The 120179-nt window shown below is 42.9% G+C and overlaps 1 protein-coding gene across 1 annotated transcript; it reads left to right on the top strand.

Moving 5' to 3' along the window:
• Positions 1-38935: 38935 nt before the first annotated feature.
• LOC124788170 (troponin C, isoallergen Bla g 6.0101-like) lies at positions 38936-109881 on the top strand. Its single transcript, XM_047255324.1, has 6 exons — positions 38936-39072; positions 53272-53299; positions 54195-54338; positions 67118-67237; positions 71104-71235; positions 109686-109881. The coding sequence occupies exons 1-6, from the start codon at positions 39070-39072 to the stop codon at positions 109712-109714; spliced, it is 456 nt and encodes a 151-aa protein (XP_047111280.1). The 5' UTR covers positions 38936-39069; the 3' UTR covers positions 109715-109881.
• The last annotated feature ends 10298 nt before the right edge of the window (positions 109882-120179 follow it).

Below are 120179 nucleotides of genomic sequence, written 5' to 3' on the forward strand. Positions count from 1 at the left end.
ATCACGACTTCCGACACAAGAGCAAAGAAATTGCGTACTGAAATTAGAAGCATTGTATGAGAAACGGGGCCAACTACATAAATATGCTCGGAGATCGTCGAAACTCCTCAAGCGAAAAGCAACAACGCTCTTTTTTTCCGAAAACCATCGGGACATAGCATAGATCATGACTTTGAAGATCTCTGCAGTCGAAAAAGGTAATAACTTTTTCATCAGTAACAAGCTGAAAGGGGCGCCACGATATGCCATCAGCCATCATTTCTTAGAGAAAAAGAACTTCTGAGCGGTCGCAGGCAGCCATTAACAGACGAGAGTGAAACGAATACGAAATTCAACAATTTACTAAATACCTATTAATGTACTTAAAATAGAAATGTTACACACAAATGCATTTCAAAATAAGAGGCAATTAAACTTCACCACTAGTTCATGCTCATAATTTTACTCATATTTCGATCGTTTAACTTACTACGGAAAAGAGCAGGAACTATCCATGAAACTCGCGCTGAATGGCTTTTTAGTTTCATCATTACTTTCTTTCACAACACCATAAAATATGACCACTTTTAGAGATGTGTGTGTTTAATTAGAAACATTTTGGAAAAATATCTCTCATACTTACTTTGCAGGTATAACACGCATGAAATGATTATATTGATAGATTGCGATAATTTTTTAAAAACTGCGAACTATCTCGAACAAGAACCATCTCATGGACTATCTTTTCGTACGCCAAGGGAATCCATCATGAAAGGTGGATGGTCAAAACGTATATGTATCGAAAACGTTTATGTTGCCTTATCAAATCGTATTACGACCATAAGAACAAGCTGCATTTTGTTCTGTTCGTATTTTCCTTGCCGGTACGTGCATCGAAACATAATAATGTGCCGCTACAGAAGCCAGAGATCCATATTTGGATTTCAGGATTGTTTCAAATATACAGGGTGGTCCATTGATCTTGACCGGGCCAAATACCTCACGAAATAAGCGTCAAACGAAAACCTACAAAGTACGAAACTAGTCTAGCTTGAAGGGAGAAACCAGATGGCGCTACGGTTGGCCCGCTAGATGGCGCTGCCATAGCTCAAACGGATATCAACTGCGTTTTTTAAAAATAGGAACCCCCATTTTTATTACATATTCGTGTAGTACGTAAGGAAATATGAATGTTTTAGTTGTACCACTTCTTTCGCTTTGTGATAGATGGCGCTGTAATAGCACAAACATACGGCTCACAATTTTAGACCAACAGTTGGTAACAGGTAGGTTTCTTAAATTAAAATACAGGACGTAGGTACGTTTGAACATTTTATTTCGGTTGTTCCAATGTGATACATGTACCTTTGTCAACTTATCATTTCTGAGAACGCATGCTGTCATAACATGATTACCTCTAAGTACCACATTAATGCAATTAATGCTCAAAATGATGTCCGTCGACCACAATGCATTTGGCAGTACGTGTAACGACATTCCTCTCAACAGCGAGTAGTTCGCCTTCCGTAATGTTCGCACATGCATTGACAGTGCGCTGACGCATGTTGTCAGGCATTGTCGGTGGATCACGAAGGCAAATATCCTTCAACTTTCCCCACAGAAAGAAATCCGGGGACGTCAGATCCGGTGAACGTGCGGGCCATGGTATGCTGCTTCGACGACCAATCCAGCTGTCATGAAATATGCTATTCAATACCGCTTCAACCGCACGCTATGTGCCGGACATCCGTCATGTTGGAAGTACATCGCCATTCCGTCATGCAGTGAAACATCTTGTAGTAACATCGGTAGAACATTACGTAGGAAATCAGCATACATTGCACCATTTAGATTGCCATCGATAAAATGGGGACCAATTATCCTTCCTCCCATAATACCGCACCATACATTAACCTGCCAAGGTCGCTTATGTTCCACTTGTAGCAGCCATCGTGGATTTTCCGTTGCCCAATAGTGCCTATTATGCCGGTTTACGTTACCGCTGTTGGTGAATGACGCTTCGTCGCTAAATAGAACGCGTGCAAAAAAATTTGTCATCGTCCATTAACTTCTCTTGTGCCCAGTGGCAGAACTGCACACGACGTTCAAAGTCGTCGCCATGCAATTCCTGGTGCGTAGAAATATGGTACGGGTGCAATCGATGTTGATGTAGCGTTCTCAACACCGACGTTTTTGAGATTCCCGATTGTCTGCTACTGTTGTCGGATTAGCCGCGACAGCAACTAAAATACCTACTTGGGCATCATCGTTTGCTGCAGGTCGTGGTTGACTTTTCACATGTGGCTGAACACTTCCTGTTTCCTTAAATAAAGTAACTATCCGGCGAACGGTCCGAACACTTGGATGATGTCGCCCAGGATACCGAGCAACATACATAGCACACGCCCGTTGGGCATTTTGATCACAATAGCCATACATCAACACGATATCGACCTTTTCCGCAATTGGTAAACGGTCTATTTTAACACGGGTAATGTATCACGAAGCAAATACCGTCCGCACTGGCGGAATGTTACGTGATAGCACGTACTTATACGTTTGTGACTATTACAGCGCCATCTATCACAAATCTAAAAAAGTGGTCCAACTAAAACATTCATATTTCTTTACGTACTAAACGAATGTGTAATAAAAAATGGGGGTTCCTATTTTAAAAAACGCAGTTGATATCCGTTTGACCTATGGCAAGGGCTATCTAGCGGGCCAACCATAGCGCCATCTGGTTTTCCCCCTTCAAGCTAGACAATTTCGTTCTTTGCAGTTTTTTCGTTTGACGCTTATTTCGTGAGATATTTGGCCCGGTCACGATCAATTGACCACCCTGTATAAGGTCGTAAAAAGTGTTACTCGGCTTGTGGCTTTAGAGAAATTGAAAAATCGTTTATGGTTCCTGTCTCCTGTTCTCTCGCCTTAATCTTCTAAATTAAAAATGAAAACTGTCACTACACTGAATCATTAAGCAGAACCAACAGAAGTAAATACTTAAGGATTCAAGTAGGTATCGATTAAACCCCAAACATTATGACTTATGTGACATAACAGGGCATGTTTAAACAGATTCAAGTTGAGTGATAAGTTCCTTAAGACAGATTCTTCACGGTGACATGAAAATTAAGATGTCACTAACGGCCTGCACCTAGTTGTTGAACTAAACGTTGCAAATCATCCGGTTCAGACAGGCGCCAAGCTCATGGAAAACAGTAACAAATGGTTAACAACAAACAACGAGGAACAGAAGCTACAGTATATATATATATTAGGTTTTATCTGAGTATTCCCTCAAGGTTCCAGAGCAAAGAAACTTTATCGAAGAATAAGTATGCTTAAAATAAAATGTGATTTTCACATCGTATTTGCCTGACACGGTTAGTAAATTGTAGCTTTATAGGTTGTATTACTGAAGTTAATGCACAAATACAGTAATATTTAAGTTGAAATCACAAAAAGTATTTTGTTATAATGCTACTTCTGAACAATATTTTCGAGATAAAAAATAAATACGATTTTACGCCATTCCACGATTTTTGAAATGGAGAGGCACCACTTCCACTTTTCGCACTGATCCGAAATTTTGCACAATTAATTTTTTGTGCAAAGAAACCAAACTAGGGTATACCACAAGAAGCCAAACTTGAAAACTAAGAGGAACCTTAAGTCTCAGAAGGCGCCTCGGTCTCCTCGTTCAGTTCAGTGAAAAGCCCCCTTGGACTCTTTCGTTCGCGAACGACCCACCTCTCGTCCTTACAGGGCATGGGTGACGGCTCTGACGAACACCGCTAGCAACGTCAAAAGGTGGAGAGATTCCAGGTGGGCTCCAAACTACACTGGTGGTATGATTAACAACTGTCAACGTATTACATTTTAGTACACGCTTCTTTCAATAAATTTGCAACGGATATTCAAACAGTCTGCCTGGAGCGTCATTACATACCTGATACCTTCACAGCAATGACAGTTTCACTCTGCCAAGCATGGCAAGTTTTCGGTTCCACGTCGTGAAACGGATAGTTGATCCGGAATATTAAGTCTGCTGTTGTGGCAATCGGAATGATGTACGCCACACTCCTGACATGACCCCAAACCGAAAGGGCAAAGGGCGTAAATCAGGAATATGCGTAAGCCACCCAAAAGAGCCTGCTCGCCCTAACCAGCGTCCCACAAAGTCGTGTATTTTAATGTTTGACTAAAATGCCTCCTAAAATAACTAGCATCCGTCACGTAAGCTTCATCATCGCACCTGTGACTAATGTAGAATAGTTACTATTCTGAGCAAGTACGTATTTCACCAATTCTACGCAATGTTCGAGATGTGTTGGTCCTAGTACCTGAAATTATGAAAATGGTTAAGCTGGTATGTCTCATGCACACGATTGCCTCCAAATGATTAATTTCACTGTGCGTGAATTCACTGCTAGAGGCAATCTCAATTCATTCTGCTGCAATTCAACGTGCCATTCTGCGACATCACTGCAGGATGTAGCATTTGTGAGTGGGTGTGAGCCAAATGTCCTACTGTGAAAGGTATGACGACACTTGCTGTGGGAACTCGGCTTTGCAACAGTGTTCCGGCGCCTGGTTGCATGATGGACGACGTAAAGGTGAATCGACTTTAACTTCTCGGTTGATGTCAGAGAGAAACGGAAAGAGAGGAGAGAAGGAGAAAGAGAGAGAATCATGAGCAATATCGTGAATGCTGAACGTATCAAAAATTAACCTACGTTGTGGTACTAGTACACATACGCAGATTGTTGTGTTGTAAAGCCACCTGAACAAATTTGGAGGAGGACGTAATACGGTAGTGACTTGTGAATCAAAACTTTTTTCCGTTGTGACGCAAATATATGCTATTTACAAATCAGGTTGCTATGACAAGTGAATTGTAAAAACGTCATTTAGGAGCATATTTGGTGCACACCACCTGTGGTACCATAATCAAAGCTAAAATCAAGTAATAATCTGCAGGACATTTAGTATTCAACAGAGGACAATATTACTTTTCCACAAGATCAATCTTTAAGATTATTCAGGAGAAAATGTTCAAAGTGTATAGCAAGTTTCAACAAAATGACGGAAGCTCGAAATTTAGTGTGTACATCAATGCGAGATGCTTTTAATAGTTTCCGCAATGAAATGTGGTCTCAAAATATCGTCGAAAACCTAAAGACATTCTGGTCTTATGTAAAGTACACCAGTGTCAAAAAACAGTCAATACCGTCACTGCGAGATAGCGATGGAAATGTTGCCGATGATGGTGCCACTAAAGCGGAGTTACTAAACACAGTTTTCCGTAATTCCTTCACGAAAGAAGACAAAGTAAATATTCCAGAATTCGAAACCAGAACAGCTGTTAGCATGCATGACATAAAAATAGATATATTAGATGTTGCGAAACAACTCAAATCACTTAAGAAAGGCAACTCTTCCGGTCCAAATGGTATACCAATCAGATTCCTTTCAGAGTATGCAGACACAACAGCGCCTTTCTTAGCAATCGTATACAACGCTCACTTGACGAAAGGTCTGTTCCTAAAGACTGGAAAGTAGCACAGGTCACACCAATATTCAAGAAGGGAAATAGGAGTAACTCATTGAATTTCAGTCTCATATCGCTGACCTCAATTTGCAGTAAGATTTTGGAGCAAATACTATACTCGAACATTATGAATCACATTGAAGAAAAAGACTTATTGATACATAACCAACACGGATTCAGAAAATATCGTTCTTGTGCAGCACACCGAGCTCTTTATTCCCATGAAGTAATGAGTGCTGTCGACAAGGGATCTCAGATCGATTCCATATTCGTAGATTTCCAGAATGCTTTTGATACCGTTCCTCACAAGCGACTATTAATCAAATTGCGTGCATATGGAGTATCGTCTCAGTTGTGTGACTGGATTCGTGATTTCCTCTCAGTGAGATCACAGTTCGTAGTGATAGGCGGTAAATCATCGAGTAACCAGAAGTGATACCCGGCGTTCCGCAAGGTAGTGTCACAGGCCCTCTGCTGTTCCTCATTTATAGAAATGATCTAGGTGATAATCTGAGCAGCCCCCTTAGAATGTTTGCAAATGACGCTGTAATTTACCGTCTAGTAAAATCATCAGCCGATCAATTCCAATTACAAAATGATCTAGAAAGAATTTCTGTATGGTGCGAAAAGTGGCAATTGGCACTAAAAGCACTAAACAAAGTGCGAGGTCATCCACATGGGTACTAATAGAATCCGATAAATTTTGGGTATATGATAAATCGCACAAGTCTAAGGGCTGCCAATTCGACTAAATACCTGTTGTTGTTGTGGTCTTCAGTCCTGAGACTGGTTTGATGCAACTCTCCATGCCACTCTATCCTGTGCAAGCTTCATCATCTCCCAGTACCTACTGCAGCCTACATCCTTCTGAATCTGCTTGGTGTATTCATCTCTTGGTCTCCCTCTACGATTTTCACCCTCCACACTGCCATCCAACACTAAATTGCTGATCCCTTGATGCCTCAGAATATGTCCTACCAACCGATCCCTTCTTCTAGTCAACTTGTGCCACAAATTTCTCTTCTCTCCAATCCTATTCAATACCTCCTCTTTAGTTATGTGATCTACCCATCTAATCTTCAGCATTCTTCTGTAACACCACATTGCGAAAGCTTCTATCCTCTACTTGTCCAAACTATTTATCGTCCATGTTTCACTTCCATACATGGCTACACTCCATACAAATACTTTCAGAAACGAGTTCCTGACACTTAAATCTATACTCGATGTTAACAAATATCTCTTCTTCAGAAACTTTTTCCTTGCCATTGCCAGTCTACCTTTTATATCCTCTCTATTTCGACCATCATCAGTTATTTTGCTCCCCAAATAGCAAAACTCCTTTACTACTTTAAGTGTCTCATTTCCTAATCTAATTCCCTCAGCATACCCGACTTAATTCGACCACATTCCATTATCCTTCTTTTGCTTTTGTTGATGTTCATCTTATATCCTCCTTTCAAGACACAGTTCATTCCGTTCAACCGCTCTTCCAAGTCCTTTGCTGTCTCTGACAGAATTACAATGTCATCGGCGAACCTCGAAGTTTTTATTTCTTCTTCATGGATGTTAATACTTACTCCGCATTTTTCTTTTGTTTCCTTTACTGCTTGCTCAATATACAGACTGAATAACATCGGGGAGAGGCTACAACCCTGTCTCACTCCCTTCCCAACCACTGCTTCCCTTTCATGTCTCTCGACTCATACCTAGGAATTAAAATTACCAGCAACTTAAGCTGGAAAGACGACGTAGATAATATTCTGGGGATGGTAAAAAAAATACTGCGCTTTGTTGGCAGAACACTTAGAAGATGCGACAAACCCACTAAAGAGACAGCCTACATTATACTTGTCCGTCCTCTGCTGGAATATTGCTGCGCGGTGTGGGATCCTTACCAGGTAGGATTGACGGAGGACATCGAAAAAGTGCAAAGAAGGGCAGCTCGTTTCACGTTATCGCGCAATAGGGGTAAAGGAGTCACTGATACGATAGGCGAGTTGTGGTGGCAGTCACTGGAAAAAGGCTGTTTTCTTAGCGGCGAGATCTATTTACGAAATTTCAATCACCAACTTTCTCTTCCGAATGCGTAAATATTTTGTTGACACCCACCTACGTTGGGAGAAAAGATCATCATAATAAAATAAGAGAAATCAAAGCTCGAACGGAAAGATTTAGGTGTTCCTTTCTCCCACTCGCCATTCAAGAGTGGAATGATAGAGAGATAGTATGAAAATGTTCCGATGTACCCTCTGCCAGGCACTTCAGTGTGAACTGCAGAGTAACCATGTAGATGTAGATGTAGAAATACTGCGCTTGAGCCCTGTAAAACGTAGTACCACTCTCGTTGTTTTGTGGGTGTGTAATTCGTTCCTCCTTCCAGCAGGTGGTCGTAGATTTGTTCTGCAGTTACACACTCTTCCGTCCCAGTAACGACCTCACACTTCGTTTATATGAATGACGTATTGGTATCTGACACTCCAGTTATCCATCAGTTAAGTCAGCTGTCGTGTTTCGGTTTTAATATACCACGATAGTCATCTTGCCGAAGAAGATTTCAAGTCGCAATTAATGTCATTCTAATCTGAGATTTATGTAAATCGTTTATTGCAACTCGTTTGTCATTATCTACAACTGTTATCCGAGATGCTTAACTGCGGGTAATTAATTGCGCTTCAAATTTGACCAATTAGTCTATCTCAGAAACTTAAATATCTGAAATGAAACCGCCGATACTTATCGAGAAACATATTTAATTCGTAATGAAAATCGCAGCCAAAAAATCTACAACAGTTTAATATCTGTAAACGTATAGTATTCTGCATTGTTTTCGTGAAGCAGTGAGTTTTGTGCAAACATTTACGAAAGGTGCATAATTTTTGTATGATCAGCTCTAGAAACAAAACAAACATTCACATTGTAGTCAGTTTCATTAGTATAATTAGAAAGCACTGAAATATTCTAGTAGCTACTAGAAGTACATAGAATCCAATGGTCTTTGATACGAAGCACATTTAAACCCTTGTGAAGTCTGGTGGAGAAATATGTCATTCCGCCTTAACCCGGCGGATCATTCAACAGTGGCAGCAACAGCACAAAAATCCCTATATTCAATGTATTTTTACTCCGTGATTCCTTGTTGGATGTACAAAAGAGTTTCATGCACAAAACGTTTGATGCACAAAATACGTATATGTAGCAAATTTGGGCTTTGTAAATGAGCTGTATCTTGTAAACACCTTCCTCCCTGCACAGTGCACTCAAATAGTCGTAAATGTAAGAGGAACTGTGCCACCACAAATAAATGGTATGTTTAATATACGTTATCATAGGTAAGTTTTAATGCTATTAATAACCTGTTATCTACATAACATGTGTTTTACGGCTTTATGTGCCATTTATAACTTGTAATTTTATTTATTATGTCCCTTTAAAATTAGTTTTGTAACTGCGTATGTTTTTTAGACTTTTATGTGTGAACGCCCGAAAAAGTGGCGGATATATGCCATCGTTTAGTGATATTTGTGTTTTCTGTATCACATAGCTTTACATAAGATTTCATGAAGTAGTTTCAACACAAGAGCGTAACGCCAGGGCTCTGACTCTACCAACAGGAAATGCTATATCTTGCTGTTTGATCTTAGAATGCATGTAGCGTTCTCGCTTCCCACGCCCGGGTTCCCGGGTTCGATTCCCGGCGGGGTCAGGGATTTTCTCTCTGCCTCGTGATGACTGGGTGTTGTGTGATGTCCTTAGGTTAGTTAGGTTTAAGTAGTTCTAAGTTCTAGGGGACTGATGACCATAGATGTTAAGTCCCATAGTGCTCAGAGCCATGTGTTGGAATGCATCTGACGAGACTGTTTACGTTAACTTCACACAACCAACTTACTCCATTTTACATATAACGGCGATGCCACACACGGGCCCGACAATAGTTAACAAGTGGCCCTCGCCCACGCAATGTAAGTTATCATGTTGTAAGTTGAGCCGGTCGGAGTGGCCGAGCGGTTCTAGGCGCTACAGTCTGGAACCGAGCGACCGCTACGGTCGCAGGTTCGAAACCTGCCTCGGGCATGGATGTGTTTGAAGTCCTTCGGTTAGTTAGGTTTAACTAGTTCTAAGTTCTAGGGGACTGATGACCTCAGCAGTTAAGTCCCATAGTGCTCAGAGCCATTTGAACCATTTTTTTGAAGATACGCTCGACTATACAACTGGAGATGTGAGTTCCCTAGCAGACGAAAACAGTGAATAGTCTTTGAGACGTGCTAGCGAATTGCAAACAATGTAGAAATAAATAATACAAAAGACGATTGTTACAGTTGAAACCTCTTACAGCACAATGACCGCTTCTCATCACGCACACGCGATTATTAATCACAAACACGTGAGTCACTTAAATGTGAACGCTGTTTCTCAATGACTTCTTATGATACCTCTGCACTAAATTCTTAAATAATCTTCTACCTGTTATTCTTCTCACTTCCCGTGGATATTTATTTCACTTTCAATATTCACAGTATTCAATATGACTTTCTTTTACTCGGTATTATGCCTATCTCTCTTCACAACGTGACCTACTGGCTCACTCTTCCACACTCGATTTCCCGTTCTCAGCTGACTAGAGAAACTTCCGCGCGCTTTTGAGTTGTAAGAGTCGCATTGCCAACACGATAACGCTCAGCGAATGTCTGTCTCCGGTACAACTGGTAGGTATTCTTATACATTGAAATAGACTTGGCCACTGTTTCTATGTTTCGATACAGTGTATCGATACGCGGACCTGTTTCAGTGTTTCGGAACGGCTGTGGTTCACTGTTTCGAAACAGTAGTGTTTCATTCCGCCTCTGTCTCGGATAACCGCACCAGATTCGATCTCGAGCCAGACACATGAACTGTATCGTTGTTTCAAAATAAGGCTGTTTCAGTCCATCTGCGCTTGGAACGGACTAATTGTATCGAAACAGTGATGTTTCATTCCGCTCTGTGTCGTACGAGATTCGGGCTCGGCACAGATACTGAAACACAACGTAACACTTAATGAAACACTTTCAAGAGTGGCGAAATATTTTAGACAAGCAACAGAATAAAGCTTAAGATATCCGAAAATAAAGCTTCGTTTCTAGCTGACTGCCCTATTACGAAATGGCGTAACATCTGCTTTATAAACACTACCCAAACAATAAAACAACGCATACTATTCATATTCAAAATAATAAATATGTGAAAATCATTCGATTAAATTACACTTTTTTAATAACATACGCTTCTCTTTTCATGTACAGTAACCGTATTAAGAAACGCAAGTAAGCCTACAACATTATGAATAAAAAAAGGCGTAGAGTGACAGTTATTAGACATATACATAAATTTGATGTAGGTATAATTGCAAGCAATCTGTTTGACATATCGCTGATAGTGTATTGGTGAACGGGAAGGGCTGGGTTCGAAACACCATGAAAGACAAATTTTTTTTCTGTTATATTTTGTGATTTATTCGATACCCTTTGTGTGCATGGAAATTAGCAGGATGGGTATATTACCCATACTAACGGAATGTGGGAATCCCAGTAGCATATCCGTTGTTTCTGCAGTTTGCTCCCACCTCCAGTTCCGTTCTTGGTGGTTCTTCTGTCTTCAGCTGTGGCTGTCCTCAGCCAGTTGAAAAGTATGAAAGTCACACCACACGAAAGCAGCGCATTTGCTGCAGGAAATACGAAACTGCCAAGACGCCCAAGTGATAGATTCATACTTTCTGCGAAATGATTAGCGCTCTCGCACCTCATTTGTGTTTATATGGACATACTTATACAGTAGAGATGATAAAATGTGTAGGTTTATTAGATTACATCTCCGATTGCACTGGAAGTCGTCATTTACTGAAACACACCGAGCGAGGTGGCGCAGTGGTTAGCACACTGGACTCGCATTCGGGAGGACGACGGTTCAATCCCGCGTCCGGCCGTCCTGATTTAGGTTTTCCGTGATTTCCCTAAATCGGTCCAGGCAAATGCCGGGATGGTTTCTTTGAAAGGGCACGTCCGACTTCCTTCCCCGTCCTCCCCTAATCTGATGACCTCGCTGTTTGTACTCTTCCCCCAAACAACCCAACCAACCCATTTACTGAAACAACATACTGCTCGTTGCGTGGCAGTCTGTTGATGGGTACCTTGACGGAGCAAGTGCTGCCGGCTAAGTGGTCCGTGACCAGCAACGGCCGACTCTAAATAGAGGGGCGCGTCTCATGGCTGTACTCCAGGTATTGACCAAACTCATTGCATAGCTTCCGGCTGACGCTTTCTCAATGGGGCGATGCGGACATTAATCTGTCTAAACTTAGAGCTGCAGGCCGTTCTCCTACACAAATAGGAGACAATAAACTGTACGACGCCTCCACGCACACAACATCGAACATTCGTCGCACGTATGGCGGAGTTTTTGTCACGAATTTTCGCAGTAACTGGAAAGAAGGAGTGGCTGGGGACTCGGAGTGATAAAAAGATGTTAAACGCAGATGTGACAGCGGTCTGCCAAACGTCGTTGACTAGAGCGACCATCTCTCCTGTACATTCCGCGACTCTCATAGCATTTTTTAAAAATCCCCCCAACTTCCTTTTTACTGCCTGTTTGTCCCACATATCTCGTCATTGGTCACTGTTGACAACTGAAATTCCATGGCCGTCATATCTCGAAAAGTCTTCGTATAGTAATCGATACTATTACCGACATACAGTCTTTTTTCTATTCGTGCCTCTACGGAAAGAAGACAGGTTGCTTCAAGGGAATGTGAAGCGCGGAGAGAGAACGACATGGCCTACAAGTCTAGAGGGGCCGACAGTGGACGAACGTTTACTTGTTTCTCGAGTCAGTACAATCAACTGGATGGCTGGTCTCTCCTCGTACCGATCAGCAGCTATGATATCCATAAGACACGGAAATAACGAGGACTCGCCAAAGCCGGTTATAGAGACTTTCATGTTTAAATACATTTATTGCATTTTATTTAAATTTCTCAATGTGAGTCAATTGTCTACATTAGATTAGGTGTATTTTGCATTTCATGGACCCAAAGATGAAGGGATCCTCGTAGTTGTGGAACATGTCAGAAAACATAATCAAACACTTTTAGAAATTTTATCTAATACTCGTTTCGCTGATCTTTAGTAGGAAGCTGTTAAGTTGGAATGTCTAATATTTACATAATTCTACATCTACATCTACATATATACACCGCTAGCCACTAAGCTGTATGTGGCGGAGGGCACAATTCGCGCCGAAGTCATATTTCCCCCCTTCCCTCTGTTCCACTCGCGGATCGCGCGAGGGAAAAACGACTGTCTGAACGCCTCGGTACGAGCTCTAATTTCCCTTATCTTTGCATGGTGATCATTAATATAATATCAGAACGAAACATAAACATACATTTATAATGTATTGATCACATGCAAAAGTGCCTAATTGCCTGACTACTGCAACTAAATTTTATAAAAAAAGTAATCTATTAGGTATTGTTGCCTAAATTCGTCTAACAGTTTAAGTCATTCATCTACGGAGCAGCACATGGCCAGCAAAACGTCTTTCGAGCACTGTTAAAACTGTGCTTCGTCTGACACTAAGCTCATCACAACTGCTTGCTGCTCATTGAAAATATATGTTGCTGAATATTAGGCCCCTTCTTGCACCAAAGTAGGCGAATTCAAGTCTTTATGTAGATTCCAAAATGAGATTTTCACCTCGTCTCCTACCTTCCAAACTTTGCAGAAGCTCTCCTGCGAACCTTGCAGAACTAGCACTCCTGAAAGAAAGGATATTGCGGAGACATGGCTTAGCCACAGCCTGGGGGATGTTTCCAGAATGAGATTTTCACTCTTCAGCGGAGTGTGCGCTGATATGAAACTTCCTGCGAAAGGCAAAGGTCCCGAGTTCGAGTCTCGGTCGGGCACACAGTTTTAATCTGCCAGGAAGCTTTATGTAGATTGTTTTTATTCCTAGCATCGAAATTGTGAACTAAGCTATTGGTTGCAAAAAGAGACAAGTTACTGAAACAATCATTATTAAGAAGTAAATATACAGAGGAACGGTAGTTAGTATATACAATTCTTTGAATAGGTTTCTCCTGAATTTACATCACAAATGAGTCTTGTTACATGCATCTGCTCTCTAACAACTTCCTGTCAGTTTGTGGAGTTACCGCAAAATTTGATACCGCATGTCAGCAAAGAGTAATGGTAAGCAAAAGTTACCAGTTTTTTTATATCTCCATTGTCACCTAGTCTAAGAAAATGCGATTACATTTCCTTTAAACATCGCTTAAAATTATGGTCATGTACCTGAAAACCATATCAAATGTTTGTAGCCCTATCGTTGGCTTAGACAAGAAATTGAAGACTGTGTGAATTGATGCAGTTTACGCTAGCAATGAGTAAACCTGTGAAAATCCAAATACGTACAAATGCCACATGAGATATCTATTATGAGTAGCCAAGAGCAGTACGTCGGCTGGTCCCGGCGGAGGTTCGAGTCCTCCCTCGGGCATGGGTGTGTGTGTTTGTCCTTAGGATAATTTAGGTTAAGTAGTGGGTATGCTTAGGGACTGATGACCTTAGCAGTTAAGTCCCATAAGATTTCACACATCTACGGCAGTACGTCGACCAGTCAAACACTTTTTCGCACACCATTGTTTTCTGTTAATTTTTATACGACTAAGTGTGTATTGTGGTTTGTGTTTTGTAGTGTTGTCAACATAACATTGCCACTCGTTTATCTACGACCTATACTTTTTTATTTTAGTTAGTTGTATATATGTAATTCTATTTAACATTGTGTAAGAGAAGTGAAGTAGTGATGGAGAGGTACTTTTTTGGTGGGAGAGGAGGAAGACATAGCGAGTGTCGTAAGTGTACAGTAGTGTGATGGAGTGTGAGTCGGAGGAGAAGGTAAGGAGCAAGAAGTGAAGTGAAATGGGGGGGGGGGGGGAAATTGGGAGAGGGTGAAGGATTGAAAAGGCCCATTTCTTTGTCCTGTAATTTCTTCAGTTATTTTATTTGGTGTCTGGTTTCCAATATTTATTTCCCCATTGAGCAACTGTTTATTTTGTGTTAATGACTTGTATATTTAGAAATTTTCTTGGAAAGAGAGGACGTGTCTGTCTTTACAGATTCTTACGATGGGACGTGTCTGTCTTTACAGATTCTTACGATGTTCACTTCTCTTTCGATATTGCTTGGTGTATGATATTCTTGTATTAGATGATCTCCAAATGTTGAATGGTTTGTACCATATTTAAATCTTCCGACATGTTCTTTATATCTTGTCTCTAACGTCCTGCCAGTCATTCCAACGCATATTTTTCACAATCTGTGCAGCTGTGTAAAACATAAGAAATGCATAGTTCTGCTGAGCAACTAAAAATTAGACTACAAGTATCGGTGTCTCATGAAGAAAAACATCAAAGACTTGCTAGCAGACGGCATTTCCCGATGTAGCGGAGAAACCAACAGGAAATACCGTAAGTAAAAACTGTATTTCGATTTTAAAGAGAAATCACATTGTAAATATCTTTAATTTCAGACCACAGATGATGCTTTACCTCAATAAAGCGAAACGCGTCTGGGGAAAAAAACACGCATTTTCTTCAAGTTGCAACGACAGAACGAAAATACCCTCGGATATTGTAAAGCAACTACGGACAATATGGACACACAAATGAACAATTTACCTTACATTCAAATCTTGAAATAAATACTGAAGAGTGGAATCGCACATTTCAATATACAGGGTGTTTCCGTAAGAGCGTGCAAAAATGTAACAGGACACAAAGAATGCTTCACTGAAAAATTTGAGGAAGGGAAGCTGGGGTGGTAGAAGCCACCTTAAAGAGATATGGAAGTATACTCGCCTACCGCTTTGTCTAGCATTACTATTTTCCGGCTTATTTACAACTAACATGCGTGCAAGTTTACACACAGTGTGCTGTTTATTTACATGTGCGTTGTTTATTTCCTGCAAAGAAACAAGGCTGTCGAGCGTGATTACTAGGAAGTCATGCTGCAGGTTTTGTTTACTTTATTTGGCCCCAAGGTGGCTCTGTTCCACCTGAGTTGTTGGAGAACGTAACGTTGGCTGCTCGTGAGAGGATTTGCGTTCAACGCCATGGAGCACCGCCTCACTTCAGTGTGGATGTCCTCAACCATCTCAATGCCGTATTTCCTGGTCGCTGGATTTGAAGGGGAGACCCTATTAGAAGGCCTGCGAGGTCACCTGACCAGAATCCCCTTGATCATTTTCTATGGGGATATCTACAGTCACTTTTGTATGAGTCTCCAGTGGATACGGAGATGGAATTATTTGACAGAATTGTAGCTGCTTGTGATGTGGTTTCAAGAACGACAGGGATGTTTGACAGGGTGTATCAGAAACTTTTTCGCCGATGACGTGCTTGCATTGGGGTTGATAGCCGTCAGTTTCAGAACATTTTGTACGATACAGTACAAATGGTATGTTCATTGTGTCAATGATGGTATTTGCTGTTAACTGTAACTAATGTCAATGAAAAAGTACGCAGTAATGTAAATTTATTCCTATTATTTCCTTAAGCTGGCTTTTCCGACCACAGGTTCCCTGCCTCAAATTGTTCAGTGGAGTATCCTCTAAGTCCTGATAAATTTTTGCACGGTCTTGCGGAAACGACCTCTATATCATTATTTCATTACTTTGGTGTAGATCTGCAGACATTCTACTTAATTATTTTTTCATACAGAGAAACTGCGAAGTTTATGCACACACGTAAGTTTTGAAAAAATTTCCATAGCTGCTTGGGTACTGACGACTTGGTTTGATCCTGCAAGAAAAGATCCTTGTAGTCAGAGCGTCCGTGCTTCGAATGCAGTTACAGCTGTTCTGGCATAGTAATTCGCATTTCTTCTAGATGAAGCTAGGCAAGTGAGGGGATGATTTTTCTGATCAGTTTTCTTTCCACCCTTATTAAATAGTACCGTATCATTCCCATTTAAATACAATAAGAAACTGACCAGTTTAGTTACCTCGTATCTGGTAAAGTAACCTCTCCAAACAAACTACACAAGAGCACTCAGGGATTGGATACAATTCACGTTGTAGCATTCTTATTGCATGGTGACGTTGCTAACTAAACTGTTGCAATTTCAAACTTAGTGCAACGAAGGGCAGAGTTGAACGTCCGGTTTACGTTGATGTTATCAAAGGTGTAACAACACTTTGGGTGCACGAGCGTGGGGACGAAAAAAGGCCGTGAACGCAATAAATACATCCTTCCGACAACAGTTCGCTGGCAGTGACTTAAAGAAACGTCAGGAAACCTAAATCAGCACTGCCGCTTAGGGATCTGCTTCATGTCTTAACTACTCCACCACCTGACTTCGTTTTTAGAGTTAAACATAGTGAAAGTGGGTTAAGTCTAACGAAGAAATTTTTGAAGCAGTCACCTGGACATGCAGATACGAAGAGCATGACTACCAGCAGCATGTATACAATAGCGTAGCGGACATTTAAATTCTTAAAAGGAAGGTCAATATCTAATATACAGCAAGCAACATACACTCGCATGCGACAACATCGGCAAGCCACTGCAGGCAGCAAGAAAACCGCTGTTGCTCTTACAACCAGACGCGACTGAAATAAGGAAAACGCGAACAATAACCAGTACTCAGCATCAATAGCACAAAGCGGGCGGCCATTACGCTACTCAGACACTGCTGTAATACTGGTTATTCTTCCTGCTTTACTCTCCTATTAATACCTATGCGTAAGACGAATATCGCACTAGACTAATCTGGAACCGCTCTATCGAATGAGAACGTTAAATTCCTCTTTAAAGATAATTTTGTTCGTAGCGGGAAACAAACCGACGTTTTGCTCTAATAATACGACACATTTGGCCTCGTTAATGTAACTTGCTTTTTGTTGACATTTCGAATAACCAAGACGAGAAGGAAGTGATGTGAAAAGGCTGCTTTCGTAATGCATTTAATTCCGCTTTTACTGTATTTGTATCGATAGCAAGTAAAGTTGGAACTCCGGAACCAACAAATGCTTGTTTGCTTACTGGTATTGCTTCTTGTTCGTCACAATTTCAGCTCGTATGCACAACATTTTTAATGTTAACGTTTGCCAAAAACTTACCTACGTGTTCTTTGCTAGCACATAACTGTGTGCAATGAAGGAAGACGTAAGGCATGCTATCGTATCTTGTACACATCAACAAAGTGAAATATTGTTGAAATGTCAGAGAGACAGAACTACAAAGAATGCAGACGTGTGCCTCCATGCAGAATAGCTTCCTTGTTTTTTTTATTAAACTGTCAGTAAATTAGTTTCACTGGGTTTACACATCATTTTGAAATCCTACCTGTGATGTGTTGTTCAGTGTGTGGCCAATAATAGCAATTTACAACGTAAAAAAATTTAAAATTTTTTAATCTTCCAGCATTGTATAATGCTATAAATGTGATTAATGATCTCAAACGCTTAAGACCCGATAAAATGGATATTTTGCTTCAAGAAGTATGCACATATTTTTTTTTTTTTTTTTTTTAGTAATGATAGCCTAACCTGTGCAAGATGTAGGCCTACCTTTCCAACAGCAGCCTATTTGCTTCTTTCCCCAGAACACGCTTGTAGCTCTGTCAATTTTTCAGGAATAATCAACCATAGCACAATTAGAATGTACGTCTACTTTGATCATCTGCTTGATTATGCTGTTCCATTTCATTTTGAGGTTTTCAAATTATATAATGCCCATACCATGCTTTGTGAGATAACAATACATAGTTACTTAGTTCGTTAGTTTCATATTCCATTTATCATTTGCATGACCAATCGTAGGGATGTGAAACGAGTCATTATATACTAACATCAATTTTTTGGGTAAATATGCCACAACGCTGATCGTTTAGTAGATTTTTCGTTCTTAAATTAAAGACAGGCAGATGTTAGTTTGTAATTCCTACCCATAATTATTTACGCATTACAGTAATACGAGGTGGATTCAAGTTCTAAGGCCTCAGATTTTTTTTCTCCGGACTGGAAAGAGATAGAAACATGCGCATTGTTTTAAAATGAGGCCGCGTTCATTGTCAATACGTCCCAGAGATGGCAGCACCGTACAGCAGATGGAATTTTACCGCCAGCGGCGAGAATGAGAACTGTTTTAAATACTTAAAATGGCGACGTTTTCCTTACTTGAACAGCGTGCAATCATTCGTTTTCTGAATTTGCGTGGTGTGAAACCAATTGACATTCATCGACAGTTGAAGGAGACATGTGGTGACGGAGTTATGGATGTGTCGAAAGTGCGTTCGTGGGTGCGACAGTTTAATGAAGGCAGAACATCATGTGACAACAAACCGAAACAACCTCGGGCTCGCACAAGGCGGTCTGACGACACGATTGAGAAAGTGGAGAGAATTGTTTTGGGGGATCGCCGAATGACTGTTGAACAGATCACCTCCAGAGTTGGCATTTCTGTGGGTTCTGTGCACACAATCCTGCATGACGACCTGAAAATGCGAAAAGTGTCATCCAGGTGGGTGCCACGAATGCTGACGGACGACCACACGGCTGCCCGTGTGGCATGTTGCCGAGCAATGTTGACGCGCAACGACAGCACGAATGGGACTTTCTTTTCGTCGGTTGTGACAATGGATGAGACGTGGATGCCATTTTTCAATCCAGAAACAAAGCGCCAATCAGCTCAATGGAAGCACACAGATTCACCGCCACCAAAAAAAAATTCGGGTAACCGCCAGTGCTGAAAAAATGATGGTGTCCATGTTCTGGGACAGCGATGGCGTAATCCTTACCCATTGCGTTCCAAAGGGCACTACGGTAACAGGTGCATCCTACGAAAATGTTCTGAACAACAAATTCCTTCCTGCACTGGAACAAAAACGTCCGGGAACGGCTGTGCGTGTGCTGTTTCACCAAGACAACGCACTCGCACATCGAGCTAACGTTACACAACAGTTTCTTCGTGATGACAACTTTGAAGTGATTCCTCATGCTCCCTACTCACCTGACCTGGCTCCTAGTGACTTTTGGCTTTTTCCAACAATGAAAGACACTCTTCGTGGCCGCACACTCACCAGCCGTGCTGCTATAACCTCAGCGATTTTCCAGTGGTCAAAACAGACTCCTAAAGAAGCCTTCGCCACTGCCATAGAATCATGGCGTCAGCGTTGTGAAAAATGTGTACGTCTGCAGGGCGATTACGTCGAGAAGTAACGCCAGTTTCATCGATTTCGGGTGAGTAGTTAATTAGAAAAAAAAATCGGAGGCCTTAGAACTTGAATGCACCTCGTAATACGACACATATGGCCTCGTTAATGTAACTTGCTTTTTGTTGACATTTAGAATAACCAAGACTCCAGTGGGATGAAATCATCATCACAAATCTCCAAATAGGGAATTCTTTATTAATAAATGGCTGCATGCTCTGATGTCAAGAGACCCTAATGTGTGGTGGTGCTGAAGCCGGATCGAAGCTCGACTACTGGAATTGCTGCAGTCTCATCTGAAATGTCGTGCTGCAGTTCTCCAAGACTACGAGGATTGTTGCGTTACACCTTAGACTAGAGGACTCCGCACACAAAGCAGTCACACACTTACAGATCAGGTGAACTGGGTGGCCAGCTAGTGCGGCAACCAGACTGACCTTTCATAACAACTGTCAAACGTGAAGATTACGTAAATGCTCTCCAAGGTTAGGCTGGATGTATGGGCAGTTTATGCATCCTGTTGGGGGACACTGTAGGTCTTTCCTCCTCTGTTGACACTGCTAAAGGTGGTTTCAGAATGTGGCAATGTAGCGCGCTGAACTCAGCGTCCGAGACAAGAAGATGGGACGCATTATTAAGCAGCGTGCAGACACTGCAGACCAATACCTAGCCTTGCGATCGTGCAGTGGTGCTTCGTGTAAGTTATGTGGATTCTCTGCGATTCTGTGAGCAGACATGACCACTCAGGTTCAACCAGGCTTCATCAGACATAAAGAACAGACCCGTGTCCAAGCCATTCATTGTTATCTCATTGAACAGCCACTCACAGATCTGGAGGTGCTGATGAACATTTGCTGGATTTAATGCACGGCACAGACATTCGGTAAGGATACATGTGCAGGTCCAGAGTTTAGTCCATATGATCGACGTGATGTGCCGGTCTCTTGCAACAGGCGTCACTTTATGGTGAACTGCAATCATATTTTCTGGTGTGTGGGGATGTTACGTAATTTTTTATTTTTTTTGTTTTTTTTGTTTTTACTTGTACAAAACAGATCCTGTCTGACGCCATTTTCAAGCAAAGCATTGCCTGACACTCGTTGCTGGCACTTTGACACCATTAACCTTGTCAGCAAACAACAGACCACAGTGTTTCCAGGACTTTGTTGTCACGTAACTTTTCACAGTGAACATCCGCTGCTGCACTGTGAGTACCACCGTCCTCTTTGGACTACTCCACTCACACTGACATTGTCCACACTACGCTCTGAACCGGCGTGGATCACGTGGTGGGCGTATACATAGTGTGTGCGTCATGGACTGACATTTGTATACATTCACCTCCAATCGTAGCCACTCGACCAGGGCACTTTAATTTGCACCACTCTGTGTTATTTAAACAATTATTTATGCCTTCTTGACAGAACCGTCTTTTTTTCTCTTTCCATCTGTGGTGTCTGCTAACACATGCGACTGGCCACTTTTAAATTACCACAGTTTGATAACAGCGCTTGTAATAAACATTTAAATAAAGTTAGTAACAAAATACACTCAAGCTCACAAATTAAGGATAATGCTGATACATGGTGAAATAACGCTCTGGTGGGCGGCTTGCGGGTTTAAATCACCTCGGGGTATGGCAATAGGGTGCTTTGGACCTGCGGTCGTCGCACGGTGATGCTGGCAGCAGTCCACATACGCAAAGGTGTGTTGGTGGTTGTCAGAGTACGGTGCAGCGAATAAGTGTGCAGACGTTTTCAGACGTGCTAATGGTGACTGTATGTTGAAACTGGCTCAAAGAACACTTATTGATGACGTTATGAGGGGTAGAATACTAGGGGGACTGGAGGCTGGTCAAACACAGCAGGTCGTAGCACGGGCCCTCCGTGTGACAGAAAGTGTGATCTCAAGATTATGGCAACTTTTCCAGCAGACATGAAACGTGTCCAGGCGCTACAGCACGGGACGTCCTCAGTGTACAACGCCACAAGAAGACCGATATCTCACCATCAGTGCCCGCAGACGGCCACGGAGTACTGCAGGTAGCCTCGCTCGGGACCTTACCGCAGCCACTGGAACAGTTATCTCCAGACACACAGTCTACAGACTACTGAACATACATGGTTTATTAGTTTAGAGACCTGCAAGGTGCATTCCACTGACCCTTGGTCACAGGAGAGCCCGTAAAGCCTGGTGTCAAGAACACAGTACATGGTCATTGGAACAGTGGTTCCAGGTTATGTTCACGAACGAGTCCAGGTATAGTTTTAACAGTGATTCTCGCTGGGTTTTCATCTGTCGTGAACCGGGAACCCTTAATGTCCTTGAAACGGATCTGTGTGGAGGTCGTGGTTTGATGGTGTGGGGTGGGATTATGATTGGTGCAAGTACACCCCTGCATGTGTACTGTAACAGGTCAGGTGTATCAGGACGTCATTTTGCACCAGTATGTCCGCCTTTTCAGAGGTGCAGCGGGTCACACCTTCCTCCTGATGGATGATAACGCACGGCCCCACCGAGCTGCCATCGTGGAGGAGTACCTTGAAACAGAAGATATCAGGCGAATGAAGCGGCCTGCCTGTTCTCCAGACCTAAACCCTATCGAGCACGTCTGGGATGCTCTCGGTCGACGTATCGCGGCACGTCTTCAAACCCATACGACACTTCCGGAGCTCCGACAGGCACTGGTGCAAGAATGGGAGGCTATACCCCAGGAGCTGCTCGACCACCTGATCCGGAGTATGCCAACCCGTTGTGCGGCCTGTGTACGTGTGCATGGTGATCATATCCCATATTGATGTCGGGGTACATGCGCAGGAAACAGTGGCCTTCTGTAGCACATGTGTTTCGGGACGGCTTTCTCAACTTATCACCAATACCGTGGACTTACAGATGTGTGTCGTGTGTGTTCCCTATGTGCCTATGCTATTAGCGCCAGTTTTGTTTAGTGCCACGTTGTGTGGCACCACATTCTGCAGTTATCCTTAATTTATGAGCATGAGTGTAGTAAATTGTTCATTAAATAAGTACGCAAGTATGGCAATATGTGAGGTATTCGTGCTGTACTGACTGGCTGTGAAAATGTTCTGACAAACATTTACGTAACAAAAAAGTCATAAAAGACGTCATACATCAATACATAAGACAGGTACAGAGGAATGGCTTTCAGGAAAGATAGCTATCGTGCAATGCTATCATTTGAGGTATCAAATGCTGAAATCGCATGAAGAGTTTAAAAGTTCTGAATTCAGAGATTAATTTTGAAAATATTGATTCTCTGTGAAATGTTATTTCCTTAGTTTCAAAAATATTGAAATGTTACTGTGTGTTATTGTGTCACTGGATGCGCCTCATTTATCAGAGATAGCAATTCAGATTCACATTAATATTTGGCTGTAAATGATTATAGATTCTCAGAGAGATGGAAGAAGCCGTCTTTCAGCTTGTCTGACACTCCGCCATTTTTTGGAGCATTGTCTCCTGCACAAAGGCCATGCGACTCACAGCCATCCAGATTTCCAGCGCTAGGATACGGCCATATCCGGGAAGAGATGGGCAACATATTACTACCGCCCACATATATCTCGCGTAATGATCACAACGAAAAGATCCGAGAAATTAGAGCAAATACGGAGACTTACAAGCAGTCGTTCTTCCCACGCACAATTCGTGAATGGAACAGGGAAGGGGGTATCAGATAGTGGTACAATAAGTACCCTCCGCCACACACCGTAAGGTGGCTCGCGGAGTATAGATGTAGATGTAGATGTAGACACTGCTCTTCTCTGTACCAAGCTGGCCGGAACCGGTGAACAGCAGGGACGGCCGCGGTGCAGCCTGTGCCGTGGAACCACTGGAATTCGCTTGTACAAAAAAGTTCACCTTACCTCGTACCAGCACTGGGCGGCCTGTTAGCTAGCGTAAATGGGTGTAACGTGACAATGGGTACATCTTTTACCACAGGGCAGTATTTTTTCGAGGAGATGAGTCGTGCAGATCCTTTTACGTGTACCGTCACTGGTATACGCTATGAGAGTGTTTTTCATACCAATATCATGCCAACTCCTCAACAGTGTGGTTGTGTGGGTAGGATTATTTTTACGCAAAATGGCGCATCTGTGCCCTTTGCACAACCAGTGAAGCATCTGCTGCAGAGGCGTTCCAGAAAAGCAACGCTTAACAGCCATCATTTACCTACAGCGTGGCCGTCCAGATTACCTGATTTTAATGCGATTTCTGGCCGTGGTCGTATCTGAAAGATGTTGCAATAAGTGCTCCAATTACGAACGTAGCTGAATTGGACGCACGCGTTGCGCAATCGATTCTGAAAGTGACCCCTGAGACCCCTCGATCTGTTGCTAAACACGCTGTTTCTCGATTTCAAATTGTGGAAGAAAACGGTGAATAGCATTGAACAAGTCTTGCGCCAGTCTCACAACAATTAGAAACCGATGTCTTTTTGCTTTTTTATTCAGTTTTTGGGCGCAGGACATTTAAAAGCCGGTGTAATTTCGTCTTTCGGCCACAGTACAACTAGGAACCGACGTCATTTCGTTCTTTATCCTGTTTTTGGCCTCACGTCAATAAAAAACAGATTTATATCCAATGGATGTTGTCTGACTTTGCTGTGGTGGATGGGCTTACCTAACAGTGCAGTAACTGTCGACTGCCAAACTTATGCAGTCATGCACATTCAACAGTATGCATGGTGTAAGGTGCAACTCAGGCCATAGCCATAAATATTGCGATTTATTAGTCTTTTACAGCTGACCCCACTTACATTAAGCCACCTACAGTGGTATCTTTTAGTGACATTTTGTTTAAGTTATTTTTTCCCACGACGTTTCGTCCCACGTCAGCAATACCCTTTACAAATTTGACGACCTCCTGAGCAGTTGTTCTCTTTCTAGAGTGTTTTGAAACTGGAACTTTGTGGACATCCTATACTTATGTCGTGTGACGTGGAATTGTGGCACTAGTTCATAGTTCAGACAGTCGATCCATTTGGATACTCATTTTAACTCCACCCAGTTCCAGTTTGTACTTACAGTGTATTTGTTTGAATAATCCAGTACGATAACTCTTAAGAAGCTAACAGGCAGTTGCTGACTGCTGATGTTGCCACTCTGATGAGTCAGCAGCGGCAGCAAGGCCCACCGCACAGTGGTCAGGTTTCAAGGTTCACTCGGACTGCAGGTGGCTATGTCCGTGGAACTGACTTTAGAATCCAAAACACCAATTTATCTTTGATATCCCTTATATCTGAACTATCATGTAAAGTAATGTGGGTATAGTAAAGAGCATCAAATCCATCATTTTCATGCAAGTATGCCATCAAAAGCAGTCATTTTCATGTCAAAACCAGTCAATTGTATTTATGTCAAAACCAGTTAGGATGGATCGAAATAATCGAACTTTGTGTTGAAATTATTTGTATGCCGAAACTATAAATTTTGTCTTGGAGTCGGTTAGTTTTATATGAAAGCAGTGAATTTTCTATCACTAATACTGCCAAAGATACCAGCAGAAAAGATAACTGCAATTCTAATATCTGACTTACAATTAGGCACATGTTGAGTAATAATATTAGTTGCTAATCTTGAATGTATACAAAATTTGTGCAGTCATTACAACGCTGCTGGTTGGGGGAACAGTAATCTATTTTCTGTACGAATTCATTTTGATTTATTACCATCAATTGCGGTATGATAACGGAGATACATTATATTTGCTGTACAATCTAGTATCTTACCAGTAGAGCTATAAATTCCACACATATTTACAGTCCTTGTGTAAATGTTGTATCTTTTCACAGGTGGACAGTGACAGATATTACAATGTGATTATTAGCATCAAATTTCTTTGGTCGCTCGTCAGCAATATTTTCATATTTAAATATTTTTTTCCAAATTTTTACTCATTATATCGTTTACCCCACTAGGTTTCTTTAGTATCCATCAGTTATTCAGATTCCTCTAACGAGCCAGAGAGAATTTAGAATTTATTTGCAAGATCGCTTGTTCTTCTACTTCATCCAGACGTCAACGCAGAAAAAAAAAGCTTTGTCAACACACGATTATAACTCCTTATACACAGTGAAACACGTATGGGTTGCAGATGAGGTCAAGTATTGACTTCAGATATCTTAAATACAGTTTTATGCCTACTGATTCCTGCAAAAGATCGCCCACTGACCACCTAACAACGATGATATCCAGTTACATACAGTAAAGTTACAAGATGCATCTAACCGGTGCAAGTAACATTCAGAACGCTGATCAGCTGCAGCTGTCAAAGCTTCTCACATACGCTAAAGATCCAGGTTGTATGTCACTTATGAGAATAATGTTCAAAAACTGGCTTTATCCTGTAGTAAACATTTAATCGCCCTCCCCCCCTCCCTATCGAGGATAGGCTGAGGGGTAGGGTTAAGAGATGGATCCACCTGTGAAACTTTCAGAGGTCGATACACCTGTGCTATACCCTGGATAGTGTTCAGAGGTGGACACAGTAGCGGTAGGTTGGGGTACTGATCAAAGGTGGATCCACCAGCAAAAGGCCCGAACGCTGCATGTCGACTAGGTGCTTATGAAGGAGAAAGTCGGTTTAAGCGATACACCACACATCGAAATACAATATTGAGATGGATAATATCTAAAGACATCAGTGTGTCGAGCAGACTACAACAATTCTAAGGATTTTGTTTTGCAATATGTCTGACTGATGTAAAAGCACACTTTCCAGACAATCAACACTGAGGAAAGGTTATAAACTATTTTCTGTCTGCCTAGTTTTAATTATTTAACCAGGAAATCTATTGCACAAACTCATACAGTTGGTTTACCTGTATGAAAAACGCATTCTGGACATTTACTACAGAGGAAACATGAACACATGTTAGGTAAGGCTGGGTGTCTAAATCAGCTGTGTCCTTCTCTGTCTAATCTAACAGATAAGGATCCCATACCGCACAGCAGTAGACTAGACGATATCAGTGATTTGTACATCTTCTGTTCTGCAGTCTTTGGTTTGCTCTTCCACATGAGTTGGACACTGTTGCGCAGAAGGTGGTATCTCGTCTTGGAGCATATGGCTTATCTTAGGCACACACACACACACACACACACACACACACACACACACACACACAAGTGCTCCATGCATTTTGTAAGGATACAATGTAACAAGGCAAATCACGATCACCAAAGAAAAACATTGGAGATACATGGGGCATTGTTGTAGGTATCGCATTACTGCACAAGGATGTAATATGTGTCACTTTAACGACGACATATTTCTCGCGAGATGCTACTCTGACAAAATGTATACAATGAGGACTGCAACACCATGATATATATATGGAGCAGCGATCGTAGGACAGATACGGGCATGTACGAAGACATACAGATAATCATTTTCCCTCAGTCAGTATGTCGCAGTGTAATAGGAAAGAAAACTGATACTGCTGCTACATTGTACCCTCTGCCATGCACTCAAAGCACCTTGTAGAATATCCCATTGGATGTACAGGGGGGGTTGCAACGCCATCAAGATACAGAGAAAGGTACGAATAAAAACTACACATAGGATCGATGATTGATGAAAGTACTGACTGTAAATAAATGACACGTAATATGTATATAAAGAGGTGAAACAACGATTTGTCTTCTGTTACGCTATTCGTAGAACGCTATAGGGATCGGTAACAAGCATATCATATCTCACGTAGAATGCTTACATGCTTTAGGAGAACCAGAGGCATTCAGAGCTTCGATGTTAGAATCTTAAGAAAATTCAGTTCTTCATCTAAAGAATATACAACTTGAGAAATACCTCTTCAACTGATGGCATTCTGCCACACACACGTCTCGAGAAATTACAGCTAATATGATTGCTCACCCAAAGGATCTGAATAACGGTCCTGTATGCATGTGAATTACGAATGCAGTAATCTCATTGTTCTGAGTAATACCGTGTAGAGATGCAAACTTTGGTCTATTGAATCCACTTTTCCACACAACCACATCTACATATACAGGGTGGTCCACTGATCGTCACCGGGCCAAATATCTCATGAAAAAAGCGTCAAACGAAAAAACTGCAAAGAACGAAACTTGTCTAGCTTGAAGGGGAAAACCAGATGGCGCTATGGTTGACCCGCTAGATGGCGCTGCCATAGCTCAAACTGATATCAGCTGCGTTTTTTTAAAATAGGAACCCCCATTTTTATTACATATTCGTGTAGTACGTAAAGAAATATGAATGTTTTAGTTGTACCACTTTTTTCGCTTTGTGATAGATGGCGCTCTAATAATCATAAACATATGGCTCACAATTTTAGACGAACAGTTGGCAACAGGTAGGTTTTTTAAATTAAAATACAGAACGTAGGTACGTTTGAACAGTTTATTTCGGTTGTTCCAATGTGATACATGTACCTTTGTGAACTTATCATTTCTGAGAACCAATGCTGTTACAGCGTCATTACCTGTAAATACCACATTAATGGAATAAATGCTCAAAATGATTTCCGTCAACTTCAATGCATTTGGCAATACATGTAACGACATTCCTCTCAACAGCGACTAGTTCGCGTTCCGTAATGTTCGCACATGCATTGACAATGCGCTGACGCATGTTGTCAGGCGTTGTTGGTGGATCACGATAGCAAATATCCTTCAACTTCCGCCACAGAAAGAAATCCGGGGACGTCAGATCCGGTGAACGTGCGGGCCACGGTATGGTGCTTCGACGACCGATCATCTGTCATGAAATATGCTATTCAATACCGCTTCAACCGGACGCGAGCTATGTGCCAGACATCCATCATGTTGGAAGTACATCGCCATTCTGTCATGCAGTGAAACATCTTGTAGTAACATCAGTAGAACATTACGTAGGAAATCAGCATACATTGCACCATTTAGATTGCCATCGATAAAATGGGGGCCAATTATGCTTCCTCCCATAATACCGCACCATACATTAATCCGCCAAGGTCACTGATGTTCCACTTGTCGCAGCCATCGTGGATTTTCCGTTGCCCAATAGTGCCTATTATGCCGGTTTACGTTACCGCTGTTGGTGAATGACGCTTCGTCGCTAAATAGAACTCGTGCAAAAAATGTGTCATCGTGCCGTAATTTCTCTTGTGCCTAGTGGCAGAACTGTACACGACGTTCAAAGTCGTCGCCATGCAATTCCTGGTGCATAGAAATATGGTACGGGTGCAATCAATGTTGATGTAGCATTCTCAACACCGATGTTTTTGAGATTCCCGATTCTCGCGCAATTTGTCTGCTGGTGACGTGCGGTTTAGCCGTGACAGCAGCGAAAACAACTTCTTAGGCATCATCATTTGTTGCAGATCGTGGTTGACGTTTCACATGTGGCTGAACACTTCCTGTTTCCTTAAATAACGTAACTTTCCGGCGAACGGTCCGGACACTTGGATGAGGTCGTCCAGGATACCGAGCAGCGTACATAGCACACGCCCGTTGGGCATTTTGATCACAATAGCCATACATCAACACGATGTCTACCTTTTCCGCAGTTGGTAAACGGTCCATTTTAACACGGGTAATGTATCACGAAGCAAATACCGTCCGCACTGGCGGAATGTTACGTGATACCACGTACCTATACGTTTGTGACTATTACAGCGCCATCTATCACAAAGCGAAAAAAGTGGTCCAACTAAAACATTCATATTTATTTACGTACTACACGAATATGTAATAAAAATGAGGGTTCCTATTTTAAAAAACGCAGTTGATATCCGTTTGACCTATGGCAGCGCCATCTAGCGGGCCAACCATAGCGCCATCTGGTTTCCCCCTTCAAGCTAGACGAATTTCGTTCTTTGTAGTTTTTTCGTTTGATGCTTATTTCGTGAGAAATATGGCCCGGTCACTATCACTGGACCACCCTGTATATTGTGTCAGCATATAGTGAAATGGCGTTCCCCCGGTAGGTGCTTACATATGCCTCTGAAACCTGGACATTAGCAGCTAAAGATATTGAAACACTGGATGCATTTGAAAGAAAGGTACTTGGACGAATTATCGACCCAATCTGTGAAAGAGGAAGATGGACGAGGAGATACAACCATGAGTTGTATGCCATATACAAAGACCAACCCATCAGAAGGATAGCGAAGTCATCCAGACGGAGGTGGGCGGGACATGTGGCTCGCATGAATGGTACAGAAGTACCAAAAACAATATTACAAGGGAATCCAGGAGGGCAGAGAGGGCGTGGTCGACCAAGAGCCAGATGGGAAGATGGAGTAATCGAAGATCTTAGAAAGATGGGCTGTAGAAACTGAAGAGTATTGCCAAAGTACTGATATAGACGGAAGGAAGTTGTAGAAGAGGCCAAGGCACATCATGAGCTGTAAAACCAAGAAAGAAGAAAAAGATAGAAATGGTCATTGTTGCTATCCCATGGGCCTTGAGGAAAAAAGTGCCTTAGCTGCTGGTGCTCCCACAAATATCATTATGCTGCAGGTCTTAAGAAAATGATGCCGTATATCGAGTAGGCTTAGGTAGGTTCCCATTAAAGAATTTACTTACAGGTTCCTGCAACAGATGGACGAGATATCTGCTATATTACCTGATCTGTGCTTTGTCTTCAAAGTCGATGTCGGAGACAGGATGTTGACCTACAATACTCCTTACATTTTTTTACCCCTCCCTCAAAACAGTGTCCAATGTCAGTCGCCACACAATGAGTGAGTGGTTCTCCTCCCTCGCACGAGTGAAACAATCGCTATGAATTGGCGTAATGCTGAATTTTACAAAATAGCATTCACTGCTGACGGTCTTCAGACATCTAAGACTGAGTTCAGGCACTATCGTATAATATGACGGTGTCCATTCGTTTGTCACACGAGACAGTATGCAAATACATATTGACATAGAATAAGAAATCCTTCTAGTCCTCAACTAAGTTTCGGTATCATTTCAGTTTCTTATCGAACATAGGATCTGCTGTGCATGTCCAAATATGCCAGTGTGATTCATAGACCAAGACCATCGGTTCCTGACTTCGTTTCTCACAGAGTACTTTCAGTGACAGAAAGACAAAATTAGTCAGTGTCATCCGAGTGGGACAAAAAGTATCCAAAAAACAAAACTACCATGCCAGTTTGCGCCACTTAGGCAACACACTTCAAATACCGCTCAGTGTGAAACTGTTAGGTCTACAACTTTGCTTCCGTCGTTTTGCAATAGACGGCAGTAGCGGTAAGTGGGGTTCGGGTGGTTGGTCATAGCTACAATACAACAAACTTAGGCGGTTCAAATGGCTCTGAGCACTATGGGACTCAACTGCTGTGGTCATCAGTCCCCTAGAACTTAGAACTACTTAAACCTAACTAACCTAAGGACAGCACACAACATCCAGCCATCACGAGGCAGAGAAAATCCCTGACCCCGCCGGGAATCGAACCCGGGAACCCGGGCGTGCGAAGCGAGAACGCTACCGCACGACCACGAGATGCGGGCACAACAAACTTAGGCATCTGTAAACATAATGCCATAAAAATATTAGTCAACTTGTGATTGCATCATAAGGTTATTCTCGATTAAGTACGTCAACTTACGTACCCATTTCTCGCCATTTACGGGAAGTTTTAATTTTCTGCTTTAACATGAAGAAATCTGCGGCTGTGGCTCTTAAAATGCTGGGTAAGACCAATGGGGAGGGAACTATTAGTGGAAGAACGTGCAGAGAATGTTTTCAACACTTTAAGAACGGCGATTTTGATGTCGAAGACTGACAAAGCACTGTAAGACAGAACGTTTACGTAGCTACTGAAACAGACGAAGACAGTCACAGGACATCATTATCGAAAGCAATTGAGGCGTTCGGGCCCAGCACTGAAACACAAACGGCCACAATACAGAGATAGACGCGTAAAGTTAGTTTTGCAGCAGGTCAGTGCTCGACCCCGTGTCGCAAAACCCGTCAAAATACACATGGAAACGTTGAAATGAGAAGTCCTATCCTTCCCGCCGTATTCTCCATACGTTGCTCTCTATGACTACCAGATCAGTGGCATACAGTCTGGCTGGCCAGCACTTCCGATCATAATGAACAATGGCAAGATTGAATCGATTCGTGGATCCCCACAAAAGACGCCCAGTTCTTTCGCCACGGAAATCGTATGCCATCCGAAAGATTGGAGAATGTAGTGGCCAGCGATGGGCAGTACTATGAATCATAATTATTTGTAAGTTTTTCACAATAAAGCTCCGAACTTCGATAAAATCGGCGGAATCAAAGTTGTAGACCTCGTACTTTCTCTGTTTGTGCAAAAATACAACAGGTTACGAGACATTATGAGAAAAGAAGCACGCTCAAAATGATTGATAAAAAATGCCAAGTAACTAGAGCTGTAAGCTTGCCACTACTTAACAAGGTACGTGTGCATCACTTTTCCTTTACTCCCAATTGCGAGCCACCTTTTCCCAACTAGCTGGTAATTGACTGTCCACTCCGTATGTTAGGAAATGAGAGGTGGGAAAAAGTTACACAAGGAACCAATGCGAGGACGTGTACTGCAAGTGACGTAATTATGTCACGTGATACAAGTCACTATCATGAGACAGTTCATTAGACACACCTAGCCACGCGGGGTAGCCGTGCGGTCTAGGGGGCCTTGCCACGGATGGCGCGGCTACCCCACGTTGGAGGTTCGAGACCTCCCTGAGGCATGGGTGTGTGTGTTGTCCTTAGAGTAGGTTAGTTTAAATTAGATTAAGTAGTGCGTAAGCCTAGGGACCGATCACCTTCGCAGTTTGGTCCCATAGTATATTACCCCCACCAGACACACCTATCTTGATTAACCACTATATACATAAAAAAGCGTACATTTAATGATACCATCACAGTTGTTAATCATGGTCGGGCTGTCACTATGATCTAACTCATTGTATAATTGTCATTACTAATGCCCCAGAATATGTTTACTGCAGTCAGCAAAAAAAAAAAAAAAAAGAAAAGATTGCTGTACTAGTGATCTTTATTAGTATGTGGAATGCTAATAACAACTCATTACTGGAAATATTTCCAGGGAATTAGAAAGACACTTAATAAAATAAAATATTAGACTGTTTTAACACAGGGGGCATGTTGTATCCTCAAGCTGCAGTTCTTGTCGCTGCTGGATCCGTATTATAATAGGGCTATCCGGAAAATAAGTTACGATTGATCGCGAAATGGAAACCACTTTGAAGATCAGAAATATTTTATCTGCAACAGTTAGCTACAGCTTCCAGCCACTGCTCTACATAGGAACCACTCCGACTTAGACATTTGTCCTAGCGTTATACCAACTTTCCAATACACTCGTCATAGAAGGCAGCCGCCTGTGCTTCCCGCCAATTATCTACACTCATCTATAGCCCGTTATCTGTGTGAAAATGTTGTCTTCATAGCCAGTAGCTAATGTGAGCAGAGATGAAACACAGAGGGAGCCAATTATGGGCTGTGATCAAACACTTCCCATCGAAAACGCTGTAGGAGCATTTTCATTGCCCCTGCAGATTGCGACCGAGAAAAGTAGGAACAGTATGACAGTTCTGTTTGTGGGCTGCATAACATCAGGCGAAATCTCTCACCAGGACCTCATGCTTGGCGGGAGACGCTATTTTCTACGCATCTTTATGTGCCCACCATGCGCTCAGAACTGGAAAGAGCGAAGTGATGTAACCGAAAGGCATATTTGAGACACTGTCGAACACATATGCGCAAATCTTTATTAGATTTTCAAAGTGGTTTCCATTTCTTGACCGATCGGAATTTACTTTCCGAATATCCCTCGCACAATATGGGTGGTGGCGTGTGGTCTCTTTAACTCTGCTATGACAACCTGCTGTCTGTCATCTGTCGAGTGCGAGTTTTTTTTGATGATTGGTGGCTGGTGAGCCGAGAGCCCCGAAGAGGTCATCTCACCTGCTTTCTCCTAAAGCGTTGTCTGTCAGCTGTGCGGGACACACAACTACACTCCTGGAAATTGAAATAAGAACACCGTGAATTCATTGTCCCAGGAAGGGGAAACTTTATTGACACATTCCTGGGGTCAGATACACCACATGATCACACTCACAGAACCACAGGCACATAGACACAGGCAACAGAGCATGCACAATGTCGGCACTAGTACAGTGTATATCCACCTTTCGCAGCAATGCAGGCTGCTATTCTCCCATGGAGACGATCGTAGAGATGCTGGATGTAGTCCTGTGGAACGGCTTGCCATGCCATTTCCACCTGGCGCCTCAGTTGGACCAGCGTTCGTGCTGGACGTGCAGACCGCGTGAGACGACGCTTCATCCAGTCCCAAACATGCTCAATGGGGGACAGATCCGGAGATCTTGCTGGCCAGGGTAGTTGACTTACACCTTCTAGAGCACGTTGGGTGGCACGGGATACATGCGGACGTGCATTGTCCTGTTGGAACAGCAAGTTCCCTTGCCGGTCTAGGAATGGTAGAACGATGGGTTCGATGACGGTTTGGATGTACCGTGCACTATTCAGTGTCCCCTCGACGATCACCAGTGGTGTACGGCCAGTGTAGGAGATCGCTCCCCACACCATGATGCCGGGTGTTGGCCCTGTGTGCCTCGGTCGTATGCAGTCCTGATTGTGGCGCTCACCTGCACGGCGCCAAACACGCATACGACCATCATTGGCACCAAGGCAGAAGCGACTCTCATCGCTGAAGACGACACGTCTCCATTCGTCCCTCCATTCACGCCTGTCGCGACACCACTGGAGGCGGGCTGCACGATGTTGGGGCGTGAGCCGAAGACGGCCTAACGGTGTGTGGGACCGTAGCCCAGCTTCATGGAGACGGTTGCGAATGGTCCTCGCCGATACCCCAGGAGCAACAGTGTCCCTAATTTGCTGGGAAGTGGCGGTGCGGTCCCCTACTGCACTGCGTAGGATCCTACGGTCTTGGCGTGCATCCGTGCGTCGCTGCGGTCCGGTCCCAGGTCGACGGGCACGTGCACCTTCCGCCGACCACTGGCGACAACATCGATGTACTGTGGAGACCTCACGCCCCACGTGTTGAGCAATTCGGCGGTACGTCCACCCGGCCTCCCGCATGCCCACTATACGCCCTCGCTCAAAGTCCGTCAACTGCACATTCGGTTCACGTCCACGCTGTCGCGGCATGCTACCAGTGTTAAAGACTGCGATGGAGCTCCGTATGCCACGGCAAACTGGCTGACACTGACAGCGGCGGTGCACAAATGCTGCGCAGCTAGCGCCATTCGACGGCCAACACCGCGGTTCCTGGTGTGTCCGCTGTGCCGTGCGTGTGATCATTGCTTGTACAGCCCTCTCGCAGTGTCCGGAGCAAGTATGGTGGGTCTGACACACCAGTGTCAATGTGTTCTTTTTTCCATTTCCAGGAGTGTATTTTCCATCCTGGATGCACCAGCTGGTGTGACAGAGAGATCATTCTCCACCTCTGCCACACTCACTCACGTAGCATTGCCTCTGGTGTTGAGAGGCGACACAGACAGTGGCCAGTACCACAACTGAGAGATTCCTGTCAGTGGTGTCATTGTTTTTAACCTACTATGAAGTAATTTATATGTTGTTGGTGGTGGTTGGCAGCACAAGTAGGTTCAGGTGATCGTTTACGTCGTAAATTTAACGATGTCGTGGGTGAGGGTTTCTACGTATTTGGATTTTCCGCCGTTATTTACAAGTCCACCGTACACCTGTAGGATCAGTCTCCTCTATGGGGGTCTTGCAACGATGTCTTTGATGTTTTAAGACACTAATAATTGTGGGATAATTTTCTTGCGTGAAATGTTGTCTTGGCACATAGCAAGAGCATATTTGTAGCAATTTGCTAATTATTTAACTTGGATAGCAGCTTATTTGTTAAAATATCACTCTGTGCTAATTGTATGTCATGGGATATCGGTGAATTTGTTTAAAATATTACACTGTAGATATTGTTTAATATTTAAAGTCTGGTATTCATGTGTGTCTTAGGATGATGATTACGGAAAGCTGGAGAAAATGGATGACGTCTCAACAAATTACCCCATAACTGTAATTAGCAGTGAATTATACATTCGAGTACGCAGGCTTCAGATATTAATAATGCAGTGACAACTTCCTTATAGTGTAATGTAGACTTGGTATATGGTAATTACTCAGTATCGTAATTGTGCAACATTACAAGTGTCGCATTTACGTGAGTATTTGGATTATGATACTGGAAAGTTTGGTGTTTGGGAGAAATCGACTAGAAATACAACAGATTGCTATAAAATTGTAAACAGCGATGGAAGGCGGTCACACTTAGGTGTGTTTACAGAATATGCGATGAGGTAATTGAATTAGAGTAATGCAGCCAATAGGGCAATGCAACTCTTCGAATATTTGCCGTTTGGTAGTCACTGTAATGTCAAAGTATCTTACGTAATTTTGGATAATAAGTTAGGATAATATTTACCGACACATTTAAGTGATCCTTTCAATATGGAGCACAGAGCTCGAATGACGACACTCAGTTCGCCTTGAAAGAAGAAGAGGAGATGGGGGACTTGTTTTTCCACCATTTTTATGCACTGCTATTGGCCTCGATCAATGCAGGGTGGGTGACCTTCATTGTGGTTCATGTTCCGGCACAGTGGATGTGTCATCTTCATTTTTCCTCAATTTTTTTAGTCACACAAATGCCCTAGAGGCGTGAAAGATGGAAGGAGGGCTTACCCCGACGCGTGACTGGTATCAGGTTGCATCCTAATCTCAATACATCACTCGCAATTGCCCGAGTGGTGTATCAGGCTACAAAACGACGCGGAAAATACCCTACTACACAACTATTAGGATGGGCCTCCTACATTTGTTTTGAAGTAAGTGAAAATGAAATAGCAGCAGAGCTAAAATCACTCATGTGAGCTCCTGGTCAATAATAAGGAACAGTTACTCAAAACAAAAGAAAACAAAGAGAAGAAACGTTATTTAACACCACAGTGATAACAATTAAATGTCGCTGCCAGGGGTGGTGTGATGTATTACACCTGACACCGCCGACTATAGCCTCCAGCCTGATTTCCGCTGTTATTACACGTCTGTTCGTCAGAGTCAGTGCAGCAATCCCACGAATTCCTTACATTGTTGTCCTTCTGGGACCTGGGCCTACTCTTTTTGCCACACTCTTTTCCTGAGTACGTCTCGTCAACACTCGTTCTGAAATCTGAGCGATCGGTCGGTATGATGCTGCCCCGTCCCTCATACCAATGATTCTACCTTTCTCAAAGTCCAAAAGACTAGGACAAGCAGCATGTCCGCTTTGTCTCTTCTAGGCACGCTGCGTTATAGGCTCCTTCTGAAAAAACTCATCTAACATTCATATCAGCGCACACTCCGCTGCAGAGTGAAAATCTCATTCTGGAAACATCCCCCAGGCTGTAGCTAAGCCATGTCTCCGCAGTATCCTTTCTTTCAGCAGTGCTAGTTCTGCAAGGTTCGCAGGAGATCTTCTGCGAAGTTTGGAAGATAGGAGGCGAGGTACTGGCAGAAGTAAAGCGGTGAGGACGGGGCGTGAGACGTGCTTGGGTAGCTCAGATAGCCGGCCCGGTAGCTCAGCGTGTTCGGTCAGAGAGCTGGTTGGCCTCTGTAATAAAATACTGAGTGGAAGGATCTACAAACGAACTTGACCGGATGTCATGTGACGTCCGCAACGACCAAACACACACACAAAAAAGAGATGGTAGAGCACTTGCCCGCGAAAGACAAAGGTCCCGAGTTCGAGTCTCGTTCCGGCACACAGTTTTAATCTGCCAGGAAGTTTCATAACAGCGCACACTCCGCTGCAGAGTGAAAATCTCATTCTCGAATCATCTAACATTACATGCAGAGCAACCGTCACGCACCTAAACCATTAATCATTTGTAAGAATGTTTTCGTTTCTGTACTGGAAGTACTGAAAATAAGCTCGCATAAGGATTAACGGTTTATCAACGTATCCCACATGTTTGGAAAAACACTGGAGCGTCAGTCTTGTAGCCCTCAATGAAGATATCAAAGGAGTCACGTTTTCAGTTGCCGTTACTGCGTATTTATGCATTTACATCTAGGGACCATTGATTACTGAGCACTCTTTCCGGAGATGTTACGGAAAATAATTTCCTCATGATATCAATATTCATCGGTAAAAGTTTTGAAAACGGACGAATGGCGTGCTAATCTCATATCCACATGAATTCCAAAAGAAATTCGTTGTAATTCGATAACTCGATAAATAGTACAATTCTCAAGGCTGTCAATTCAACTAAGTACCTGGGTGTTAAAATTACGAACAACTTCAGTTGGAAAGACCACATAGATAATATTGAGGGGAAGGCGAGCCAAAGGTTGCGTTTCATTGGCAGGACACTTAGAAGATGCAAGTCCACTAAAGAGACAGCTTACACTACACTCGTTCGTCCTCTGTTAGAATATTGCTGCGTGGTGTGGGATCCTTACCAGGTGGGATTGACGGAGGACATCTAAAGGGTGCAAAAAAGGGCAGCTATTTTTGAATTATCACGTGATAGGGGAGAGAGTGTGGCAGATATGATACGCGAGTTGGGATGGAAGTCATTAAAGCAAAGACGCTTTTCGTCACGGCGAGATCTATTTACGAAATTTCAGTCACCAACTTTCTCTTCCGAATGCGAAAATATTTTGTTGAGCCCAACCTGCATAGGTAGGAATGATCATCAAAATAAAATAAGAGAAATCAGAGCTCGAACAGAAAGGTTTAGGTGTTCGTTTTTCCCGCGCGCTATTCGGGAGTGGAATGGTAGAGAGATAGTATGATTGTGGTTCGATGAACCCTCTGCCAAGCACTTAAATGTGAATTGCAGAGTAATCATGTAGATGTAGATGTAGATTAGTGAAGACAGCAATTTCTTTTATATTTTTTTGCGGATGGAAGAAAACCGTCCACGAGCGGGTTAACACGATGCAGTTGGCGAACTAGGCTGGTAAGGCCGGCCGGTGCTCCGCGCTCGGCATGCAGTGGGCGAGGAATGTGCCCTGTGGACGCTTACGACTGCGTCAAATGTCAGTCATGCGAGCGCTATATCGGGCGCAACACGTTGTGCCACGGGCACAATACAGTGCATTGCAGAGCGCGTGCTGAGTTACTGCCGCTTATTTCGACGGCGGTCATAAAATTAGAGTGTTTAAGTAACCACGTGCGCGCAACCGAACGGCCCCAGTAGTTGAGTGCGACAGAACGCTGCACCATCGCCACCGGACATCATGGTACGTCTGACAATGAGTACTGTACAACGGATTCTCGTGCATGCTGACGCGATTTCAGGGAACTATGCGCTCCACAGTGTGTGTGTATATCCGTGGCGTTTCTACTCAGTCTGATTAAAATTATTGTATGTGTGCGACCACATCAAATTTTATTGTACTCAAGCTTGCTCGGCAATAACGCAGCATTATGACGGATACGGTGTGGTTCGGAGGCTAATTGGATAAGTATCATACGACGATTCTTGAAGTAAATACTCTGTTAATAGTAGGATTGGTTTGAGTACTGTGCTGCTTTTCTTCATATCGTAATGTTGAACTGAAACTGCCAGTCAGTAACAAGGAAATCAATGACGCATTTAAATTCCTGTACCGCTGTACTAATAGGCAAATACAAGGTGAGACTGGAAAGACTTACAGACGTTGTTCAGGGATAGCTTCTGAACATTTTGAGGTAAGAGACTGTAACACCTCCGTTTTTATCCCGACCTGATCTGATCGAATAGCAGCCCAGTATTTATTATTAACATGACCGTGAACCTAATGGGGCTGGCAATCGGAATTGACTGATACGGAAGTTTCCAGTTCGTCCTGTTCAATACTATAACACTGAATGTATGGTAATAAGGAACACCAACACAGTTTTACTAATTACGAACTTATATTCTTCTCAAAACACAAAAAGGAGACAGCCACTGCCTTCATCACACATATCTAATTACGGCTAATCTCAGCACAGGCTTTCTTCATTTGCCATTATTGTCACACGCTAGTCCATCACTGCATCCAACACTGCAATCCAAGGTTAGGCCGGCGCGGTAGACGCGAAACTAAATATCGGCACTAGTAACGTCACTGATCACTTTTATAAAGATACTTCATCACCTTCCAGGTATTTATTTATTATTTAGGGGTCTAACCACGGCGATGGTGACACCCTTCTCGGTTAAAAACCCTGTATTCCAATAATGGCCTCCACACACACACACACACACACACACACACACCATTCCCGCCAACCACTCTGGCGCATCTCGACACTCGCTCTCGCAACACGTCACAATCGATTGTTCGCCCTATCGACCTGTGCCGAGTGCAAAGTTATAGCAAGGGCCTACGGACCCCTTACAAGACCCACCGTCTCCAGCGGCTCGGTAAACAGTTAAAACAGTGCGTTATAGCGAAAATGTCGACAGTATGCGGTGTGTCTTGTTTCCATTCGCTCGCGCTTCCAGCTGTTGACAACAGTAGTAGACATTTTACTCTTCGCTTTCAAACCTGCATTCGGTACTGCTCGGTTCTGTCTTGGCTTTGTTTTCACAACAATGTTAGTTGTACGTTAATATATACAGCTGTGTGGACTTTGTCGATATGCGCCTCGCGTGTAGGTTCGATGAAAACAATGGAATATCGCCGCGATGACGCTGTGTTCAACTGTCCGCGCGTCGAGGCAGCCATATTGCAGTTCAGTGTTTCCGCACTCGGAGCGACTCACAGGCAACTCTTTGCCGATGTGTCTGCGTTGCTAGCGGGTCGCACCGAATCACTTCCTGTGTAGCTAAACAATGCTCCCCAGACAGCGCGCCTGCTGAGTAATTACCCAGTCGTTCGCTTAAACGCGTTGGCAAACGGTTGCCAGAGATTCGGCGCCCGCGTTGCTAAGCGATCCGAGATGCGTCGTGTCCTCGAAAACAGTTGAGTTTGGTTTAGAGAATGTGATTGTCACTCTGCAGCGGAGTGTGCGCTGATATGAAACTTCCTGGCAGATTAAAACTGTGTGTCGGACCGAGACTCGAACTCGGGGCCTTTGCCTTTCGCAGGCAAGTGCTCTACCAACTGAGCTACCCAAGCACGACTCACGACCCGCCCACACAGTTTTAATTCAGCCAGTATCTCGTCTGCCACCTTCCAAACTTCGCAGAAGCTCTTCTACATACCAGTTGAGTAATAGTTTACTTTAAAGGTCAACAAGAAGATTGCGAACATTACGTTTGTATGAAAAATAGAAAAACATTTTGTGATATACAACTATAAGCTCCCAGGCTACTAAGGAAGAGATCTGACAGAGAAAGCGGGATGTGACGTGGGAAAAGAATTTCATATGACGTGTGCAGTATCCTGTACATAAATTGCTTCAAATAAATTTATCGGTATGTCAGTGGTAGCAAATGTACAAAAAAAAAAAAAAACTGCAAATTGTACCATTAGTACAAGATGAGTCAAAAAGGACTATCAGTTTGTAGTGATGAAGAAATTCATTCAGATAACATACACAATTGGTAATGTGTCATTTTGTAGCACATAACCTCAACTTTCACGTAAAAGTGGCCGGCCGCTGTGGCCGAGCGGTTCTAGGCGCTTCAGTCCGGAACCGTGCTGCTGCTACTGTTGCAGGTTCGTATCCTGCTTCGGGCATGGATGTGTGTGATGGCCTCAGGTTAGTAAGGTTTAAGTAGTTCTAAGTCTAGGGAACTGATGACATCAGATGTTAAGTCCCATAGTGCTTAGAGCCATTTGAATTTGAGCGCAAAAGTGTGAGGTCTCATTTTGGTTCGATGTGGTAGTATCATTTATGATATGGCAAACATTCCACCGATAATCAATTTCTTCCCACAATTGTCGCAGCAAATCCGGCGCAACTTGTGCAGCGGTAGCGTAGATTCGATTTTTCAGGTCGGCTAAATTGTTTGGTAGGGGAGGAACATTCACAAGGTCTTTAATGAAACACCAGAGAAAGAAATCGACTGTGTCAAGTCTGGGGAGCGAGATGGCCGTGCGACTGGCCCTTCACAGTCAATACACCGACCTGGGAAGGGATTACCGAAAAATGGTTCAAATGGCTCTGAGCACTATGGGGCTTAACTTCTGAGGTCATCAGTCCCCTAGAACATAGACCTACTTGAACCTAACTAACATAAGGACGTCACACACATCCATGCCCGACGCAGGATTCGAACCTGCGACCGTAGCGGTCACGCGGTTCCAGACTGAAGCGCCTAGAACCGCTCGGCCACACCGGCCGGCTGAAGGGATTACCGAGGAAATTTTGAACCTCCTTGAGGAAGTGAGGTGTAGCGCCGTCTTGCTGGTGGTAGTAAACTATCACATCTCGGTCATCTTCATCGATCTGAGGAATTAAAAAATTTTGAAGCCTATAGAAATAGAGAAATGAAAAAACGATCGGATGGCATTGTTGGCCGAGAGGCCCCTTTCAGGGGAGTTCGGCCTCCGTATTGCAAGTCCTTTTTAGTTGACGCCACTTCGGCTACTTGCGTGTCAATGATGATGAAGGACACACAACACCCAGTCACCTGCCGGGAATCGAACCCGGCTCCTGCGTGGTAGGCGGTAACGCTACCGCTACGCTACGGAGGCGGACAGAGATAATCAATAGCAGGGACAGTTTTTTCCACGAAGAAGAAAGAGCCAGTGTTAACTGTGCACTACACTGGCGCTCCTGGTGGCGGAATGCGGTACTGATGCACTACATGATTTAAACTTAAATTTTTTTTGCTGCGAAATGACACATCTACCAGTTCTGTAAGTTGTCTCAATAAATTTCTATATCATGTCAAAGTTGTACAGTCCGTTCTGACTCACCCTGTATTCTCTTGTGTGACTTGCGTGACAGCCTTTTTCGTACTGTAAAATTAAATTCTCAAGCGGAAGAGATCTCCGATACTTGTAAATACAATTGTGCTCATATACAAATGATATAGCGAGCACAAACCACCATCGACAAATTTCCGTGTATGTAAAACTCAAGATACATTATCTGGGTTTTCAAAATAAAAGTAACCATGTGCTATGGCGGAAGAAATTAACTGCGCCCAATGACCGTAGCACTGTTTAGTCGTTCTATAAACAGCTACGAATTTCGATTCTGCCTGTCTACTTGACTGCTAGATACAGCCTATAGTTTGTTTGTTTCGATGTACGTATCAATCCAGAACTCCCTTCGTTTTCTTAATCGTGTGTAGTAATAACACAGAAGCGTATCTCCCTCTGAGCCTGAATCTGTGATCGACATGCAGAGTGTAGCCAAAAGAATCTCGGGTGCGACAAACAATACTCCCTGTCTTCCACACTCGCACATGGCAACTGAAAGTTCTCATTTCAGAGCTAGTCCGTGCGCGGAACAGCGTTACCAGCTAGTCAGCAACCAGTTGCCGATACTGGTAAATCGCCTGCCCGTTGCGTTCCTTTTCAGTTGCTCCGCGTGCGGCGTTAGAGTTGTCGCATTACTCTGTGTTGTGTGGTGCACGTTTTGGTTGCTGCATATTGCTGGTCTCTTCACTTTTACGAAGGTTCTCTCGCAGAAACAAGGGTGACTGTAATACCAAACCGAAAAAAATTATAACTACGTTGTCACTCCGTAACGAGTCGCCCGAGATCACAAGGAAAGATCACCAACGTGACCTCGTATTTTAAGGAGGAAAAAGCACACTTGCGAGATATCAGCCCCAGAAACCGATACCACGCGAACATTTGGGCCGTAATTCTGACAGAACGCAGTTACGACCTTCTGAAAGTACAGCTTTTAAACATGTGCATGCGCAACTTGTCACTCGTTCAGTCCAGCTGCAGCCACTTAATGCCGGTCGCCAAGTACTGTGCAGTGGAGTAAGAGGTTTGCGAAATACTGTTTTGACATTCGTAACATACCTTTTTCAGTGTGTCAACAGCAACGGGCGCAGTTTCTAACCTGCAGCTGGTGCCAGAGATCTTTTGGCTTTGAACGTTTAGATGCTGCGATTCACAACTGCAGTATGACTGAATGAAACGAATGAGTGCTTCATTAAAGACGCAGTGCAGCGCCATTTAATTATTAACATCACTGCTGTGCGTTATTTTCTTTGGATTTTAAAGCTGGCACGTTAAAGTGGATTGCATTTGCAGGAGATGTGCTATTATTCAATACGTTGACGTGATTAAATTGTAAGTCGAAAATCGTTAACTTTACTTCATAATAATTCTTCAGTTTCTTGGGTTTCTTCATTTTGATTTTGAGGCATACACGTAGCTGCAGAATATCAATATGAGAATCATCATCATCATTTCCTTAGGGCTTTTGTCCCACTGAGAAGGACTTTGCCGGCCGCGGTGGTCTAGCGGTTCTGGCGCTGCAGTCCGGAACCGGGGGACTGCTACGGTCGCAGGTTCGAATCCTGCCTCGGGCATGGGTGTGTGTGATGTCCTTAGGTTAGTTAGGTTTAAGTAGTTCTAAGTTCTAGGGGACTTATGACCTAAGATGTTGAGTCCCATAGTGCTCAGAGCCATTTGAACCATTTGAACCATTAGAAGGACTTTGAGGTTTCATAGGATGGCCTTCGGCTGTGTGTCTGAGAAGGACTTTGAGGTTTTTATTCTATTGAGGTTATAACATCTTAACCTAAAAATCAACAAGATGTTGATTTATTTTAATTCATTCAAAAAAAAAAAAAAAAAAAAAATTCACGAGCGGTCTGGCGCGACCAATAACCACCACAATCAAACTTTAAAGATAAATAATTTAATTTAAAGATAAGAAATTAATGAAGAACAACTATAATACAGCGAGAACAAGTAGACAACCCGCCCACCTCCCCAGGGGGCGTAACCCCTGCAACCCTCACGACAAAAAACGACCGAAAATCAATTAATCTGCAACACGGGTATCGTAACACTAGGGCCCGTGTTGTGTTGCAGTCCCGCGCACAGTGACTCCAAGCCGAGAGCAGCGCGGCGGAAGTCCTTATCACCACTGATAAGAACCGGATGTAGTTCTCAGCTCTGCAGCAATCTCCCAGCGCCAAAACTCCATAAGAATAACATTGACGGAAGTGAATTATTCTGCAACACGGATCAAGTAAACATACTGCACGCTGAAAATTTCCAAGTCCGAACGAAGGTCACGCGCAGAGAGACGCGTACAGCGCCAGAAACTAAGTCCCAATGAAGGTCACGCGCTTTAACACGCGTACACCAACCAACAACGTATTCTACAAATGCAGTAGCGTCAAGTAACAACGTATTCTACAAATGCAGTAGCGTCAAGCCGTGTTGCGAGATTTGGCGATGTTAGAGGGTGGCCAGATGCCCTTTCTGGCGCCACCCTGTACCCCTTGGGGCGGAATTAGCGTACCCCAGCTGCCTGCGTCTAGCATAAGCCATGAAATAGTGCGAGTCGTGTAACTGAGGCGGGACGTGGGGACCAGCCCAGTATTCAGCTAGTGGGATGTGGAAAACCGCCTAAAAACCACGTCCAAGTCGTTAGTCCGCCAGGCGGATTCGATCCGGGGCCGCCGCGCCTACTCGAGTCCATGAAGCAGCGCGTTAGCGCTCTTGGCTAACCTGGCGGGTAGAATACCAACATGAGAATGTTGAACATGTATGTGATGAGGTTGACATACTACATACATTAATTATTACTTTTGGCATAGAATAGAATGTCGTGGAACAATATTTCAAACAATGTTGGGCAAATATGTCCATCTCCCTTCTCCTACTTCTTCGCCTTGAAGATCCCATGAATAGGAGGACTCTGGTCGTGGCTCCGCCGTACAGTACTTCGCACACTCTGACATTAGGCGGCTGCAGTGGGGAAAAGCGAGTGATAAACCGTATGCGCGAAAATTTAAAAGCTGTACTTCCAGAAGGTCTTAACTACGTAATACCAGAATTATGACCCAGATTTCCGCACGAGACCGATTGCTGGGGCTGAAATCTTTCAAATTTCCTTTTTTCTCCTTAAAACATGAGGTCAATTTGGTGACGGTTCTTGTCAGGAAATATCCCCGAGCAACCTCTAACGGTTTGTCAGTACAGTTCTGGTTCATTCTGTATTCATGTACTGCTGTGGTGTGTCGCGGCTTTTTGTCCTTTTGGCTGTGGCGAACTATCCGCTACGCTCTTCGTGTTAGGACGCCTATTCGATTTCGTGTTGGTAACTCGGGAGTCACCTGGCCAGAACCCACGTAGTTCCTGCTTCCGCACTTCACTGAGTCTCACCAGCCCATATCTTATCTCTTCATTTCTCTTTTCAGATTGCCTACCTGCCTACTCGGTTAAGAGATCTAACGTTCCTTTCATCCAAAGCTAGATTTTTTATTTTTTATAAAAAAAAAATGATACGTAGTCCCCGTCCGGATATCAAAATAGAGGACTATTTTCTCTCCGGAGAACACTGGAGGACGACATTATCATAAAACCAAAGTTGTATATCCTCGAGAAGTATACTGGGTGTTGTCTTGCTTTTAGCAGTCCGCAGTACCAACATAGCAAGACAACGTTAGCTAATAATACATGGCCAGATCAGTCAGTCGGCCAGACTGTTGCGCTGTAACTACAGAAACTGTCGGTACCCCTGTTCAGGAATCATTTCTTAGGGTCTTGTCTGACACTGCTTTGATGAGGTTGCATCTACGGTACGGCAGGCCATCTGTGAATCGTTGAGTCACTCAGGCCAACCCATCGCAGCACACTCCACGGTTCACGAGCAGTTTTACGGCACAATTTGACTGAGAGAAGAGATACGTCTTGAAGCATCAAGGAATAGTTAGGTCAGTAATGGAGAGAATTGTGTGACGTTGAAAAAATGTAGACATAGAGTACGAACTGATAACAAAAATCATACAAGTACTGAAGCAGATGTAGGTTGCAGTATTAATCCAGAGGAGAAGAGACTTGCAAACGCCGGAGTAGCGTGAACAGCTGCATAGAAACGGACTTGAGACCACGTACAAACAACAATGGTAACAACAACAAGAACAACAACAGTAGCAACTACATCGCTTTTTCCACCTTTGACAGTGATATACGTTTGAGATGAATGCCAATTTGAAAAAGTGGATCACAATCCAAGGCAAACAGTAGATTCCTTTGTTACTGGCTGGTTAAGTCAGTCCAAAGTTCGGAGGGAAGTAAGTGGCTACCGCGTTTAGTAGGATTAACCATTGGGAAACACTACAGTGTTCAAAACGACCTTAGACCTGAGCACAGCGTTGCAAGACTCTGAGCACACGCTGTTCGGCGATTGCTGTTATTTTCTTCTAGTCTTTGTAGACGGACCTCCGAAGATAACGTTTTACACAAGAACACTGTGTACTTATACGGTCCCGTTTCTACGTTACTATGAAATCAAAGCGACTCAAATTTTGGACGAGGGCACTAATAGTGACTTCCTACATATTTTTGCAGGACAGTAAGTTTTCAAAATTCAGTACTTACAGGGGATAGGGAAAATAATGTGAACACCTATACTTACTTGGGAATGGTTAATTAATAAAGGATTGGGCCCCCATAATGCAGCTGCGATTCTTCTTGGAATACTGGCATACATTGATTGTATAGTCACCAGTGGCATGTTATGCCACTCTTCGATCAGAACTTCTTCTAACTCCCGTAGTGACGAGGGAGGCGGATATCTGCTCTGGAGTCTGCGCTCCAATACCACCCACATGGGTTCCATAATGTTCAAGTCCGGGGACTGTGCCGGCCAGGGAAGACTCTGCAGTTCAGTTGCATGCTCCTCACACCACGATTTTTGTCCTGGCTGTGTGAAGGGGTGCATTATCTTGCTGAAATATGGCACCATTGTTGGGGAAGAACATTGGAATCATGATGAATCATGAGGTGCAACTGATTGCCTAAATTGTTCACATAATCGCTGGCTTAACACGGCCTTTGAGATTAATGATGGGAACAGCAGAATACCATGATATGGCTACCCACACCATCACACTTCCACCTCCATGCTCAACCACAGGAATCAAGCAGACAGGATTGTAGGCTTCTTCCGGTGTTCTCCAGACATAAACCCGGCCCGATGTTGCAAATAAGTAAGACGTAGACTCGTCGGACCGTATGACGTGTTTCTACTGATCAACTGTCCAGGATTTATGCTCCTAACACTGTGTTTTACGCTTCTTTGCATTGGTTGTCCTCAGTAAAGATTTTGCTATAGCAGCTCGCCTATGAACATTCGTTTCATGGAGCTCTCGGCGCACAGTGTTGATAGATACAGGGTCTCAGAGATGGACATTGAGCTCTGCAGTCATTTTAGCCGCTGCAGTTTTGTGTTGCTTTGACACAAAAAAATGGTTCAAATGGCTCTGAGCACTATGGGACTCAACTGCTGTGGTCATAAGTCCCCTAGAACTACTTAAACCTAACTAACCTAAGGACATCACACACATCCATGCCCGAGGCAGGATTCGAACCTGCGGCCATAGTGGTCGTGCGGTTCCAGACTGTAGCGCCTTTAACCGCTCGGCCACTCCGGCCGGCGTTTTGACACAATTCGTGTTTACAACAGTCTCTGTCATTTAGTTATGATCTACGCCCACTATTACATTTACACGATGATGTCTTTCCATGTTTTGTGTAAGCTGTGATGACTGTGGATACAGTTGCTCTTGAAACGTTCAATAAGTTGTCTTCCTTGGTTACTGATACTCCAGCTAATCGGGCCCCCACAATCTGCCATCTTTGGAGCTCTGTTAGGTCTTTCATTGAGTGTCGACCTCGGCCTCTGAGTGCAAATACGAAGTGTGTGCACCACTCTAAACAACGTCAACTCATGCCTAGTCCGTAGTGAACACGCACAGTCCAGCACGACACGTACTTTACATGCGTTGTTGACTATCAAACACAACCATCCCATTACTACCACTGTCCACATTATTTTGCCTATACCCTGTTCATGAAACGATCAAATGACATCACACAATGACGCCTCTGTAGATTACGTTGCACATCTGACGTCTTCCCGCACGGGTTGGAGCCCGATTTTCTTGTTGGATATATATATATATATATATATATATATATATATATATATATATATATATATATATATATATATCGTAAACCACATCAAATACTGACTAACCGATTCCACAGACCGAACGTGAGGAGAGGGGCTAGTGTAATTGTTTAATACAAACTATACAAAAATCCACGGAAGTATGTTTTTTAACACAAACCTACGTTTTTTTAAAATGGAACCACGTTAGTTTTGTTAGCACATTTGAATATATAAACAAATACGTAATCAGTGCCGTTTGTTGCATTGTAAAATGTTAATTACATCCGGAGATATTGTAACCTAAATTTGACGCTTGAAACATTTTCCTCACTTCATTGCAGGGGCCCAAACAGCTGCAACATACTTCGCGTTTCTACAGAATGATCTGCCAACGTTGCCCGAAAATGTCCCACTGGAAACGCGTCGACGTATGTGGTATCAGCATGATGGTGCACCTGCACATTCCGCAATTAACACTAGGCTGACCCTTGACAGGCTGTTCGACGGGCGTTTCATAGGACGTGGAGGACGCATAAATTGGCCAACCCGTTCTCCTGATCTTACACCTCTGGACTTCTTTCTGTGGGGCACGTTAAAGGAGAATGTGTACCGTGATGTGCCTACAACCCCAGAGGATATGAAACAACGTATTGTGGCAGCCTGAGGCGACATTACACCAGATGTACTGCGGCGTGTACGACATTCATTACGCCAGAGATTGCAATTGTGTGCAACAAATGATGGCCACCACATTGAACATCTATTGGCCTGACATGTCAGGACACACTCTATTCCACTCCGTAATTGAAAATGGAAACCACATGTGTACGTGTACCTCACCCCTCATGGTAATGTACATGTGCGTCAGTGAAAAAGACCAATAAAAAGGTGTTAGCATGTGGACGTAATGTGCTCTTCCAGTCTCTTCTGTACCTAAGGACCATCACCGTTCCCTTTGGATCCCTACGTAATTCGGTGCTCTCCGATACACACGATCGAACAGCGGAGGAGTGGTACTCAAGCGTCAACTTTAGGTTACAATATCTCCGGATGTAATTAACATTTTAAAATGCAACAAACGGCACTGATTACGTATTTCTTTATATGTTCAGATGTGCTAACAAAACTAACGGGGTTCCATTTAAAAAAAACGTAGGTTTGTGTTAAAAAACATACTTCCGTGCATTTTTTTATCGTTTGTAGTAACCAATTACACTAGCCCCTCTCCTCACGTTCGGTCTGTGGAATCGATTCGTCAGTATTTGATGTGGTTTACGAAATATATCCAGCGGTAATGTTAGGTGACATCTCCCAGTACATTCACTGGAACATCTAACACAGGATATGTTGATCTCAGTACGAAGGTACAATCTGAAGTGGCCCTCTGCTGAATCGACGAAGAAAGGGTCATATGGGAAACACTGACTAGAAGGGACAGAATGCTAAGATGTTATGATGTCTGTTAAACATCGGGGAATAACTACCATGGTTCTAGAGTGATTTGTAGAGGGTAAAAACTGTAGCGGAACGCAGAGCTTGGAATACATCCAGCAAATAATTGAGGACGATGAGTGCAAGCAGTACTCTGAAGTACAGGGATAGGAAATTGTGACGGGTCATCAAACCAGTGAGAAGACTGATGGCAATAAATAAATAAACCACATGTACTATATTGTTGTTGTAGTCTTCAGTCCAGAGACTGGTTTGATTCAGCTCTCCATGCTACTCTATCCTGTGCAAGCTTCTTCATCTCCCCGTACCCACCACAACCTACATCCTTCTGAATCTACTTAGTGTATTCATCTGTTGGTCTCCCTCTACGATTTTTACCCTCCACGTTGCCCTCCAATACTAAATTGGTGGTCCCTTGATGCCTCAGAATATGTCCTACCAACGGATCCCTTCTTCTAGTCAAGTTGTGCCACAAATTTCTCTCCTCCCCTATTCTATTCAATACCTCCTCATTAGTTATGTGATCTACCCATCTAATCTTCAGCATCATTCTGTAGCACCACATTTTGAAAGCTTCTATTCTCTTCTTGTCCAAACTATTTATCGTCCATGTTTCAATTCCATACATGGCTACGCTCCATACAAATACTTTCAGAAACGACTTCCTGACACTTGAATCTATACTCGATATTAACAAATTTCTCTTCTTCAGAAACGCTTTGCTTGCCATTGCCGGTCTACATTTTATGTTCTCTCTACTTCGACAATCATCAGTTATTTTGCTCCCCAAATAGCAAAACTCATTTAGTACTTTAAAAGTCTCATTTTCATGTTCCGTATGTTGCCGAAATGGAGATTTGTGTGAGTGTGGAAAACAGTCCGGAAACGCAGACCGCTCGATCAGTTTTCGCAAAGGCTGGGCAAGAATTCGATGGAAATGTTGTTAGTTTCACGGCCCTTAACTTTTGTATTCTGCAGCCCATTGTACACAACATAACTGAAAACACTTCCTACCAACATTGCCAGTTTCAGTCCTCTTTCATCTACTTACTCAGCGAGAGAAAAACGGCTGTTTATGTGACTCGGTAGACTTTATGATCTCTCAAATCTTATTCTTATGGTCCCTATACGAGATAAAAGATGCATCAATGTTGGAGTCGCCTTCTGTGCTTTTGATTTATTTTGTTTGTCCCATTTCATTTACCAATTCGTAGCTGTACCACTAGATACTTAAATTACACATTGTTTAAATATTCAAGTACTGAGTTATTATACATGCCAGATTTTTGGTATATGTCAGTATCATCTTCCTTCTTTGGCTACTTTTGTACTGAGTTATTATAAATGGCAAATTTTTGGTATATGTCGGTGTCATATTCCTTCTTTAGACTTTTTTGCAGTTAGATTTTTTGTATACATCAGTGTCATCTTCCTTCTTTACACCTTTCTGCACCGAGATTTTTGGTGTATGTCAGTGTCATCTAGTTCTTTGCACTTTTTTGTACTGAGTTGTTATAACTCAATACAGAAATGTCTAAAGAAGGAAGATCACACTGATATACACCAAAAATCTGGCATTTACCAACTCTAGTGTAACAGATGCGATGCTCTGTACTTAGGGCAGATCAACAGACCCTTGAAATAAGGTATAAAGAATATAAAAAGGCCTAGAAGTATGGTACCAGCCATTCAATATTTGCAGAGCACCTTCAGCAATAAAACCTCCGCCCCACCGCAGCTGAACAGGGAATGAAAACAGTCAGATTTAGTAACAAAAACCATGTGCTATCCCTACAATAGAACTTCCAAGTCCAAACAGCTATAACAGAGAGGAAACACATAATAAATTGCCAGATAATCACCAGCAACCAAACGTTATTTGAATTAATAAAACATATTATAGATAAAGAGAAACCCCCATACACATCACAAAATAATATCACAAACTTGGTAGTATCCCCACCCTATATCACCTACTACTGTACCATACCAAAGGAATAATCTACAAAAAAAAAAAAAAAAAAAAAAAAAAAAAAAAAAAAAAAAAAAAGATTCAAATGGCTCTGAGCACTATGGGACTTAATTTCTGAGGTTATCAGTCCCCTAGAACTTAGAAACACTGAAACGTAACTAACCTAAGGACATCACACACATCCATGCCCGAGGCAGGATTCGAACCTGCGACCGTAGCGGTCGCGCGGTTCCAGACTGTAGCGCCTAGAACCGCTCGGCCACCCAGGCCGGCTAATAATTTACACACACAATAGTTAGAACATGTTAGCTACCTTCAAATACACAGACACAGACACAGACACACACGGACACACACACACACACACACACACACACACACACACACACACACACCTGTCGGAAAATATAAACACATACACTAGCCAAAAAATATAAACACTCGTACATACAGAGCAGCAGCAGACGATCAAGCTGCTATGAAAGCAAATGACGAATGCATCCCGCAATAGCAAAACAAAATCACTCGAAAAGGAGAGATGGCAGTCGTTCGTCACAACACAAAACCGTGAATGTATTTAGTGTCAGTGAAAGTTCTGTGTGCTAAAATCTACAACATACATGTAGAAGAACAGGAAGAATGACGTAAGCAACAGAAAACTGTGAGTACATGTAAAATTTAATACTGTTTTTAGAAGTAACTTAAAACATTTGAACTGTTCACGATCCTAGCAAACAAAACTGTAAGAAAAAACCATTTGGTTACAGTGACCACTGAAGATGCTTTCAAATAAAGATAAAAGCTAATAACCCGTTCATTGCCGTCGAAAAACACAGTATTTAATTTACATAACTTATATTTATTTATAATTTATCATTTCAAGGCAGTTTTTCAGGCTAAAATATTTCTCAGCTATTGCCTTGATTTTCAGTCGCTATAAACACTTTGGATTTTACGCACCCGTCACTAATTCTGTTATTTCTTATTTCAGGATGACCTTCCTCCAGAACAGATACAAGGTGAGTAGAACACAAATCTTGCTGATCCATCAACGTCACTTATCGAATGGAATTGCTGGCCAAGGGAAAAAACCTATTTTGAGAGCAGTAACCGTAACATCAATAAGAAAGAGGATGCCACAGGGCCAAATTCTATCACTGCTGAATTTTAAATTGAATTTTGTTTTAAGTCTCGACTTGCTTTAAGTAAACGTCCATTTTGAAGTTGCAGGCACGTACGTGTAGGAATCTGCATGCACTAATGGAGGAAAAAAATAATCAGTTCTTCTTATTATATTTTTCTTATTATACAAATGGACACGAAACTGGTCATTGTCTATGGATCTGACAGGTTACGCTCGTCAAACATTAGAGTCGTTGACTTCCCAATTACTGAAAACGTAGCACCAAATAATTGCGCATACCAAACTTGGAATTTAGTATCCAGCTGTCGCAGTCTTCAATCCTCTGACAACCATTTTCAAGCTGCCCAACATCAAAGCACTTCAGCTGAAACCGTTTGATCACCATGATCAGTCGCTGACTTTTTTACCATTAGGTGACAGGACGGTGTAGGAGATATCTAGAAGCGAGCATTCTCTACAACATCATGCGAAACAAATATGTTGCTTCAGAGAAACTTTTCGGTTGGTACAATTTACGCGATAACGAATTCAACATTAACCTACATACTTTTATCTAATACTTGACACTGAAGTCATTATATCCACCACATGTAAGTTCCCCCAAGTATTTAGTGATTGAGAGTATGTATGAACAGTTTTCTTCGCGGTCAGATTGAGGTTTTCCATTCCACAGAGCAAAGATTCCAATCCAATTGCTACATTTTATTCATAGCTTGCGAAAGGAATGCTGAAATGTAGTTGTCGTAACGGCCATTCGTTTTCTGCTCCAGTCCTGAAAAAGGCGTTCGATGCCTTTGACCACGAGAAGAAGGGCTACATCACCATAGACACGGTGCAGACCATCCTGGACATGCTGGGCATCAAGCTGGACGCGGACACGCTGCAGGAGGTCGTCGACGAGCTGGACGCAGACGGTGAGCAAAAGTACTACAGTATCCCGACACTTAACGGACACTAACAAGGGAACCTCCCCATCGCACCCCCCTCAGATTTCGTTATAAGTTGGCACAGTGGATAGGCCTTGAAAACCTGAACACAGATCAATCGAGAAAACAGGAAGAAGTTGTGTGGAACTATGAAAAAATAAGCAAAATATGCAAACTGAGTAGTCCATGTGCGAGATAGGCAACATCAAGCATAATGTGATCGCAGGAGCGCCGTGGTCCCGTGGTTAGCGTGAGCAACTGCGGAACGAGGGGTCCTTGGTGCAAGTCTAAAAAAAAATGGCTCTGAGCACCATGGGACTCAACTGCTGAGGTCATTAGTCCCCTAGAACTTAGAACTAGTTAAACCTAACTAACCTAAGGACATCACAAACATCCATGCCCGAGGCAGGATTCGAACCTGCGACCGTAGCGGTCTTGCGGTTCCAGACTGCAGCGCCTTTAACCGCACGGCGACTTCGGCCGGCCGGTGCAAGTCTCCCTCGAGCGAAAAATGTTTCTTTATTTTCGCAAAGTTATGATCTGTCCATTCGTTCATTGACGTCTCTGTTCACTGTAATAAGTTTAGTGTCTGTGTTTTTCGACCGCACCGCAAAACCGTGCGATTAGTAGACGAAAGGACGTGACTCTTCAATGAGAACCGAAAACTTTTGATCGCAAGGTCATAGGTCAACAGATTCCTCCACAGGAAAACACGTCTGATATATTCTATACGACACTGGTGACGGCATGTGCGTCACATGACAGGAATATGTTGTCGACCCACATAACTTGTACACTTGGCGAATGGGAAAAAACATTCTTCTACGTTGCCCGATTTAGGTGATAATTACTCCCAAAAAAGTGATGAAAACATAAGAGTTTGTCACATAAACTGCAATAAATGAATCCAACAGTCGCTCACTTTTCCTTGTGCTCTGTTAAAACATATGTTTTTAACGTTTTCAAATTTTTTCGTGTGTAGACCGTCAAATCCTGCATATGTCCAAGCAAATCTGAACATGTCCTGGAATTTTGGAGAGCGAAGTTGATTATGTGTGAGTGCCTGAACTTTGATAATTGTCTGAAAATAAAAAATTAAAATTTTCGCTCGAAGGAAGATTTGAACCAAGGACCTCTCGCTCCGCAGTTGCTCACGCTAACTACGGGACCACGGCGCTCCTGAGTGAAGTCTACCCCAGATGATGTTCCCTATCATTCGCATGAATTACTCAGTTTGTATATTTTGCTTAATTTTTCAGAGTTCCATACAACTTCTTTCTGTTTTCTCGATTGATCTGTATTCAGTTTTTCAAGGCCTATCCACTGTGCCAACTTATAACTGAATCTGAGGGGGGTGCGATGGGGAGGTTCCCTTGTAAGCACCTTATGTAAAAAAAATTTAAATACAGAAAACTCCAACCCGTCGCTTTTTTTGAAATAGTTATTGATTGCATGAACCGTTTTTCGAATCATCACAGACTCACCTTCAGGAGGGTGCATACTGTAGCTATTTCAAAATGTAATACTCTGTGACGTGTCGGTGGGACATGCTTTTTGCCTCAGGGCCACTTTGAAACATCTATAATTTGTACCCTCCTACGAGTATGCACGATAACGAATTCTGCCTTAACATAAAATACACAACAAAAGTCTGGATAGACTTTTATGTATCACCTGTTCGTAGAGTCATTATATCCATTATATCCCACATGTCTTCAGTGATGAAGGATCTGTACGAATAGTTTTCTCCACTGTCACATTGAGGTTCTCCATTCCACAGAACAACTCATATGCACCGTTTGAGGATGAGCCTATAAACATTCGAAAACCGGTTCATGCAATGAATAAATAATTCAAAAAAGTGACTGGTTGCAGTTTTCTGTATTTATCTTGACTAAACAGTCGCGAGTCCTTAAAGATCTGTAATGGATAAGCTTAAGAAGAAACAGTCTCAGCAGATACGGATTTCAATGTTAACTGAAAACAATACCAAGATTTTATATTAATCTTGCAATCTTTATTGTTTGTGTTCCATTATAGTTTTTTCTTAGATCCATTTTCCTAATTCAAAAGAATGATCCTTAGGTTGTTGCTTCTGCAAAGAAATAAATTTTTTCAAATGGCTTTTCATACCAGTTACTGTTGTTTATCGATGTTTAAAATTATATACATGTAATAGTACACTGCCGGCCGGTGTGGCAGTGCGGTTAAAGGCGCTTCAGTCTGGAACCGCGTGTCCGCTACGGTCGCAGGTTCGAATCCTGCCTCGGGCATGGATGTGTGTGGTGTCCTTAGGTTAGTTAGGTTTAATTAGTTCTAAGTTCTAGGCGACTGATGACCTCAGAAGTTAAGTCGCATAGTGCTCAGAGCAATTTGAACCATTTTTATAGTACTCTAGCGACCATTCCCACGTTAATACATTCACTCTCCATGAACCTGCACGAAGAACTACCCCTCTGTAATCATGGGTCCGCCAACGTTGCGGACAAAACAAAGACAACAGACATAAAAGAGTGATTGAGTCTCTGAGATAATTTTGTAATTTACAAACTTTTTCGTATCAACAAAATGTTGCGCCCTACAAACACTCTTTGTTAAATTCATTACTATAAAATTTGTATTGTTCTTATATGATTGTTGTGAGATGTTAATTTGATTTCTGTTTCCATCGCTGCCGAATATCTCTTTAGAATCTACGAATTTTTGAACAGAATTGTGAGAAATTATTACAGGGTTATTACAAATGATTGAAGCGATTTCACAGCTCTACAATAACTTTATTATTTGAGATATTTTCACAATGCTTCGCACACACATACAAAAACTCAAAAGGTTTTTTTAGGCATTCACAAATGTTCGATATGTGCCCCTTTAGTGATTCGGCAGACATCAAGCCGATAATCAAGTTCCTCCCACACTCGGCGCAGCATGTCCCCATCAATGAGTTCGAAAGCATCGTTGATGCGAGCTCGCAGTTCTGGCACGTTTCTTGGTAGAGGAGGTTTAAACACTGAATCTTTCACATAACCCCACAGAAAGAAATCGCATGGGGTTAAGTCGGGAGAGCGTGGAGGCCATGACATGAATTGCTGATCATGATCTCCACCACGACCGATCCATCGGTTTTCCAATCTCCTGTTTAAGAAATGCCGAACATCATGATGGAAGTGCAGTGGAGCACCATCCTATTGAAAGATGAAGTCGGCGCTTTCGATCTCCAGTTGTGGCATGAGCCAATTTCCGCGGGCTACGCGTGAAACTTGCCCGCACGCGTTCAACTGTTTCTTCGCTCACTGCAGGCCGACCCATTGATTTCCCCTTACAGAGGCACCCAGAAGCTTTAAACTGCGCGTACCATCGCCGAATGGAGTTAGCAGTTGGTGGATCTTTGTTGAAATTCGTCCTGAAGTGTCGTTGCACTGTTATGACTGACTGATGTGAGTGCATTTCAAGCACGACATACGCTTTCTCGGCTCCTGTCGCCATTTTGTCTCACTGCGCTCTCGAGCGCTCTGGCGGCAGAAACCTGAAGTGCGGCTTCAGCCGAAAAAACTTTATGAGTTTTTCTACGTATCTGTAGTGTGTCGTGACCATATGTCAATGAATGGAGCTACAGTGAATTTATGAAATCGCTTCAATCATTTGTAATAGCCCTGTATTTAACAGAAATGCTATACGTAGCTTCAGAAACTGATGCACAAGGCTCAACAACTGCTATCGAAAACTACATTATGATAAAGCTGCGTGCGATTAACAGAACCACATTCATTTGAGATATATTCAGTATCTCCCAGCTCTAAAACTGTAAATGACGTGTCTAATACACACGTGTCAGGAAACTATAAATGAAGTGAAGTGTCACGTCAGAGGAGATAGAGTGAGTTAACGAGATACAGAAAGAGAGAAAGGATATGTTTGTTTGTAGTGTGTATGTACGTGTGAGTGTGTGCGATACAGAGAGACATGACTTCAGACAGAAAATCATAGTGAGAGAAAATGAGACACAGGGAGACACACGAAAGAGAAAGTTAAGAACGAGAGAGAGAGAGAGAGAGAGAGAGGATAAGGGGGAAATAAAACAGCTCCGGTGATGAAAGAGGGAAGAGAGATGGAAATGAAGATGACAAATAGATACAGTGGGACAGATTCGTAATAATTTTCTAAGATAACGGCTTTTTCTGTTAAGAAACATGACGCTTGAATAACGCTCTGCAATAGATACCAAAAATATGTGACATTATTTGTTCTAAAATCTAAGCACTTTTCTTATGTGCTATCTGACACGATATTCAAAATGATTTTGGTTAAGGCTCTATCACAGCAAATTTGTTGCCTCTATTTCCATTAATGTTGAAAAGTTTAGTTCATATCCAAGACAAAATAATAAATATTCCAATATTTGTCTTCAGGTTGTTCTTCTTTACTGTACAACACGAATAAGGCGAGATATATGAGCAGCTCGCTCTACAGTCTTTCTTGTACGCAGTCTTCCTACAATCCTCTTTCCTGTTGCATAATATTGATTTACTTGTTTATGTAGTCTGACATCATCAATTTACTTCAAATGAGTTTACCGTTTTTGTCTATATTGCTACACTTCATCAATTACAGTGTATTTAAGCAGATGGGGTTGGTCAAATGATTGAATGGTACGAAAATAAGACTCCCAATATATTGCACAGTAGATTTTTGTCCGAATTTTCATAATCAAACGAAGAGTCGGAAGTGGACAAATGGGGTATCATGTTGACCAGCGTGAAGTCTAGTTCTGCAAAAAAAGGGTTTATTTGCTTGAAAGTATTCAGTATAATTAAGATAAACTTAATAAGAGATTTGAGGGAAAAATTTTGTCAGTTTTTCCATGGCCACACGAAGGGTGAAAAATGGCCAAATGAGGCAACAAATTGACCTGTGTGAGGTCTACTTCTGTTTTGTGTCTTCTTTACTCTAACTTTACAGTAGCATGCACGCTTTCACTTAGTCGAGGCTCTGAGCACTATGCGACGTAACTTCTGAGGTCATCAGTTGCCTAGAACTTAGAACTAATTAAACCTAACTAACCTAAGGACATCACACACATCCATGCCCGAGGCAGGATTCGAACCTGCGACCGTAGCGGTGGCTCGGCTCCAGACTGCAGCGCCTAGAACCGCACGGCCACTCCGGCCGGCTTAGTCGAGGATCTTCGTTTCAGATTCCTGTGTATTTGACGTTTTGTCTTTTAGAAGGAAGGTCAGCGTTGGCCATAATTTTGATGGTTTATTGACAACAAAATCGATTTTCAATCACATAATGATCGTCTTCAGTACTGTAATGTAGGAATTAAAACTCATAGGCACTGGTGTCAAGTTATTATCAGTAACCAAAGGTATGAAACGATCACAGTAACTCATTTTGTATTTTGTTAGGGAACGCAATATCTGCAGGGTGTCCCAGCAGGAATAGTCAGTAGAGGTATGACATGAACGACCATTCTAAGGCAAAAATTTCATTAAACATGGGCTCAACAATCCATGCCTTAAGAGCTATAAGCACTTCCTCAGCTTCGACGCTGTGAAACAAATCTCTTCTACTGCAAAATCTTTGCTTTCCATATTTTGAGAGATGGTAGTATGGACCAAAACACGAAAAAAAAGTCTAATGAAGTTGGGTTTTAAAGTGCATTCCCTGACAGCTGAGTGCTCTTGTTCATCTTCGGTACTGTCAAACTCATCTCTTCTACTGAACAGGTGCCCTTAGCTCTTCAGATATGCGCTGTAGACCCACGTTTACTCGTGGACTGGGTGTTGTGTTGTCCTCACAATCATTTCATCTTCATCACCGGCACGCAAATCGCCCAGTGTGGCGTCGACTGAAATTAAGACTTGCACTCGGCGGCCAAACTTCCACGGGTGGGGCCTCCCAGCCAACAATGCCATACGCTCATTTCATTTCATTTCCATAAGTTATAGGGGGCAATAAGCTTTCTGGCCTTGATAGACACCTAATTATGAAACTGAATTTTTTATTTTATGGAACTTTATACTTTTCTGTGGCACTGGGAACTTAAATGACACAACATTTGCGAGTCTGGATCAAATATAAGGAGCGATCAAAAATTTCCGATGTATGTCGTTGCTACAGCTTATACACAACGCAGCGCGACTCCGATGCGGGTATATAAGCACCAACATTCAGGTAAGGAATTAGTGTGGCATTCGTGCTTTTCGGGCGTGTCTGTCGTAAATGCGGAAGCGTGAACTATGGCGACGTTATTACCGAACGGGTCCAAACAGGACCAACATGCTGTTATTCTTTTCTTGGCTGTCGAATGATAAACACTGACAGACATCCACTGGGGAATGAATAATGTGTACGGGGCAGCGTATCTGTCGGAAACCAACGTTGTGGAATGGTGCGACAAGTATATAATGCACATTCCCATATCTCAGATATCGTAAGGCAGACGTTACGCCAACTCAAATGGGAGGCAGTCGAACACCCGCCCTATGATACTGATCTCTCCCCATGCAATTATCACACCATCGGTAACTTAAAAAAGGCCTTGAAGTGTCGAAGATTCATTTTGGACGAGGATATGCAGTAGGCAGATACGGATTCCTTCACGCTGCAGGATACGGTGTTTTACCAAATGTTTATCATCAAACTGGTGCGTTGGTGGGATAATTGTCTCAATGCTCACTGAGATTTTGCCACATTGGCAATACCGATTCTGGACTGTACGACCTTCTGAACTGTACAGTCTTCGAACTGAAACTTTCTGATCGTCCCCTATGGCTCTCCACTGGCTAGTGATGGTGGGGACTGGCCATAGGTATATTATTAGTGATCTATTTAACGCAATGGCAACGGCCTTGCCACAGTGGATACACCGGTTCCCGTCAGATCACCGAAGTTAAGCGCTGTCGGGCGTGGCCGGCACTTGGATGGGTGACCATGCGCTGTTGCCATTTCTCGGGGTGCACTCAGCCTCGTGATGCCCATTGAGGAGCTACTCGACCGAATAGCAGCGGCTCCGGTCAAAGAAAACCATCATAACGACCGGGAGAGCGGTGTGCTGACCACACGCCCATCCGCATCCTCATCTGAGGATGACACGGCGGTCGCATGGTCCCGATGGGCCACTTGTGGCCCCAAGACGGAGTGCTTCTTTAACGCAATAGATTTTATAATGCAATGTGATGAGTGCCTTGACAGATATATGTACCCCCAGTAAGAGCTCATTAATCTTATTTGCATTAATCTGGAAAAATGCCGATGGTTTGCCCATCCGTTACCTAGAATTATCCTGCGGAAAATTAGTTATTCAGGATAAGCAGACAAGTTGCCTGTCCCCTTCAAACTGACTCAAAAGTCATACTGCATCAACAAATCAAACACAAGTAAATTAAATGATCAGGGTAAATTGTTGTTGTTGTGGTCTTCAGTCCTGAGACTGGCTTGATGCAGCTCTCCATGCTACTCTATCCTGTGCAAGCTTCTTCATCTCCCAATACGTACTGCAGCCTACATCCTTCTGAATCTGTTTAGTGTATTCATCTCTTGGTCTTCCTCTACGACTTTTACCCTCCACGCTGCCCTCCAATACTAAATTGGTGATCCCTTGATGCCTCAAAACATGTCCTACCAACCGATCCCTTCTTCTTGTCAAGTTGTGCCACAAACTCCTCTTCTCCCCAGTCCTATTCGATACTTCCTCATTAGTTACGTGCTCTACCCATCTAATCTTCAGCATTCTTCTGTAGCACCACATTTCAAAGGCTTCTATTCTCTTCTTGTCCAAACTATTTATCGTCCATGTTTCACTTCCATACATGGCTACACTCCATACAAATACTTTCAGAAACAACTTCCTGACATTTAAATCTATACTCAATGTTAACAAATTTCTCCTCTTCAGAAATGCTTTCCTTGCCATTGCCAGTCTACATTTTATATCCTCACTACTTCGACCATCATCAGTTATTTTGCTCCCCAAATAGCAGAACACCTTTACTACTTTAAGTGTCTCATTTCCTAATCTAATTCCCTCAGCATCACCCGACTTAAATCGACTGCATTCCATTACCATCGTTTTGTTTTTGTTGATGTTCATCTTATATCCTCCCTTCAAGACACTGTCCATTCCGTTCAACTGCTCTTCCAAGTCCTTTGCTGTCTCTGACAGAATTACAATGTCATCGGCGAACCTCAAAGTTTTTATTTCTTCTCCATGGATTTTAATACCTATTCCGAATTTTTCTTTTGTTTCCTTTACTGCTTGCTCAATATACAGATTGAATAACATTGGGGACAGGCTACAACCCTGTCTCACTCCCTTCCCAACCACTGCTTCCCTTTCATGCCCCTCAAGCAGGGTAAATTACTACCTACGAAAGAACCAATGCTGTTATCTTCATCACATCTTTTTAATACTGAACCCGTAGATATTGAAATCACTGACAAAATTAATATTCTCTGAAATAATATAAAGTACAGATTTTCGCTGCCTTGGTATTGGTCCTTCACTGCTTAGCCCTGCCCTGTTTAACGCTTGCAATCTGCTGGTAATACACATGGAATGACTGACATCACACCCAATGTAAGAAATATACCCTAGTAAGCAATGTGAAATGTGAGTGCCGAAAGAATAGTTATAGTTTTAAACATGGCTGTTACTTAGCAACCGTATACTACTTTCAACATAGTATTTTACAGCCAACCGGTTGCACATGACTGGTAGGTACATTGACCTACATTTCGACACCTACTAGGGGTGCCTTCATCAGCATGAAATTTTCACAAATCGCAAAACTACATTGCTAAACAGCAAGTCAAAAGTGAAATACAACGTTCTAGCCTTTGCCACGTGTGCCCAGCCGTGAACAACACCAGATTCATCATCGTCAGACCGTATGCATATCACAGGTATCGTAGAAATGCGGCAATACAGAAGGCTCCTTCTCGGCGCCAACAGCTCTGCTGAAGCCTCTCAGATCTCTGGAACATGACTCGGAAACCTTGAATGGTTGACTGCGGTCCAAATACTGCTCAACCAATACTGCCTTATAACTTCACTGTACAACAGATGAAGCGCTCTCTATCACTCTTTGCTGAACCAGACGCGAACTCACGCCGTGGGGTGAAGTTCGGGTAATGCCAAGTACAGCCGCAAGTACAGTGTCCTAACAGCTATCTACTACAAAAGAGCACAAGGCGGCAAGCCTGCCTGTAATCGGCGCGAAGCGCGTCCGATCCGAACGACGAAGATGGCAGACTGATCCTGCGTTTCCTCCACCAAGTCTTGGTTCCCCTCCTCTTTAAACGTGGGTGGCGAATCATGTTTCTGGAAGTCGCTTTCTTCCGCGTTCCGACCAATCTCCGACTTAGATTTCGGTTTTGGCGCCGAAGTTTCTGGAATATCTCCCTACTTCATCGACGAAATATAACCTAACAATGTGCGTCAAGTTGGTTACACGCCATGCGTGCGTGCTCTACATTTAAACTGCTGCCCCTATTCACCGCCGAACTCTACAAAGATTGCCACCACGGACCGATAGTCATGCCCTCAGCCATGCGTCTTAAGAATTTCGCGGAAGGAAAACAGCTTGGTATAACCACACGCTCCCACTCTCTCTTACACTGAGCTAGTACAGAATTGCTTCTACCCAGTCACCCAAAATGCACAAACAATATGAATTAATCAATAACGAATTAGTACCTATTTCATATCTCCTTGTAGTCGCTTGATCATGTAATATTGGAGGGAAAGGCTCCTTGTAAGGTACAAAGTACTACTACCTTACAGCGAGCGAGGTGGCGCAGTGGTTAGACACTGGACTCGCATTCGGGAGGACGACGGTTCAATCCCGCGTCCGGCCATCCTGATTTAGGTTTTCCGTGATTTCCCTAAACCGCTCCAGGCAAATGCCGGGATGGTTCTCCTCTGAAAGGGCACGGCCGACTTCCTTCCCCATCCTTCCCTAATCCGATGAGACCGATGACCTCACTGTCTGGTCTCCTTCCCCGAAACAACCAACCAACTACTACCTTACAAAGTAACAAGGTAACAGCGTCTCACACGCCCTTCCGCAGTCTCCCCTACAGAATGAAATGTAAGAGAACACGTGACTCTCATATGTTTCATATGTTCACATGTGCGCTTGAAGCCCGTAGGTCGGCCTTTTGCTGTTTTAGAGATCAGACAGCTTAGTTATTCATTCGCAATGTACAAGGTTCAAAATGCTTCAAATGGTTCTGAGCACTATGGGACTTAACAAAAAAATGGTCCAAATGGCTCTGAGCACTATGGGACTTAACATCTGAGGTCATCAGTCCCCTAGAACTTAGAACTATTTAAACCTAACCTAACCTAAGGACATCACACACATCCATGCCCGAGGCAGGATTCGAACCTGCGACCGTAGCGGTCGCGCGGTTCCTGGGACTTAACAACTGAAGTAGTCAGTCCCCTAGAACGTAGAGCTACTTAAACCTAACTAACCTAAGGACATCACACACATCCAAGCCCGAGGCAGGATTCGAACCTGCGACCGTAGCGGTCGCTCGGTTCAAGACTGTAGCACCTAGAACCGCTCGGCCACCCCGGCCGGCAGTGTACAAGGCAGACGAAAAATTGGAGCACTATTCGATTGAGGCGAATGTCGTAAATTTTGTATTGCGGAAAGGCTTTATGATACTGCCAAGCCCTGGTGATCTGTCTTTACAAATGTTCAAATGTGAATTCCTAAGGGACCAAACTGGTGAGGTCATAGGTCCCTAGACTTACACACTACTTAAATGAATTCATGCTGAGAACAATACACACATCCATGCCCGAGGGAGGACTCGAACCTCCGGCGCGAGTGGCCGCGCAAATCCGTGACATGGCGCCTCTAACCGCGCGGCTGTCTTTGCAAATATAGAAACTTTGCGCTACAATTTGAACAAGTTTCACATATGTTATGTCGTTGAATTGCTCTTCGATGTCTCTTTTCGGTACTGCAAAAAATATAGTTCCATTAAAAAAAGATTGGTGTCACATTCCACAGCTACTCGTAAAAACTTTAAAAACTACTTGCGTACGTCAGGAAATGCATGTTCCTTCTGTAAAACTAATCTGTGACCTTCATAATACGACAGCCACTACTGTCAGTCTCTTGTTTATAATCTTTCCAATTTCTATACTGTTTATTCTTTAGATCTCACAGCTGTTTCGATCTTCTTTTTTAGGATTGGATTATTTCTTCGGACTTATTTTTTTGTTTAGCTTATAAACTGTTATAGCATTGTCTCCTAACGGTGCAGTGAGATTCCTCTTTAAAAAGTGTTATATACTGATCAGACGTAGTATCATTTACTTATTTATAGCCGGCCGCGGTGGTCTAGCGGTTCTAGGCGCGCAGTCCGGAACCGCGCAACTGCTACGGTCGCAGGTTCGAATCCTGCCTCTGGCATGGAGGTGTGTGATGTCATTAGGTTAGTTAGGTTTAAGTAGTTCTAAGTTCTAGGGGACTGATGACCACAGATGTTAAGTCCCATAGTGCTCAGAGCCATTTGAACCATTGAACTTATTTATACAGTTGTTTCAGATGGCAATATTAAGGCCTTCAACTTCTAACCAGACATCCTGAGTTGATAAACACTGAAATTTGTATGGTATAATAATAATATCTATGGTAATGAATAAGCGACCTCTAACAGAAGTGTATGACAACAGTATAGAAGGAATTAATGTGAAGAAAAAATTTCTTGGTCAGTAATATTTTACAGACAATTTTTCCATTATGAATTTGTACTCACACTACATACAATCTTTAAGCAAACATACATACATACAATCTTTAAGCAAATACCAGTCCACAAGATGCATCTAAATTCTTTATATTGATTAACTACACAGTGAAACTTCTTGGCAGATAAAAACTATGTGCTGAACGAGGGTCGAACTCAGACTCTTTGCCCTTCGCGAGGAAGAGCTCTGCCGACTTTTTTTATTTTATTTTTTAAGAAATGTAGGAGAAACAAAAAGCTTTATTACTCACAAAACCATAATATGTTGTTATAACATTATAAGTCCTGGATGGAACCTTGCTGTAGTTCTGCAGCAGAGGATGTTGCGGAGACATGGCTTAGCCACAGCCTGGGGGATGTTCTGCGAGATTCGCAGGAGAGCTTCTGCAAAGTTTGGAAGGTAGGAGACGAGGTACTGCCGGAATTAAAGCTGTGAGGAGGGGGCGTGAGTCGCGCTTGGGTAGCTCAGTTGGTAGAGCACTTGCCCGCGAAAGGCAAAGCTCCCGAGTTCGAGTCTCGGTCCGGTACACAGTTTTAATCTGCCAGGAAGTTTCATATCAGCGCACACTCCGCTGCAGAGTGAAAATCTCATTCTGTAAATAGCAAATCTAGTCGATAAAGAGTATATAGCTAGTTACGTGGAAACATAAAATTAAACGTGGACTCCGAAACACAGCGCAGTCAGATTTTTCGCACTAAGAAACCATGGCCTCAGGTGAAAGAAGCAAAAAGTAACTCTCAATAAAATCGCAGAACCGACCGAGAAATGACCCTCAGCTCTTCGTATCTGTAGCATCACCCCTGCTTACCCGCTAGCCAACCAATGTTTACATTCCAGAAACACACACACACACACGCTGGCTGCATGATTTGCTGGTCTCTCCTCAGCTGGGGGACTGATGACCTTAGCTGTTTAGTCCCCCTTAAACATCCCAACAACCACCATCTCTCCTCAGCTAGAGTGACCCCTCAAACGCTGCCTCCTGTGGTTGCAGGCTTGGGCCAGCTGGGCTTTGACGAGTTCGTCATCCTGGCGGCCAGGTTCCTGGTTGAGGAGGACGCGGAGGCGATGCAAGAGGAGCTGCGGGAGGCCTTCCGCCTGTACGACAAGGAGGGTGAGTTGTGGACCGCAACGGCGCGCCCACCCTCAGGAATCAATCTAGTTTATTTTCGATGTGCAGACACTGTGTTCAAAGATTGCATTCAAATTCAAAACAAAGGGACAATTGAAGAGCTTACTTCAATAGTGGTACAAGACCATTTTTGTTCATTTTCAGATACAGAGTCCTAAAGTTAAATGAGCGCTGAAACACCTGCAGTTGACATACCAGAAATATTCGAGCATATGGCTTCCTGCTGGAGATGAATCTTTCTTTCTGTTTGTTTGGATCATTAATTTCAGAAGCATTCTAGGCAGAAACGTGGAGGTAATGGACTTGTACCACTATTGGAATAAGCCCTTCAATTAATTACTGAAATATTCTGCGGAAGTCAGACAAAAGTGACTTGTTATTTGCTACATTAGACTTTAAGTAAATCAATTACGAAATCCATTGTATGTACACTGAGGAGCCAATGAAACTGTTACAAATGCCTAAAATCGTGTAGGGCCCCAGAAAGCAGGCAGAAGTGCCGCAACTCGATATGGCATGGACTCGACTAATGTCTGAAGTAGTACTGGAGGGAATAAACACCACGAATCCCGCAGGGCTGTACATAAACCCGCAAAAGTTCGAGGGAGTGGAGATCTCTTCTGAACAGCACGCTGCAAGGCATCTCAGATATGCTCAATAATGTTCATGTCTGGGGGGGTTTGGTGGCCAGTGGAAGTGTTTAAACTCAGAAGACTAAAAAATTTGGAAATCTGTAGTAAGTGCTTATGGGACCACCCTGCTGAGCTCATCGGTCCCTAAGCTTACGCACTACTTCATCTAACTTAAACTAACTTACGCTAAGGACAACACACACAACCATACCCGACGGAGGACCCGATCTTACGACGGGGGGCGCCACGCGGACCGTGACAAGGCGCCCAGACCGCGCGGCTACCCCGCGCCGCTCTCACAAGGGAACCTCCCCATCGCACCCCCCTCAGATTTAGTTATAAGTTGGCACAGTCGATAGGTCTTGAAACACTGAACACAGATTAATCGAGAAAACAGGAAGAAGTTGTGTGGAACTATGAAAAAAAATAAGCAAAAATACAAACTGAGTAGTCCATGTGCAAGATAGGCAACATGAAGGACAGTCTGACCTCAGGCGCGCCGTGGTCCCGTGGTTAGCGTGAGCAGCTGTGGAACGAGAGGTCCTAGGTTCAAGTCTTCGCTCGAGCGAAAAGTTTACATTCTTAATTTTCGCAAAGCTATGACCTGTCCGTTCGTTTATTGACGTCTCTGTTCATTGTAATAAGTTTAGTGTCTGTGTTTTGCGACCGCACCGCAAAACCGTGCGATTGTTATTGAAGCCGCGAGCTATATTTGCTGGATTCATATTGCCCACGGAATACATCTCACGTATTTAATGCACTCTCGTCCATAGTAGCAAACAGTCAACTGCCAGCCAGGGAGGGATCCTCGTTAGCAGCAATACTCTCCCTTCCCTGCGCTGTTGTCGACTGACGACGTGTGTTTCGATGTTTGTTTAGGTGTAGCGTCCCCATACTACAGTGCAGTTACCTCGCATCGGACGGACGGACTGACAGATAATAATTGTCTGAAAATAAAAAATTAAAATTTTCACTCGGGGTAGGACTTTAACCAAGGACCTCTCGCTCCGCAGCTGCTCACGCTAACCACGGGACCACGGCGCTCTTGAGCTACCGCTATCCTTGATATTGCTTATGATACACATGGACTACTCAGTTTGTATATATTTTGCTTATTTTTTCATAGTTCCACACAACTTCTTCCTGTTTTCTCGATTGATCTGTGTATAGTTTTTCAAGGCCTATCCACTGTGCCAACTTATAACTAAATCTGAGGGGGGTGCGATGGGGAGGTTCCCTTGTGAGAAGAGTGTTCCTGGAGCCACTCTGTAACAGTTCTGGACGTGTTGGGTGTCGCATTGTCCTGCTGGAATTGCCCAAGTCCATCGGAATGTACAATGGACATGAATGGATGCAGATAAGCGGACAGTATGCGTAAGTTCGTGTCACCTGTCATAGTCTTATCTACACGTATCAGGGGTCCCATATCACTTCAATTACACACGCCCCACACCATTACAGAGCCTCCACCAACTGGAACAGTCCCTTGCTGACATGCAGGCTCCATGTCTTCATAGCCGTACACGTTCATCCGCTAGATTCAATTTGAAACGAGACTTGTTCAACCAGGCAACATGTATCCAGTCATCAACAGTCCAATGTCGGTGTTGACGGGCCCAGACGAGGCGTATAGCTTTGTGTCGCGCAGTCATCAAGTGTGCTCGAGTGGACCTTCGGCTCGGAATGGCGATATTGATGATGTTTCGTTAAACAGCTCGCAAGCTGACACTTGTTAATGGCCCAGCGTTGAAATCTTCAACAATTTGGGGAATGGTTGTACTTCTGTCACGTTGAAGGATTCTCTTCAGTCGTCGTTGGTCCCGTTCTTGCAGGTTCTTTCTGAGTCCGCAGCGATGTCGGAGCTTAGATGTTTTACTGGTTTCCTGGTATTCACAGTAGACTCGTGGAATGGTCGTACTGGAAAATCCCCACTTCATCGCTACTTGTGAGATGCTGTGTCCCATCGCTCGTGCGCCGACTATAACACCACGTTCAAACTCACTTAAATCTTTATAGCCTGCCATTGTAACAGCAGTAGCCGATCAAACAACTGCGACAGACCCTTCTTGTCTTATATAGGCCTTTCCGACCGCAGTGCCGTATTTTGCCTGTTTGCAAATCTCTCTCTTTGAATACGCATGTCTATAGCAGTGTCTTTGGCACTTCAGTGCGCAAGATACATGAAAGTGATTTAGTTTGATGTGTTGCCTGTTGGCTTCCGCCTCGCGATCTTCCGACGGTGTATAACGATTTTTCTACTGTTTAGCCAGCAGTTTGTCAGAGATCCACGCTCCATCGCCGGTGGCAGACTGTTGATGGAGGATGAACCTTTGAGAGTGCCAGCGACTCGTGCTGGCGAAATCAGAGAAATTCGATCAGACTAAAATCTTTCTCAGAATGTAGTATGCTAGTTTTGACCATCCCTTGCTAATTGTGGAATCAAATATTTGATAAAAGGATACAAAAACGCGGCAACTTGTACCACCAAGAGATGGCCTTTAATATGTGGCCTTTTAATTTCTCTTCGCCTATTACTTTTATTACAAACGCAATGCATATTTGCTTATGGTACAATTAAAAATCAGCCAAAATTTAAAGACTTCTCTACTACCATTCTGCTTCCCCTTCTCGTGAAAGAAGGAAATCTGTAAATTAATTTCGGGCTTCTTTGATTGTGGTGGTCGATTATATACGTTTAGGGGTTGCAGTGGTACATCTGTTTTGGGCCGTCAGTCTTTGCACCCTTCTCCTTTTCGGCACTGACATTTTCTTGCCGGTAATGAGCACACTAAACTTCTGAAAGTTTGAGAAAAACTTCCAGCAGTTGGCCAGTTCGTCAAGTACTTGTAGCAAGAAGGTTACGGAAGTTACTTCTGCAAGCTGACGAATTTTGCGCGAAGTCGGCTTGCCGGGGGTGTTTCTACGTCAAACACCTTTTCAGAAGTAGTTTTTGCAAGCAATTTTCTGAAGTTTACTTGCTATTGGACACACTCGTTTAGTTAAACAGTTCGATGCCTAAACATCGACGATCTATAGTAGTAAATCTTTGTAGGCAGGTAAAGTACCCATCGCCACGTGCTGTTTCTGCGATTTGCTGAACAAATTTGTTGATGCAGAAAATACTGTCAGAACGGTCCATCCAATTACACACAGTGCATTTTCCAGTGCTTCTACGCATCGCCGTGTACCGAGGTCACAGAGTCCTTTTGTTTGCAGGTAACGGCTACATCACGACCGGAGTCCTGAGGGAGATCCTGCGAGAGCTGGACGACAAGATCACGCAGGAAGAGCTCGACATGATGATCGAAGAGATCGACTCGGACGGCTCCGGGACCGTTGATTTCGAAGGTATGGACTTTTGCGCCATTATCAAAGTACAAGGTGCATTCAAGTTCTAAGGCCTCCGATTTTTTTTCTAATTAACTACTCACCCGAAATCGATGAAACTGGCGTTACTTCTCGACGTAATCGCCCTGCAGACGTACACATTTTTCACAACGCTGACGCCATGATTCCGTGGCAGCGGCGAAGGCTTCTTTAGGAGTCTGTTTTGACCACTGGAAAATCGCTGAGGCAATAGCAGCACGGCTGGTGAATGTGCGGCCATGGAGAGTGTCTTTCATTGTTGGAAAAAGCCAAAAGTCACTAGGAGCCAGGTCAGGTGAGTAGGGACCATGAGGAATCACTTGAAAGTTGTTATCACGAAGAAACTGTTGTGTAACGTTAGCTCGATGTGCGGGTGCGTTGTCTTGGTGAAACAGCATACGCGCAGCCCTTCCCGGACGTTTTTGTTGCAGTGCAGGAAGGAATTTGTTCTTCAAAACATTTTCGTACGATGCACCTGTTACCGTAGTGCCCTTTGGAACGCAATGGGTAAGGATTAAGCCCTCGCTGTCCCAGAACATGGACACCATCATTTTTCCAGCACTGGCGGTTACCCGAAATTTTTTTGGTGGCGCTGAATCTGTGTGCTTCCATTGAGCTGACTGGCGCTTTGTTTCTGGATTGGAAAATGGCATCCACGGCACATCCATTGTCACAACCGACGAAAAGAAAGTCCCATTCATGCTGTCGTTGCGCGTCAACATTGCTTGGCAACATGGCACACGGGCAGCCATGTGGTCGTCCGTCAGCATTCGTGGCACCCACCTGGATGACACTTTTCGCATTTTCAAGTCGTCATGCAGGATTGTGTGCAGAGAACCCACAGAAATGCCAACTCCGGAGGCGATCTGTTCAACAGTCATTCAGCGATCCCCCAAAACAATTCTCTCCACTTTCTCGATCATGTCGTCAGACCGGCTTGTGCGAGCCTGAGGTTGTTTCGGTTTGTTGTCACACGATGTTCTGCCTTCATTATACTGTCGCACCCATGAATGCACTTTCGACACATCCATAACTCCATCACCACATGTCTCCTTCAACTGTCGATGAATTTCAATTGGTTTCATACCACGCAAATTCAGAAAACGAATGATTGCACGCTGTTCAAGTAAGGAAAACGTCTATATTTTAAGTATTTAAAACAGTTCTCATTCTCGCCGCTGGCGGTAAAATTCCATCTGCCGTACGGTGCTGCCATCTCTGGGACGTATTGACAATGAACGCGGCCTCATTTTAAAACAATGCGCATGGTTCTATCTCTTTCCAGTCCGGAGAACGGAGGCCTTAGAACTTGAATGCACCTCGTACTTACAGCAAGCTCATCCAAGAATTGCGCCCACGCGCCGCAGGCGCAATGCAATGTAGTTCAGCGCCCCGTCCGCCACCGTGTGTTGCTAGTGTCGCCATAGGAGGGGGGAGGGAGAGTGAGACAGAGAGAGAGAGAGAGAGAGAGAGAGAGAGAGAGAGAGAGAGAGAGCTGCAGACCGAGTGAGACCGCACAGCACTGCTCTGCGCTGGACTGTCACACGGTCAGATCTAACGTAAACAAAATATTCTCTTTTAGAGTTAATTTTGTGTAAGGGATATAGAGTCTTATTGTTACTGTTGGTGGTTACAAGTAAGTATTTTTTGTTATACTTTGTGCTACAATTCTTTGTATCCCTTTTCACAGTTTAGAAATCGGATCCTTAGTTTGTTGTTTTGTACGTAATAATGTTAACTGACGAAGTTTGAAAACTTATTAAAATAGAATTAAGGTTATAAACCTCCTTAATTCTTACAGTCAACATTGTGAAAGAAGACAATTAACATTTTACACGTTTTTCTTTTTCGAGGAAACGATTTTGTCTAGGCTTGGTAAAATATTCTGTGGGACTGCTAACCTCAAAGAACTGGTCAAATTTTTATCGCCAAGGAATAAACGGTTTTAGCAAGTTTTAGAAGAGAGAAAAAGCGCTCACCAATATACGTGGAACCAAACATTGAGAGAACTTTGACCGCGTGCTTGTGCAATAGAGGATATTTCTCTCGTGGAAGACAGCTGTAAAAGTCACCCAAAGTTTAACACATAAGAAAGTGGTCCGTCAGGCGGATATGGCACTGCAGGTCAATCAGCTGTAGTTGAAGCTCTTGTGAGACGTCCTCTGCCAGAAGGGAAAACGGGCGAACAAATATTTCTATCGGCTGGCGTTCGGGCGGTCCGCACGGCCAGCTAAGCGAGACGGCTCGGCCACTGCGACAACATACGAATTCGCCCGGGGCACAGTTTGGACGAGCCTGACTTCCAGGAAGTTTAACGTCCATTTTGGCGATTATGATTCTGGCATTTAGCAAAATGCTAAAAATCCAATGCAGATGATGATGATGATGGTCATAATATTCCGTTCTGAATAACGGTGTAAAGTTGTGTTCCGGAAAACTGGTTGCACCCGTTTTTTCCCCTATGCATTGTTTTGCCTGGATCATACTTCACTCACTCCAATACGCCTGTATTTGTCTTCATACCCATTTTCCATTACAGAGCAATTTATTGCTATCTAACTGCCGGATAACTATGTTTATAAGGATCATGAAGTTGGAAAATTGTTTAATTACTGCAATATTAGTATTTTCGAAGTAGTATTACACAATGTTCTGTTGTCTCAGGAGGGTAATTTTACGACAGTTTGTGCTTGTTCTTAGCAGTCACTGGACCTCCCTGTAGTAGTGAGAATTTATACATCTACATAGATACTCCGCAAGCCAAGTGCAGTGCGTTGCGCAGGGTATCCTGTACCAGTACTAGTCATTTACTTTCCTGTTCCCCTCTCAAATAGAGCGGGGGAGAACGATTGTATGTATGCCTCCTAATGAACCCTAATTTCCCGTATCGTACGTTTGTGTAGGTTCCTCGCAATGCACGTTGGCGGAAGTAGAATCATTCGTCAGTAAGTTTGAAATACTGGGTCTCTAAATTTTCTCAACATTGTTCTTCGAAAAGAATGTCGTTCTCCCTCCAGGGATTCCCATCTGAGCTCCTGAAGCATCTCCGTAAGACTTAACGTATTGTTCGAACCTACCGGTAACAAATCTAGTACTCTGCCTTTGAATTGCTTTGATGTCCACCATCAATCCGACCTGGTACGGATCCCAAACACTTGAGTGGTATTCAAGAGTAGGTTGCACCAGCGTCCTATATACGGTCTCCTTTACAAATGAACAACACTTTTCTAAAATTCTCCCAGTAACCAAAGTCGACTATTCGTCTTCCCTTACACAGTCTTCACATGCTCGTACCATGTCATATCGCTTTGCTACATTACGACCAGATATTTACGAGGTGCATTCAAGTTCTAAGGCCTCCGATTTTTTTTCTCCGGACTGGAAAGAGATAGAAACATGCGCATTGCTTTAAAATGAGGCCGCGTTCATTGTCAATACGTCCCAGAGATGGCAGCACCGTACGGCAGATGGAATTTTACCGCCAGCGGCGAGAATGAGAACTGTTTTAAATACTTAAAATGGCGACGTTTTCCTTACTTGAACAGCGTGCATTCATTCGTTTTCTGAATTTGCGTGGTGTGAAACCAATTGAAATTCATCGACAGTTGAAGGAGACATGTGGTGACGGAGTTATGGATGTGTCGAAAGTGCGTTCGTGGGTGCGACAGTTTAATGAAGGCAGAACATCGTGTGACAACAAACCGAAACAGCCTCGGGCTCGCACAAGCCGGTCTGACGACACGATCGAGAAAGTGGAGAGAATTGTTTTGGGGGATCGCCGAATGACTGTTGAACAGATCGCCTCCAGAGTTGGCATTTCTGTGGGTTCTGTGCACACAATCCTGCATGACGACCTGAAAATGCGAAAAGTGTCATCCAGGTGGGTGCCACGAATGCTGACGGACGACCACACGGCTGCCCGTCCCATGTTGCTGAGCAATGTTGATGCGCAATGACAGCAGGAATGGGACTTTCTTTTCGTGGGTTGTGACAATGGATGAGACGTGGATGGCATTTTTCAATCCAGAAACAAAGCGCCAGTCAGCTCAATGGAAGCACACAGATTCACTGCCACCAAAAAAATTTCGGGTAACCGCCAGTGCTGAAAAAATGATGGTGTCCATGTTCTGGGACAGTGAGGGCGTAATCCTTACCGATTGCGTTCCAAAGGGCACTACGGTAAGAGGTGCATCCTACGAAAATGGTCTGAAGAACAAATTCCTTCCTGCACTGCAACAAAAACATCCAGGAAGGGCTGCGCGTGTGCTGTTTCACCGAGACAACGCACCCGCACATCGAGCTAACGTTACGCAACAGTTTCTTCGTGATAACAACTTTGAAGTGATTCCTCATGCTCCCTATTCACCTGACCTGGCTCCTAGTGACTTTTGGATTTTTCCAACAATGAAAGACACTCTCCGTGGCCGCACATTCACCAGCCGTGCAGCTATTGCCTCAGCGATTTTCCAGTGGTCAAAACAGACTCCTAAAGAAGCCTTCGCAGCTGCCATGGAATCATGGCGTCAGCGTTGTGAAAAATGCGTACGTCTGCAGGGTGATTACGTCGAGACGTAACGCCAGTTTCATCGATTTCGGGTGAGTAGTTAATTAGAAAAAAAATCGGAGGCCTTAGAACTTGAATGCACCTCGTAAACCACATGACTGTGTCAAGCGGGACGCTACTAATGCTGTATCGGAACATTACCGGTTGGTTTTTTCTACTCAGCCGCATTCAAAAAAGGCTCTGAGCACTGTGAGACTTAACGTCTGAGGTCATCAGTCCCCTAGAACGTAGAACTACTTAAACCTCACTAACCTAAGGACGTCACACACATCCATGCCCGAGGCAGGATTCGAACCTGCGACCGTTGCGGTCGCGCGGACTGTAGCGCCTAGAAGCGCTCGTCCACCACGGCCGGCTCAACCGCATTAACTCACATTTTCTCACATTTAATGCTAGCTGCCATTAATCACACCAACTACAAATTTTGTCTACTTCGTCTTCTATTTTCCTACACTCACTCAACTTGGACACCTTACCGCACACCACAGCATCATCGGCAAACAACCGCAGATTGTTGCCCACCATTTACGCCAAATCATTTGTGTATACAGGGGACAGCAGCGGTACTATCACACTTCCCTGGGGCACTCCTGACGACTCCCTTGTCTCTGATGAACACTCGCCGCCGAGGACGACATACTGGATTCTATTACTTACGTAGTCTTCGAGCCACTCACATATCTGTGAACTTATTCCGTATGCTCGTACCTTCTTTAACAGTCTGCAAATTGGGACACCGTTTCAAATGCTTTCCGGAAATCTAAAAATATGGAAGTATGGTACCTGCCTGTTGCCCTTCATCCATAGCTCGCAGCATATCATGTGAGAAAAGGGCAAGCCAAGTTTCGCACGAGCGGCGCTTTCTAAAATCATGACGATTCGTGGGCATAAGCCTCTCAGTCTCAAGAAAATTTATTATTTCGAACAGAGAATATGTTTAAGGACTCCGCTGCAAACCGAAGTTAATGATATTGGTCTGTAATTTTGCGAGTCCGTTCTTTTACGCTTCTTGTATAGAGGAGTCACCTGCGCTTTTTTCCAGTCGCTTGTGGGACTTTGTGCTGGGTGAGACATTCGTTATACACGCAAGCTAGGTAAGGGGCGAATGCCATAGAGTACTCTTTGTAAAACCGAATAGTCTGTCCGGTGATTAAATGATAGTATGTTTGTACGATTCTCCTGTGGGAACGATTTCTTGAACGCGAAATTTAAAACTTCGCCTTTCGTTTTGCTATCTTGAACTGCCGCACTAACCCACCAACCTGGTCAACAAGGGACTGAATGGAAACCTTAGACCGGCTTAACGATTTTACCTAGGACCAGAATTTTCTCGTGTTCTCTAGCAGATCTTTTGCTAACGTATGACGGTGGAAGTCGTATGCTTTGCGCATAGATCTTTTCGCAGACGCACGAATCTCTGCTAACCTTCGCTTGTCGTCATTTGTGCGTTCTCTTTTGAACTTAGAGTGGAACAGTCTCTGCTTCGTCATCGTTTCCCGAATTTCGTTGTTAAACCATGGTGGGTCTTTTCCACCCTTTATTCACTTACTAGGCACATACCGCTCCAGACGACGATTTAGAATCTGCTTGAACTTTGACCCTAATGTCTCTACGTCCCTCTTACTGGAACTAAGTGACTTCAGTTCACTCTCTAAGTGAGGTGCTAGAAACTGCTTATCTGCTCTATCGAGCAGAAACACTCTCCTAGCCTTCTTGACTGATTGATTAACTTTCGTAACCATAGCCTGCTATAAAGACATTGTGATCGCTAATCCCCGTGTCTATACTGACATTGTCGCTAAGATCTGGCCTATTTGTAGCTACAAGGCCTAAATATTACCATCGTGCGTGGGGTGCCGACCTAGCTGCTCAAGACAATTTTCAGTAGACGTGTTCAAAATTATTTCGCATGTCTTTCTGTATGTTCCCCCGCATTGAATCCACAGATATCCCATTCTATACTTGATAGCTTATGTGGTGTCACTGCCAGACACCACACTTGCTAGGTGGTAGCTTTAAATCGGCCGCGGTCCATTTAGTACATGTCGGACCCGCGTGTCGCCACTGTGTGATCGCAGACCGAGCGCCACCACAAGGCAGGTCTCGAGATACGGACTAGCACTCGCCCCAGTTGTACGGACGACATTGCTAGCGACTATACGGACGAAGCCTTCCTCTCATTTGCCGAGAGACAGTTAGAATAGCCTTCTGCTAAGTCCATGGCTATGACCTAGCAAGGCGCCATTAGCCTTACCTACTTTGAGAGTTATCGTATAAATGTCTCAAGAAGAACGTTGTAAACCAACAAAGATTAAAAGTTAAGTATAAAGCAGCTACGTACTTTTCTTGCTACCATTCAATAGTTATCCTGTTCCAGACTTGACGCCAGTCGGCGTGTGTGTACGCGTGCCTTTCGGCTCCCTTCTCAATGTGGCGTAGCTAGCTTGTTACGCCGCAACAGCTTAACATCGTGTTCAACTAGTATTGCATGACCTGGGTATTTAGGCGCTGCTGACTGTAGATTTTCTTTGAATGATTCTGGAACTTTCACAGCGCAATTGGGTGGCCGGTAAAAACATCCAACACTTTGACGAGGTTTCACCTGCACACGTTATACGCAACCAGATGACTTCACTTTGGCAATCCACTTCGACATCAATAGAGACAATATTTTTATCAACTTTAATGAAGTGAAGGTCTTTGAATAAGCGCGGTGTTAATATTCCCCAAGGAGTCTTTAGAAGGACCAAAGTAGAAGCGGCCGTTCATGGAAGCACAGTGGTTAAGAAAGCGGACTAATATTCGTGAGGTGAGCAATTCAACTATCCGAATGAAAACCGTGATTTCGCTTTTCTTTTATTTCCCTAAATCAAATTAGGGAAATGCGAGGATCTCTTTTTACGACAAGGGCAAAAATGTTTTCTCTATTCATCGTTGTCCAAGCCGGGTTAGTGCTCCAAGGACTCCGCCATCGACGGAACATTACGCTCTAATTTTACTGAAATATACTTTAAGTTCACACTGTCTGATTCCGAACAGTTCTTCCGAGGCAACTGGATACCAAAGCCGCTATATTTTCATTACTCTCCTGCACTTATGAAAAGCCAAGAGATGTTGGGTCTTCATTGTGGACAAAAGGCTATACCACGAGTTGAATGCTCAGGAAAACATTATCCTTTTATTGGAAATAGTGCGAGAACCGTAACTACATTTCCAAATAATCAGTGTCGTCTTATACCTGCCTGTTGAACACGTGTATTATAAGCAACTTTTTTGTGGAATAGAGTTTTAGTTCCAGTATCGTTCACTCGATTTTCTCCATTATTTCTCGTACTGGAAGATTTCTAAGATAGGCATCTAGATCCCCGCAAATTAAAAAGAATGGTCTGTTGTTTTATTGATCTTGTTGATTGTTTCTTACAGTTGGTCATAGAACGCAGCCGTATGTTCCTTTCTTCATTCTTCTGGTGCATGTGCACAAATGTTGCTTACAAGGGAAACTTCACATGACACACCCGTCAGATTTAGTGGTAAGATGGACACCCCGTCAAAAGCTGAACACAGATCATACATGAAAACAGGGAGAAGGTGTTCTGTACTGTAAAAAAAAAAAAAAAAGCAAAATAGAAACACTGAACAGTCCAAGCTTAACAAGTGCAACATTGAGTGGAGTTTTGAAGCCATGGTGCCGTGGTTAACACTGGAACGGTAGCTCAGCGTGTTCCGTCAGAGGTTCAGTCACCATCTGTAACCACAAAAAAAAAAAAAAAAAAAAAAAAAAGAACTGCGTAAATGCATCAAAGATGAACTTGAATGGGTGTCAGGGGATGTCCGCCAGGAACTAACGGGACGCACAATAATGAACAAAATGAGATTCAAACAAAAGGTGGTAACGGTGTTTGACTGTGAAGCAGTTGAGTCGGGTTCAAAACCCTCTCGTGCCATTTATTTTCAACTTTTTTTTCACGAAATTATGAATTGTCCGTCCGGTCATTGAAATGTTTATTCTCTTCCTGTAGTCTTAGAAGTTGTTATATCATACATTGGTTATAGAATATGAATCATGTGGTCAGAATACGTTACCGTCGCATGTAAATGTGGTGAATTGTGAGAGCAGCCGAGATACCACATGGACGTCTCACAGAAAAGAAAACAACAAATCAAGGATGTGAGCTATGTTGCAACAAAGAAATTCAAGAATCAAGGCTTCCAAAACGGGATGCAACTTCAAAAATTTTAAAAACATGTTTTGACAGAGCACAGAAAAACTGTGATATAGTGAAACTGTTACGTTCATTTGTTTCAGATTATGCGGCAAACTATTATGTTTTCATCATTTCCTTGAGAGTGTTCACATTCAGATTCATACGAACAGCTATATCGGGCAAGAAGACATATATCACCCACTTACCAGCCTTACAAATTAGGTGCGTCGATAAGAGGTTCTCATCATATGACACACGTACTGTTACTAATGCTGTTATGGCACACCACACGTTTTACGGTGCAGGATTCTGTTGACTTGTCGGCTTATCATCAAACGTTTGCGATTCCCATTAGAAAGCCACTTCCTTTCCGTTGCAGAATCAACTGTCATTATAGATCCATACTTCGCTGTTGCAAACGGACGTTACACCACGACAGGCACAAATTTGAACAAAGTGAACAGCGATGAGAAAAAAATTGCAAGAGGGAGGTTTGAACATGGCTCGCCAATTTCACAAGCCAACGCCATAACCACTTAACCATGACGCCATTTCCTTTTCCGGTTCTCTACATTGCGCTTCTTATTCTTGGACTGTTCTCTGTTTCTATTTCGTCTTTTTTTCACAATTCAGTACAAGTTCTTCCTGTTTTTATGCTAATTTGCGTCCAGTTTCCAGTATCCACTGGGCCATCTCACCACTACATCTGAGGGTTTTGCTTTGGGGAGCTTCCCTTGTTAGAAGGGCCCTATAATTCTTAATCCCGCAGTTATTATTCTTTCATTATTGCAGGCATAATTCATTATTTTGTTCTCCTATTTGTTATTATTTATTATAACAGTCACTCTGCAACATACTCTCCGTTTAAGAGCGACTAGTAAGAGTTTTAACAAGCTCGAATGTCACCAGTTCTGTGCAGGCAATTTAGACTGACAGGGAGAAGAATACTGGAGAAGAGTATTATTTAATGCGAGTCGCCCTGAAAGCAGTTGTGTGTAGATACTTCGAAAACAGGGAATCTGTGGAGAGTACACATTAAAAACCGTCCCATGGTTACAGAAAATCTGACGATTGTTGGTTCGTATAGTGGAAGTATAGAAAAAATGTAATTTCATATTGAATTATCTGTTCTGTTAAAAAAAGAGTTGTCATTTCATAGTGAATTATCTGTTCACTTTTCACTAGTGAGGGGTGAAATAATGAGACCATCGTAATTGACACAACAATGTCATGAATGTTAGTTAAATTCACTGTTTTACTTGGTGTAAAAGCATCAAAGGCCATGAGTGATTTGCATCCGAGTAAATTTATAACAACTGTGATTACATTGAGTGACAGAACTGTCACATTTAGTAACACAACTGTTACATTTGATGTCAGAAGCCGTTTTAGTTGTTACAGAAGAAAACGATTCTGCCGTATAATCTTCGCGTGCTAAACATACTTGATGTGACTCCTTTACCACGACATCCGAAAAATAAATGGCTGAACGAGATAGCTTAGGCCAAGATACCGGGTGATCAAAAAGTCAGTATAAATTTGAAAACTTAATAAACCCTGGAATAACGTAGATAGAGAGGTAAAAATTGACACACATGCTTGGAATGACATGGGGTTTTATTAGAACAAAAAAATATTGCTATACGCGTGAAAGATCTCTTGCCCGCGTCGTTTGGTAATGATCGTGTGCTCAGCCGCCAGTTTCGTCATGCTTGGCCTCCCAGGTCCCCAGACCTCGGTCCGTGCGATTATTGGCTTTGGGGTTACCTGAAGTCGCAAGTGTATCGTGATCGACCGACATCTCTAGGGATGCTGAAAGACAACACCCGACGCCAATGCCTCGCCATAACTCCGGACATGCTTTACAGTGCTGTTCACAACATTATTCCTCGACTACAGCTATTGCTGAGGAATGATGGTGGACATATTGAGCATTTCCTGTAAAGAACATCATCTTTGCTTTGTCTTACTTTCTTATGCTGATTATTGCTATTCTGATTAGATGAAGCGCCATCTGTCGGTAATTTTTTGAACTTTTGTATTTATTTGGTTCTAATAAAATCCCATGTCATTCCAAGCATGTGTGTCAATTTGTACCTCTCTAGCTACATTATTCCGCGATTTATTCAGTTTTCAAATTTATACTGACTTTTTGATCACCCGGTATATCTAGAAGTTAGTATCACATGCTGCTGGAAACAAATATAGAAATTAATAACGAAAGGAGGGTCAGCATTGGTCGATGAAGTTGAAATTTATTACAGTTGCAAATCGATTTGAGTCAGCATGACGATCATCAATGCTGTACATAAAACAAGAATAAAATTATCAGACTTCACTATTACACACGTACTACATCTGCCCAACTATACAAGTAAGAACATACAGAAAAGATCGTTTGTATCAACAACCTACTATTAAACCCCTGTGGACTTACAAACACAAGCAGTAAAACTGCAAGATCCGCATATACCAATGAAGAGCACTTGTGACACCCAAGGTACGAATTCAGTTGGGCTACCTGCTTATAAGGACCTATGAACCCAGATTTCGACGCAACAGCGATGTCTTTAATGATAATTATTGCAAAATCTTTTATTAACGAAATAGAAGAGATAATGAAATGCAGTACCTAACCCACGCACACAACAAGAACATTAAACGTAAAATCTCTAGGATGAAATGCAAAATCATAAAACTGGTAGTGCTCACGCCCTCTAGCGTGTGTTTCAGGAACCATGTCCCAACGTACATGGTGTAGCATGAAACATACTGGAATGCACTAGCACTGCAACTATTATATTAACATAACACTGAAATAATTCCAGCTGAACCAAAAGAATTGGGATACACCATTAATCTCTTTGACATTGACTTTTTTTACTCATACAGTTCAGACTGTCTATATGACAGACAATGTTTAAAATATAATGTAAGTATACAAGTACACAATACAGTGTAAAAATTTTTGAAAACCAAATGACAAATTCGTCAATAGTTATATCTTGGTGGAATGACTGTACTCACATCTTCTGGCATTAATTTTTACACCCATACATTTTGAAATGGCGTAGAAAATCATATACATTTAAGAATTACTTTGAAACGGGAGTAATCATTCTTCAAGCACCCAGAGCGCGATATGGCAACACATGATGCCAGTGTCACTTTATCCAAATATGATTAATATAATTTTCTAATTTTGTTTTTAAAAGATTATACATATACGTCATTTAAAAGTTATATTTTAAAAATTGTCTGTCTTGTAGACAGTTGGGATTGTAACAGTATAACTATGTAAACAATTCTTTTGGTTTAGCTGGACTTATTTCAGTGTTATGTTAATATAATAGTTGCAATACTATGTCCTAGAATGGTTCTTGCTACACCAAGTACGTTGGGACATGCTTCCTGAAACACACACTAGTGAGCGTGAGCACTTTACTTCAGTTTTACGATTTTGCTATTCATCCAACAGATTTCATGTTTAATGTCCTTGTTGTGTGCGTGGATTAGGTACTACATTTCATTATGTCTTCTATTTTTATTAACAAAAGATTTTGCAATAGTGGTCATTAAAGACGGCGCTGTTGCGTCCAAGTGTGGCAATGAACATAGTGGCCCAGGTCCTTGTAAGCAGCTAGCCCAGCTGAATTCGTACCGTCGGTGTGATAAATATTGTTCATTGGCATATGCAGATATTGCAGTTTTACTGCTTGTATTTATAAGTCCACAGGACCTTAATACTAGGTTGTTGATGCAAATGGTCTCTTCTGTAAGTTCTTACTTGTATAGTTGGGCAGATATAGTACGTAAGTAATAGTGCAGTCTCGTTCTTTTTATTCTTGTTTCATCTACATCACTGATGATGGTCAAGTTGTAACTGAAATCGATTTGCAAGAGAAATAAAGATTTCTACTTCAACTACCAATGCTAAATCTCCTTTTGTCACTTATACTGGTGTGGCAGTCGTGATGCACGTAACTCCTGATGGAGTCAATGTTCAAAAAAATATATAAACATTAACAAGCAGTGAGGACAGTCTGAAAGAAATGCCCAGGGAAACAGGAATGAGTGCTCTAGAAAAAGTGAAAGACGCTAAGTGGTTAAGTTGTGTGTTTCCATTGACTGAAATTATCCATTATCAACCTGTTGTGGATATAATGGACGTTCTTCCTGGGGTTCATGGCCTGGTGCAAGACTCTCGCTTAACGCTACCTTATCTGTTCGTGTATTGATTAAACGTTTCAATGTAGCTGGCTGTGATAGGTACAGGTGCGTGTGAAGAATAATGCATTTCTTTTGTTGTTGATAATGAAGAGAGAAGACAGAGGTTGGTCCTATGCATCAGTACACATTCTACTACACTTGAATAACACCAAGTGGCTGCCGAGTTCAATACCGTAACCGACGGACGGATAAACATCAATAGTGTCACATATCTTCGCTCCATAAGACACTAGGAACAGCTCCGTAACAACACACAACTACCGTGTCCGGTGATTACGAACTTAAACAATGATATGATGGGAAGATGGCGGCAACAAAGAGGTGTTGCTGTGTGACGTAAATCTGTCAGCAGTCTTTCAACGTCGTTGTAATGAGACCGATAACGATTCTAACTTTTCGTTAGCAATGTCATACTCAAGAGGCAAAGAAACTGGTACACCTGCCTAATATCGTGTGGGGCCCCCGCGAGCACGCAGAACTGCCGCAACACGGCCTGGCATGGACTCGACTAATGTCTGAAGTAGGGCCGGAGGGAATTGACACCATGAATCCTGCAGGACAGTCCATAAATCCGTGAGAGTACGAGGGGGTGGAGATCTCCTCTGAGCAGCACGTTGCAAGGCATCCCGGATGTGCTCAAATAATGTTCTTGTCTCGGGAGTCTGGTGGCCAGTGGAAATCTTTAAACTCAGAAGAGTGTTCCTGGAGCCACTCTGTAGCAATTCTGGACGTGTGGGGTGTCGCATTGTCCTGCTGGAATTGCCCAAGCCCGTCGGAATGCACAGTGGATATGAATGGATGCATGTATCTAGACGTATCAAGGGTCCCATATCACTCCAACTGCACAAGCCCCACACCATTACAGAGCCTCCACCAGCTTGAACAATCCCCTGCTGACATGCAGTGTCTATGAATTCATGAGGTTGTCCCCATACACGCACGCGACCATCCGCTCGATACAATTTGAAGCAAAACTCGTCCGAGCACGCAGCATGTTTTCAGTCATCAACAGTCCAACGTCGGTTCTGACGGGCCCAGGGGAGGGATAAAGCTTTGTGTTGTGCAGTCACCAAGGGTACACGAGTGGGCCTTTGGCTCCGAAAGCCCACATCGGTGATGTTTCGTTGAATGGTTCACACGTTTACACTTTTTGATTGCCCGGAATTGAAATATGCAGCAATTTGCGGAATGGTAGCACTTCTGTCACTATGAACGATTCTCTTGAGTCGTCGTTGGTCCCGTTCTTGCTGGATCTTTTTCTTACCGCAGCGACGTCAGAAATTTGTTTCACTGGTACAGACGTGATAGGGTCGTACGGGAAAATCCCCACTTCATCGCCACCTCGGAGATGGTGTGTCCCATCGCTCGTGCGCCGACTATAACACCACGTTCAAGCTCACTTAAACCTCGATAACCTGCCATTGTAGCAGCAGTAACCGATCTGACAACTGCAGCAGACACCTTGTTGTCTTATACAGGCGTCGCCGACCGCAGTGCCGTATTCTGCCTGTTTACATATCTCTGTATTTGAATACGCATGCCTATACCAGTTTCTTTGTCGCTTCCGTGCAGTTACTTCTAGCATAACCCACGCGGCAACACCTTTACCAGCTTTTCGAACTGTTTCCGACCACCCTGTATATTCAAATCACCATTTACATCACGTCTGTTCCTTTAGTTTCCAAATAAACTGCAACGCTTTATTAAGAGAACGTAAATGAACATGACTGCGAGGTATATTGTAAACTATATTTGTTGAAAACTGAAAAATGTGAAATGTGTTGTCTTTTTGTTTCAGTATTGTGTTCGATGATGGGGTAAACGTGCCACTGAAGAGGATCATTGAAGTCTCTTCAATGACAAAAAAAATTGTTGCGATCTCGTATTGGGACCTGCCAGAAGAAGTGTTCTTGAGCATCAGACGAATCATCTATAAATATCCTTATCTTCAGAGACTTCATTTGTTTATAAGACTCCCCGCCATATCAAATTACCTAGTGCTTCGTTAAATTGAAACAATCAACTTGCTTATTTCAGGCTTCTTTTGGGAAGATGACCCTGCCCACATTTAATAGCGCAGTTCACAAAGTACTAGGTCAAGACCCGCAGAGAGCTACAATGACAGTTCAATCAAACTCCTCTGGGTTTAATTTGTGTGCCTGGTCTACAACTGAAAATGCCAATCTCCAATTCTATAGTGTCTCGATAAATTGTGCTAAAACTCAGAAACAAAGTGGCCGGAATCGCCTATTGCGACGTAAACTGCTCTCGTGCCAACCTCCGTTGTCAGATGAAGGATGAAGACAGACCTACAGTATTACGGTAAAACGTATTCCCTTTTGACCCTACTTTATACGACATAAATGCGGATGTAACTACAAGTGTAGTAAATAGGATTAAGGGGTTGGACAAAATTATAGGAAGACAACGAGAAATGTGTGTTTGAATATAGACTTAATCCACAGCTGTCCCGGTAACTTCGATTACCACAAAAGGACTCTTGAAGCCAAGCGCCTTAACAATACTGGCCATTAAAGTTGCTACACCAAGAAGAAATGCAGATGATAGAAGGGTATTCATTGGACAAATATATTATACTAGAACTGAGATGTGATTACATTTTCACGCAATTTGGGTGCAAAGATCCTGAGAAATCAGTACCCAGAACAACCACCTCTGGCCGTAATAATGGCCTTGATACGCCTGGGCATTGAGTCAAACAGAGCTTGGATGGCGTGCGTGTACATGTACAGCTGCCCTTGCAGCTTCAACGCGATACCACAGTTCATCAGCTTTGTGTCGCGAAGTCATCAAGGGTACACGCGTCTGCCTTCGGTTCACAAAGCCCACGCCGATGATGTTTCGTGGAATGGTTCGCACGGTGACACTTTTTGATGATCCAGTACTGAAATCTACAGCAGTCTGAGGAAGGGTCGCACTTTTGTCACGGTAAACGATTCTCTTCGGTCTTCTTTGGTATCGTCAGTGCAGGATCTTTTTCCGGCCGCACCGTTGACGGAGGATTGATGTTTTATCGGATGCCTGATAATTTCAGTCCGGAACCACGCTGCTCCTACGGTCGCAAGTTCGAATCCTGCCTCGGGCTTGGATATATGTCACGTCCTTAGGTTAGTTAGGTTTAAGTAGTTATAAGTCTAGGGGACTGATGACCTCAGATGTTAAGTCCCATAGTGCTTAGAGCCATTAGAACCATGCCTGACATTCACGGTAAACTTATGAAATGGTCGTACGGAAAAATCTCCACTTCATCGCTACCTCGTGCCCCGACTATAACACCGCGTTAAAGCTCATTTAACTCTTGATGATCTTCAATTGTAGCAGCAGTAACCGATGTAACAACTGCGCCAGACACTTGCTGTAGTATATAGGCGTTGCCGACCGCAGCGGCGTATTCTGCCTGTTTACATATCTCTGGATTTGAATACGCATGTTATACCAGTTTCTTTGGCGCTCTAGTGTATTTTAAACACTGAAACTAATAAGCTGAGCACGGCTGTAAAGCTTGGAGCATATACATTGTGATTAGAATTAAATTATCTCAACGTGAGAGGGTTCCCAAGACAAACTAGTGATAATACGACAAAGAAACGTTTTCCAAACGTTTGCAAGGACGTGTGGAAGAGAAGTAACGAATAAACCACTGAAAGAAACACATTTTAACTTCCACATGAAAGGGTAACATTGTTTAATTGCGTACCATCTTTACGTTCGAGGTTACAAACGTCGCTCAATGTGACGACCATTTGCATCAACGACAGCCTGAAATTGCACTAGAGATAGCTCTATAGCTGCCCGAAGCAACGGTGGGCCACGGAATACTCAGGTGTCGTGACACAGCCGGTGCACTGCTTTCTCGCACATTGCGTCCAGCATTGTTAGCCATGGCAACAGTACGTCTCCAGTAAGTTGAGGCGCAATTGGGCAACGGTCTGTCCTGGAAGAACTTCCCAAGTCGCCAGTTAACTCGAACCTCCGAATCACATTCTTCAACTCCGGTGCCAAAAGAGGTCGAGTCGATACTCGTGGAGCAGCACTATATCTGTGGTTTTGGTAAAACAGCTTTACGAATAAAGCCCCGTTCACCTTGTCCAGACCCATGTTCACTGTCTGCAATTGTAAATGCACGCTGATACTTGTGTTTCAGCCTAACGGTAAGTAATGACTCTATCATTACTAGCAACGCAAATCCTGAAGCGCACAGTCTGGGTACGCAAGGGTAAATAGTTTTCAGTCTACACTGCCTCAAGTACCGAAAGTTTAATTATAACCACCCTGTACAGTGGGCCTCGACAACCACATGTTACCATGTGTTACTAGAAGACACGTGTCCTGAACTTTGTTGGCTCTCCGCTTCACCAAAAGAGGACGAAATACATCTTCCGAATTATTATTTCATAAGACTAGCAGCGTAGCTCTAGGTTAATCTTAGAGGTTATAACAGGGAAATAAAGTGTACTATAATCAAAACTCCTGTAATAATAATGTGGCTATAATCACGATAGTTTTGACTGCACTAAACTCCCCAATTGGGAATCGATGCCTTCGCCAAAAATGGCAAACATGACCATGGCTGGAAAATTTATTTTGCTTACTGATGCTAATGCGACGAGAGATGTCTCAAAACACAAAGCATCCACTGTCATAATACTGCCCGCCTTCTGTAGCCTCGAGGTGACGTTTTTCTCTTGCACTAAATTATTTCAGCGGCTACAGCCGTATGAGCGTGCTATATAAAGGAGTGCTAGGGAACCAGTTCCTCCTGCGAGAATTAGAGGGCGGTCCTCTCATAATACCTACCAATAACAGTCACTCCTGCACCGGCTCGAGTCCCTGCCAACGGTTCTCGAAATTGCAGACGGCGACATTTACGTCTTCCATTTTGCTGGCGCTAAACGCATTCCTCGGAGGTTCGAGACGAGTTATGTGTGCCTACTGCAAATAACGCCAGGGCAGCACGAAAAACGTTTACATCGTCTGTGTTGAAACACGTCCGAATGACGTACTTGACAAATGTGGAGCATTTTACAGACTCGGCGTATAATTTTCCGTCAGGACAGATTGAGAACGTTGTACAGACAGCGCTAATATAATACAAAGAAGTGGAAAGCGGAAGGCCCGTAAAAACCACATGTACACAAAACGCAGTAAACACACCTTTACGGAGAAAACTCTTTACTAAGTACTCATGCTCATAACACAAGCTGTGATTGTTCTCGAGTGTTTAATGTTTTGCTTAAAAGTTCGCGGCCATTCAATAAATGACTATAGCGTAAAAGACGATGCTGAACTGAACAACTTTGGAACATATATTAACGTGTTATGATAAAAGAAAATAGGGTGAATGAATTTCTTTAGCAGCAACTGCTGACGCTACAACCGTTTGATGTCATTTCTCCGTTAGTCTTACCGGGCTGAGACAGGCAATGTCAAGTTGGAACACTTTCAGTTCTCCGCAAGCCACCGTACGGTGCGTGGTGGAGGGTACCCTGTTCCACAACTTGTCATTTCCTTTCCAGTTCCACTCGCAAACCGATATCACGGTATAACTTCATATGATGTTGGGTGCACTTATCACGGGATAATTACATATTTTTATAATTATATATTTTATGATTTTGGTTGGGGTGTCTTTAAATATTGTGGGCTAGTATGACACTTCTAATTACCTTATACCGCGATAGCACTCGTACGGACATCGGCTGCCCCCAAGTACGTGCGGTATAATATGTTTTAAACACAAAGCGCGACTCACCGCCTTCTAATAAACAGTTTGCGTGAGCGCTGCTATTTAGAAAAGAAAATATGCGTATTCTTACGCAAACTGCAATTATTAATATGGGTCTCAGGGGCTACTGGTTATTTATGTACCAAACTACACAAAGATTAACTGAGATATTGCTGAGCCTATTAAATGGAATGATTTGCAATATTTCTTGTTCATAATTTGCAAGGCAAAACTGGAGAGAATCTCATCTGCCGTTAGACGGCCAAAATGAAACATACTGAATTCATTCAGTGCTGTGGATTTTAGTAAATGAAATCTATCACGCCTCTTTTTAACTTTGAAATTAATGAAAGATCAAAATTGAGAAGTATCTCGCATTTACATTTAATATTATGACATGAAATTTTAATTAAATAATACAGTCAGCGTAATGACCGACTAAATCCTGCTAGGGGGGATGAGCTCCCTGCACTACGAAATTCTGTAAAACTTTTGTTAATTATAATTAATGGTTGCCATCATGAGGTGACAACTAATTCATAATACACACTTTCTAATCACAATTATAAGTATATTTTACTAAAGTACAACCAAACTTACACTAAATATTATCCAGCGCTACAATGGCGGCCTACTCTAGACGAAACAAAAACAGGAGAGCTGGCTCAGTCAATGCATTGTCTCTGATCTTCATGGCCTATGTTACACAGAGGTTATACAAAAAACTGTGTTTTGTTTATTACATCGATATTTGTGTTTTGATAATAATAACTTACGTTCTTTACTATTTGCTATACATCACGCAGACGTACTTAGTCTTTAGATAATTTATGTTTCACACGTCTCATAGCAAAAACTTCTTTTCCCTTTCTCCAAATGTCCATTTATGTGACGTACCGTCACACAGAGCGAGGGAAAAACGACTGTCTGTCTGCCGCCGTTGGAGTCCTAATTTCTCGTGTCTTATCTTCGTGGTCCTTACGCGCGATGTATGTTAGCGGCAGTAGAATCGTTCGGCAGTCAGCTTCAAATGTCGGTTCTCTAAATTTTCTCAATAGTGTTTCTCGACAAGAACGTCGCCCGCCGTCCAGGGATTCCTATTTGAGTTCCCGAAGCAGCTCTGTAGCACTTATGCGTTGTTCGAACCTACCGCTAACAAATCTAGCAGCCCACCTCTGAGTTGCTTCGCTTTGTAGGTGGCCAAAGATAAATATTAAATTATGTTGCAAATGAGCGCCAGGCTCCCTACAAATTATTTCAAATGCTTTCGGCGAAACATAATGCAGGCTGAGTTCACTGACCTAGAATAAATCGTATCTTTGAAAGTATGCATCTTTTGACGAAATAAAATTAGTGAGGTTTTGCACTTTAGTTAATTGAATAACTTGAAATGATTCTTTCTGCTCCAGCTGTGGTGATATGTTACACAAAGAAATAAATCTAAAAACGCGGCGTAATGGCGGCCAATTGTTGCCAGCCAAAGATCACCGCTGCTCGCTTCGCAGAGACTGAAAAAATGCTAAATAACTTCTTGCAGTTATTAATTCAGGAAGAATTGTTTGCATGAGTTCTTTAAGTATTTTCCGAAAGACCTGGAAACATGAAAAGGTACGAGTACAATGTAGATGTTTTAATATAAATAGCAACGTTCTGGACGTCCATTAACATAACAAACATAAGAAAACGTGCAAAAAAATCACAAAAATTGATCGTTCAAGCAGGCGAATGACTGTTCGAGAGCTTATCGAAGAACTTAGCATCTTGTATGGATTCGTGCAAAATCGATAAATTGCAAATGACACGAGTTAGTGCCAAATTTGTTTCCAGACAGAAGAATAATCGTGTGTCAGTTTTCACAGAATTGAAGGATCGTCTTCATTCAGATCCGCACTTCATGTTGAAAATTTTACCTGAAGATGAACTTCAGTCTGTGGGTATGACCTTGAGACGAAAATTTATTTCTCAATGGGAAACCAGTGAATCTTCTCGCCCTAAACATGTACGTCGGTCTGAAACGGATATAAAAGTCAAACTCATTCATTTTTTCGATACAGAGGGCATAGTGCGACGAGAATTAGTTCCAAGTGAAACAACTGTAAACGCCGAATTTTTCAAGGACGTACTGCAACGTTTGCGAGACGATGTACCGTAAAAAGGACCAATGCGTTCCTTCTTCATGAAGGCAAAAAAGCATCGTTCCAGATCTCGCTTTTAATTCGCCAGTTTTGGGCCGGAAAGTGTGTTCCTGTCGGTCCAAATCCACCTTACCCGATTTAGCACTATGTGACTTCCGGCTCTTCCCAAAAATTAAAACCGTTCCTTAAGGACAATGTTTTGACACCATTCCTGACACTGTGAGGGCCACGACAGAGTTGCTGAAAGCCCTTCCAAAAAGAAGCCTTCCAGAAATGTTTCCAGTCATGAATTCAACATTGGGATAAGTGCATTACTAGCCAAAGACAAAACTTTGAAGGAGATTAAATGAAATTCTATGTAAGCTAATTACTTTGTATCTAATACAATTATTCACGTTATTTTTCACCAAACCTCGCATATTGCAAATATTCGTAGAATGAAACCATAGAAGATAGATCAACAGAGAGATCAGAACCTGTTCAAAGTGAAGCGATTTTTTTTCTGGGGAAGTGGAGTGCATGTGAACGGTGAAACTGGTACGTAGCTAAAATTTCTACTGCAACTATGTTGAATTTATACAATTATTCCGCAAGTTATGTATTTAGGACAGATGCTGTAAAATAATTAAAGTATTGCACATGCCCTCAGAAAACTGTTTAGTGATTTCCAGTACATTACAAAATTAAAGAAAAACAAATGCAAATTCAAAGGGGTAAGTAGGCTAGAAAGGACAGAGAGGTAGTTGTTTCGATAAAGTCTAAGAGATGGGAACTGCAAACTGCGTTCGAGCATTTAAAACCAAACAATGATTGTTAGATGTTTACAGATACCGACTGCTTTGAACACGTTCACCTTTTGTCTTTTCCTCCCAAGCGGAGGACATGGGAACAGCCCCACTCAGATTGCGCTGCGCAGTTGTAGGGGCTTTTGCAGTGCCAGTGTTGACATGTTGGCTTTTAAATTCGCCGAGAATTATTTTGGCTTCTCCGTATGCCGAATCTATCTGTCCAACGACCTTTTAGATTTCCTCACTCTTTTCCTGCATCCATTCGATTTAAGCTTCCTTGCACTATTGATCGCTTTCATATGTGAGTTACATGCCGTATTACTCTCACTTGCTTTGCATTTAACCTTCTTATAACTGTGTCTGACCTTACAACTTCTGTTATTACTCTTTTCAGAGATGTTCACTCCTACTGAACTGAACTAGCTACTGTGGGATTGAGTATCGCATTATCTATAGTTTCAGATAACTCTGAACGTACTTCCTGAAGACCCTCTTAAATCTGACTCTACTGTTCATTCTAGATTTTATGAAACTTAATAATTAGAGGAATGCTGTGTTTCGGCCAAATTCTTGCGTACCTGTTCGTGTTCGGTATAGCCCATCCTTTACGACAAACACTGGATAAAACTGTAATGCGATCACAGATGAAGAAGATATTTTCACGTGTGAACCGACCCCATTATTTATTTTTTAAGGTGGCTGATTTCAGGCGTAATATATTTTGACAAGACAAATAGTCTGTATTTGAATCTATGTGTAATTTGTGTGGACAACTGTTATTTTATCATCCCATTTCAAATGAATTGCCTCATGGTTTTACAATGGGATTCTGTTCAAACATTTCTTCCGGCGTGTATTGTTCTGAGATGAATCAACTTTTACGAATCGTTGCATTATTAAAGAAATCGCCTTTGTTATTTTGTACTAGGATACGTAGTTCTCTATATGTTTTGATATCTGAGCTTAAAGTACCGTGTCAGAAATATAACTGTCCATACAAGGTACGCACAATTACAAAAACAGAACCTATTCTACAGCTTATTTTAGATCTATGTGACGATGCTGTGCTGATTATATTTGTATGTTTTGACGATGCCATTATGGCCTTATCACTTTAGGACATGGTGTAAAAAAGATCCGAGGATGGTCATTACGGACTGAAACTGGTCATCGTCTAAAGAATTGATATTCTGATCAAAGACTGGAATAAAAAACATTTGACTTGTAAAAGTGACTTACGGCCGAAGTTAGTCAGTCACTAAAATTAATGTAAGTTTGTTTCACATATGGAAATTTCTTTCTTAGGGTATTTAAGACTTGCAAGAAACGACACACTAAACAAATTGCATTTAAATTGACGTGACATTGGGTTGTTGGCGAAACATGATAATTATTGACACCATAAATAAAATCTTGCCCATGTTTACCAACGTTTTATTTCACGTGATCTAGGCCTCTGATCGCAAACTCATTTACTTCTGTTAATATTTCAAAGTTTTATTTCATAATAAATGAAAAGCACCAGTTTGCTTTTGTTCTACAATATCACTGTTATTGTTAACCGGTCTTCGGCTTACTAGGCCATCTTCATTTACTGAGTCTTATAGCTTCCGTTATACTGCCATAAAAAGGTTTTGGCAGGTAGAAGTACAACGAGATATTTCAGTAGAAAAGAAATAAAATGAAAGACGAGAAAGATCGTTGGCGTAATGTTTAACTAAAATTTTCAGAGTAAATATATTTTTTCCCACTTAACAGTATTGTCTGTGGTGCATTATGTACTACACAACAGGAAGCCAATGGATTGCTACAGTTCTCACAGTGTTCAAGAAGTGAATTTTTGGCACAAACCACATAATTATGATAGAAAATAGAGTTTGAGTAGGGGAAAAACCAATCTGGTTTCACGGTAGCCAATCTAGGAGAATCCGAAAACAGGGAGGAAGAAAAATCTATTTCATCATTCAGTATTAGTTCTAGGTGGCCCTTATTTTTATTTATAATATTTCAAGCCATGCTTTCATTTCTGTATTTCGACGTCTATGAAACAATGTTCGTCTCATCGACCTTTGACGATCCAGCATTAACTGGCTTAGTATGCCATCTGACGTGTCATTATGTTCGTGAGCGTTTCTATAATGATTTTTCGCTTTCGGGTGTATCAACATGGATGATGTGCCCGTATTTCTGTTTGTATAGTCCAAATGCAAATACAAAAGACGAGCTATTTTTCAAGGGTGTCCTCGTATGGCGCTGAAAGCTTTCCTGCTTTCGATTGAGGCTAATGTGCGTTGGGCAATTCGTTTCTTATGTCCTCGAAACCACACATACTAAATCGTACGAAAGAAATATACCGTGGTGACATTCGATATTCGACTGCTTGGAGAACACATCCAGTAATTTTCGGAGGTGGTCGGTGCAGTTATTTCATTCGTTACCGTATTTCGCAAACGTATTGAGATCGCCGCTGAAGTCCTTACATTCACTTCGGTGCAAGGCTGAGAAAACCAGGACACGATTCAATAGCAGCCTATCGAGTTGTCACTGCTCCCACGAGAAGATTTGTAGTGATTAGATTAGATTAGATTGGTACTTGTCCCATCGATCATGAATACGACACTTCGTAATAATGTGGAACGTGTCAGGTTAATAAAAGGTGTCTATACAAGATATTACATTACACAAAATATTACATGACACTTAATATTTTTAATTTTTTTTGTAGGGGATGAGGAAATTACCCACTTACTATATCCAAAAATTCATCTAATGAGTAGAAGGAGTTGCCATTAAGAAATTCTTTTAACTTCCTTTTAAATGCTATATGGCTATCTGTCAGACTACTGATGCTATTAGGTAAGTGACCAAAGACTTCTGTGCAGCATAATTTAGCCCATTCTGAGCAGAAGTTAGATTTGACCTTGAATAGTGATACGATCTGCCTTTTTAAATCCTTTCGGTCGTGTCTCTATCTGATACATTAAGAAACGATGGAAGTTAATGACATCAAACGGTCAAAAAGGGAAGAACTACAGAACATGTAGTTTCATTATGACGTTTGTAGTGTCTGTTCCGTCGCACGTGTTCGAGAAAACAGGCGCCACGCAGATAATAACATACATGTACCTTGACGATAACGATAACTTCACTGTCGACTTGGACAGGATTTGTGATTGGTGTAGGGAATGGAAGCTAACTCTAAATATAGATAAATGTAAATTAACGCAGATGAATAGGAAAAAGAATCCTGTAATGTTTGAATACTCCATTAGTAGTGTAGCGCTTGACACAGTCACGTTGATTAAATATTTGGGCGTAACATTGCAGAGCGATACGTAGTGGGACAAGCATGTAATGGCAGTTGTGGGGAAGGCAGATAGTCGTCTTCGGTTCATTGGTAGAATTTTGGGAAGATGTGGTTCATCTGTAAAGGAGACCGCTTACAAAACACTAATACGACCTATTCTTGAGTACTGCTCGATCGTTTGGGATCCCAATCAGGTCGGATTGAGGGAGGACATAGAAGCAATTCAGAGGCGGGCTGCTAGATTTGTTACTGGTAGGTTTGATCATCACGCGAGTGTTACGGAAATGCTTCAGGAATTCGGGTGGGAGTCTCTAGAGGAAAGGAGGTGTTCTTTTCGTGAATCGCTACTGAGGAAATTTAGAGAACCAGCATTTGAGGCTGAATGCAGTACAATTTTACTGCCACCAACTTACATTTCGCGGAAAGGCCACAAAGATAAGATAAGAGAGATTAGGGCTCGTACAGAGGCATACAGGCAGTAATTTTTCCCTCGTTCTGTTTGGGAGTGGAACAGGGAGAGAAGATGCTAGTTGTGGTAGGAGGTACCCTCTGCCACGCACCGTATGGTGCATTGCGGAGTATGTATGTAGATGTAGTGTAGATGCGCACTATGTGCGATGAGGATATTGGACGACGGACGCTACATACAGGGTGTTTATAAATGAATATCGGCGTTTTAATGCTTTATAATATTTATTACATTAAACTTACAGTTATAAATGACATGTCAAATGAAATAGCAGCTCAAACAGTTTTACCAAGAACCTTATAAATGTTCAATGTGAGCACCATTTGTCATACGGCACACATCAAGTCTATAGCCGAGTTCTTCCTAAACGTTGATAAGTGTGTCTTCAGTGACTGTAGCAACAGCTGCTTCAGTCTGGTTTCTTAATTCAGGGAGGTCTGCTGGTAGCGGAGACACGTACACACGGTCCTTGAAGAAGCCCCAAAGGAAATGAACTTGCCCCCCCTTCTAACAGCCGTGTACCGCAAGTCTCTAGACGAACGGAAGGTTCCAAATGATTGGAAAAGAGCACAGGTAGTCCCAGTCTTCAAGAAGGGTCGTCGAGCAGATGCGCAAAACTATAGACCTATATCTCTGACGTCGATATGTTGTAGAATTTTAGAACATGTTTTTTGCTCGCGTATCATGTCGTTTTTGGAAACCCAGAATCTACTCTGTAGGAATCAAAATGGATTCAGGAAACAGCGGTCGTGTGAGACCCAACTCGCTTTATTTGTTCATGAGACCCAGAAAATATTAGATATAGTCTCCAAGGTAGATGCCATTTTCCTTGACTTCCGGAAGGCGTGCGATACAGTTCCGCACTGTCGCCTGATAAACAGAGTATGAGCCTACGGAATATCAGACCAGCTGTGTGGCTGGATTGAAGAGTTTTTAGCAAAGAGAACACAGCATGTTGTTCTCAATGGAGAGACGTCTACAGACGTTAAAATAACCTCTGGCGTGCCACAGGGGACTGTTATGGGACCATTGCTTTTCACAATATGTATATAAATGACCTAGTAGATAGTGTCGGAAGTTCCATGCGGCTTTTCGCGGATGATGCTGTAGTATACAGAGAAGTTGCAGCATTAGAAAATTGTAGCGAAATTCAGGAAGATCTGCAGCGGATAGGCACTTGGTGCAGGGAGTGGCAACTGACCCTCAACGTAGACAGTGGTAATGTATTGCGAATACATAAAAACAAGGACCCTTTAGTGTATGATTATATGATAGCGACACAAACAGTGGTAGCAGTTGCCTCTGTAAAATATCTGGGAGTATGCGTACGGAACGATTTGAAGTGGAATGATCATATAGGGGAAGGCGGGTGGCAGGTTGAGATTCATTGGCAGAGTCCTTAGAAAATGTAGTCCATCAACAAAGGAGGTGGCTTACAAAACATTCGTCCGACCTATACTGGAGTATTGCTCATCAGTGTGGGATCCGTACCAGGTCGGGTTGACAGAGGAGATAGAGAAGATCCAAAGAAGGGCGGCGCGTTTCGTCACAGGGTAATTTGATAAGCGTCATAGCGTTACGGAGATGTTTAGCAAACTCGAGTGGCAGACTCTGCAAGAGAGGCGCTCTGCATCGCGGTGTAGCTTGCTCGCCAGGTTTCGAGAGGGTGCGTTTCTGGATGAGGTATCGAATATATTGCTTCGCCCTACTTATACCTCCCGAGGAGATCACGAATGTAAAATTAGAGAGGTTCGAACGTGCAGGGAGGCTTTCAGACAGTCGTTCTTCCCGCAAACCATACGCGACTGGAACAGGAAAGGGAGGTAATGACAGTGGCACGTAAAGTGCCCTCCGCCACACACCGCTCGGTGGCTTGCGAAGTATGAATGTAGATGTAGAAAATCGCATGGCGTTAGGTTGGGTGAACGTGGAGGCCATTCAAAGCAAGCCCTGTCACTGGGCCCCTTGCGGCCTATCCAGCGCTTGGCTACAGTGAAGTTCAACCAATCGCGCACTTCGCTATGCCAGTGAGGTTTATAAGGTTCTTGTTAAAACTGTTTGAGTTGCCCTTTCATTTCACACATCATTTATAACGGTAAGTTTAATACAATAAATATTATAAAGCGTTAAAACCCCAATATTCATTTATAAACATCCTGCATTAAGTGAGGGATAGGTTGGGAATTAGGATTGGAAGGGAAGCATGTCCGGATAGCCGAAGCGACTGAGGCAACCGCTCGCGTAAAACTGGAAATTTGGGGTCGAGCCCCGGTTCAGGATAGCATTTCACTTGTTGCCACTGAATTTTATTCAATGTACAGCACCGGTTGACAGCAGTATTTCTTTTAAATCATATACACTGAAGAGCCAAAGAAACCGGTACAGCTTCCTGATATCGTGTACGGCCCTGGCGAGCTAGCAGAAGTGCCGCAACACGACGTGGCATGGACTTGACTAATGTCTGAAGTAGTGCTGGAGGGAACTGATATCATGAATCCTGCAGGGCTGTCCATAAATCCGTAAGAGTACGAGGGAGGTCGAGATCTCTTCTGAACAGTACGTTGCAAGGCGTCCCAGATACGCTCAAATAATGTTCATGTCTGGGGGAGTTTGGTGGCCAGCGGAAGTGTTTAAACTCAAAACACTGTTCCTGGAGCCATTCTGTAGCAATTATGGGTGTGTGGGGTGTCGCATTGTCCTGCTGGAATAGCCCAAGTGCCGTCGGAATGCACAATGGACATGCATTGGTGCAGGTGATCAGGCAGGATGGGGCTGTCTCCATACCCGCTCACCTCCGTCTGCTCGATACAATTTGAAACGAGACTAACCCCGCCAGGCGACATGTTTCCAGACATCGACAGTCCAATATCGGTGTTGACGGGCCCAGGCGAGGCGTAAAGCTTTGTGTCATGCAGTCATCTACACTTACGTGATTACTCTGCTATTCACAATAAAGTGCCTGGCAGAGGGTTCAATGAACCACCTTCAAGCTGTCTCTCTACCGTTCCACTCTCGAACGGCACACAGGAAAAACAAGCACTTAAATTTTTCTGTGGGAGCTCTGATTTCTCTTATTTTATCGTGATGATCATTTGTCCCTATGTAGGTGGGTGGCAACAGAATGTTTCCGCTATCGGAGGAGAAAATTGGTCTTTGAAATTGCATTAGAAGATCCCGACGCAACGAAAAACGCCTTTGTTTTAATGATTGTCACTCCAATTCACGTATCATGCCTGTGGCTCTATCTCCCTCCCCTATTCGCGATAATACAAAACGAGCTGCCCTTCTTTGTACTTTTTCGATGTCATCCATCAGTACCACCTGATGCGGATCCCACACAGCACAGCAGTACTCCAGAGTAGGGCGGACAAGGGTGGTGTAAGCAGTCTCTTTAGTAGACCTGTTGCACCTTCTGAATGATCTGCCAATGAATCGCTGTCTTTCGTTTGCTCTACCCACAATATTATCTATGTGATCGTTCTAATGTAGGTTATTTGTAATTGTAATCCCTAAGTATTTAGCTGAATTTACAGCCTTATGATTTGTGTGACTTATCGGGTAATCGAAATTTAGCTGATTTCTTTTGGTACTCATGTGAATAACTTCACACTTTTCCTCATTCAGGGTCAATTGCCACTTTTTTCGCACCATAAGGTATCTTATCTAAATCATTTTGCTAGTCGCTTTGACCATCTGATGACTTTACAAGACGGTAAATCACAGCTTCATCTGCAAACAATCGTAGACGGCTTGTCAGATTGTCTCCTATGTTGCTAATATAGATCACGAACAATAGAGGGCCTATAACACTTCCTTGGGGAACGCCGGATACTACTTCTGTTTTACTCGATGACTTTCTGTCTATTACTACGAACTGTGACCTTTCTGACAGGACATCACGAATCCAGTCGCACAACTGAGGCGATACTCCGTAGGCACTTAGTTTAGTTAGAAGACGCTTGTGAGGAACGGTGTCGAAAGCCTTCTGGAAATCTAAAAATACGGAATCAATTTGACATCACCTGTCGTTAGCACTTATTACTTCATGAGTATAAAGAGCCAGTCGTGTTTCAAAAGAACGATATTTTCTGAATCCGTGCAGACTATATGTCAATAAATCGTTTTGTTCGAGGTACTTCATAATGTTTGAATACAGTATACGTTCCAAGACCCTAATGTCCGCAGCTCGTGGTCGTGCGGTAGCGTTCTCGCTTCCCGCGCCCGGGTTCGATTCCCGGCGGGGTCAGGGATTTTCTCTGCCTCGAGATGACTGGGTGTTGTGTGATGTCCTTAGGTTAGTTAGGTTTAAGTAGTTCTAAGTTCTAGGGAACTGATGACCATAGATGTTAAGTCCCATAGTGCTCAGAGCCTTTTGAACCTACTGCAAATCGACGTTAGTGATATAGGGTACACCGGTGGGCCTTCGGCTCAGAAAGCCCATATCGATGACGTTGCGTTAAATGGTTCGCACGCTGACACTTGTTGACAGCCCAGCATAGATATCTGCAGCATTTGCGGAAGGGCTGCACTTCTGTCACGGTGAACAATTCTCTTCAGTAATCGTTGGTCCCGTTCTTGCAGGATCTTTCTGCGGCCGCAGCGATGTCGGCGATTTGATGTCTTACCGGATTCCTGATATTAACGGTACACTCGTGAAATGGTCGCATGGGAAAATCCCCACTTCATCGCTACCTCGGAGATGCTGTGTCCCATAGCTCGTGCGCCAACTTCACACCAAGTTCAAACCCACTAATCTTGATAACCTGCCATTGTAGCAGCAGTAACCGACGTAACAACTGCACCAGACATTCGTTGTCTTATACAGGCGTTGCCGACCGCAGCACCGTATTCTGCCTGTTTGCATATCACTCTATTTGAATACGCATGCCTATACCAGTTTCTTTGGCGCTTCAGTGTATTATTATTGTTGTGAGAAAAAAGGAAGATTTTTAAACGAAGCACGTGTTTTCGTGTCACGTTACGTAAACAGACGGTCCAGTCACATTAACGTGGACACTTCCTATGATCGACGTCAACGTTCAATAGCCACTCACAACGGCAGGCGCAAGCACTAGCTGTGGAAGGTGGATAAAGCATGTCGGGGAGACGCAGAAAACAGTGCAGTCGTTGTCGTATTTTGGGAACGGAGCGAGTCATCTGACGTCTAAAAGGGCACAATCACTGGCTTTCGCCCCTACGGTGCAAGAATTTCCCAAGCGGGTAAATCTGTAAATAACGTGCCGCTTTGGGTGAATTATACATTTACCGTGGATGAAAAAATGGCGCTATACAAAAACCCATGAACCCCATGAACCATGGACCTTGCCGTTGGTGGGGAGGCTTGCGTGCCTCAGCGATACAGATAGCCGTACCGTAGGTGCAACCAAAACGGAGGGGTATCTGTTGAGAGGCCAGACAAACGTGTGGTTCCTGAAGAGGGGCAGCAGCCTTTTCAGTAGTTGCAAGGGCAACAGTCTGGATGATTGACTGATCTGGCCTTGTAACAATAACCAAAACGGCCTTGCTGTGCTGGTACTGCGAACGGCTGAAAGCAAGGGGAAACTACAGCCGTAATTCTTTCCGAGGGCATGCAGCTTTACTGTATGATTAAATGATGATGGCGTCCTCTTGGGTAAAATATTCCGGAGGTAAAATAGTCCCCCATTCGGATCTCCGGGCGGGGACTACTCAAGAGGATGTCGTTATCAGGAGAAAGAAAACTGGCGTTCTACGGATCGGAGCGTGGAATGTCAGATCCCTTAATCGGGCAGGTAGGTTAGAAAATTTAAAAAGGGAAATGGATAGGTTGAAGTTAGATATAGTGGGAATTAGTGAAGTTCGGTGGCAGGAGGAACAAGACTTCTGGTCAGGTGACTACAGGGTTATAAACACAAAATCAAATAGGGGTAATGCAGGAGTAGGTTTAATAATGAATAGGAAAATAGGAATGCGGGTAAGCTACTACAAACAGCATAGTGAACGCATTATTGTGGCCAAGATAGATATGAAGCCCACGCCTACTACAGTAGTACAAGTTTATATGCCAACTAGCTCTGCAGATGACGAAGAAATTGAAGAAATGTGTGATGAAATAAAAGAAATTATTCAGATTGTGAAGGGAGACGAAAATTTAATAGTCATGGGTGACTGGAATTCAAGTGTAGGAAAAGGGAGAGAAGGAAACATAGTAGGTGAATATGGATTGGGGGACAGAAATGAAAGAGGAAGCCGCCTGGTCGAATTTTGCACAGAGCACAACATAATCATAACTAACACTTGGTTTCAGAATCATGAAAGAAGGTTGTATACATGGAAGAACCCTGGAGATACTAAAAGGTATCAGATAGATTATATAATGGTAAGACAGAGATTTAGGAACCAGGTTTTAAATTGTAAGACATTTCCAGGGGCAGATGTGGACTCTGACCACAATCTATTGGTGATGACCTGTAGATTAAAACTGAAGAAACTGCAAAAAGGTGGGAATTTAAGGAGATGGGACCTGGATAAACTAAAAGAACCAGAGGTTGTACAGAGATTCAGGGAGAGCATAAGGGCGCAAATGACAGGAATGGGGGAAATAAATACAGTAGAAGAAGAATGGGTAGCTTTGAGGGATGAAGTAGTGAAGGCAGCAGAGGATCAAGTAGGTAAAAAGACGAGGGCTAGTAGAAATCCTTGGGTAACAGAAGAAATATTGAATTTAATTGATGAAAGGAGAAAATATAAAAATGCAGCAAGTGAAACAGGCAAAAAGGAATACAAACGTCTCAAAAATGAGATCGACAGGAAGTGCAAAATGGCTAAGCAGGGATGGCTAGAGGACAAATGTAAGGATGTAGAGGCCTATCTCACTAGGGGTAAGATAGATACCGCCTACAGGAAAATTGAAGAGACCTTTGGAGATAAGAGAACGACTTGTATGAATATCAAGAGCTCAGATGGAAACCCAGTTCTAAGCAAAGAAGGGAAAGCAGAAAGGTGGAAGGAGTATATAGAGGGTCTATACAAGGGCGATGTACTTGAGGACAATATTATGGAAATGGAAGAGGATGTAGATGAAGATGAAATGGGAGATATGATACTGCGTGAAGAGTTTGACACAGCACTGAAAGACCTAAGTCGAAACAAGGCCCCCGGAGTAGACAATATTCCATTGGAACTACTGACGGCCGTGGGAGAGCCAGTCCTGACAAAACTCTACCATCTGGTGAGCAAGATGTATGAAACAGGCGAAATACCCTCAGACTTCAAGAAGATTATAATAATTCCAATCCCAAAGAAAGCAGGTGTTGACAGATGTGAAAATTACCGAACTATCAGCTTAATAAGTCACAGCTTCAAAATACTAACACGAATTCTATACAGACGAATGGAAAAACTAGTAGAAGCCAACCTCGGGGAAGATCAGTTTGGATTCCGTAGAAACACTGGAACACGTGAGGCAATACTGACCTTACGACTTATCTTAGAAGAAAGATTAAGGAAAGGCAAACCTACGTTTCTAGCATTTGTAGACTTAGAGAAAGCTTTTGACAATGTTGACTGGAATACTCTCTTTCAAATTCTGAAGGTGGCAGGGGTAAAATACAGGGAGCGAAAGGCTATTTACAATTTGTACAGAAACCAGATGGCAGTTATAAGAGTCGAGGGACATGAAAGGGAAGCAGTGGTTGGGAAGGGAGTAAGACAGGGTTGTAGCCTCTCCCCGATGTTGTTCAATCTGTATATTGAGCAAGCAGTAAAGGAAACAAAAGAAAAATTCGGAGTAGGTATTAAAATTCATGGAGAAGAAATAAAAACTTTGAGGTTCGCCGATGACATTGTAATTCTGTCAGAGACAGCAAAGGACTTGGAAGAGCAGTTGAATGGAATGGAAAGTATCTTGAAAGGAGGATATAAGATGAACATCAACAAAAGCAAAACAAGGATAATGGAATGTAGTCTAATTAAGTCGGGTGATGCTGAGGGAATTAGATTAGGAAATGAGGCACTTAAAGTAGTAAAGGAGTTTTGCTATTTGGGGAGCAAAATAACTGATGATGGTCGAAGTAGAGAGGATATAAAATGTAGGCTGGCAATGGCAAGGAAAGCGTTTCTGAAGAAGAGAAATTTGTTAACATCCAGTATTGATTTAAGTGTCAGGAAGTCATTTCTGAAAGTATTCGTATGGAGTGTAGCCATGTATGGAAGTGAAACATGGACGATAAATAGTTTGGACAAGAAGAGAATAGAAGCTTTCGAAATGTGGTGCTACAGAAGAATGCTGAAGATTAGATGGGTAGATCACATAACTAATGAGGAAGTATTGAATAGGATTGGGGAGAAGAGAAGTTTGTGGCACAACTTGACCAGAAGAAGGGATCGGTTGGTAGGACATGTTCTGAGGCATCAAGGGATCACCAATTCAGTATTGGAGGGCAGCGTGGAGGGTAAAAATCGTAGAGGGAGACCAAGAGATGAATACACTAAGCAGATTCAGAAGGATGTAAGTTGCAGTAGGTACTGGGAGATGAAAAAGCTTGCACAGGATAGAGTAGCATGGAGAGCTGCATCAAACCAGTCTCAGGACTGAAGACCACAACAACAACAACAACATACAAAAACGGCGCCGAGGTAACTGTGGTGCACAGGGGTGAATGGCAGCTGCGGAGATGTGCAGAGGTGCAGCTGTTGAGCAACTGACCGCCAGACGAACCGAGTGGCTGCCAACAGTATAAAGTGTACGACCGCTCGGCGAACGCCACTGCGTATGGGCCCCTGCACCAGGTGCCTGGCTCCTATGCCAATGACGACTGCTGTTCGCAGGCTGGAATTTGCACGCCAATGAGGATACTGCACACCCACTCAGTGGCGATGGGCGGTCTTTTCAGATGAACAGCAAGAAAAGCATTTATGAATGAATTTGACTGCATTGCGTTAAGCCAGTTTCATATTTGAGGATGATTATGTTATAATTGCTTTTCAAGACATTATTCATTCCACTCGACTACTCTTCCAGATTATTTGACGTCTCTAACATAATTACAGTGTTATCAGAGTTTCTTTTATTCCTTCTTCTTGAACTGCAATTCCCTTTTCAAAAAAGTTACATGACGTCCTTCACAGTTTGCACAATATACAGATTGAATAACATTGGGAGAAGCTACAACCCTTACTCCATTCTCGACTACTGCTTCCCTTTCATATCTTTCGACTATAAAATCGCAATCCGGTTTCTACTCAACTCGTAGGTAACTTTTCGCTCCCTGTATTTTGTCACTGTTCTCTTTAGTATTTCAAAGCGAGTATTCCGGTCATCACTGTTAAAAGCTATCCTGAAATCTACTGAAACGGTACTGTTAGTTTCGTTTCATAAGATTTGTCGCTCGTCGTCTCGAAGCATGGTATTAATGCGTGAGCCACATTCAACCTTACTCTCTTACGAGGGACCTCTGGGGGAAGGATGAACGGCAGAATGTGTTTACTTATTATACAAAGATATCTTTCTCATCCACTTCCCATCCTGGAACTTTTCTTGAGTGACTGGATGGATGAATCAGTTTGTTTTGAAAGTTCCGCTGGGAAGTAAGAGAACCTACACCAGAACACATCAGTTGTGCGAACCTTACAGTGTTTGGTACTAGCGATAAACGCAGGGTGTGTCAGCTACCTTCCGTTCCTTTTCAGCCTCGCTGTCCACAACTTGGCAGTGAGTACCAGTTCTCCCTGCGAAACCCTAGATTTCAGAAGGATAATGCACGACCGCATGTTGCAGGTCCTGTACGGACCTTTCTGGATAGAGAAAATGTTCGACTGCTGCACTGGCCAGCACATTCTCCAGATCTCTCACCAATTGAAAACGTCTGGTCAATGGTGGCCGAGGAACTGGCTCGTCACAGTACGCCAGTCACTACTCTTGATGAACTGTGGTATCGTGTTGAAGTTGCATGGGGATCTGTACCTGTACGCGCCATCCAAGCTCTGTTTGACTCAATGCCTAGGCGTATCAAGGCCGTTATTACGGCCAGAGGTAGTTGTTCTGGGTACTGATTTCTCAGGATCTAAGTACCCAAATTGCGTGAAAATGTAATGACGTATCAGTTCTAGTATAACATTTTTGTCCAATGAATACCCGTTTATCATCTGTATTTTTTCTTAATGTAGCAATTTTAATGGTCAGTAGTGTAAGTGTTTGTTCATGAAAATATAAACTTTTTTCCTTTCGCAATTCATGCGATTTTAATGTGATCATTGGTGCTCTAAGCCGGCTGTTATCGCCGAGCAGTTCTAGGCGCTTCTATCCGGAACCGCGCTGCTGCTACGTCGCAGTTTCGAATCCTGCCTCGGGCGTGGATGTGTGTCATGTCCTTACGTTACTTACGTTTAAGTAGTTCTAAGTCTAGGGCACTGATGACATCAGATGTTAAGTTCCATAGTGCTTAGAGCCAATTGAACCATTTCGTGCTCTAGGCGTACTCAACTGCGGCGAGTGCCACATTAGTAAACAGAACCTCGCCCTGAGCTGTTTAAATGAAAATATCGTCACGATCGCATTTAGTTACTTCGCGCTTGTCTCACTGACAATATTTCCTGCTAGTTAAAACATTTCCCTTCAATGTGAACATAGACGTAGTAGGAAGAACCTGTCATGCGTCATTTATCTTCCATCCAGAGACCAGCAAAATGATTCATACAGACGTATGTAAAATTACGAATCGAACTAGTCCCGTTATACACTCAAGCGCTAAAGAAACTGGTATAGGCAGAGATATGTAAACAGGTGGAATACGGCGCTGCGGTCGGCAACGCCTACATAAGACAACAAGTGTCTGCTGCAGTTGTTAGATCGGTTACTGCCGCTACTGTGGCAGGTTATCAAAGATTTAAGTGGATTTGAAAGTGGTGTTATAGTCGGTGCGCGACCGATGAGCCACAGCATCTCCGAGGCAGCAATGAATTGGGAATTTTCTCGTACGACCATTTCACTAGTGTACCGTGAATATAAGTAATCCGGTAAAACATCAGATCTCCGACATCGCTGCGGCCGGAAAGAGATCCTGCAAGAACGGGACCAACGACGACTGAAGAGAAGCGTTCAACATGATAGAAGTGCCACCCTTCCGCAAATTGCTTTAGATTTAAATGGTGGGGCATCAACAAACGTCAGCGTGCAAAGCGTTGAACGAAACATTATCGATATGGGCTTTCGGAGCCGAAGGCCCACTCGTGTACCCTTGATGACTGCACGACACAAAGCTTTACGCCTCGCCCGTCCCCGTCAACACCGATATTGGACTGTTTATGACTGGAAACATGTTGCCTGGCCGGTCGAGATTCGTTTCAAATTTTGTGGTGTGGTTGGACGTGTATGGAGACAACCTCATGAATCCATGAAGCCTGCATGTCAGTAGTGGACTGTTAAAGCTAGTGGAGGCTCTGTAATGGTGTGGGGCGTGTGCAGTTGGGAGTGATATGTCTAGATACGTCTAGATACGACTCTGACAGATGACACGTACGTAAGCATCTTGTTTGATCACCTGCATTCATTCGTGTCCATTGTGCATTCCGACGGACTTGATGCACTGGAGACATTTATAATATGACTTCTGTGCGTGATTATCCCTTGTCATTAATTGTATGCCTTATGATGAGTCGGTAATTATAAACGATTTCGTATGTTTATTCGTCTCGAGTGTTATCTTACTTGTAAAATATCAGCTAAGAAGAAGAAATGCCGCGCGTGATTAGCCGAGAGGTCATAGGCGCTGCAGTCATAGACCATGCGGCTGGTACCGGCGGAGGTTCGAGTCCTCCCTCGGGCATGGGTGTGTGTGTTTGTCCTTAGGATAATTTAGGTTAAGTAGTGTGTAAGCTTAGGGACTGATGACCTTAGCAGTTAAGTCCCATAAGATTTCACACACATTTGAACATTTGAAGAAGAAATAATGTGTGGCTATTATTAACAAAACTTCCTGCATACTTCCTTATTTTAACTCGTGACGTGATGGATATCTGAGTTGTAGACTGGGCACCAACTCGACAATCAGCGTGATCAAAACTCGAACACCAGTAAAAACCACAACCAAGAATGAAGGAATGGTCATTATTTGACAGCGGTTGATTGCAGATCTCAACTACACTAACCCGAAAAATTAATCCCCTACATGTTGTACCGTTCAGAAGAACTATAAAAGACTATAACGGCGCTTTTTCTGGTATTTGTTCTTCGCTCGAGCTTTGGCATTTGTTGCAGATGATATTTCGTGCTTACTGGGAAAGTGGTATTCTTGCTGTGAGTGTAGAGAAAAAGCTGAAAGCGTACTAATTAGTTGCTGGTTACTGTAACATTGAATGTCTTGTCGACAGCAAGGTTTAAAGTGAACGTTTCGCTTTAATAGAAGCATCCGAATTTTATTGATACGCAAGCTATTTACTCTATCAAAGGTTTATAAACGTAACACGCGCGGCTGAAGCAGCCAATCACTGACCATGGGAAATACGCGACATAGTCTGAATACCATCTCATTGCACGTATTATGTTTGTGATTCAGCTGTCCTGTCCAAACTTCAGGACAGTCCATTGAGATCTGCCCATGTAAATCGTGTGGCGCATTCTATTCCGCTTTCTGATGGTGTTACCATGTTTCATTTCCTTCTCATGACAGCAGGATGGGCTGAGTCTTTTCAGACAAATCCCCAAGAGCTAGAAATGGCGCTATTTGGCTCCCAGTTAGGAGTAGTCGGCAGGGAATTACCAGCTTCAGCATATACCTTACAACCAAGGAAACCTCCAGAAGACTTCCGGCGGAACCGGAATGTACCAGCTATTTTAATTTTTTTTTTCCATGACAAATATGCCCATTTCCCACACAAAAATAAAAATGTGTATGTGTGCATTCGTGTGTATTTTCTTTAACATTGTGAATTTGTCATTCTCTACTCGTGAGAGTTAGGCTCACTTTTGTGGAACATATTTTTATGATTTTTTTTTTCTGTATGGTTGCAGAGTTTATGGAGGTGATGACGGGAGAGTAATTACACGAAACACATTCCGGGCGGCGTCTGTGGTCGTCTTGTTCCAGGGTCTACGGTTACAACTGTATGAAGCACTGCAGTACATCCTACTACCAGGAAACACGAGATATTTAATTATTTTTTTACTTTGTTGATCAGCAGAACCATATAGTGTCTATTCTTGTGCTGGTGACTTCACTGTGTAACACAGTTATGAAAATAAGCATTTTCTTATACAAATTCTTGTTTTACTTCTTCTAACCGTCAAATACACTGTATTGTTAATGTTTCCGAACCGACTACAATCCTATTTTATCATTTTTTTCCCAACTGTGTGACAAATGCAACAGAATTAAAGAATACGCGTGTCGGAAATGACCTGTACCATAGTAGGTACACTCCACTGTGAAAGTGACTAGGAACTTAGAACTGAACACGATCTCTGACTTTGGAAATACAAAATTGTGTGATGCTCCCATGTGTCTATATATTGATGCAGGAGCCAAGTACAGCTGTGACACATATCCTGAGGAGGACTGATCCACGCCTTGCGTATGCGAGCCGACAAACAATAAATAATTGTAGGTGGACGACTCGGACGTGAAAGCTGTCAACCACCAAATCCTAGAGAAGTGCTTTGGATGGTGAGTCAAGCTAATGTGGGATCCAGAGAAGAGTGGAGTATGACACATGATGTTGCAATCAAGAAGGACTATGGTCCATCATGTAGAAGCTGTCTGTTCAGATTATCTGAACCAGCAAGCACTTACATCTGCACAAATATGTACATCTACAGCTAGACCTACATCCACATGTGCACTTTACATCTAGCGCGCATCTACACCTGCTTCTACTATACATCTACATGGTGGTCCATTGATCATGACCGGTCCAAATATCAAACGAAATAAGCGTCAAACGAAAAAACTACAAAGAACGAAACTTGTCTAGCTTGAAGGGAGAAACCAGATGGCGCTATGGTTGACCCGCTAGATGGCGCTGCCATAGGTCAAACGGGTATCAACAGCGTTTTTTTTTTAAATGGGTGCCCACATTTTTTATTACATATTCGTGTAGTACGTAAAGAAATGTTTTAGTTGGACCACTTTTTTCGCTTTGTGATAGATGGCGCTGTAATAGGCACAAACATATGGCTCACAATTTTAGACGAACAGTTGGTAACAGGCAGGTTCTTTAAATTAAAATACAGAACGTAGGTACGTTTGAACATTTTATTTCGGTTGTTCCAATGTGATACATGTACCTTTGTGAACTTATCATTTCTGAGTACGCATGCTGTTACAGCGTGATTACCTGTAAATACCACATTTATGCAATAAATGCTCAAAATGATGTCCGTCAACCTCAATGCATTTGGCAATACGTGTAACGACATTCCTCTCAACAGCGAGTATTTCGTCTTCCGTAATGTTCGCACATGCGTTGACAATGCGCTGACAAATGTTGTCAGGCGTTGTCGATGGATCACGATAGCAAATATCCTTCAACTTTCCCAACGGAAAGAAATCCGGGGACGTCAGATCCGTTGAGCTTTCGGGCCATGGTATGGTGCTTCGACGACCAATCCACCTGTCATGAAATATGCTATTCAATACCGCTTCAACCGCACGCGAGCTATGTGCCGGACATCCAGGCCGGCCGGGGTGACCGAGCGGTTCTAGGCGCTACAGTCTGGAACCGCGCGACCGCTACGGTCACAGGTTCAAATCCTACCTCGGGCATGGATGTGTGTGATGTCCTTAGATTAGTTAGGTTTAAATAGTTTTAAGTTCTAGGGGACTGATGACCTCAGAAGTTAAGTCCCATAGTGCTCAGAGCCATTTGAACCATTTGAACCGGACATCCATCATGTTGGAAGTACATCGCCATTCTCTCATGCAGTGAAACATCTTGTAGTAACATCGGTAGAACATTACGTAGGAAATCAGCATACCTTGCACCATTTAGATTGCCATCGATAAAATGGGGGCCAATTATCCTTCCGCCCATAATGGCGCACCATACATTAACCCGCCAAGGTCGCTGATGATCCACTTGTCGCAGCCATCGTGGATTTTCCGTTGCCCAGTAGCGCTTATTATACCGGTTTACGTTACCGCTGTTCGTGAATGACGCTTCGTCGCTAAATAGAACGCGTGCAAAAAATCTGTCATCGTCCCGTAATTTCTCTTGTACCCAGTGGCAGAACTGTTCACGACGTTCAAAGTCGTCGCCATGCAATTCCTGGTGCGTAGAAATCTGGTACGGGTGCAATCGATGTTGATGTAGCATTCTCAACACCGACGTCTTTGAGATTCCCGATTCTCGCGGAATTTGTCTGCTACTGATGTGAGGATTAGCCGTGACAGCAGCTAAAATACCTACTCGGGCACCATCATTTGTTGCACGTCGTGGTTGACGTTTCACATGTGGCTGAACACTTCCTGTATCCTTAAATAACGTAACTATACGGCGAACGGTCCGGACACTTGGATGATGTCGTCCAGGATACCGAGCAGCATACATAGCACACGCCCGTTGGGCATTTTGATCACAATAGCTATACGTCAACACAATGTCGATCTTTTCCGGAATTGGTAAACGGTCTATTTTAAAGCAGGTAATGTATCACGAAGCAAATACTGTCCGCACTGGCGGAATGTTACGTGATACCATGTACTTATACGTTCGTGACTATTACAGCGCCATCTATCACAAAGCGAAAAAAGTGGTCCAACTCAAACATTCTTATTTCTTTACGTACTACACTAATATGTAATAGAAATGGGGGTTCCTATTTTAAAAAAAATGCAGTTGATATTCGTTTGACCTATGGCAGCGCCATCTAGCGGGCCAACCATAGCGCCATCTGGTTTCCCCCTTGAAGCTAGACGAGTATTGTTCTTTGTAGTTTTTTCGTTTGATGCTTATGTCGTGAGATATTTGGACCGGTCACAGTCAATGGACCACCCTGTAGATCTACATAAATAATCCGAAAATATTGTATAGTGCATGGCAGAGAGAATTTCGAAGCACGGTTGGTAAGTCATATTCCTGTCCCACTCGTAAACTGAGCGAAGGAAAAGCACCTGCCAGTATGGCCCCTTGTGAACCCTAATTTCCCTTATTCTGTCCTCAGGGTCCATGCCCGAGTTATATGTTGGAAGCATTAGGATAGTGCTGCAATCTCTCTGAAATATTTGTCTCTTAACTCCTCGAATAGCATTTTATGAAAAGATCATATTCTTTCTTCCAAGATGAAGCGCCCCGAAATAATACGCTTTGGAGTGGAGTAGAATTTTAAAGCAAAGCACGCCGAAATAATATGTGTGGGAGTGAAGTAGAATTTTAGAAGTAAATCAGGTTACTGCACAAAGGCTAGGTGGAACGCTAATAAGGCAGGATTACTGTTATTACATGCAATGTGGCCACAAGACAAAGTTAATTGCTGCACATTATAAGACCTGGTTGTCCAAAGTGACAATACAACAGAATGACAGCAGAGAGAGAGAGAAGGAGGCCATAACTGTGTTGACCATGCTGAGTGAAGTAACAAGTTATAAGTCAGACATAAGAACGATTGTTCAAAGCATTGTCAATGCAGTATGCATCCAGATCTGTTTCTAAAAAGCGAAGTTAAGACACCTTTCAACTACAGCCAAAGTGTCCGTAAACCTCATCAGTGTAGAAAAGCAGGCCAAGTGAAGTCATTGTCGCCTCGCAATGTCAACACATGCGAGACAGTTGCTGTATAAATATTGCTCCTATCCGGTAGTTTGATCTACTTCTACTTGTAACGATGCAGGGTTGCCCACTGCTACCCTGTTTTGGTTTTACACTCCTTCAGTAACTTAGTTAAGCAATGAACTTTTATTTTTTTTATTTTCACTGCTCAGATTCCGACTAGAGATTCTGTGGCCTTCAGCGTCATTGCACAGAATTCAGCAATAGTTTAAATAAAATTTCCCTAGTAAAATCTATTATTTCAGTACATTCTAATGTGTATTCTGAAAGTAATGAGCCAATTAGTTCTATCGGAAATGCATTCTATTAAAAGTTATGAACAATGACGTATATTGTGCAATACATATTAAGTAGAATTCGAGTGAGCTAATAGATCGAATTCAGCTATAAGACTGCATCCAAAAGAAAGCCTAAATTTCACTGATTCCAGCAAAGTGTTTAAATTAACCTAAAGCATATTACTTAAATAGATATTAAGACTTGAAATCTGTAGCCTGTATGACTTTCAGTGCCAATTGTGACCAAACTACTGAATAATTCTGAGATCTGTTTTGATACTTTTGCTACCTATATTTTTCTACGTAAAATGACTCCAATGTCAACTTTTTAAGTGCATTAATTAAGAATTAAGTGAATCTGAATAAGTAAAAATTATTGTTCAAGAGGGCAGGCATGGTTATAAGTCGCGAATTCCCACTGCGGATGCATAAATTCTCAATATCTAATACGCACTCGCATGAGGGACGGGTAACTGAAATTTCTTATAAAACGGTACTACAGTACCATGCAGAAAGAATATAAAGATTTAGCTGACAATGGAAGAGGAAAATATTATAACGATAAACTGACAGAATTCATTGTTCAGTAAATCAAGAAGCACTTAGTGCTAAATTTGCAGGGATACAGCACGTGAAGAAATTGGTGGTATGAATAGCAAAATTTCTAAAGTCGCACCCATTAGTTGCAACTGAACGAAAAGAGTATGGACTCTTTATATTATGCTATTTTCTCTAAAACTGACATAGTGAGACCGTGGCTGTTGCACAATTAATGTAGGTTGATTCTTACAAAGACGAAGACAGCAACCAGCTGCTTATTTAAGTAAACAGCGCCGTAACCGGTTTCGAACTGGCAAGTTCATCATCAGACGGCTGTTCATATGATTTGCAAGATACACTTTACATAATCGTCAGTTTTCAATTTTTATTCTTCCACTGTGGCGAAATATTCTTGCTGTGTTGACGCCCTACGGTAGGAAACAGTGTTAGAAGCGCCCTATGTGAACATAACTAACCTCCAAACGATGAAATACAGAGTAAATAAATTTGTGAGGTTAAGTGGGTATGGTAGTTACACTGAAAATTCCGCGTGATTTTGTTGCGAAGTTGCAGGATTGTATTTTTCAAATATTCCAAAATATATCCAGCACCTCTGTAATTTGTACATCAACATATTCTGCAAAGCACCACACACACACACACATACACACACACCAAAAAGTATTTGCCACATGTGAAGTTATCACAAAGATTGCAGATTTACAAATACAACAGTGTCAGAGAAGTTCTCTCTCAGAGACATTGCAGTATACGGATTGCTTTGTTTTCACAGCATGATTGTTTTCAAAGAAAAGACATAACGTAATGAAAATTAAAACACAGAGATAAACTTTACACTATGAGCGCGTAATATTACAGATGAAGTTGACAGATGTAGTAACCAGCTTGTGTGAATGCTACTTATATGGTATTATCGGTCGACGAGTTCTTCGCCTCAAAAACACGTGATTTCCACAGTTGCAGAATCGAGAAGTTGCCTTAGGTTTGGCAGACTGTTGTAAATAATGAAAGAGAGTATGTTGTTGGTGACTAAAGCCTCTGTGTTGTGTATCTGTTGTGTTTGTTAAAATTATGAAAAAACACTACGTACTTACGCACCAAAGCTACACTTTACTAAAAAGTACATTGGTTAATTCAAAGGGGATGTCTTGAAAACATTCCAGTTTAAAACTAGCAATTGTTGAGTTTATGGGGGAGAAGGAGTGCAGGAACGAAAATTAGAACGTCCGGAATAGATTGCAGACCTTGAATTTAAAAGGACTTGACGGCGCACTACTCACAGTAAGATATGCATGATGAGAAACAACTTCTTTCTGATTTGGTGGTGATACATTTGCAAAGAAAATCGTGTTATAGGATGCATACATTCTGACAAACGTAATCCTGCTCCCTAAGATCACTGCCATCAAAGAGAACGCTACGTTTGAACAACTCATTGTCGCCTTGAAAGAATTACAAGGATAATTTCCTCAAGATTTTGAGGACACCGTCGGTCTTACATTTGTTTTCCAGCTATTTTCGAGACCGTTTGCCGTTTCCGTTAAAAGCGCCCCTGTCCATGTGCAGATGTAACTGACTGACCTGCGACGTAATTCCCGTTTTGATGACAGAATCTTTTACGTCAGAACTGCCCAGGTCGTCTACATTGCTTTCCTCAGGTAGAGTTTCTACATCTCCATAATGAGGTTGCAAAAGTACGACAACAATTCGATCGACATATTTGTGTGAAAGAACTTTTTTCGACTATGAGACTAAATAAGTCACGATTACATAGCAACTTAAATCTGTCGAATTGTGCAGGGTCGTCCATTGACAGTGACCGGGCCAAATATCTCACGAAATAAGCGTCAAACGAAAAAACTACAAAGTATGAAACTTGTCTATCTTGAAGGGGGAAACCAGATGGCGCTATGGTTGGCCCGCTAGATGGCGCTGCGGTAGGTCAAACGGATATCAACTACGTTTTTTTAATTAGGAACCCGCATTTTCTACTACATATTCGTGCAGTACGTAAAGAAATATTAATGTTTTAGTTGGACCACTTTTTTCGCTTTGTGATAGATGGCACTGTAATAGTCACAAACGTATAAGTACGTGGTATCACGTAACATTCCGCCAGTGCGGACGGTATTTGCTTTGTGATACATTACCCGTGTTAAAATAGACCGTTTACCAATTGCGGAAAAGGTCGATATCGTGTTGATGTATGGCTATTGTCATCAAAATGCCCAACGGGCGTCTGCTATGTATGCTGCTCGGTATCCTGGACATCATCCAAGCGTCCGGACCGTTCGCCGTATAGTTACGTTATTTAAGGAAACAGGAAGTGTTAAGCCAGATGTGAAACGTCAACCACGACCTGCAACAAATGATGATGCCCAAGTAGGTGTTTTAGCTGCTGTCCCGGCTAATCCACCCATTAGTAGCAGACAAATTGCGTGAGAATCGGGAATCTCAAAAACGTCGGTATTGAGAATGCTGCATCAACATCGATTGCACCCGTACCGTATTACTATGCACCATGAATTGCGTGGCGACGACTTTGAACGTCGTGTACAGTTCTGCCACTGGGCACAAGAGAAATTACGGGACGATGACAGATGTTTTGCACGCGTTCTATTTAGCGACGAAGCGTCATTCACAAACAGCGGTAACGTAAACCGGCATAATACGCACTATTGGGCAACGGAAAATCCACGATGGCTGCGACAAGTGGATCATCAGCGACCTTGGCGGGTTAATGTATGGTGCTGCATTATGGGAGGAAGGATAATTGGGCCCCATTTTATCGATGGCAATCTAAATGGTGCAATGTATGCTGATTTCCTACGTAATGTTCTACCGATGTTACTGCAAGATGGTTCACTGCATGACAGAATGGCGATTTATTTCCAACATGATGGATGTCCGGCACATAGCTCGCGTGCGGTTGAAGCGTTATTGAAAAGCATATTTCATGACAGGAGGATTGGTCGTCGAAGCAACATGGCCCGCACGTCCACCGGGTACGACGCCCCCGGATTTCTTTTCTGTGGGGAAAGTTGAAGGATATTTGAAATCGTGTTCCACCGACAACGCCTGACAACATGCGTCAGCGCATTGTCAATGCATGTGCGAACATTACGGAAGGCGAACTACTCGCTGTTGAGAGGAATGTCGTTACACGTATCGCCAAATGCATTGAGGTTGACGGACATCATTTTGAGCATTTATTGCATTAATGTGGTATTTACAGGTAATCACGCTGTAACAGCATGCGTTATCAGAAATGATAAGTTCACGAAGGTACATGTATCACATTGGAACAACCGAAATAAAATGTTCAAACGCACCTACGTTCTGTATTTTAATTTAAAAAACCTATCTGTTACCAACGGTTCGTCTAAAATTGTGAGCCAAATGTTTGTGACTATTACAGCGCCATCTATCACAAAGCTAAAAAAAAGTGGTCCAACTAAAACATGTAATAAAAAATGGGGGTTCCTGTTTGAAAAAACGCAGTTGATATCCGTTTGAGCTACGGCAGCGCCATCTGGCGGGCCAACCATAGCGCCATCTGGTTTCTCCCATCAAGCTAGACAAGTTTCGTTCTTTGTAGTTTTTTCGTTTGACGCTTATTTCATGAGATATTTGGCCTGGTCACTATCAATGGACCTCCCTGTATACATCTGTCCGTATGCCGACAGTTTGTACAAGATAACAATTATATTACACCCTATGTGTTCGGGACCTCAAAAATTAAACAATACTGTAAATTTGTTTTGTTGGTGACCTGTGTTGTTGACAAATGTGTATATAAAAGAAAGTCGTATAGGCGCGTTCGCGGTTCCCTCATCTATCCCATCCAAGGGCTCAGACAGCGTGGCGTAGAGGAAGGGGAAATGTGCTATCCAGACGGACCGCTATGGTCCACGGTCCAGGGCTCGCCCCCCCCCAGAGATGTAATCTTGCCGCCGCTCGTCTCACACATATGCAACCGTCATTGCAGGAGGAACGAGATCGGCTCTCGCAGAAAAACACTGCATTTTGTCATTCAGGAACACAGCGATGGCGTTTACGTAGCTATTGCGGACTGACGTGGTAGTGATTTCTGGTCAACAAAATATAACGTTGATTTGCATCCTTCTCTCACTGAACCAAATTTCAGTAGCTTCTATGTTGCATTGTACATCGTTTATGTTCCTTTGTTGTTGCCCACTAACAGCAAAATAAACTGTATCATTTGCAAATTGTTCTATGTTTATCTGATCTGAGCGATAAGGTCACTGTTTGTGTTTAAGTTAAAATAAACATAGGTCATAAAACAGAACCCCGCGGTAAGCCAGTGTTCATGCTTTTAGTGGAGAACTTTTCCTAAAATATTTCTATTCTCAAAGTCCGATTTACTAGAAAACTGTCTATGATATGTATATCACAGTCTCGTATTTGTTCCTAAAGTTACACAATGAGGTACTGTTGACAAACTTTGCCATAAGCTTTTGTTTGGTCAAGGAGCATAGCTGCAGTAGTGGTGGAAAGATTCAGCTGTTTAATCGGTCTGTAACATGGGAGAGGCAAAATAACGTGAACACCTGTACTTACATGGGAATGGTTTATTAATAAGGGATTGGACCCCCATTTGCCCGTAATACAGCTGCGATTCTTCTTGGAATACTGACTTATAATGATCGTATAGTCTCCAGTGGAATATTACGCCACTCTTCGATCAGAACCTCTTCGAACTCCTCTAGTGACGAGGGAGGCAGAAATCTGCACTCCAATACCGCCCACAAGGATTCGGTAATGTTCAAGTGCGGGGAGTGTGCTGATCAAGGAAGACGCTGCAGTTCAGTTGCATGCTCCTCAGAACATGACTGTAGTCCTGGCTGTGTGAATGGGAGCATTACAGTCCTGAAATATATCATCATTGTTGGGGAACAACACTTGAATCATGGGGTGCACCTATTCACCTCCGGTTTCCCGGGTTCGATTCCCGGCGGGGTCAGGGATTTTCTCTGCCTCGTGATGGCTGGGTGTTGTGTGCTGTCCTTAGGTTAGTTAGGTTTACGTAGTTCTAAGTTCTAGGGGACTGATGACCATAGATGTTAAGTCCCATAGTGCTCAGAGCCATTTGAACCTGATCACCTAAAATTCTCACATAATCGTTGGCTGTAACACGGCCTTTGAGAGTAATTATGGGACCAGCAGAATACCATGATATGGCTGTCCACACCATCACAGCCGGCCGAAGTGGCCGTGCGGTTCTAGGCGGTGCAGTCTGGAACCGCGAGACCGCTACGGTCGCAGGTTCGAATCCTGCCTCGGGCATGGATGTGTGTGATGTCCTTAGGTTAGTTAGGTTTAACTAGTTCTTAGTTCTAGGGGACTAATGACCTGAGAAGTTGAGTCCCATAGTGGTCAGAGCCATTTGAACACCATCACACTTCCACCTCCATGCTTAATAGTTGCAATCAAGCAATCGGTACTGTAGGCTCCTTTTGGTGTTCTCCAGACGAAAACACGGCCCGATGTTGGAAATAACGAAAACGTTGACTCGTCGGACTATATGACGTGTTTCCACTGATCAGCCGTCCGGGATTTGTGCTCCTAACACCATGTTTTACGCTTCTTTGCGTTGTTTGCTGTCACTAATGTTTTCGATATAGCAGCTCGTCCATGAATATTCGCTTTATGGAGTTCTCAGCGGACAGTGTGGATAGATGCGGGGTTTCGAAGATAGATATTGAACTCTGCAATCACTTTTGCCGCCGTTGTTTTGACACAATTTGTGTTAGCGTATGACAATGTCTGTTATTTAGTTTTGATTTTACACGACGATGTCTTTCCAGTTTTGTGTAGGCTGTCATGACTCTTGAAACAGCTGCTTCTGAAACATTCAAAAATTTGGCTGTCTTGGTTACTGA

Source organism: Schistocerca piceifrons, chromosome 3, assembly GCF_021461385.2.
Source record: "Schistocerca piceifrons isolate TAMUIC-IGC-003096 chromosome 3, iqSchPice1.1, whole genome shotgun sequence".
Taxonomy (NCBI): domain Eukaryota; kingdom Metazoa; phylum Arthropoda; class Insecta; order Orthoptera; family Acrididae; genus Schistocerca; species Schistocerca piceifrons.

What these genes read in the sequence shown, in the direction of transcription:
- LOC124788170 (XM_047255324.1), top strand. An exon ending in TCCTCCAGAACAGATACAAG is followed by an intron (nt 53,300 to 54,194) that starts GTGAGTAGAACA and finishes TTTCTGCTCCAG; the next exon opens with TCCTGAAAAAGGCGTTCGAT. An exon ending in CCGCCTGTACGACAAGGAGG is followed by an intron (nt 67,238 to 71,103) that starts GTGAGTTGTGGA and finishes TTTTGTTTGCAG; the next exon opens with GTAACGGCTACATCACGACC.